Raw genomic sequence first — 135,864 nt, forward strand, 5'->3', positions numbered from 1 at the left:
ATCACCCCACTGGAGCAGCCATTAGACAGGCCATCACAAATCAGTTGTTTATGTAAAAAAAAAAATAAAAAATATTTTCTATTATATATAATTTTATTTTATATTTGATTGTGTTCTATTCCAAATTTAAATATCTGTAAATACTGTAGCTCATGTTCTATGTGTGTGTAGCATGAAGGGGATACAACTTTCATTTCATTTTGCAACCCTGTTTTGTACAATGACAAGTTAACTGTGTACCTTGAAAAAAGAATAAACCAATCACAGGATGTGTTTCACTTTTTTACTCTAAAAATATTAGTTGATACAGGAGAACATTGAGGTGTTTTCAGTCGTGATGGTGTCATACTATGTTCATGATTCACTTAGCATGGTGTGTTCTTGGTAAGGCTCACTTAAAAGATGGACATAGGACTACTAGAAAACATAAAAACATACATTTTCCTCTTCCTGTGAAATATATATATATTGTATAGCAGGCCTATGTGCACCTTCAACTTCATGTGTCAGCACGTCCACTTCCACAACTCAAACCACTGTCATCAAGGCAGGTTGCCTTCACAGTAGAAAAAAAAGACCACTCAGAGTGGTGGGAAAGAAAGGACACTATAAATACCTGCTGTCAGATGGATGCTGCTGGAGAACATCTTACCTTGCACTGGTCTCTCTTCAGGAAGAGGGGGTTGACAGTCAGCTGTCACCTGTGGACTTTGAAACTACACCAGCTGCACCACAAACAGATATACCAACACCACCTGCCAGACCAGTCAGGCTTAGAAGACCACCTGAATGGACTAAGGATTTTTTGCAGGGACTGAAGACTCTTGATGATTTAATTGATGTCAATGAGTACAAATGTAGGGGTTGAACTTGTTAACTTGTTCATTTTTTTGTGAAATCCTCCTAATGTTTAACACCTACTGATTAGTCACACAAGTTGAAATAAAAGTTACTTGAGCTCTTTCTGAAAAAACAAAATAAGGGTAACTTCATGTTCTTAATGCCCTTGTACATATTCTCCTAAAAGGCAATAGTAAAGAAAAGTGCCTTTGATTTGAAGAGTGGAAAGATATTAAGGGGGATATATGTTGTTTCATCCCTAGTGCTAGGTGGAGCTATGTGTGAATAGGAGTTTGAATTTACCCTAGTTTTGCAGTAGAAGAACTGAATATAGTACTGCAGGAGAAGAGGATTGTCTTATAGTCACGCATGTTACAAGTCTGCCTGCTTGCTACCTAGCCTGTTTTTGTTTTGTTAATAAAATGAAGTCAAGAATGTCGAGAGTGTCTTTCCTCTGTAAAACAACATCCCTGGCTGCTCATTTGCTTATTGCTTCTAAAATCCATCATTTTTCTGCTATGATGTTTCACCACATCTGGTCATAAGCTTGCTTCTCCAATGTATCAACAGCAATTCCCAGGCTTTTCATATACTGTTTTGAGCTGTCTGTGAACCGTAGCTTTAGACTTTAGACTCCATGTTATTCCTCAGTTAGCCTGCAGTAGAAAAGCTGTTACACTGCATGTGTCCAGCCCATCTGACCTGCAACCTCTGAGGCATGGTCTAGACACTGGACACTCTCTGTAATCTCTGCTGTTAACGGTTCAAAACATGCATTCTTGAAGCAGCATGGACAATACAGTGACTTAATACACCCTTAGCTATGTAAGAAAAATGCCTCTGCAAACATTGTACACTATCTAGAAAAAAGTGCTACTGTTCTTAGACATATTCATCTCAATGTTTGCTTTTGAAATTGTAATCCTCTATACTACTCCTGAACAAAGTAATTACATTACTATACTGGGCAATGTGTTCCCCAACACTGTTTGAAACACTTCCATGTTGTGATATGTCATGGCAAGTGCAGTGTATAGGCTCTGCTATGCTCCAGTCTTCTTAAATATTGTTTTTGTTAGAAACTTGCCTGTTTCTAGAGAACAGCTGTAACTGTAAGACATACATTTTTCTAAATACATTTCCCATGTAAAGCACTGCTATATGCTAAGGGGTGTGTCTTGCTATAGTCATTGCTCTTCATAGCGTAGCATGAGGAGAAAATCACCTTGTTTCCACCTCACACTGTTCACAATAGCATGAATGGGAATAGCTCAAATGCTACCACTTTCTCCCTTTGAAATGAAGCTAATGAAAGTGCGAACATGCATATTACACACAAAGATGTGATATCAAAAGCGCCTGCACCGGCATTAGCATGGTTCTCACCCCCTGTTGTCCTTCTCATCAGTCTCTATGTGAGTGTGAGTGTGTATGTGTGTGTGCATGAAGGAGATTGCAGGTTTCACTGAGGTCACGTGACACTGACCCATTATTACTGTTTTTCACCTAATCAACCATGTCTGTGTGTCCATGTGTGTGTTAATATCATAATAAATGTGTATTTGTAGATTTAGGATTTTAATTAACTTGCTGTCATCCATCCCCTGTCATCCCTGGACAGTTATTACTGTGGCTCTAACACACATACTTTGCACGTATGCATGTGGAAACACAATTGCTCATTCTTGTTCACACACACATACATTTCTTTGTATAGGATATTGTAAAACTGCATAAAACATCATGAAAGATTATAAGTTAGGTATTAAGCTCTTTATGATAAGCAAGCTGTCAGAAATAAGTCAACATTTGTATACACTTTAGCTTATTTAATAAAAGCCTCCTCTCAAACCATCAGAAAGCAGAGAGCCTTATTACCATCTAACACTTCTCTGACAGGAAGCTTGATCTAAAAAGTTCATTACTTGTAAGGGAACACTGTTTGGCCATGGTACACAGTGGTGCAAGTAACACAGCTATTGATAATACTCTACAAGGCCTGTACTTCATAATGTGTATATTGTATGTGTAGGTGTGTTTATGAGGAGAGACGGATGTGATGTAACATTTCTGTTCAAATATGCAACTACATTACAATATTTGTGGTTGTAAGTTGCTGAGTTAATTTAACAGTCACGAAATACAACTGTCAGATTACATTTGATTTCAAAATACGAGCAATAAGACAAGATAGGGTGGGAGGTGGATGTGGTGGAACTGAAGCTGGAAAGGGGAGAGTGGATGGTAGGTGAAGGGGAATGATACATGAAGCATCAGCTGGGTGGTATGGGAAAGAATTCTACATATTGTAAATCTTTTCAAAGAAGGCAACCAAATCCTCAGTGAGGAGAGGTTGGGAAGGTTGGAAGAGGGAGGAGAATGTCTCCAAGAGATTGAAATGGTAGGAAGCAGATTTAGCACCAAATAGAGAGGAAGAGAAAGTAGACAGGAGACATTGGAAGTTGAGAAATTCCCCAGAGAGTGTGCTTTTCCTATACTGTTGCTTAGTCATTAAGTCTCTCAGTGTGCAATGGGTCAGATAGCCAAGAGGCAGATGGAGTCAACTGTGCACGCCCGGAGGTAAGGGAAAATAAAAGAAGATAGTGTATAAAGAAGAGTAGTGGTGGCAGTTTCAGGGGGTATAAAAGAGGACTCAGTACAGGGGAGGGGTGTGAGAACAGAGGTCAGTGGGGAGAATCTAAGGTAACAGTGGGTGGAGACAGTGTGGGTGGGGTTAGTGTAAGTGAACAGAGGAGAGGTGCATACATTTTTGCCCTGGGTTTTACTTTTCAAGCTACATGCAGTCTGCCATTGCCTTCACCTTATTGGTTAAGGTTATTGGGGCTGTATGTAGCCTGAAAGGAATACCTATAGACAATACCCAGGATTGAAAAAGCACTCCTCCTCCAGCTCCTCTGCATATTTTTTTGAATTGAAAAATAATAATAATCTGTATTTTTAGTTAAAGTTATTCTCCTTAAAGATGCTTACATAGATAATCAAAGATAAGATTGTAGAGCACAGAGCTCCACAGAACTAGTAAAGATGCAGATACAGCATTATCTAGCATCCCAAGGAAGTGTGATGACATGACATGAAGTGGGGTTAGTGAATTAACAACACAGAAAGGGTTAACATAGGTTAACACATTTCTTTATTTTTCTTTCTTTTTTTTGTTATATTATCATTAATATGAAAAACACAAAACCAATCTAATTTTTTAATGTCATCAACAGCTGCATTGTTAGGTGTTTGTAAGAAACTACATTCCAGGTGCACCTGGAAAACCATGTAGATAGTAAGCTGTATAATGAATCCTGTTACCAATATATGGTCCTTTTCTGAGTGTGAAACTGTTGTTGCACCAGTTACCATACACAAAGATTTCAAACGCAGTTTTACTGTAATGTAATTTTTGAACAATTTTCAAAAATGGTCTTGTCCTTCCCCATATCTGCAGTACTGCATACTGACACAGCCTTCTCAGGGCATAGCAGCCATCACTGCTCCTCCACCTACCAGCACCCAGCCAACATCACAGCTCCTCCATTTAAGAGCACCCAGCCCATATCACTGTTCTTCTACCTATGTCATTAGTCCTCATCACTCCTGACCTGTAACATCATTGGTCATCATCACTCCTCACCTGTAACATCATTGGTCATCATCACTCCTGACCTATAACATCATCGGTTCTCACCCTGCAGTACTCCTGTCATGCAGCATCACTGCAGTATGATTCCTTAAAATGATTACTTGTAATATATATTACATATTCAGTATGATTGTTTATATAAATAATATAAAATGTTTAGTATGATGCCTTATTGCTGGCTTGTTTGAAACACACCTTGTTATGATTTCTACCTCACCATGGTCCACTCAGCATTCCCGACCTGCAGTATCACTGATGCTCCATCACATAGCAGCTCTGTGGCATCATTGCTCCTCCACAAGGCAGCACTCAGTGCTCCTACAGTAGGTTACTAATATACACTAACAACGTTGCTTACATAATACAGTAATAGAATTCATGTTTAGTATATAATACAGTAGTATAATATTAAATACAGTATTTAGTATGATTCCACATTTAACCTAATATGATTCATTTTTCAAAATTGCTGGCCTCTTTTAAACCTACCTTGTGTTTTCAATCTCATGTAGGTCCTCCATCTTCCCTCTCCCATTGCCATGAATCCAAAATCAGCTGAGCTGCAACATAATGTAGACAGGTAACAGTCAACAGAATCACAAAGCCTAAAAACACTCAACCAATAAGTTTTATTTACTGTTTATAAGTATCAAATATGTACACTAAATTCATATCAATAGCAATGAATCACAAAAATAACTCTCTCTGGTGTAACATTAACTTTATTATAGTAGCTCTTATTCTACCCACCACTCTACAATCAAACACCCCAATAATATATTTAAATAATATTAAACTCACCCCACCAAGCAAAATATCATGTTCAGAAGCCTCTTTCTCTAATTCCACAACGTTTGATGAAATGGCATTAAGAGAATGGAATTTACAATTAGTAGGCTGTTCGTGGTTTATGTTATGTATTGCTAGCTTTATCTAATATCCGTCCCCGGAGTTTCCTGGATATGGCTCGGGGCTAAGCCTAAAACCCTGATCAGCTCCACTCCATCACATCACAAGCCCTCGTCCTTGGTCGGTGTGCACAGCAGGAGAGGGAGGCGCGCCTCCCGTGCACAACCTAACTTTAGCATCCAGCTGGAGAACAAATATGACCTCTTCAAACAGAATGACTTTCCTCCTCTGCCTGCAGAGTCTTCTCCCCCATCTCCTCTGCCACTCCATGGGTCCCAGAGCTCGTTGCATCCGATCCCTCATTCAGCCATACATGAGCTCTCCACTGGCACTAGGGCTCGCCGCTCCATACCGCACTTTACCCCAGCCCCGGGGCAGGCTCCAGCACTCCTCTCTGCTGTCCGCCCATCTCCATCTACTCCATCGCCACGGGTGAAGTCTCTTACACAGTCTACCCCCCCTCCATCAAGCCCCGAGATCCCACACTCAGCATCACCTCACCCTCTCTTCCGCCTGACTACGCTGATAGTCGGGAACTCCATAACCAGGTACATCCGTTTCTTTAACTCAACCACACACTGCCTTCCTGGAGCCATGGCCCTGGTCATCCCGGATAAGCTACCAGGTCTACTGCACTCATTCCCATCTTCTATTTGGCAAGTGATAGTCCATGTGGAATTGAACGATACAGCTCGCCGGCAGTCGGAATTGACCAAAAATGATTTTAATGACCTTTTTAGTTTCTTAAGCACTTATGCAATAAGTGGTTTTATCTCCGGTCCTATTGCCACAGTGTCCCGTGGTGCTGAGCAGTTCAGCAGAATCCTAAGCCTCCACACTTGGCTCCAGTTCGCTTGTAGACATCGCAATATAGGTTTTATAGACAATTTTAACTTGTTTTGGAACCACCTCACCCTCTTCAGGCCTGATGGAATTCACCCCAACAGGCTGGGTAGCCACATGCTAGAACTAACTTGCAGCATGCTGTGCAGTCCTCATCACGTGACTGACTGTTTACTACCCACACACACACCCCCAAATTCCCCTCTTCCTCTCTGGTCTCACAGGCCACTGTTTCCTGCTCTAGCCCCTCCTACTGTCCTCCCCTGGCATCCATACCCAATGCACTGACATCAGATCCAGTTTTTGTCTCATATACTGGGTCTCCATCTCCTCCTATCTCAGTGCCTGTAACCCTCCCCATTCCTGTTGTGACCAGCAAAAGACTGAACATGGTGTTCCCAATTCGTACTGCAACTCATTCGAACTTGATATCAATTCCCTGTCAGCCTCCATCTGATTTGGACCCAGCAAGTACTATAAACTTAGCTCTGTTAAATGTTAGATCTCTAGCAATGATCTCATAATCAATTATAGGCTTGATCTATACATCTAAGTGAAACCTCACTGGATATGAGCAACACTGCAACACTTATTGAGACGTGTCTGCCAGATTAAAAGAGGGGGTGGAATTTCCACTATCTACTCAAAAAACTTCAGTTGTACAAAGGTCGACCTGGGTAAATTCTCATCCTTTGAATATCTGGCCCTTGTGCTTAAAACTGAACCAGCTGCACTCATTATTACAATAAACAGGCCTCCGAGACACATAGCACTATTTCTCCCAGAATTCTCCGAGCTGACTGCTCTTATTATCACCAAATATGACAGAATAATTTTGAATGGAGATTTCAACATTCACATTAATAACACTGCTGACTCCAAGACTATGGAATTCTTGAATCTACTTGAAAGCTTAGAACTTACTCAACATATAACTAAACCCACTCATCAGCAGGGCAATATACTTGTTCTGGTAGTATCAAAAGGGTTAGCCATTGACAATGCCTTGGTGTCTCATATCCCTGTCTCTGATCACTACTGTGTTTTTAACAGTGTCTTGCCTGTAACTACAACTGCAAAAGAGTGCATGGTGCAAAAGCGTTTTTTAGATGATGCTGCAGAAAATGAGTTCGCTGAGCTTGTAAGTATGTTTGATCCACATAGTGTTAACTGCTCACCTGACAAAATGATCTCTGCCCTGAACCAAAAAATTCGAAATGCCCTAAATAAGGTGGCACTACTCAAGGTCAAAAGGAAGCCTTGTGTAAAGACATCACCATGGATAGACAGCACTATCCACAAGCTAAAGAGGTCTTGTAGAGCAGGAGATGGAGAAAAACTCAACTGGAGGTCCACCATAGTATCTACAAAGAAAACTTGACTACCTATAATAACACTGTACGCACTACAAGAAGATCCTATTTTTCCAAAATCATCTCAGACAACAGCAATCAGACAACAGCAATCCCAGAATAACTTTCTCTACTATTAACAGATTGTTAAACCCTGCCCCTGCTTCTAACCTTCTTACCCAAGCCTCTTCCCCCAAATGTGAGGAATTTGCCAATTTTTTTAGCAATAAAATCACAACCATCAGAGGTAAAATTGTTAGAATTCCTGGTGACCTCTGCAGGCAACCTTGTGAATGGCAGGCAAAAATGAGAAAATTCTCCAACATCACAAACTCAAAACTTTGCAGGATTGTAGCTGCAAGTAACTCTTCCACCTGTTGCCTTGGCCCAGTTCCATCTGCACTCATTAAGAAGGTCTTTAATAGTATTTCAAGCATAGTCATAAATATCGTTAGTACAACCCTTGAAACAGGAGTTTTTCCTGATAATTTCAAAACTGCTGTTGTGACACCTCTATTAAAGAAACCTAACTTAGATTGTGGAGTTTTAAACAACTACCAACCAATATCAAACCTCCACTTTCTAAGTAAGATACTTGAAAAAGTTGTCTTCAACCAACTAAACAATTTTCTAAATGAGAACAATCTCTTGGAGAAATTTTAATCTGGTTTCAGAGCCAATCACAGCACAGAAACTGCTCTCGTCAAGATAGTTAGTGATTTGAGAATCAGCACTGATGCTAATAAAGTATCTATCCTGGTTCTTCTTGATTTAAGTGCAGCATTTGACACTATCGACCACGAAATCCTCATAAATCGCCTCAAGGACTGGGTTGGCCTCTCAGACTATGTTTTAAACTCACTCCAGTCTTGGCTAGCCTACACTGGCTCCCTGTTTCCCAATTTCAAAGTCCTCTTACTGGTTTATAAAGCTCTCAATGGATCAGGGCCAAGCTACATCACAGACTCCCTGTTACCTTATGTTCCCTCACAAGCCCTTAGATCTTCCTCTGCAGGCTAGTTTAATCCATAAGCCTACCCAAAAGAAAATTGGAGATGCAGCTTTCCTTAATTATGCTCCCAAACTATGGAACGCCTTACCTAAAGACGTTAGAGAAGCAGTCTCCACTGAAAGCTTTAAACAACACTTAAAAACATATCTTTTCAACCTAGCCTTTCTATAGTATGACTTTTGCACCATATCATATATTAAAACTTCAACCCATTTTAAGGCATTTTTATTCTTTTCATGAATGATTATGTCTTTTACTTAAGATTTTTAGCTGTTTCCTCCTCTCGTCTTTTAATGTAATGCACTATCTCTCATTTTTCTTGTTCTACGCACGTATTCCCCTTTGCGTTCTCAATTATTATTGTTATTATTTATTTATTTATTTTTAACATTTGTTTTTTATCTTTTCAATGTGAAGCTCTTTGAGCTGCATTTTGTGTGAAAGGTGTTATACGAATAAGGTTTATTATTATTATTATTATTATTATTATTATTATTATTATTATTATTATTATTATTATTATTATTATTATTATTTCTGGCCTCAACAAAGTTGGCTGCTTTGAACTAAAACTGAATATTCAGCAGCAGCAACATTGAGGTATGTCCTGGCCAAATTACTTTGTACCTTAGTGTTTGTGCAACTTATTTCTATTCTGTCCATTCATGTTCTGTCAGTCTTAGATATTTGTTAAACTTTTGATTTCTTACTTTAAACTGCACAGTTTATTCATATGGAGTTGATGTTGGTGTAAATCCAGTATGTGGAATTTCAGGTAGCACAGGACAGGTACCCCTGACCTATTTTATGCTCCAGACTGTCCAGGCAGATGAACCAACCAATCAAAGAGAAGATCAAGTAAAAATACTGGTGGATTTTCAATAGGCCCTGCAAAATCACAGCCATCAGAATTAATCACACAATCACACAAACACAACAGACAACATGGTTGGCTTATCTTTGACAGAATAGGAACTCTTTCAGCCAGTGACCTCTGATGAATGTTGTTTGGGCAAAATGGCTGCTTTCTTTCTGATACAAAACAACTTTAAAAAAAATTCCAGACTCTCTCATCAGTGGAGCAAGCCTTTATTTTGTTGTTATTGTTGTTGTGGTACTTTCAGGAAATTTGCCGCCGAACATGCTTATTTTTATCACAGCCGAACATTCTTCACCAAGTAGAGGTAGAGGTCATGGGAAGGGGTGATGAAAGAAAGCAAATAGTAAATAGGAAGGTGGAAAATAATGGCCAGAAGGGAGGAAGAAAGAAAAAATAATTAAAAATATGCCTGGCTTTCTGTTTGCTGGTCAGCATTTCAGTCTGAGTTTCCCAATAATATCATAGACATCACATTATCACTTTCATGATAAGTCAGTGGAACAGTGATGATGTTACAGGAAACCTGAGCATATGTTACAGGACTAGGTACAGTGAAGATAAAGATTTTTAATTCTATTAATATTTTTCATAAATATTCAATACAATTATAATGAGATATTTTAATAGTTATTGTCATTACTGCAGCTGCAGTATTCCTATTAATTATACTAAGATTGTTCATTTTCAGCATTTCACCATTTCTTAAAACAGTTTGTACCACAGAGACCACAGCTGTATGGTAACTCAAGCACCACCTTCTTCAAGAACACAGCCTGTAGGGGTGCACCAGTAGCCTACTGGTTCAAACACATACCACATTATTGCAACATCACCAGTTTGCACTGACCTTTGCTGCATGTTACCACTCTCTCTCTCGCATACATTTCCCATCTGTATCTTAACTGTCACTATCAAGAATAAAGGCAAAAAACAATCCTCAAAAAAAGAACACAACCTACAAAGTTTAGTCCTTCAGAGAACTGTAGGCCAGTAGAATGGATCCGCACCTCCTCCCCAAATGAGACTACAGACAGGTGACAAATAAAAGGAAAAACTGGTACAGGTCTCATTGCTTGACCCCTACAATGAGGGGATCTGGTGGCTCTGTTATGCTGTGGGGGGCATTTTGCTGGCATGGTTTAGGTCCACTTGTCCCCTTAGAGGGAAGGGTCAATGCAAATCAATACAAAGTTGTTCTGAGTGATCTTGACCTTTATCCTATGATGAAACATTTTTATTCTTATAGAAGTGGTCTCTTCCAGGATGACAATGCTCCCATCCATAGGGCATGAGGGGTCACTGAATGGTTTGATGAGTATGAAAATGATGTGAATGATATGCTATGGCCTTCGCAGTCACCAGATCTCAACTCAATTATACACCTATGGGAGATTTTGGACTGATGTGTTAGACAGTGCTCTCCACCACCATCATCAAAACACCAAATGAGGGAATATCTTTTGGAAGAATGGTGTTCATCCCTCCAGCAGAGTTCCAGAAATTTGTAGAATCATTGCTAGGGTGCATTGAAGCTGTTCTGGTAGCACATGGTGGCCCAACACCTTACTAAGACACTTTATGTTGGTTTTTCCTTTAATTTGTCACCCATCTGTATTTAGCCTTGCAGAGACTAGAACTAATGCCATGTTCAGATCATATAAGATGAATGGCAGATATCAACATTGTCTCCCAAAAACTTTGTTCATGTACTAAATTGTTTTTCTAATAGCATTGCTTTGACAAATTTAGTCTCTGGCTGGATTACATTCACAGGCAACGTTTTTTCGAATGAATGAAGCACTACATTTTTGGTCCAGACAGTAAGTATTTAGACATTCTTTGTTCTTCAGGCTCTGTCCGCCAGCACATTCAATGTGAAATAAAATAATAGACACTACATTAAAGTGCCAAGTCTCAGGTTTAATTTGAGTAGGTTTACATCAATATAGAAAGAACTGTGTGGGAGATGTAGCCCTTTTAACACAAAGCGCCCAAAGTTTATGGGCATATTGTCCATTACTCTTGATCCAGCAGTTCCAATGAGATACCTCCTTCAGCACCACATCCACACAGAGGCTGTAGTCACCATCACCATTCCTTGGAGGAATGCTACTCTTCCAGGTGCTGTGGGTCCAACTGGCCAAGAGCCATATGCCTCACACTCAGCCATCCAATGGCCAACTCACACCTCCTGGACAAGGCTCCTCCTCGTGTGACAAACATCCAACTGGACAGTCGCTTGCCTCCAGAGTGCCCTCAGGGAGATGAACACCACATACCACTGAAACGACATAAAGCCAAACTTTTCCAACTTTACAATGACTCCACTTCCATCACTCCTCTGGCCAGCCACTCAAATCCTGCGCTCTGAGGGCCAGGTTGTATTCCCCCAACCTGCCTGCTCCCCTCCGTGTCTGCACATTCTACTCTCACTCATGCATCCCTCCATCCTAAATGGTAAATGGACTGTACTTGTATAGCGCCTTTCTAGTCTTCCAACCACTCAAAGCGCTTTTACACTACAAATCACATTCACCCATTCACACACATTTATACGCTGAATGGGTACAGGGGCTACCATGCAAGGTCCCAACCTGCCCATCAGAGGAAACTAACCATTCACACACATTCATACACTGGCACAGCCATCAGGAGTAATTTGGGGTTAAGTATCTTGCCCAAGGACACATCGGCCTGTGGACTGGAGGAGCCAGGAATCGAATCACCGATATTCCGATTAGTGGACGACCCGCTCTACCTCCTGAGCCACAGCAGCCATCCTAGTATCCTTACCTTTTCCCTTCCTTCAGCCATGGCTAATGCAGCTCCCTTAGCTCCATCTGCTTCCACAGCCCTTACTCCTCTTTTGCAGTAATATCCCAACAGCAGGAACCCATGGAGCTTCCTCCTTACAACCCATCCATTTTCTACTAACCCTTCCCTGTTCCCCTCCTTTCTCATCCCACCCCCAATACCCCACCACAGCTTCTTTCCCTATAGCACCTCCTGCTCACGGCCCTTTGGCTCTGCCCTTCATTAAACCCATGGCCAGCAGCACTTTTACCTTAGCCTCAACTATTCCCCCAGTTGTCCCATTTCAGTTAAATGACCCTCTCCTGTTCTTCTCTTAGACAACAGATCATTGCAGGTTCTTACACCATTAGGCCATATTCAGACCAAATCAGGTGTTGCGGTGCACCTCTGCAGGAGCTCTCTCTCATCTTTTTTTAAATGAGTTGATAAGCCATCAGCAAAGCCTAAATTTACTTTTAATGTTATCAAACAAAGAGAAATGTCCTCCCCTCTTCCTAGTAACATCTTTGTCCCCCCTCATGGCAGGGTTGTGCAGCTCTGATCAGTCTGATTGCTGGCTGTGGTTGGCCACCGCAGTGTGACGTTGGGTTGCATTTCTCCAAAAGTTGATTCTGCTTCAGCTTTCTGGCCACAGGCCACTGCAGTGCCCCTGCAGCCCTGGAATGGGAGGACTGGTGTTTTCACTGCAACACCTGATTTGGTGTGAATTCATTCTTAGTCCCACAGAGCTCTCAGCCCCCCAGGGTGAAGCCCAGCTCAGGCACCCTTCACCTTCACGTTTCAGGGAACTTATGCCAGTAGAGTTTGCTTTCTCTTTTTCTCTGTACTGAGACATCATATGCTCTGTTTTCCCTGTCTACAAGGCAGAGCTTGACAACTACTTGTCCATCATCTTGGATTTAGCCTTGTGGTTTGTTGGTACCAGTTTTTAATACCCACCATGTTGTCTCCCAGGCCAATGGCTGTCTTCACCAGTACACACAGGGCACCTATTGGGGTGCCCTCAATTCAGAGCTCTGCTCTGCACTGTTCACAACCCGCTCTGCTCTGGCTTGCAACCTATGAGGGGCACCTTCCCATCCAGCCATCATGTGCATCATCACAGCTCCACTGCTTCACCAGCCAACATTTTGCCATTTCTTTACAGTCCAGTTCTTCAGGGTATTGACAGAAGCAGGAAGACCCATCCTCTACCAGTGCAGCAGAATGGTTTACAATAACCTCAACAGTTTAGGTTGCAATGCTTCAAGCTACCATTTCCTCCACACCTGCTCCTTCTGCAGTGGCACCAATGCCAGGTTCCGTTGCCCCTCACAACTCCACCAAGCATAGTTTATGACCATGCAAATGTCCCAAAGCAGCAATTATGATACATGGCCTTAACTCAACTCTGAAGAACCATCCAGACCAACAGTTTGTCCATTTTCTTGTACATGGTTTCTTACACAGTTTCACTAGTGCCCCTGTTCATCCCCTCGCACTCGACCCCTTTTTCTTTTTTACCTCCCCTCAACCCTCATTCATCCCACCCCTTGACCTATGATCATGCCACCTCTCAACCCCCAGTTATCCCACCCCTCAAGCCTCGATCATGCCACCCCTCGACCCTCAATCATCTCACCGTACCTGACTCTTATCCAACCCTTCCCAAATCTACATGTCTTTTGAGCTTCCTCTCTGCCCTTAGATGCACCAAGTGCCAGTTTCTGTCCCTGCTTGGACACCTATATTGCGCTGTCCGCATCATCCCACAAGGTCGTTCCTTCCTTTTTCCCCCGCTGTGTCTGGCCACCACTGTCTTCTGCTTCATGATTCCATCGTCATGGACAATGTCTGTTAAATGGTGCTGAGATCATGGCATAATTTCCTTTCCTCCTGGAACAGAATTTCCTTTTCCATGACAAAGAAGACATCCAGCTGCACACCAATGCAGTGTACCACACCAGATTTGGTGGTTACTGCAGTGGTAGGTGGTTTGCCTCTGATTGGCCACTTGAACTGTCCCCACTTTCTCTTTTCTCTGCTCTCTATGAACTGTACCCCAATTTCATCACAGCCCTTCTTTGAAGACATGAGTGGTCTAAAAAGAAATTCAAATCCTTCATTGACATTATATCTTTAACCAGCTTTATCACCTACGTGCATTCAGTTCTCAAATTGAGAATGTCCACCCTCCAGGTTTACATCAGTGGTACCAACTTCTTCATCCAAGCACTTTCTGGAGCTTCACCCGCTTCCACTTCTCATCCTCTCCTTCTCAGCCCTCATTCATCCAACCCCTCAAGCCTACTACATCCCACCCCTAGATTCTCGATCATCCCAAAAACATTCCTCCAAAATGTTTTTGCTGTTACAATTTTTAAGTATATATGTATGTATCCAGGAGATACAGTTGCAGAGATTGGACACACACCCATGTTTATGACTTGTGAGTGTTCGCATCACCATACCACTCAACAGGTTTGTATGATTGCAGAGTTGGTCGCGTGAGGGTTACAAATACTGCACATTGAGAATATAGCACTATTAGATTTTGATTTAATTACATTGAACAACAGACTTTGGATGATGATACGGACATACTTGTTTGACTTTTGGTACTTCTGTATTGTTAACCCCTGAGTTGGATGTACTGGAGCCTTCAGAAAATCAATGTTGGACAGTTGTTGTATCCTTGGATGTTTCCGTGAACACAATTTACAGATCGGAGACTGATAAATGTGCTAATGCAGCATAAGCCTGGTCAAATTCAAGCTATGTATTTTCCAGGGATGGACAACCACCTGAACAAAATACCTGGTAAATTTGATTTGGTTTGAATTTGAAGTTGAAGGTTTGTCTGAGTGGACCATTAAACCAAGTGACCAGTGCAATGATTTATGTGTTACAGAGGTTTGCAAAGGATATATCAGTTGTTTCTGTAAAAGAATGTACAAGTTTCCTAGAGGCACCTGTGAACTTTTTTGAACTTTGTTAATTTTGGTGACCTGTGATAACATTTTGGTCTTTAAATGCAGTTGAGTACATACTAAAATAAATAGAATAGAATATATCGGATAGGCTTAATCCACCTATCCGATATGCACCTTCTCTGGAAAATCCATATAAACTATTCCAGCAGTTACAATTGTGATAAACTGGACTCCCAACAAATACTGTATATGATTAAAAGGTATCTCTCTATTTTGCTTGTCTGGTAGGCACCCACAACAACTTGCTGGTTTACCAAGAACATTTTTGATATCCACCCTTTGGGCCCCTCCACCATGGCAGACAGTGCCAACCTCTTAGTGCCATCATCTCCCTGATGAACACTGTTACCGTATCTGGCACCAACATTCTCTAAGGCCAGATCTTAAATCTAAGTCCCATCTCTTTGACCCCTACCATTAAAAGCCCCACCTAGAACTGGCATCAGACACTAATTTCCTAAATTACCAGGTGATGCTACAGTGGATCTGTTTTTTGCCGATATCACATAGCCCTCTCACCTAGGTAGCCCTGTTTGATGCCATGTTTTGGGGGTTTTTACATGATGGTGAATCTGCTCCGTGGAGTTACATTCTGCTCAAAACTTCCGGTTTACACACAGGCATGAGTGTAGTGTTGGGTCTCACCAGTCAACCACATGTTTCACTCTCTAAAAAACAAAGGGAATCCTCAAGAAACTCAATATCCCCAGTTTGTGGTTGTTTGCACCCAAGTGTGAGGTTAACTGGTTGGATCCATATGGAGAGCCAGGGCTAACGTTAGCTGAGAGGCTAGCAGAACATTAGCTGCAGCATGACCGGAGGGAAGCACAGCCAGCTAGCCTCTGCTAGCCTCCCAGCTAACGTTAGCCCCAGTTCTGCATGTGGATCCAACCAGAGCACTGAGCCCCAGTTTGTTATTCAGGTTAAAGTGGGAAGGAGCAGCGGGTCTGACGGGCAGCTTGAGTGAAGTGGAGCCTGCGGAGGAAGTACCGGGACTGTCAGGGTGAAACAATCCTGGAGGGAAGCACAGTAAGGCGGCTGAGGAGATGGCAACAAATCGGCCTCTCATAATCGGCAGAAATGGCCGATGCAGATATTTAATTTTAGAGCTTTTATCGGCCAATACCGATGACGTGCCGATAATATCATGCATCCCTATTAATTATTCATCAAAGTAACCAAATTGATAGCTTAGTGAATTTTGAGACTGAATTTGGCTATCTTTTTCCCTGACCCCAGGGTGGTGCCCCATTATTATTAATTCTTATTAATAATTTCTATTGATTTTAACAATTAGGCTAATAATAATCTTTGATGATCATCAATTATTGCTGCTAGTCAAAGGCCCAACAGTAGTTCTAAAAAGATAAACTGGGTTACTTTTACTGGAGGAAAAGTCAAGCATATTTTTTCTATGATTTCACAGTGGATTTCCTGATGCTTCTCCTTAACAGATCACAAAGAAACTGGCATCTTTCTAAAAGGTAGGTTCTGCTGAGTTATGATGTTGATATTAAGAGGTACAAATTTTTAAGCTAATTACGTACCTTGGGTGCAAAGAGTTAAGTGGTGCAGGTGAGGCACATTCAAATATTCTGTCCATCAGTCATATATTTATATATGTATGAAGACTGCTGGCACTTTTGGAAGCCAAAACTAGTATTAGTCATGAATGTGTGTCTGTGTGATGTCAGTGCAGGTCACGACTAACACTGCCTCTGGGATAAAAGACATATTGGAACTCAGTTGCCAGTCAAGACTTCCGACTGACTTCTTCACCCCTCAACTCCTGCTCTCTCTTCTTCTCCCTTCTTTTCTGTTATCTAACCAATCTGTTTCTGCTCTTACATGCTCTCCATCTTTTTCTTTCCTCTCCCTATGCGTATTGTTTCCTGCTTTAACCCCCTTGCTTTTTACTCTTCTCTCCTGGGCTTTTCTTCACTTAATCGTTGTCTGTCTTTTTCTCATCTCATCTCCCCTTCGACCCCCACTTCTTCAACCCTCTCTATCCACCTAGTCCTACCTTGTCCTCTTTTTTCTTCACTCCATTTCATACCTCTTTATTTCTCTCTCTCATCACCTCTCCTCCTCCTTCTCTTTCCTCCCACTGCTCTTGATCCTTTTCCCTTAGGAGCAAAAGCGCAAATCATTTCCCTTATTTCCTCTGCCCAGGATGGGGATTATGAAGGGAACTGTGTAGTAACTGCCACCCACCTCTTTTTGCTAATCCACCCACCCAATCTGTTCCTCTCATCCTTCTAATCACTATTGCCATCTCTCTCTTTTTCTGCCCCTCTCACTGTCTGTCTCTTTCTCAGATTGCTGGTAAACAGCAGTCATTACGCTTAGCCTCCCTGTTTGCCTCATCAGAGAGTGGAGTGGGCTGAAGGGGCACTGAACAGTGGGTTGTACATGTGCATGTACTGTACGAGTGTGTTCATGCAGTAGAGTTAGTATCTGCAAGTAGTCCTGAAGCTTGATTAGCCTGGTGGGTAATAAGGGCTGGGCGAAGATGACACTTAGTTGAGAGTCAAGGATGTCTAACATGATTTCCTGAATAATGTCAAGGATAATTACATATAATGCTCCAGCTGTGATGTGTGTGATAATGTCTTAACATTAAACAGTGTTTTATGCTACATTCAGTTTTCTAAGAAAAACACCATGCCATTAAGACCTGCAGGTTTACAGGATAGACAGACAATAGAGCTTGCTCTGATTAGTTTCTCTGGTTGAAGGTGTGCAAGCTCACTGCTAGAATTTGAGCATGGAAGCTTATTCTTGACCAGTTTATGGTTTATGTAACTAATTAATCTGGGCTCAGAGATCCACTTACTAACTTTCAAAGCTTTCAACTGCATCTTACTGTCATCATCATCTATTGGAGTGGACTCAGGTATGGATCTTCAGGTCAGTTCATATCAAATGAAGTCATTCTAACTTAGATTCTGGAACAAAGACGACGCCTATTCTCCAAACTTTAATCCAATTTACCGTACCATTCTATATAGGTGTGTCCAACCCCTCTCTCTTCCATTTGTCTCAGGTCTCATGTTTGTTTGTACATACACAGGCAGATCCACCAGCCATCAGTCCAAAACCACCAAAGGCTTCTCAAGCCAACATTCCACCATCTGCCTACAGTCCAGAGGTCCATGCCACTAAATTTGTACCATGTAAGCTGCGACTTGCAACATGAGATCATTTCCTCTCTTGTTAATGTTAGTAAATTGAGTTTAGTTATACGCTGATCCACACTGTCATCTGGTGTGGCAATAGCAGCAGCATGGTGACTGGGACTGGATGTTCCTGCTTCATTGAGAGCCCAGTGTCTGGGAATCGTCTTGCTTTGGTGTAGTGGTGGGTGCTAATGGATTGCCTTTTTGAGGTACATGTACGTTTACATTTGAATGGTTTCATTATGTATCTCATATTATGGGAATCTAATGTTATTTGTTTCCGTGTTGTAGAGCTCCTTGATCATTTGTGTATGAGGGTATTGGGGAAATCTGACCAAAGATCTGCTGTACAGCTGGTGGACTTTGAGGGTTAGATTAGTTGCTGTAGTAGTTACTGTATTAGTGGTTTAGTTTTTTTTGTTTTTTATTTAGCTGTTTTCTTTTGAGCCAACTCTATATTCCTACAAGTGGGCATCCTGTCAGCACGATTGAGCACACTGACCAGTGTATAGGTTGTGAGCTCCTCCTGCACTAGGTTGTGTTGTTCTGCCCCATAAATCCGATCCGGATGCTGTTAGATAGGGTGTGACCCTTAATGTATTATATAATGTTGCTTTTTATTTGTATATGCCACATTAATTTTATCACTTTTGTGAATAACAATCAATCAGATCATTGTTGAATGATCAAATAGTTGATTACACCATGTTCTGCTTTCACAAACTCTTATTTTCACTAAGGTGTTTAGTTTATTTGACATGAGAAGGGAGACAAAAAAATCCCACATGACTACAGAATCTCAAGGATGACACAATGAAGTCCAAGATTTCCCATTGTGATCCATGTTAAGAAAGAAAATAGATGTCTGTGTGTGGTCATGACAAACACATAACAATCATGTTGATGTTTTTTTGTACATCAGATACAATAACCAGTTACTATTAAAGTCTGTGTAAAGCAATAATAAATATGTGTTCTGAGTTTTTCACACCAGTTAAATTTGACTGAAATCGCCAAGTATATAAAATTAGGTTTCAAAATTGTGGAAAAACAAGCAGTATTCTGAGCTCTGAAATGCTAGGGGCATGTCCACTGAAGGTGCTGAAACCATGCCCCCATCTGAACAGTCTCTGGGCCTCTGAATTTAACGCTCATACCGAACTCCATTAAAAAATATACGATTTAAAATAGGCCTTGTTTATAGTAAGACAAGCAACATGGGTGATATTTTAACAAAAAAAAAAGTAACTAGGAGCCACTGTTTAATTCGGCACCTATTTTGTAGGTAAATGTGGACTTATTTCAGTAAAAATGTAACTTAAATGGGTAGTTAACAAGCAATCCATCACCAATAATTGTTAAGTTAAATTGTTGTTATTTTCAATGTGACAAGGGGTGTCTGGTACACCAGGGCTAGACCCAAATGCATGACTCAAATAAACAGTTCCAAAAAACAAAGTCTTTACTTGCAGGTTCAGTACACGGGTAGGCAGTCAGAAAAAGGCAACAAAGCAAAAAGGACTGGGCTAAGGCAGAGGCAAAAGACAGATCTGTGATCAAAAACACTAGAGGTCAATAACTGGAATAATAATGCTGGAACGCTTGCAAAGAAGGCTAAGATGAACTGGAATACACAAGGGTAGCGAGGGTAATGAAACACAGGCGGATGACATTAGGGGATGATGACGGAGACAGGAGCGGGAAACACAATGCTCTTTTAGCGATTTTTGTAAAACCATAGTATGTATTATTTTGTTGTTCAATATGATCTGGGAGTGAATTCCATTCTTGCATTGCTGTTTATATTATTGCACATTGAACTAAAGTGTTTTTGGATTTTGGTGCTAAAGGATAGTTTTTTGTAAAAAAAATTAATAAATGGAGTCTTGTCTGTTGTTATGACATTCCTAATGAAAACCATCAGTGAGTCCAGGCCTATTTTTACTTCAAACCAAGAGAGACATTCATGCATTCTAGTGACATTTGTTGTCAATCCACAAGAAAGAGCTACACGTGTTACCTTATTCTGGACATTACCTGATGAAGTACTGGACCAAACTGCTGAACACTAATCCAGCTAAAGCAGGAACTACAGCATTCTCAGTGGGCCTTTCTCAATACCAAATACGCCAAGTTCAGACTTGCATACTTGCTAGTTCAGACTTGGCAAGTTCGACTTGGAAATAGAAACTTCTGAGGATGGGAGGACACAGTACGATCATTATGCCATTGGAACAGCAGCGTACTTGCTGACAGCACCAGCTCAGCTTCAACACACCTATCTGACTGCACTGTGACAAAATAATCTCAACTCAAAGCTCCACTTACACTTTGACAACTCATTGACAGGGAGTGCAGTAAATTAGCTTATTCAGTCTGTAATGTAGCTAAAATAAAAATCCAAAGTGTTATGTAGCTTAATAAAATAAAACAAAATTTGCCAGCAGCCAGCAGCTCCGAAACATCTCTGAAAATATTAGAACAAATTTCCAAATAGGCGACATTTGGATCAACTGACCACATATTGGAGATCTAAATGGTTACTTTCTCAATATTAAAACTTAATAAAGTGACATATTAACAGTACTACTGTGAAAATTACAACAGCCTTTAGCTTGGCTCAAAATCAATCGCTGCTGGTTGGTGGAAAATGCATTCTGGGGTACTTGACTGTCCCAAGTCCAAGTCTGCTTCCGATGGATCCTTGATAAAACAGGTGGCGCAAGTACACATCCAGGCATTTGGTTTATACTTGGCTGGATGTACTTTGAATTGGAACAGTACTTGGGCTGCAACTGATGACGTTTCACAAGTATATGGGCCACTCAGTTCACTCCCGGCTGAACTGAGCGTAAGCAAAGTGCCAAACCAGTTGCAAGTGTGATGGGTCGTGTCTTTCTGTGGACTTATGGTGGATGTATCCCTGATGTCTATGGTGCAGGAAGAATGGCATGGCCACACAGGACTTGCTCTCACTCTGGCTCTCTTTATTCTGGTACTGGTACAAAAATCAGCAACACAAAGTCACCGTCAATAGCGTGTCATGCAATTGCAAGCATTCAGGTCTCCAGCTTGAAAGTATCTTATCATATCTGATTTTTACAAAACAATAATATAAAATACATCTTCACATTACAATGCAATCAGTCTTTTATTCCTATACATTCTAGTGTAAAACAAACATGTGATCATATAGTGGCAACATTATGCATGATTTTCTATTGAGCACCTAAGCAGTAAGAGCTATTTTCTTCTAATATCACAATAAAAAATTCTAAAACAACTTAAATAAACATTTTATCCATATAAAACAAGTGAAAATATATATATAGTACAACATGTCATTTCTGTTTTACAAAAACCTTGTATCAACAATATGTAAAACCCACACTTAACAAAAGCCTACCTGGTACAAAAATCAGCAACACAGTCACCATCAATAGCGTGTCATGCAACTGCAAGCGTTCAGGTCTGTGTAACAAAGAGTGGAAAGATGACCATCTCAAATAATTACTAGAAAACATTACACCACGGAGCAAACCAGCAGCTAGCTAACTAGCATTAGCTAAACATGCTAATCAAAGCGCCACTCATGGATAAAGTTACTATTCCTGCACGTAAACATCTGTAACTTTATACAGCTGTTATAGAAATGTAGATATATTAAGAAACAAAAATGTAGAAACAGAGCAGTAGTTGCTCAGGGAGTGGGGGCCAGGGATTTGGAAAGGGCCACCCACCATGATGCACAGCCTGGCCTGCAAAATGCATAAAACACTAAAATTACTAGGTGGGAACTACACCTCATTTAAAACTCACATATACCTACCAAAGCGTGAAGGCACAGCTTCCCAGCAGCTGGAGGGGGAGAGCTGCAAAGCTGCAGTTCACTCACTATTGACAGCAGACCAGAGACCAAAAAGAAAGAGTTCCATTCAGCTGGAGGCCAAACAGAAGTGGCTTAAAGTTAGTGAAATGATATTAGCCCAGCCTACCTTGACACACAAATGACGTTGTGTTAAACAAGGGCTCGAAGCGATGCAATATTACTCTGGGTTTGCCAACAGGAGACAAGCAGACTAATGCTGCAAAGCCAGAGAGCAGAGGCAAATATAACACCAGTAGCATATGCTATGAACATGCAGCACAAAAAACACAACTAAAAATACACACCTTACAATTGCTGGGAGACCAGATCACAAGGAAACAGGGCAGACACACCAGAGGCCTGTACTACAAAGCATGATTTGGGGTTAGTGAGGTAACTTGAGGTTTAACTCTGGGTTTTCAGGGTTACGACAGTGGTCTTTGATTACCGGGGTACATCTCCATGGTAACTTATGCTGAACAGCTAACCTGCTCTGGAGCAGGTTAACTTCAGAGGATCAGATCACAACCTGTCAACACCCCCACCACTGACCAATCAGATCACTGGAAAATAAGGAGGAGTCATCATTCCTACAGGATCCCAACATGGATGAAAGTCCTGAGTTACAATTAAGTGACAAGTAAAAAAGAGCAATATATATTTTTATAGGTCAGTAGAAACATTTTACACCTGGAACATTTGTTCCAGGTTTTCTATTTCCAGTCTGGCTTTAAAACAGAGCTTCTAACAAACAGAGAGATTGTTTATGACAATCGATAATTGCGCAAACTTGATTTTCTCCCCGGAGTGACAGCTGACAGTGCGAATGATTTTACGCTCTGATTCTATCACTGCAGCTCAGAATAACATGAGACAACTGTGTGATGGTAAGTGGGAAAAAAATGAAAGATTGTCTTTTATTAGAAAAATAATCCACACACTGTTAATTAGCTCCCATGATTATAAATGTAACGTTTGGGTCAGATAGACCTCATCAGTCATTAACTACTTTTCTACTCTTTGCTTCAGTAACAGAAACAGTCTTTTAACTTTTTTATGTAAAATATTCATAATTCATCATCCAACTAAATAGCAAAAACACTCACTCTATAATTAAGTCATATATAATAATTCTTACGTGTATTTTAAGCCTCAGCCAACTTTTGATATGTGGAAATTATTTCTAGTGTTTCTACATTTGTCTTATTCTGTTGCATGATTACAGGCTGTTTACATTTCATTTAGTTGAATATAGCTAATACCTAAAGGAGAAGTCGTCTGTAGGTACTTGGTATCACTGTTTCATCTCATATCATATGAAGTACTATTCATGTTTCTGATGATGTTGCTCATAATTAACAACCCCGCCTCTTTCACATGAATGCACTCATGCCTGGATGGGTAAACCGAAAGTTGACTGAGCAGGTTTGATAATAAGGATGTGCAGAGAGCCCAATATTTGTATTTGTATATATATTTGCAAAGGCAGCTGTTGGGATGGGCAGTAGTGCGTTTGGTTATTAGCAATAATTCATAATTATCATAGATAATTATGAATTATGAAAATAAGATATTGTTATCCTTAATCAATAATTCGGGCACCAACTGTTGGATCTGTGAGGAACACAGTTGATTATTGGCAATAATCATCAATTATCAAGGATAATTAACTGATTATGACAATTAATAGAATTATTAATATGAATTAAGAAATACAGGGCACCACCCGGAAACCAGGACCAATAACCAAACAAGGTAGTCTCATAAATGGGAGTTCACCTAGAATGTTAATATCTGAGAGATATCAACATTCAAGGATGAACAAAGAAGGGTGAATTCGAGCTCTGACTCCTTCAATCAGCCACTTTTCACAACATTACACACAATAATGACAGAAGAACTTCTCTTTAAAGATATAACAGTGTTTATTAAACTTAGCAAAATTAACAAAGTTAACAAATGCTTCATTCAATAAACAACTATCCTAAAATGTAATCCTACAAAACAAACACAACAGCTATGTACAGGGTTGGACACATGCAGGGGAATGCATGTGCGTGCGTGTGTGTGTGTGTGTGTGTGCGTGAGCGTGCATGTGACAAGATGGCGACGGGGCCTGACGTGATGACGTCGTCGGTCTGCGACGCGGACGTGACTATGGGAGGAAGTCACGTCGCGCGAGAACCGGATGGCAGAAATGTGGCGGTGTTTTGGTTAGACAGAAGCAAGACGGCGCCGCCTGGTGGACGGCGTCTCGCACTCACCCACTTCTGTGAAAAACACACGTGTCTGATGGCGGATAAGGAAAGACAAAGCGAACCTTTGTCCGACGTTATCTGACCATCAGATGTGCAAAAGATGTCGGTGCGTGTATGTGTGTGTGCGCGCGCGTGTATGTGTTAGTCGGAAGAGAGAGGGAAGAAGGGAAGAAAGCGATCGTGAGAGGAAGAGAAGCGGCTTTGTCCACAGACAGTGCGCGTACGGATGGCAGTCTGTAACGCACGTTGTCTGGTTTCTAATCGACAAAGCAACTTACTTTCTGACTCACGATGGCACAAACACAGCGGTAGTCCCGAGCGGGACAAACACAAAACAGTCTAGCGTGGTGAACACAACTAAACAGGCAGCAAACTTAAAATACTCCTAAGAGTAAACAGAGAAAAATGGATTCGGCAGTCTGTCAACAGCACAACAAAACAATAGCAATAAAGCTAAAAGCTAAATGCTATACAACAGCAACTGATGCTGATAGAAACACACAATTAACACTGCCTCTGCCCAAACGTATGCCTCTTACTTGGGTCGCTTCAGAAAGCAAGCTGGGTTTGTGTGTAATCCGTCGTTATGTCCGGCTTTGTCCTGGGCTCGGATGCAGACGGTGGCCGTTCTCGCATGGTCGGCGAAAAACACGGCAGCTGGCTCTCGGCAGCGTGGCGGAGAGAACAGCAGAGTCGACTCAGTGAAGAAGCGTTTCTTCCGTCTCGAGGAAATTGAGGACACTGGTTGCAGCAGCGGTCTCTCTCGGATCCGGGAATGTGTTCGGGTGAACACAGGCGAAGTCTCGTCTCGTCCGGCGAGGGGAGTCTTCGATGAGGGGAAAACACGTGCGTGGGGTACCCCCTTTAGTCAGCTGACTCACAGAGGAACAGGAGTTACCCCTAGCTCAGTGACATGGGAAAGGCGTGTGCTTCAGGGCCCGTTCAGTTTTTAAAGGGGCGGTGATGTCACGGCTGCATCATCAGGACGCTCCGCTGTGCAGGAGCGTCTCCGCCAATGAGACTGTATGTTGACTGCTCCCTGCTGAGGTGTGAAAATCGCAAAGCATCCTTGGAAATGGAGTTTGCAATGGACTCCCATTGTCTAAGCAGCATTTTTGGCGCTATTCCTTTATCTCGGGGAAAACAAAGGAATAAAGCACCTCGTGGTCAGGCCTCACAGGTTACATGTAGGCCTTCTTTGTGTGACCTCATGGTTTGAGGCCCAACACAGCAAAATTATTTGTATTCGAACAAAAGCGGGAATAGGCGTAAAAATCCAGTTTTTGTTTTTATTATGCTTTTAATTTGAGGATTTTAAAGTGTTAAAATAAGTGTCTATGAATAAACTATCTTACTAAGGAGGTCCCCACACTGGGTCTCGAACTCAAGTCTCCCAGATCACAGACGACTGTGTTGACTACTGAGCTGAAGTAAGTGCACTGCCAATGTGCAAACAGACCTTATACACCCATAACACAGAGACGGCACAGAGTGTAACATGTACAGAGAAACTTCAAAGGCAATTCTTGCTTTGCACTTTTCATTTACTGCCTATTTTTTTACAACCTAACTTTGTGGAAAGGAGTAGTGGAGCAACAGGTTACAGAGAGTCCCTTATAAGCACTTCACTTGTGTCAGTAGCTCAGCTTTATGGGGAACACCCCCAACTCTGGCAGTGATGTCCATATTAGAAAATGTGCATCATGTAGCAGGTGGATGTGACTCCCTTCGTTGCGGATAGATGTAACAACGGAGCAGAGGAGAGAGACTGAGATAGTGATGTAACCGACCTACGCACTGGTATTTAACATGTTTTTTTTCCTTCCCGAAAACAAATAATTTTTAAAATATTTGTACAAAATAAATGTTCATAAAAAACCCACTATTTGTGCCTCGCCGAATAACGTATTTGGATTCGGGCACACCAACTTTGTAGTACTGGTTATCTGGATGGACAGTGTTGGCTCACTGAAACCAGATAACGAATAGATATCCTGGGTATGTTGAACTTGCTTTGTAGTACAGGCCCCAGTACCCGAAATTGTGAACACACAAGCCACACGGAAATCAGGCTCCAGAAATAGCAGTGATCAGCATGCAGTTGATTCATTGAATCCAGCCCAGTGACAATTTAGCGGGCCGGAAGAAGAGAAAAACTGATCTGCCACACATTCATCACTCACTCCCAGGCCTCCGCCTTCCTAGCACAGTGTCTCTTCCCTGTAAACTGAAGACATTTACCAAATCCATGTTAAACACTAATTTTATGCAGGTATTGAGTCCATACTGTGTTCAAACTGGAAAAGATGCTCACAACTCTAAAAATTAAAACTAATAGTGTACTGTGGGGAACCAGTTCCAAGAGCATCACAGAAAACAAAACTAACTATTACATTTATCACTTTCTGAAGTTTAATTGGCAGTGGCAAGGTCATGGTATGATTCATGTCTCACAGCACAAGTATCGCATCATTTCCTGCAAGGTAAAAATATTTAAGACTGTTGATTTCTTGTATACTAACTGCAAAAACTGTATACTATAGAGATAAGTATACAAGTACATAATATTGTGTATTGGGACACAGCCTAATGCCAGGTCTCCGTTTGAGGTGTTGAAAAGAGACATCATCCATCCCTGGAGGACATTTCTGTTAATGTAAAGGTTAAACAAACAAGATAATGTGTGGGTGCTGGAATACAAATTTTTCCCATTTTGTACACACCCAGGCGAACAGTTTTCTTCTGCTTCCAGTCTAATGCATTTCACTCATGTAGCATTAGATTTCCTAACTTCAACAATTCATGATGTAAAAGGTTGTAATATTATCAGAAAAACAAGGTAATAAAAGAAAATTTAAAAAAGGGTGGTTTTCAAATAACATAACTGAGGATAATATTAATAATGGTAATACATTAGGTATTATTATTAAAAATAGAGGTAGTTTTGATATTACACACATTTACATGCATGTAATGCATTCACTTGTTTTTCTGAATCAATGAGATAATTATCTTCTGAGAAGAGTTTTCATGAAAAAAAATTCTTTAGCTTAATCTAGTTTTGTTTTGGTTTGTGTGCAGTTTTAAACATTAAAGATGCACTGCACTGGAGTTAATTTGTTAAGTTAGTTAATTTGCATCCATAGTCCTCCACAATCAAAACATACAACAGCACAACAACAAACTGTACAAAGCAAAAAGAAAAAAACAAAAACTGATGGGGAAAACATCTGGACCAGCAATCTTTAGGATTCCTCTGATAACCCAAAACAAAACTTAGAACAGATCAAACATGAAAAAAGTACAATGCACTATGTTCATAAAAGAACACAGAAAGAACATGAAAGAAAACACGTATATGTATCTTTCAGGACCTTCACCTCACTCAGAGGCCGTCCTTACCGTAATTATACTACTTTAGGTGCAATGAAGTTCAGATGGCGCTGTTACCAGTCAGGATTTTGAGGTATCTCATTAATTCAGAAAAAGAGAGCATTTTTTTTTTCATGAAAACTTTTTTATGAATTCTGAGATAATCTTGTTAGTTAAGAGCAGAATTTTTTTCTCAAGTGAGTGCATTATGCTTCTGTACATTTATACTTGTGTACATAAAAAAATAAATAGATTCACTTGTTAATGGAGTGGACAAAATACCAGATACACCATTCTATATAATGCACTCCAGTACACCACCATCACCCACTACAGCCTTAATAATAAAGTAGTATGTATATTTGATCTATCTATCTATCTATCTATCTATCTATATATATATATATATATATTTATATATATATATATATATATATATATATATATATATATTGCTGGTACATTGGACTGACAGAACAACAACAAATTACAGCCAATGACACAAACATGAGTCTGATATCAGTCTTCTCATTTTACTCAAAAGAAACATCAAAAATCAGCGTATTTCCTAAAATGTTTAACTACTGCTTTAATGTCCCTGCAGTGGATCACACTCTCACCCTGTGCGTATATTTACAGACAGAATTAAGTATTCATGAGCTAGCTGTCAGTATCACCTCTTGTTTGTCTTCTTTATCTGGTAACACAGAGCAGTCTGTGGCTCAAACTATAACTTCACTGCTGTTCCTCCAGACAGCTGATACAGCACAAGACAATACAGCATTGTTATGTTAAATGATTTTCTCTGTCTGTTGTGCTGAGGCAGATAACACCCATAATTTAAAGAAAAAACAGCCACAAGTGGCACTTACCGGGGTTCGAAACCTATGGGACAAATAACTTGATCATGAGAATATTTTTATTATTTGCATTGTGAATTATCAAGATCATTTAAATCTCAAAAGCAGAGCATGTGCATGGGTTTTCTGCAACTGCAGGTGTTGCTGAAATCTTACAATCTGGAGGTTAGCCAATGTGTTTAGCATCATCTAATGTGGTCTGGCACACTGTTATTAGTATCAACTTTGATGGAGATGTTCTTAAAGATTTGCCTTTTACTTTGGACTACAGTCAACATGTACTTCATAAATTTGATTACTCTAACATCAGGTGTGGATTACTCTAATATTATAGAGTTACTCCTTAATCCTTGGTTATGCATCTTCATTTTGGGACTATGAACATGCAATGTGTGTGTTTTTTCTGTGGTGTTCAAAGTTTTGTTCATAGAACTTAGACATAGAAACTTAAATGGCAGAAACTACCGTAAGTTCATGTGAAAAAGATTATTATTGATTCTTGAGTTGATAATTGAGAAAATAATTCTGGGCCCTGCACACCCACACGTTTCCACTTATTCTGGCTGATAAGACCAAATCAGGTTGACTTTGGGTGGAGCTAAATTGGGAATAGAACTTTCCTACAACAGACTGACTATTGGCACTCACCATCAGTATCTCAAAACACCTGCACCCAGTGGTAAGTATCACAGGATATTTCACAATGTTTTATATAATTTATAATTAATTATATAATATGTAATTTAATAATCCTTACCATGTGGCAAATTAACAGATTTAATCAGCTAACATATATGTATATATGAAAGCAGACTGGAGCTAATTAACGTGTTAGCAAAAAGGAAATTATTTAGGAAATATTATTTAGCAGCCATATGACTGGAGATCTAAAACTAGATCTAAAATACTATTAAAAACATATCTGGAACATAGGCTTCAGTTAGCCAGTAAGTAACTTTAAAAAAAAAACAAAACTATAGTGTTAGAGCTTTTTGGCAGTGGTGAAAAAGAAATGTCCAGAGATGTGCAACTGTCATGGTTAGACAGGTTCTCTCCCTGACTCCTAGGCTGCATTAACACTGCCTGGTACAAGTGACCCAATTCCGATTTTTTGCTCACATGTGGCACAGATCGCAGATGTATTATGAACATGTAAACAGGAAAAAAAAGCACATGGAATCGGATATTCTCAGATCTGTGTCATGCCTCAAGCATATGTGGGAATGAATCTGATAGTACAATGGTAAATGGACTGTACTTGTGTAGCGCCTTTCTAGTCTTCCAACCACTCAAAGTGCTTTTACACCACAAGTCACATTCACACACATTCATACACTGAATGGGTACAGGGGCTACCATACAACCTGCCCATCAGAGAGAACTAACCATTCACACACATTCATACACTGATGGTACAGCCATCAGGAGCAATTTGGGGTTCAGTATCTTGCCCAAGGACACTCCGACATGCGGACTGGAGGAACTGGGAATCAAACCGGCGATCTTCCGATCAGTGGATGACCCACTCTACCTCCTGAGCCACATAATCGGATATATGCCAATGCGACTGTCATCTAAACAGACACATTCACACATCATTGAAAATGCGATCATCTTATACTTCTCTGCATTTTAATGACGTATAACGTTATTTTCACATGCACAGCTGGCACAACTACTGTCCGCTGAAAAAAAACAAAAACAAATACAGTGAAAGTGAAATGGAGGAGGAAGCCTCAAGCCAGAGGACACCTGCCGAGGTTACCTGTCTTTTAAGCCTTTGGAGTGTAGAGTCGGTGCAGGCCAAAATATAAGATTTACACCGAAACGGATCAGTTTATGAAGAAATTTCAGCCGCAATGGGAGAGCAAGGTTTTAAACGCTCATGGCTACAGTGTCAGTACAAAATCAAGAGTTTAAAAGCAAAATACAAGGAGGTCAAAGACCTCAACAGCAAGAGTGGAAATGGTTGTATTAGATGCCCCTTCTACGACCACATGGAAGTCATTTTAGGTGACAAACATAGCTGCTGAAAACCTGAGATACTAGATAGCTCCCGACAAGAAGCAGCATAGTCAGTGGACGGGGAAGACATGAAGTGTGATAACATTACTGGTAAGGATGAATTAAAGTTATTGCTGACATTTGCTAAAGTAGCTGGCATATAACGTTAGTTTAGCCATCGCCAGATTAGAAAAAATGATGTGATATTATCAGTAATGTTAGTGTTAGCCTATTTGTTTAGAAACAAGGGTGTTACCAGCTAGATAGTTATCATCATTACTAAGCATGATGACATCACATACTTAACCTAACCTGGCTAGTTAGCTGGGTAACATAATGTAATTTCTAATTTGGTGATGGCTACAATAGTCTAAATTGTTTTGTTATTATAGTCTGTGTAGTTCACTAATGTTAGTCTTACTTGTTGAAAGTAATTTTGAATATCTTTTTTCATATCAGTCACTTTTTATGTTATAAGACATTTGCCTTTAACCAGATGAGCTTCCTGACACTCCAAAGACCACCTCATCTAGTGAAACAAGTGCCTCATCAAGTGTGACCACCAAAGAGGCGACATCAAGGGTCTAAACACCAACACCTGGCACACACCAACAGGAGCATAGTGGAATTGGTACAATTTCATAACGTCATAGTAGTCATTGTTCTTCAGAAAATATTATGTCCTTTATGTTGTTTAAGGTATTGTACATCCTTTCACGCAAAATTGCTAATAGAACAAGACAGCTAGAATGATAGGGGTGCACAGTGTAGTAATCCATAAATAAAAGTAATAAAGTAATCCATAAACAAATTGCTCACTATGTAAAGAAATTAATCATGTCTTTCTACAGGTGCCTCTACAGTACGCAAGAGGCAGAAAAACAAAATGGAATCCACAGTGGAGATGTTTGGCCAGAAGTTTAAAGATTCCTTCTCCCAGACAAATGACATTGAGCTTCAGCTTAAATTGCAAGCAGTGCAGCACACCCACAAGTTAAGGATGATGACCCTGTTTACACAGTTCCTTGGAGGAAGACAGTCTCACCAGCCTGATATGCCACCCCTTCACTCGGGCCATACCACCAAGTCAAGCTCATGGTCAAGATTATGCCCGCCCTGCTCCCTTTCACCCGGATCATGCCTCTTTTTCACCAAAATGATGCCCACCCTCTTCCTCCCCTTTACCAGGATTATGCCTCTGTTGGTCCCTCACCATTCACACCCTCCATTCTTTCAAGAGGATCATACACACCTTTTCCTCATGATACCCAACCTTCACCCCCTCACTAGGCCAACATCCACTCTCAGCCAATCATTCCTGCCCACCCCCCTCCTTTTTTTCTTTCACCTGCCTAATTCAATATTGTTCAGGATTAATACTCAGGCAGTTTAGAAATGAGAATGGTTTGTAGTTTATGTACATTTAAGGTGAGCCCTGATTTCTTATGTGTTAACACTGTAATGTTGTATACCTTGTAGGTAGTGGCGGGCAATATGACCTATCACCTTTTTTGTTTACTTTATATTCAGGCAATTTAAAGTTCTGAATGGCCTGTGGTTTATATACATTTAAGATGAGCCCTGTTTTCTCATATGTTAACACTGTAATGTTGTACACCTTGTAGGTAGGGGTGGGTGATATGACCTCTCTATCACCTTTCTTAAATTTAAATAAAAATTAATATTCAGACAATTTTATGTTCAGAATGGCCTGTTTTCTTTTATATTAAGGGGGAACAGTGAAAGGTGTTAGTGGCCTACATGCATTTGAGCTTTCTCCTGTTAACTAGAGGAGTTATGTTAGCCTAGTCTTCTTGTTATTTGGATGTTTACATAACAGTCTTGAATTGAACCCAGGACACTGCAAGCACAAAACATGCACCCTAGCGTTTTCCAAACTGTCACTTAACACTTAAGAAGTGTGTCTTGTTTTGCTTTTAGCTTGTTTCCTTCTGCTAAACAGCCAATCTGGATGTTGAATGTCATATATGCCTTTGTATTTGTCATGGGTTCAAGATCTATTTAATTCAAGTCATTGAATACAGTTGAAATAAAAACAAATTCAGCATGAAAAATGTGGACTTGACTTTATTATTGTACAACTAAGGCACTTTCAGTGTGATTTTACACCACAATGCAAAAAGAAGTGTGCAACGTTGCTGTACTCAGATTTTCAGCAAAAATCATATGCACTGTGTCAAAAAAATGCTTCAAATATAAAACTATGTATTAATGTGAAATTGGCATTTACATCATTACATTTTTAGCCTACTAAAAATGTTCAGTGCTGTTCAGCAAAATGTTGGGTCAGTGCCTCTCTGATCCTTAATGGTTGGGTGTCTGCAACACCCAGCGGGTCAGCAGCCTCTACTGGTACATCAGGAGGTCCAGCTGTGTTGGGATCCTCATGGATGGGGATGGATTGTTGTGTTTTTCACATGAATTCCGCAGAGTGCAGCATGCACAGATGATTGTAGGGACCAATGATATGTCTACATCGAGACATTTTGCCAGGCACCTCCATCAACCCTTTAAGCGACCAAATGCACACTACACCAACATTCTAGCCCCACTTAATCTCTGGTTGAAGTAACACTGGTCTTCAGTCAGATTCCCAGTCTCAGAGTACCCCTTCATCAGCCATGACTGAAGTGGATAAGCTGGATCCCCTGAGGTCATTATTATGATAAGATTAGATATGGGATAAACAACAGATCAGGTCATGGTTATTGACTTTTTAGAAGCATAAGAGAGAGGGAATTTCTGTGTGATTTAAAAATAGAAAAAAGGGCAACCACTGCAAATGTAAGCACTTTATATTTCATTTAAAGTGTCATTTGTTTTTCTGGTGAATCTAATGATTTCTCACATGAAAAATGTCATTCTGGGTAACAGTAATGGATTTGGAAATTATTGACATTTCTACCATTGTTGGCATACAAAGGTTTACAGATATTCATAGTTAAAGCTTAACAAATAATTACTCATAATGAATATTCATGAGTAAATAAAGATGAGAGAGTTGAGAGTGTTGAGTCATACAGTATAGTTGAGACAAACTTTCCGCTGGTCTGAGCGAAAAATCCACTCATGTCACTCAGTCATTTTCGGATAGCACGTCATCACCTGCTAACAACATCATTTCCACATTTCAAAGTAAGAGTAATCTTTCTATGAGCTGTTTTTGTGTTTGTTTTTTTAATAATTAGCGACAAGTAACGTGCATTCATTGTTTATGTTAATACCATACAGTGAGTATTAGTGTGTGTTTATTTGTTCTATATATATTATCTAGCTCACACTTTCCTATACATTTCTGTTTGAGTATGAAAGGTATGAGGATGCTTGTGGACAACGTTAGCAGTTATCAGCCACCTCATCCTTTATATTTTTCATTTATTCTTTCAGGTGGGTAAAAGTCACAAAGCACTTCACATATTATTAGTAGTGTACTCTTACTAATGTAGTTGTAATGTCTGTGCTGAACCACATTGTATTTAGTTAGGTTACATTGTTTCAGTGAGGCTACTAGTTAGGTTAACTGTAGTAAGATATGACAAGTGACCGCATCCTGATTAAGGTCTTTGATAGCATTTGATATCATTTGGTCACTAAGATGACATGGCATTGTGATTATTCCATGGTACTATTTTGTAAGTGAAGTTAAGATACTAGTTAACTACAATATAACTGATGATAAATGATTTCACCAGTGCGAGTTATTACAATGTTTTTCTCATTAGGCATATCAATATCAAGTATATCTGTGCTTACCAAAATCTGTGGTCCACAACCGCTTGCAAGATAACAAAATGCCACCCCTTGCGATTAAAGTAGTCAGAGTGGTTTTCAGGTGGAGCGATGACAGGTATATGGCTCCCATTGATTGAGCCGGTGCATTAGGGGAAACCCCAGCTGGTCTTGAATCCATGAAGGATGGTTTGGAGTTCCTCATCTTCTGGCAGCTTGATGTAATCATGCATCATTTCTATTGCACAGCCTGGCAAAACTCGCGGACTATCAGGCATACTGATGCGTCGCTTATGCCAAACAAATCTACCAGTGTGCAATAACCAGCTTTTGTCACAAGCCACCATAGTCTGACTCCAACGTGCTTCTGTACTGTGATCGCCCAGCAAAATTTGCATATCCTCGTAGGAGAGCCTTGGCAATAACCTCTAACACAACATGTGAGCACTCTGAAGTTGCTGACCCCCTGTTCCTCGTCAAAGGTTCCAACGACACAATCCCATCAATCTTGATCTTTCCTGCATCCACACATCCCTCTGAACCGATGTAGCAGCGATTATTGTCGCATACCCCCATGCTGCAATAATGGCTCTCCTCTTTCTTCTCCACCTTAAAATGTGACAGATATTTTGCAGACCTCTAAAGATGCTTCAGAAAGCGATAGCTTGAATTATTCCTTCGGTTTCGTTTGCATCCATTGCAATTGTCGGATTGTTTACTTCTTGTTCGGCAACCAAACCCTCCTTTGCACATGCAGGTTGTTACAGGTGTTAAGCAAGTGTAAACACAGGTATTGAATATCGGTCACTTGTAAAAGTAGATGTAAACAGGCAGTAAAAAAAATCGAGTATGGGCAGAAAATCAGAACTGCAGGCTGTTGAGTGTGGATGGCACCTCTGTGTTTGAGCTCTACTTTCAGGTCCAGTATCATTACATTTAATTATAACAGCAACATAACATGATGTTGAGTATTGACCAGTAATATCACTTTGATATACACCAATAGAATAATTTAAGAAAATGTGTAAATGAAGAGTATGTGGGTTCTATGGAGAGAGTGTGAGCCAGACTGTCTCGGAAATGGCTGCTGCCTCACCTTTCCTACAGAGGAAGGGTCCTAATCATCAATCACCTGGTTGCCTCAACCCTTTGGCACAGACTGATAGTCTTGCCTCCACCAAGGGGCCTGGTTGAAGAAATCCAGAGAACACTTGTGAATTTCTTCTGGTCTGTACCTGCCAGTGCAGGAAAGAGGACAGGGCTTGGTTGACATTGCATCACGGATCACAGCCTTCAGACTGCAGGCAGCTCAGAGACTACTTTACAGTTTTGGCCTGCCATGGACATACACTGCCTGTATGCTACTGAGGAGTGCTGGATGCTTGGAATATGACAAACACTTGTTCCTGTTTCAGCCCCAGTCCATGGATCTAACTGGTCTGACACCTTTTTACCAGTCTGTCTTACAGGCATGGCAAGTTTTAACGTTTCATCGGGAGGCTGTGATGACACCAGGAATGTGGCTCTTTGAGGAGCCCCTGTTTGGAAATAGCTTCATCACCTCTCAGGTTCTGTCTTTTGTCAGCCTGAGATCCAGACTGAGAGAGGCTGGTTGTGTTAAACTGGGTCATCTCATGAAGACCTCCATCACCCATCTAGCTGAACTGCTGAACATCAGATCCAACAGACTGCTGCTCAGGTTGGTGGAGGAGTCTGTGCTTCCCTGCCAGAAGGCCTCAGAGCGTTTGCTGAAGACCAATCAGACCAATCTATCAGACCAATGAGATGATGAATATGAGTATGTCTTTCCTTCCCCTGCTGTCTCTCCTGCTGTGGGACAGTGGACAGATGAGGAGGACATCCTGCTGTGTCTAGAGACCCCAGAGTCAGCTGATTTTGAGACTCTGGGGAAAAAAGCAGCTTATTATATCAACGTGAAGGGTGAAGGTTTTTAATTAACGTTCTGTGTTCTTCTACACATCCAATGGCTGTTACACACACACACAGTCTACGTTTATACAGTTAAAAATGTAATATGCACTTATGCTGAATTGTTGCATCCTTTAGTGATTTAATAAAGGGATTTTTTAAATGTTTTAAAAATCTCTCTCTCTCCCTCTCTCTCTCTCTCTCTCTCTCTCTCACACACACACACACACACACACACACAGACCTCATGACTGGCATTGCTGGTTAATCTTTATTGAGGCTCTTGTTCCTGACAAATAAGTGCTGGGAACAAATAGTGAGGTGACTTGGTGATGTTAGCTGAACGCCTTTTCTTAATTAAAAAGTATGTCTTTGTTATACTTGCACTAATGATAACAGCTATCTGTGTGGGGGAGATAAGTGGGGAGAGTGAGGGTTGTACAGACAGGAACAGAAGGAATGACACTGTCTGTCCATGTGTATGTGTGACAGAGAAAGCTCTTACTAAACTTTGTATTAATAATGCAGTGCTTTGAATGAAATGCACTATGTGTCTAGATACCTAATCTGTATGTATGTAAATATAATGGGTACATACATGTAGCATGCAGTGTGATGGGAATGTGATCAGGGTTCAGTATGAAGTGCAGTATGTACATATTAATAAGAACATAGGGATAGACAATGTTATGTACAGTCACATGTATTATGATTGGTGATGCTGATGACTGTTGAAATCATGACAGAAGCTTTGGTGATGTCACTACAGTTGGTTTGTGAACAGATGTAAAGCTTAGCTTTGGGTGTACTGATGGTATCATTTTTGCCAATTACTGGAGCCACATAATTTGATCAAAGGGGAGGAAGTCTAGTTGGAACAAATGAGATGAGCAAGCTACAATCAGTCAGTAACATGCATCAATTTTAGGCTTTTACATCTCCTTAATCAGTCCTTACAGGAAACTGCAAGAATTAGCTCGCCACAAAATTTTGAAGATCTTACAATTTTTTTCAAATTTAAACAAATCTTCCCCCCAAAACTGTCAAACTACAAGAATGATTGCCAGAACAATGGAAGAATAGTTGGCAGTTTTTCACATAAAACTATCAACTTCAGAACCAATAAAAAACAATTTAAAAAATCAATCCTCAGTCTTAAAAAAAGCCAGGTTTGTTGATTTGACCATATTTAAATTAACCAAAACTGTTCAGTTTTGCCAGAGCACTGGAGTCACACTTGCATTAGCTGATTGTTATCATCTGCTTCATTTATGTTTTACCATCAATGGCGCTTCACCTGTTTGGCTACCAGCTGACTACTAACGTCCTATCAGGTGTACATTGCTGCCATGCTTCTCCTGGTTCATGCCTATGTCATTTACTGCTGCAGCTCCCTCCACTACTCCAACGTCCTCTTTATGTTCTAAGCTGGTATTGTTGATTTAACTAAGATCTATGTTGTTTATTCATGTATGTATTCGTTGATGGGGCATTAGTTCTCCAATTCTTGTCATTGCGTAGATTCTCAGAGCTCAGAGCTCTCTCAAAGAGCAGAGCATTTTCTGCCAAATCTAGCTATATAACCACCTGCTATACATTATCATTTTCTCAGTCATTTTCTCTGTTTTGTCTTACTGAACTGAAGCATTTATGGAGCTTGCTGGCCGCCCTACAGCTGTCACCATGGTCAATTCAGATTCGGTTCATTCTTGCCATTTTCTCTGTTACTAACCTCTCATGTCGTTCCAGATCCTGCCACTCTACTTGGCCTGCAGTTCCCTGCCTTCCAACTATTTCCTTCACCTGACTTTCCCAACCACCTGCATATCTGTTCCCCATTCACCTCCCCAGCATATATACTGGCCCCTTTCCCTCTGTCATTTACCTGATCATCCAATGCACTACCCAGTCTTAGTGTTCCAGCACTCAGTTCAGTTTTTTGCCTGCCCAGTTTTGACCCTTGCCTATTCCTGCCTGTCTTTTCCCTGACTGCTTTGTTTGCCTTTCACAGACTGTGAAACTTTGTTCTTGACCTGAGTAAAAAAATTGCTTTTATCTTCTGTGTTTCTGAGTTGTGCTATGGAGTCCAGCTTCCTGTTTTCAGTTGTACTTAGGGTACTGTACCGTATAGTTCTACCAGCTCCCCTCCCAGGTCCAGACAGTGGTGTCCACTTGGACTCCATCGGCCACCCAAACCTGCAGCTCTCCTGCCACGCCATCCACCTGACTGTTCCCAGGGGCTGAACCTCGATGTGACTGACAGACATAAAAAAAATAAAAAAATAAGATCATCTGGCATGACAGTTGCTGGTTTTATCTTGTGTACTATGTCATAGTGGAAGACAACACAGCAACTTGGAGGCCTCACAACACCCTGACAAAAAGACCAGTATGTCAGAATTCTTTTTGCCTTCTCTCAGTGTCTACGATGTTTTCTGGAGAGGAGAAAGAGAAATGTTGTTGGTGCTGTCAGGTGGAACAGTGAAGTCAGTCCCGGGAACATCCCTCCTGGCCACCTATGTATGCCATGAAATTCATAAACATTTATGACTTGAAAGGTAAACATATCATGTAGTCTGTTCCCAGCATAAGTGTCTGAAAGTGACTGATGACAATATCCACAGCAGAGTTCATGTAAATTCTTGTCATGTATTAATGTGTTCAACTGGTGGTACTAAAAGAAAGGTCAGGAAGTCACCAAAACATTAGGATTCTGGGGACCATAAAGATGGACACAAACAGTAGGTAACGAGATATCTTGTTGTGAACCAAACTGTTGGATGGACCAACTGACAAACTCCATCCTGGAGCCCCACTGCTAGCTTTGTATGTACAGTCAAAATCCTTCCCTATTTGCTGCATATTTCACTGCATACCTCTGCTGTGTATCATATTTATTGTGACCTCTAATGTTTGGTTTCAACATGTAATCCTGGTATGAACATTTATATTTACATTGCCCAAAGTCATATTTACATTACAGGGCTGTGGCTCAGGAGGTAGAGCCACAGCCACAGCCACTAATCATAGGATCGGCGGTTCAATTCCTGGTTCCTCCAGCCCGCATGTCGGCTGTGCCATCAGTGTGTGAATGTGTGTGCATGATTAGATTTCCTCTGATGGGCAGGTTGGGACCTTGCATGGTAGCCCCTGTACTTATTCAGCATATGAATTTGTGTGAACAGGTGAATGTGATTTGTAGTGTAAAAGCGCTTTGAATGGTCGGAAGACTAGAAAGGTTCTATACAAGTACAGTCCATTAACCATTTACCATTTACATTACCCAAAGTCACATGTCAAGAGAAGAAACCAGCAGCCTCTAAGCAAAATTAGAAGCATCATCATCATCATCATCATCATCATCATCATCATCATCATCATCACAATACCGTGGGGAGAATGTCATACTTATATATGTATAACATAATCAGTATGGCTAATAACACTGTCACTGTGGGTTAAAAATGACCTTGGGTAGAAGTGTCATTGGCCTAAATAGATGTCATCACTATGAGTAGAAACATGATGATGATGGCACCACGTGCATCATATTTGTGGACAAAACTTGTCATTGCTGTTGTAGAAACATCAGTGAAAGTTGAGGGTAGAAATGTCATCAAGAACTGTCATCAGGGAACTGTGTTAATACAGCCCCTTTAAGGACATGTGGAAAGCACCCTTCAGTGAAGTGGGGACAGTTGCAAAATATGAGGCCAATTCTAGCTTAAAAAACTGATATCTATCAACCGTTGAAGAATTCTGCTGGTTCATTTCACTAGTGCTCTCCCTGCGTCACAATTACAGTTTCAGATACAGTACTTGACCTTTTAACTTCTCATTTCTCTGACTCATGGTGAGCACTTGACTGCTCCTTTTTCTTTAGTACTCTCTCTTCTTAGATCTAGAGGAACCGTGACTTCAATCAGCACAGCCTTTTCTGTAACTGATGGAAAATCTGAAGGAACAGAGGTCACCAGTGAGCTTACTGTAGGTTCTTGACTGTTTGAAACTCATTGCCCTCATGAAGCGTCCATTATAGAACACAGACAAGTAAAGCGTCAGTAAAAAGTCAGACAAGCACAATTCAAACATGACTAGTTTTTGCTAATTTCTCCAGTTTAATGTTAAATGTTTTTAGGTACAACTTGGGTGCCAGTTTTAATTGCATAAGCAGCATTTTCAGTCAAATGTTACACACTTCTCGTGCTGTTATTGTCACAGGATTCGAATATGATGTCATCCACAGTACTCATCGACTAATTTTAAGGAAAATGTAGCTTTTAGCTATTTTTATTCATTTTATTTTCAAGATGAAAACACAGTAATCAGATGTCCCCTCCTGTCTGATTTCAGCTCTTGCAGTCTCGGAATATCTGTGAGTTGAGTTCACAGTTCACAGTTTTTCAAGTGTGTCTTAAAACAGCAGTCAGGTGTCCATATGAACAGTGAAAGAGGTTTCCTCACCGCAATCATTCCTCCTGTTCATACTGTTTATTAAAAGATCCCCTTCAAATGTGCTTTCAGTGTAAGTGATGGAGGACAAAATCCACAGTGTGTCCACACAGTCATTTAGTGCAAAAATGTGTTTAAAAGTTGATGTGAAACTTATATGAGGCTTCATCAGTCTGAGTTAGTCCATATCAAGTGCATGACACATTTACAGTCTTTTTAGCATCAAATTCCCTATTTGTGTTTCCTCGGACAGTGTTTCCCTGTTGAGCTGTGGTGGAAGTATAGTAACAGAAAAAGGAACTTTGGCTCTAAAAAGACTGTAACGTTGAAAGATATCTACTTGATTTGACTCATTTGGACACTGAAGCTTCATATTAGCTTCAGATAAACTACAAATACATTTTTACACAGAAGGAGGACTGTGGATTTTGTCCCCCATCACTTCCATTGTAAGTGCATTATGAAGGGATCTTCTAATGGTCAGTATGAACAGGAGGAATGATTATGGCAAGAAAAAGATGTTTCAATGTTCATTTTGGTACCTAAGTATTGTTTTAAGACAGACTTGAAAAATTGTGAACCTGTCCTTTTACACTTTGAGGTCAAGTAATAACTGTAAAAAGCTATTTCATGTTAGTTCTTTCCCCACTCTATATGAAATACTCTGGTAGGAGTTTCAAGCAGTGATTATAAAGTGCTGGTACAAGAGATGGCAGTGGCATTTTGTTTACAAGCTGAGAATGTGAATGAAGAGAATGTTGATACAGAATGTGCAAAGTGTGTTAGTGCTGCAGAATGAAACACTGGACAGCTCTGTGCTCGCTGCTGATGAGAGAACTGAGAGTTGTATTTGGCTGTCCTCCTCCACCTCCACCTCTGCAGTCTGTAAAAGCAGAACATCTGCCCATCTCTGCCAACACCTGGATATCAAATGCCATGGAGCTCGGTCCATTTCTGCACCTGTGGACAGTCGCTGCAGAAACCAGCAGCCTCCTACGTCCTCCTGAAAGATGCTTTTCACCACTTTAACAGGTATACTTCCTCCTCAGCTCAGCAGGATGCTGGGCCTCCAGTATGACCCACCAATAGGAGCAGTTCCTTATTAGCAAAGAAGCTGCTTACCAGCCTGTCCCCCTGCTGACTTGTGGAGGCAAGAGGCACCCTAAAACTAGAAAATAAAATGTAATCACCTACATATACTTTGCAAGATGTGGCTGTCAGCGTGTTATTTATACTCATAGATATCAGTAAAAATGACCTTTTAATGATTATATGACATTTGAAAATATCTCCTATTGTCAACCCTCTTGGGGCACACGTCCTCTCATTCCAATCATGTCACAGGCATGTAAAACAGATCTATACACTTGTCGGTCTCAGTACAGGTTTTACTGTGGAGTGAACCTATAAAGCACATGAATGATCTTTCCCATCTCTGATCAGACATCAAATAGAAAATCATATAGAAATAAAAACATTATGACTAGCTGTGGTCATGGAAGCAGTGACTGGAGAATATCAGATTTTTCATAAAAGAGCAGCTCATGAACCAGTATGTCATATCACCCTGAACCCTGCAGAGTGGTTTCTATTGGCACAGTGACATAAAACAGCTTGTAGGCTGTGTGTTAATTAATCTTTGTTAGGGAAAGAGCAAGTCTCTCACACATACGCAGATGAAATATTATTCCCACACTGAACGTGCATGGTAGACTGCCTTTTATTATCTATATCAAAGACTTCCTGAGAAGCAATAAAAGAGAGGACTTGATAGAGTCAGTGTGTGCGTATATGTGTGTTTGTGTGTGTGTGTGTGTGTGTGTGTGTGTGTGTGTGTGTGTGTGTGTGTGTGTGTGTGTGTGTGTTTGTGTTTGTGTAAGAGAAGGGGGGAAGCTGTCACGTCACATCATCACGCTTATTAACCCCTCCACCCCCTCCCCATTATCTCCGGTGACGTAAGCCACACAAACTACTTAAACGACCCGCGGAGCAAGCGGCCACGGCAGTACAGCGGACAGTTTGAGCGCACTCCACAAGAGTTAAACGCGTCTTTGTTTGTTCCTCTAACAACAGTCTGGTGCTCCGCTTTCTCTCTCGGACAACAGAAGACAGAGAAAGAGGAGAGAAAGTACTGTGTGTCCGTGTTTGTGTGCCTGTGTGTATGTGTGTTTGCTGCCCGCCGCGTGCCGCACAGGGAACCGCACGCAAACATATTGGGATCACAGGCTCGCGCCACTCAGTTTCCCACTCCGCTGGTACCCCCGTGGAAGAGGAAAGCACCGAAAGGCTTAAATATCGTTTAAAATAATACAGAGGTAAGATAATAACTTCTTTATTTACAGAAAACTTCTACTGCTATTAACATCCTACAACTAATAATGATCAGAATTATTCTCCTAAACTGTAGGCTGCATCTCCATGGCGTGCTTATGAAAATTTTACACTTATTAACTGTCTTGTCTCGTGTTATTAATTTTTCATTTTATTATTTATTATTAAGACTAGTTGCAGGCGAGTAGTTTTGGTACTAAGTTGTAATAGTAAAGTAGTATTAAAGTAGTATTAGTAGTAGAAATAGATAGGTAATATTATTTTAACGTTATTGTCTGATTTTTCTGCGATTTTTCATTACAATTGGATTTTTTTATGTGAATTTTAATGTTAATAATCTGACAAAGTTTTGTAATTGTTGTGTTTTTGTCCTTTTTATTCTTCAGTCCATGGCTGCCTACGCACACAGCAGCTGCGTGTGGATGCTGCTTCTGGGCACCTGTGTGTCGCTGGTGGTTGGAACGGACTGCGGGAAGGAATGTGCACTGTGTGTGTACCGTCTGCTGGGACAGCAGTCTGGTTTCTCCTCCTTGGTAATGTCACTACATTTTATTATGATAAAGTATATATATTGTTGTTGTTTTAACATACTTAGAGATAAACTAGTAATTGATGTTAATGAGGCTGTAGAGACAGCAGTCTGGTGCCTCAGCTCTGATCACTTTGATCATAAATTAGGTACAAAGTCTAACCTAGAGAGGCGAACAGCAGTCTGGTTTCTCTTCCTTACAAAGTTATATTAATATCATTTTATCATCTATAATACGTGCAGGCACCAGCTAATAATAGCACCAAGCAGCTCTTAACTAAACTGTAATGATATAAGGTCAAATATGTGTGGACTCATCTTGAAAATAATTAGAAAATACTTCTTCCTTCCAAGTTTTAGAGATGTATTTGCTTTCTTTTCCTTTTATGTAGTCTTCTATGTTCCTACTCATTCCTGCTTTTTATTCCACTCCTCTCTGCTCATTTCCTTTCCTATTCTGTTTTCCTTAATTTTCTTTCAGTTCATTAAAAAATCATCCATCCTTTCATCCTCCTCATTTCCTCTCATTTTATTTCCTTTCCTCTCCTCTTATTATGTTAATATTTCCCTGTAGACTTAAATATAAAGCATCATTAAACAGATTTCAGGGCTTGTCGCTCCTTCTCTCTCCTTTTATTCCTTCACCCATCCTCTTTTCCTATTTCCACCCCTTCTTTTTCATTTTATGATCATAATCATGTGATTATTGTTCTGTAGACTTAAATCCAAAAATTGGAAAACTGGCAGATGTTTTTTTTACTGAAGTCTTTCCTTTTCTTGTGTTGTTCTTTCTTCTCCCCTCCCCCTCTCTTTCTACTCTTCCCTCATCCTCCCTTCATTTCTTCTCCTTCCCCTCCCCTCCTTCTGTTTCACATCCCTGCTCTCCTAATCTTTGGATAACCACTGTCATTAATATGATTTTGATTAGATTTCCACTTGGGGGAGTAATATATTTTAGCTTCCATGATGTAAAATATACTCCTCCAAAAAATTGCCAGATTGTTTTTTACAAAAAAATGTTTCAATATCACTGAGAAGCCTGTGATTATCTGAGCAAATGAAATGTGATGACAGTAGACAGACAGTAGAGAGTCCTAGACCAAAGATTTTATCAAAGCAAATCTTCATTGAACACTTTCTTTAGACTGAATCTCTGAGAAATTGTCCATATGTTAGCCTTTGTTGTCCTATTTCCTTCATTATGAAATTACATATTGTATACTTCCCATCTTGGCCACCAGAGGGTGCTGCTGCCCTCTACCGTCCCAGCCCCTCAGGTGCCAATATGTCCTCAACTCAATTTTTCTGTTCATTAATTCTGTCTTCATAAGCCAGCGGCACTGAAAGCTCAGCAAGAATCCCTCCTCTTCGCCATCAAACTGGAATTTCTGATGGCTCAAATAAGTGAAATCCAATGACACGTATGAGGTTGGGAGCAGGTTATTCTGGCAGTATTCAGCCCCTGAGACCCAGCAGATGCCTTTAGTCTGATTATACTCCTGCCACTAGGGCTATATGGACTCACATAGTTAAAGGATGACTGGGATAAGTGGGTGGCGGGATGGGGAACACACAGCATTTATAGGGTAGGCTTCCATTCGATGCATAGGATAGTGTTGTCAGTTGGTGAGGCTGGGACAGATGGTTTTAAGGAGGAAAGTGGTTGTTAAGGGAGTAAGTGAGGGATGTTTCAGAGAAAAGGGGCTGTTTTGTTTTCCCAAACCATCTGTTGACTGTTGTAATCTCTCCATCGTCAACTGTTTCTCTCCATTGCAGTCTTTGTCTGTTGTTCTCTATCTGAACACAATCTATGAGTGCAAGATAGATAGCAGACATCTCCCTGTGTCTTTCCGTCTCCTTTTCTGCATTTCAGTTTCAATGACAATTCCTCAAGCTTTTTAGGCATGGGTAGAGTGGGCAAATGGAACAAAAATGTGGGTGGAAGGAGCAACATAGGACACATGATTGAAAATCCATAACCTTTTTTTGAATTTCTTCTCATCACTATTACAACTGGAGGATTGGGTTATGGCCACAAAAGGCTCTTCTATCACAATAAATTATGAAATAAGTTGTTTTATTTTTCCATGATCTGTTTTTTGGGTTGATGGAAGAAACTCTGTCAACCCACAAAAAAACACAAAATGAGAGTCCAAGGTGACATCTTCAAATCTTATTTTGTCCAACAAGCAGTCCAAAACCCAGAAATACTGAGTTCACAATTATATAAAACAGAGAGAAGCAGCAAATCATCACATTTGAGGAACTGGCATTTTTGACTATATTAATCAGTCAGAATGGCCAAAATCAACTAATTAATTAACTGACTAATCGCTTTAGCTCTAAAATGAAAAACAAAATTGTTAAAGCCTGAAAAGAATTCAGTTTTCATATTATCAGTTATTTTACATCTCAGATGAGTTAAGTGACATTTTAGAGTCAAATAACTGTATTTGAAGTCAAAAGTAGGCTGTCAGGACAGACAAATATACCAGGAGTATAGGGCTATTAAAGTGTGTTGTTAAACAGATATTATTTTTAAAAAAGTTTATAATAATAGCCATAATTATTCAGAAATATTTCACCTTGATAAGGAAAATGTATTAGCCTAACACATAATTTGAGGGAAATTAGGCATGAAAGAATTCATACTGTAATGATACTGAACATTAGGTCCAATTATTAGTTTGAAAATAGCAGTAATTATATTGATGATGTCATCATCAGGGTCTCTGATGATGACATCTCTGTCAGAGCCACAGAACACATAATACCACTGTTTTCACATAGTAGTACTCCCCATGGCTTGAAAACTGATCTCCATGGAGTATTCCTTTTAAGTTTGAGCTGGAGTCAGGATGTGGTTAGCCTAGCTCAGCATAAAGACTGGAAGCAGGGGGAAACATCTAGCCCTGCTCTGTCCAAAATTTAAAAAAAAAATGCACAGACCTAAACCTTTGAAGTTTACATATTAATATATTGTATCTTGTTTTTTTTAAGCTGCACACAAACAAAATTCAAACATGTAGATTTGTGGTTTCAGGAGGAACCACACAACACAACAGCAGTGAGGTGCAGTGATGGTCCCTTATGTTGAGGCCCTTCAGTTTACACAGGGGTTTAAAGCTTTAAATCAGCCACATTTTAACCTAATATGTAAAGTTGGAAGGTCTTTTTAAGTATAAAACAGAGGGATTCCTCCCCCTGGTGACAACAGTGTGACTGAGATGCTAATGTTTCAACAGGGGCTCAAAGCTGCAGTTACTAGCCAGAAAAACTTGATTGAGACAGTGTTTGAATATGATTATGAAAGTCATGGTGATCATTTTGATTTTTCCAGACATGCTCACTTGAGTGTGATGGTGGGTTGGACAGTCAGAAGCTCCGCCTCTGCCGGGACATCCTATTGGAAGAGGAAAACCACATTCCTCTCAATGAGAACCCCCGTCAACAGCAAGAACAGGAAGCAGCAAGCACCATTACGGCTGACAATGAGGATGCAACATCACCAGAACACCAGCTGGCCAAGAAGTATGGCGGCTTCATGAAGCGTTATGGTGGTTTCATGTCTCGTCGTTCCTCCTCCCCAGAGGGGGCACTAGAGGATGCTGGAAACCAAGACGAGGAAGAAAATGTCCGCCTGGAGATCCTAAAGATCCTCAATGCAGCGGCTGAGCACAGCAGTGAGGGGGGTGAGGCAGTGAAGAGGTACGGAGGCTTCATGCGTCGGGCTGAAGGAGGGGTGGCCCAGGGTGACCTGCTGGAGGCTGTGTTAGGCCGTGGGCTGAAGAAACGCTACGGAGGGTTCATGAGGCGCGTGGGCAGGCCTGAGTGGCTGGTGGACAGCAGCAAGAGTGGGGGGGTGTTGAAACGTGCATGGGAGAACGGCAGCGAGCTACAGAAGAGGTACGGGGGGTTCATGGACTAGGATGCCACAGTTATGACCTGTCACTCCCCCCCTCCCTACAACCCCCTCTCTTCAACCAATCACCTTGTAGAATGGACTGGTTGGTGTCTGAATCAACTGCCCACCCACTCTGCTAATTACATTGCATCATCTGGCTTTGTATAAACGTGCTGCTGCCTTCTTCAGTGGTTCAATTGGTCCTGTAATGATAGAAAAGATAAACAAATATTGTTCAGATGTTCAAAAATCATTTTTTGGCTGACATTTCTGGTCTGTTTTTGGTTTTCATGATGATATTATTTATTAAAAGAATATGTTGATTGAGGTGTGTCGGTCGAGTGTTTTAAAATTTACAGAATGTGAGTCCAATGGCTTAGGTTTTGTTTCAGAAATGGGGACAACACAATGTGTTCTTCAAACTTGTCTATCATGTCAACACAACGCATTGTTAGTTATTGTGTTTTCCATAATAATCTTAGTTTAACAAAAAAATTAAAAATGCCTATATGTTAATTTTGCTATAAAATGAAAGTCACACTTAGTTTGACCTGGGGTTATCTGACCTGATACTCCACATGATACTGAATGATGAATAATGTTGCATTTGCATCCTCACTGAAAACAGCCCTGTCCTTAACTACCCTACAATTGACTCATGTTCAATTCTAGTGTGTTACCTGATAATCAAAAATACAGATTCAATGCTTTTTTCCCCTAAAAAACATGCAAAGTAGAATAGTTTTAGCCCTGAGTGGTGTTTGCAGTTCCTGTCCCAAAAAGATCCACCAGTCAGAGGACAGGGCAGCCTGTATGAAGTCGGAGAGGCAAAACCCAGGGCAAAAATGTCCCCAAATTTTGTCAGACATTGTATGTTTTTATTAATCTTGTAAATCGTTATGTAATTCACACTTCACTTTCTGATCTGTCTTTCTGCATGGCCAAAAACACATCTATACTCACACTATACGTATAAATTGCCAGGACAGTGTGGGTGCTTACATTGACTGTAAAGCCCTAGTTGCAATAAAGTTTATTCAAACAAGACCACCATGTCTTCAAAAATGTTGACAAAGAGGAAAAAGGTACTATTACTTTGTGAAATTCTACTTTGAATGGAAAGCAAGAGGAAAAAAGAAGAATATGAAGTCACAGATGGCTGGAAGATGGAGACAATGCAGGTACAGCAAAGTATTTTATTTCTATCACAGTCTCACTCAAGCTTGCAGTAAAATACTACTGCAACAATATCAAGCTCACTCATTACAGTTTCACAGCAGTCATGTGGGAAACTGGGATTACAACAGGAATAAGCTTTTTGCTTTATTGTGCTTCTATCCTCGACAATTAAAGAGTGTGCCAGGACTGGCTGACTGCAGCCTTATATTTACTTTTGTTGACCAATCACTCAATCAATCAATCAAAATATCTATCTATTCATCTATCCATCCATCTGCTGCTCAAATTGTAAAATAGCTGACCAAAATTTCTGACATGCCAGAAATCCATTTAATCGTACCACAACCAAACCTTTGATCAATAGGTTAAATCAGGTTTAATTATATGTGATCCTTAAACTTTCTCCCATCTGGAATTTAGAGATTTAGGAGATTGGAATTATTAATTTAAACTCTCCCCCAGTGTCCAGTGGAAACTTTGTCTTTGTTTGTCTGTGTCATGGGTCATCGTTGTTATGTTGTCTGTCCTTGTCAGGGGTGTTTGACCCTAATGGATGTAAAGACCAGTTTTGCAACTGCCAAATGTGAATATGTAGACCACAGTAGGCTGGTGAGAGTTCAGGGCTGCACAACTGTCTTAGTTTCTACAAAACTGTGCAACAAATAACTGTTTTTATGTGACTGTATCTAAGACCTTACTCGGATTAGATTTTACATAATAATATATATTGCATTTGGCTTCATAAGGAAATGTAACCACGTAGTTAATGAGTTGTATGACAACACGATTTTACAATAGCCTCACACAGTCACGACCCTAACTCTAATCTAATTACATGTATAATAAGGTCTTGTAATTTTTGATTACTGGTGCTGGGGAGGAAAAAATGGCACTGTGTTTATTCATACATAAAAATGAACCTACTTCAATATAAAAGTAAGTTTCATACTGGGAAACATTAATTGAACAAAAGCATCTGCTTGCTAAACTCAACGTGTTTTTTTGTTTGTTTGTTTTTTTAGGAAGTTGCTTTACATGAAGTCCATCTGGGAGAAGGCCTGGCTAGTAGATTTGGTTTAGGTGTGATGTAGGACTTCAAATTTGTCAGGCATTCATCAAACTTTCCCCATCAGTGTGAGAGCATGACATTAGCTGCCTCTCAATTCAGGATCTGGATCCTTGAATCTCATTTCAAAGGCTACTCTAAGGACACAGCTAATGTATCTTTTACAGCCGTCAATATCAAATCATTGTGCGCTGGTTGGTTGTTTAACAATGTGTTCAGGTAATATGATACAATCAGTACTTCACTGATTTAGCATTGCACTCCTATCACATTGTCAGACTCACAACAGACAGTTTCTTGTAAAAAGGATCAGAATCAATGCAGCAGAACCAGAGATATCATTTTTTTTATTCCACACATTCTTCTGCCATGTCAAAACCCGGCGCCTACATCACCCACAATGCAACTTGGCCGGTTGGAGATTGACACCTAGAAACATGCTAATGTGTTAAATTGTTCCCCTGTGAAGGAAAACAAAAAAGGAAAACTGCATATTGAGGGGTTTTCAATTTAAAAAAATAATGCAAGCTACAAAGGCTCAACATGTTAAGAGGTAATTGATGATTAGACAATAAGTAAATAAAGGAAACATTTTTTAAACCAGTCATTGTAACTATGCTGAATAACAGGCTTCACTTCCTGTCCAGGAAATTTGTTTTTGAGGGACATGCAGGGAAGTGTGGTTGCAGTCAAATCAGAACTTCAGACGTCTCTCACTACACTGTTTCACGTCACTGAATACACAGTCCAGTTCACCTTTATTTCCCCTTCCAATCAGTGATTCATATAACTGGATTATGATGGTTCACAGATTATGATTACAATGAGGTTAATATTATGCTAAGTTTTAGACTGTGGTTAGAGGAAAAGTAATCACTGGAAGTCTAATAAGTTCAACACGGCCAGATGAACACTGTGTGAAGCCCTGGGGCAATGATGGGCAGTGGGCCCCTACCAACCTCCATTTGCTTATACATTGTGTATGTACAGTATGTACATATGTACGAACATACAGTATTGGCCCTGTCATCTTCAAGTATGCATCAAGACTTTCTAATCCTGTGGAGGTCAAATGCATAAACTTGTGCGTGTGTGTGTGTATTTTTCTTTGTACTTTTGGACTTCCCAGTAAATCACTGTGGCTTATTTAAAGGTAATCCTCAGATGTACTTTATTGCAAGCAAGCAGCTGAGTCAAACAAAGATCTGAACAGTGAAGTTGATTGTGCCATCAAATGCTAACAGGCCCATTACTTCAGCAGTCAGTGATGGCAGTAATCCACAACAGCTTCTATTGAATCTTAAATGACCTGCCCATTGCTGAGCCAAAGGAGCCACTTATGTTTCTCTAAAATAATTGGATACATAAAATCCAAATGCTGAGCAGTAACAGTGAATGTCCATTCATGTAGAGAAGGTGAAGCAAGTTTGAGTAAAATGTGAGCCTGGCAAATCAATATAGCCATTTATATCAGAATTTCCTCTGGCTATTTTCCTTTGCAAGACATAGAGGCTTTCAAATATGCACTTATTCCATCTAGTGATAAATAAAATCTTAATCAATCTATCTACCTTGAATTTACCTGAATACACAGCCAGTTCAAATACCTTAATTTATACAGAGTTAAAGTAAGGTTCTTTGAGATTTCTCTGGTTAAAAAAGAGGTTTGACAAAAACCCTGTAGCTCTTAGGACATTGTACAGGAAGTTGATAACCTTCAGTAACCTCTGTAAAAGTGAAATGTATGTGAGGACACTGTCATAATCTCACTGTCATAAACACCATCACTGTCCCAACACCAACACCCACAGTCTTGGGCACCTACTTGGCTCAGCAGGGGGCACTGACTCCTGCTTCCCTCGGTGAACTTTGTTGAACCTGAACACTAGATGTGACAGTTGAACACCTCTTTTCAAAATTATTGGCATTAATATGCTGCTATAACAGCCTACATTATAGACAAGGTTTTGAGACCTGGCTGCAAGGATAAGCTCCCATTCAGCCACAAGAGCATCATGCCCCTGTCCACACATTTTGTGGCAAGTGTTTGCAATCACATTAGCCAGATCAACTGTCTTTTCTGCTTGCTGCCAAAAAAACTTCACAAAACTTCACAAAAAATCTTCACATCTTCAGTTTGACACAACAAAACAAAAAAAACCCCTCAGACTCCAGATCATAATGTTGCGAAGAGGGTGGAGCTGTTTCAGGAGCCCCTGGTTCTGGAAGTAAAGGTCCCAAATAATTTTTCCCATTGGCAATTCTTTAATTTTCATTTTATTTATTTGAATCCTCGGAAAATACATTGAGGGAGAACTCTCTTTTGCAATGGTCCCGACATACAGACATACAATGACAGCAGATACAACAACAACTAAAATCACCAAAGAAAACTAGATGGTAGCAATAACAGAAGAATACATCAATATATCAATTAAATAAAAGGTAAAATTAACAATGTTAAAGGTAAAAGTGCAGGAATTGACAATGAGACAAATAAATAAAAATAACAAAAAAGATTAAAAGCAATAGCAATTACAATCAATAAAATTAGCAACTAAATCTTGGTATTGTCTCAGCGGTATTAATGAGGTCATCTTAAAGTTTTTTTGAAGCATTGTCACACACATGCAGATAGTAGACAAGGAGGTATGGTGAATTGAGTCTTTTATTGCTGAGACAGGCAGGGTTGGTGAGATGGTGGCTAGCTGGTGTTTGGGCTGAGGTGAGGGGGAGGATTCCGAGAGGAGGCTTGACAGAGGGAATCCTAAGGATGTGAGCTGATTGGTGGGCTTAGTGGGCAAGTCAGGCGGGCAAGAAGGCAGGTAATCCTGGAGACAGGGAGAACAGATGTAATGCAAGCTGGAAGGCAGGCTAACATACAGGCAAGGCAGGCAGGAATGTTGACTGTCTTCAAAGCTAGAAGCATGCATACCAATAAACTGTGAGTGGCACAATGATCCGGCGAGGAATAGCTCTCAGTGCAGTGTTCCTGTAGGGAAGTGGTGATGGCTTGATGACAGGCAGGTGTGATGTTTCTCGATGGTGGGCAATCGTGCAGAGAGAGAGAGACAGAGGACAAGGAGAGCAGAGAAATGAACAGTCAGAAAAAAAACACACCAAGCACACATCATTCATAATAAGGAGGCAGAAAATAACAAAAACACATTTACAAGGAGGAGGAGGAGTTGTGACAAGCAAAGTCCAGGTATGTGGGGTGCAGTAACAGAGAGCAGATCTTAACAACTGTATTAATTTTTGGCACCTGAAGTGTTAACCATGTCTTTGAACGAGTACAATGGCTACAAACATTCCAAGATAACAGGGCTGAGAGATGAGGGTACATTTTTGTAAAAACAGATTTATAAATAATTAAGAACAAATGCTGATCCATCCTGGTTGACAGAGCAGGTAAGCCAGTTTTTTGGTAGACAACTGTGTGTCCCATAACTATCTCCAGTAATGAATTTTAATGTGGAGTGATATACTACATCTAAAGGTTTGAGAGTGGAACTGGCCTCCTGCCCATAAATAATATCCCTGCAATCCAACACAGAGAGGAAAACTGCTTCAACAGTTCTTTTTCTTGTAAATAAAGGAAAGCAAGATTTATTTCTAAAAAGAAAGCCTAATTTCAATCTCAGCATTGAATTTGAACATGTCAATATGGACTTTAAAAGTAAGTTTTTCCATCAACCCAAATACCTAGATATTTATTGTAGTGTATTCTCTCTGGAAAACAACATCCATTTGGTCTTTGCACAGTTTAGGACCAGTTTCAAATTATGAAGGTGTTTTTGAATGAGGTTAAATGATAGCTGTAGATTTAGAGTACTGGCATGAATGGAATCCACACAGGAATAAACAACAGTGTCATCTGCATAAAAATGGAAGTTGCAATTGTACAATGAAGAGGTAATATCATTTACATAATGGGTGACTAAGACTGGCCCAAAGACAGAACCTTGAGTAAGTGTCATTGCAATGGGGAGAAAAGAGGACTGGACATTACCTATTTTGATACACTGCAACCTATCAGAAAGATGATTCTGAAACCACAGGCAGTTAGCATTGTCAAAACCCAAACAAGGAGGTCGGTGTAAGAGCAGAGAGTGGTCAACTGTGTCAAAAGCTTTATATAAATCAACAAAAAGAGCATCACCGTGTTTTTTGTTATCTAATGCTGAGACTATATTGTTAAAACTAGGGAATTAGCAGAAACAGTGTTATGCTTAGGCCTGAAGCCAGACTGAAATGGAGTTAGCATGGAATGTGTGGATCAAAATTATTTCAATTGTTAATTAACAAGTGATTCAAGTATTTTTGCAAGACAATATAGTTTTGAGATTGGACGATAAATATTTAAGTCAGACTTGCTACCACCTTTATGGAGAGGATGAACATAGGCAGTCTTCCAAACTGTAGGAATGATGCCAGAGGTAATGCTATTATTGAATATATGAGTTATATATTCACAAATTAGCTGTGCTGAGAATTTCAGAGCATTCTGAAGTTCAGAGTTTACTTCAGCATTGAGGAAGGATGACCTGTGTTCTTCCATACAACCGCTGGGACAACACCAAAACTGTCAAATAAATGACAATGCAGCAAAAAGATTATTAAAAGCAGTGCAAATTTAGCAGGTAAAGGAGTGCTAGTATTGTTAGAGGTTGATTTGACTATTTTCCAGAATTTACTGGGTTATGAGAGGAATTAGTGAAGGAGTACAGATAATAGTCAGTTTTGGCTTTTCTGACAGCAGTGCACTTATTCCTCAACTTTCTAAAGGCAAGCCAATTTAGCAGCTAAAGAGACAGATATTTTTCCCAGGGGTTGGTTGAGACCAAAACAGAAATAAAATGAGAGTAAATACTGGACTCACATTCATCAGGTGGACAGAAAACACATCTCCAAATGAATGCTAATGCTGCTCAACTGCTGGACGTAAATGGTAAATGGACTGTACTTGTATGGCGCCTTTCTAGTCTTCCGACCACTCAAAGCACTTTTACACTACGAATCACATTCACCCATTCACACGCTGAATGGGTACAGGGGCTACCATGCAAGGTCCCAACCTGCCCATCAGAGGAAGCTAACCATTCACACACATTCATACACTGATGGCACAGCCATCAGGAGCAATTTGGGGTTAAGTGTCTTGCCCAAGGACACATCGGCATGTGGACTGGAGGAGCCGGGAATCGAACGGCCGATCTTCTGATTAGTGGACAACCCGGTCTACCTCCTGACCCACAGCCGCCCAGCCGACGTGTAGACAACTGTTTGCTAACAAGTTCATCATAACAACTTCAGAAGATTATGTCAGATGTGGTGATTTCAGGTTGTTATACTGTCACTGCATGGCAAAAAAAAATATTAATGCAACTTTCAGTATCCAAAACAAGCAAACATAGAAGAGTAGGAGGGACCGAAATGGAATGCGTTTCTGACTTTGAAATACTACAGGGATAATGCCTCTAAAAGAAAATGTAAAGAGGGCATTGTCAATAGTTGAGGGCAAAAAGGTTTATATCAAGTCAAATATACTTTGTAAAATGTTAACAGCCCAGGAAATATGCTTGCAGTAGTCTGACCTCATATGGTGTGAAATTAGCTGCTCTGCAAAAATTATAATACAAACTAGGGATGTGCAGAGAGCCCAGTGTTTGTATTTGTATCTATATTTGTTGAGGCAGCAAAATTGTTTACATTTGTATTTGTATTTGAATAAAATTGGAAATAGGCATATAAATACAGTTTTTGATTTTTATTATGCTTTTAATTTTAGTATATTAAAGTGTTAAATCTATCTTATGAAGGAGGTCCCCACACCAGGTCTCAAACTCAAGTCTCTCAGATCATAGACAACTGCGCTGACTACTAAGCTAAAACCAAGTACATTGCCAACATGCAGACAGACCTCTACTTATTTATACACCCATAACACAGAGACAGCACAGTGTGTAACATGTGGAGAGGAACTGAAAAGGTGATTCTTGCTGTACAATTATCATTTACTGCCTATTTTTTACAACCTAACTTTGTGGAAAGGAAAAGGGGAACAATCGGTTATGGAGAGTCCCTTGGGAGCACTTCACGTGTGTCAGTAGCTCAGCTTTATATCTGGAGAACACCCCCAACTCTGGGAGTTGTGGGGGGCATTTTGCTGGCATGGTTTGGGTCCACTTGTCCCCTTAGAGGGAAGGGTCACTGCAAATCAATATAAAGTTGTTCTGAGTCATCACTTTTATCCTATGATGAAACATTTCTGTCCTGATGGGAGTGGTCTCTTCCAGGGTGACAATGCCCCAATTCACAGGGCACGAGGGGTCACTTTGATGAGTATGAAAACGATGTGAATCATATGCTGTGGCCTTCTCAGTCACCAGATCTCAACCCAATTGAACGACTATGAGAGATTTTGGACCGACGTGTTAGACAGCACTCCCCACCACCATCATCAAAAAACCAAATGAGGGAATATCTTTTAGAAGAATGGTGTTCCTCAGCCTTGGCATTGATTCTACAAGTCTCTGAAATTCTTCTGGAGACCAGTTTGCCTTGGGAGACCCTACCAGGGGTTATTGCCCCCAACAACACAGCTCCCAGGGTCACAGGGATACTCAAACCCCTCCACCTCAATAAAGTTACGATTCTCGGAGGAGTACAAAACAAACCTGTGCATTATTTCAGAGTGTCTGCATTTACCCTAATTGTATGTTTGTGTATTACCAGTTGGTGTGTGGACAGCCATCAAAGATCTGTATTTGTAGAATGCATTTGATGCTTTCTACAAAATCTTAACAATCGCTCCACAACATAACCGTCCCTTTCTCCAGACTTTTCCACTTTTTTCTCTAGTAATTTATGAGGATTGCACAAGTTTTACTTGCTGGTTTCTGTTATGGCAATTTGGACTTAAGAGTCTAATATTGTAGACAAACTTAGTACTTTTTTTAAATGAATTATTTTAGTCCAATATCTTTAAACTGTTCTTTGTCCTTCACGATGATTTAATTTGTTGAGTTTAATCACATTTTTTTAATCTTGTTGCCACACTATTGTAAGAAACAATTCCTCCCTTGTAGTGCCTGGAAAAAGGCAACAATGTCCCCAGCACTAGTGTAGAATTTCTGAGTATAACAATATTTTGATACAAGTATCCCAGCCTGATAGCAAATTATACCAAATCAGAAATATTTATTCATCAAGTCATTTCAACTTTATTCAAATGAGAGATACTCTTTCATTGGACCCTCTCAGTTTCCCTATGCATATCATCCCTCACAGCCACTCCATCTCTCAGTTATTTTATTGTCTGAGTCAGTCGCTGATATAAATTAGATGAAAGATATCAGTCTGATCAGTTTGGGGAATACAGATCAGACTTTCTAACACCAACTGCATAATAAAGAGAGAGCGTTTTATGCCAAATTTCCTGGAGGTTATTATGACATCACCCCCTCACTAGACACAGCTTTGCAGTGTACAAGGTAACCTCATAAATGATCACACAAGCTTTAAACAAGTCGAGGTTAAAGCAACTACTCTTTGGTTCAAACGAATCAGAAGGGAACATGCAGCATCTCAACCCCAGCTGCTCTGAATTTCCCTGATTTCTCTCCAACGGCATCTCATGGCTCCTCAGTACTTAAAGCTGCATCTCCTGCCATCCACTGAGCACATGTCATTGGTTTTAACCCTTCCCTTGTTTCCCCTTACTTACTTACTTACTACATCCCCTTCATCTCAAACAGTTGTCAGTTAGGCTCTCTACACATGATCAGCTTTATGAGCTGTGCTCATGGCATGGTGGGATGCAGAGGTTAAGTGTAGCAGGGGTCAATGTGAAACTGTCAGTTTTTTAACATGCATATTACACACAGCAGATACACTCTATTGTAATCTATGCAGCTGTCTGCAGCAGCTACATGCAGCTGCGTCTTACAGGCGTACCGGTGACCTGAATTGTTAATTTACGCTTCAAGTCTATTTTCCTCCATTTTACAAGCATCACTACAGTCATGTGTATTGGGCTCTAAGCACTTTCAACACGCAGGCAACCAACGCTCAACACTGTACCTGACGGAGCACTCGCTGCTGCTCTGCTGACATGCTGCTCGTTCTATGTGTGCTGTCTAGACACAGGGTTAAAGATGTTAAAGAAGCAGGTCAGCAGGCTGGACTATCTGCAAAAAGACATGATATTTATTACCAAAAGTACAAATGAAACAGGCAAAAATGAAACCCAGAAAACTCAACCATCAAACAAATAAAAATCTGCAGCCCCACAGCAAACTGCCACCTACTCTCTTCCTTACTCCACTCAGTTGACCAGTGATTGGCCTTTTACCCTCTCAGCCTCACCTAAGTGGAACGTACCATCTACTCAGGTTACCACAGGGTGAGCTACACTAATAAAAAAGCTTTCAAAGCATATCGAGCAACATTGATGTAGAATTTCTCAGTTACTGTTGATAATCACAATATCCTATGGTCACACACATACACAGCCATTAGTGCACCAAATTATGCAGAATGTAATTTACTAAAGAGTAGTTTTATCCTTCCTACCTCAACTAGACAGAGCTGTGACTCACTGCTTAGTGCAGCTAATGATGCACACCTGCTGTCACTATCATTGATTAACCAGACATCTGCCCTACCTACAGGGCAAAAAAAAAACATCAGGCCTGAAGCCCTTCAAAAAAATATAACATTGTGAAAAAAATAAACTACTCAACTGGAATTCCATTATTTGTCTTGACCTAAATCAACAGAAATGTTGGACTGAAATTAGTGATCTAATAACCAAAACACTAGTAATGTTGGGGACCAGGGCCCAACGAAAAGGGAGAGGAGCAACCTTTTGACAGTGGGTTATAATACCATTTGACTTGACAGTGTGGGCCAGATAACAGGGGGGCACCAGTAAATTTGAAAGACAAAACAACAAGCCTAGCAAAGACCATTTGTATGATTACATATTTCAGTGAACTCAAAAGAAGGCATTTCTCATTCATCACAGTGTGCTTCCAGGTTAACTCACTGACATCTGTCATTTCATTGGCTGCTCACTGAAAGATCACCACAAACAAGGTCAAAGTTGAAACAGGTTGAACTTTGAACACAGAAATCCAAGTGGTGCACAGCACCCATGGTAGTGTTTCTGGGAGGTTGGACATCTTTGCTCCCTTCATGGCTCACATCGACACATTGTGATTCTGCTGTTTATCATGTGACATTTGTATATTACTACATAAAATTAATTTCTGCCTGGATTATGTTCAGACAAGACAATTTTCTTTAATGAATAAGGAGGTTAGCATAGATGATGGGTGTACAAAGCACAGGACTCATTAGTGTGTGTCTGTGTGTGTGTGTGTGTGTGTGTGTGTGTGTGTGTGTGTGTGTGTGCGTGTGTTGGAAGAGAGTCATAGTGAATTGCTATGCATTTGAAAACACTTGTTAAAATATACTATGAAGTAGCCAAAATATTCAAAAGAATTTCTGTTTTTCAGTCATGACACTCTTGAAAACAAAACCAACATGTTATTTTGAAAGGTTTGAGTTATGGTTTGTGTAGAAGTTCTAAAGTTAATATTTGTGAGCAAAAACAGAATATAGCTCTGTGATTATTTTGTTACAGCACCAAATATCAGATAAACTGAGATCTTTCAATTATAGATCATAATTATCCCTCTCTCATCCCTCCCTTCTCTTCATCCATCTCTCTACCTTCATTCTTTCCCTCTCCTCCATTTCTCTCTCAAACTGTTCATTTAGCTTTCAGCAGTGAAATGGGGATCATTCTGTCCTGTTTGGATGGAACATAACAGCATTTTACTTCAATTAGACTGCATAAAAACACAATCAACCCTCCAGATAGAACGCAGCAGGCCTCTGATCACTACTGTAGGTGTGTGTCACATGGCAGTGTTGGGTTTGATTAGGTTAGTTTTGTGATTATTATTTAGTGATCTTTACTGTGATCTTTGCATTTTTGTGTTTGTCCATTTGATTCCCCTTTTCTATCCATCTGACTTTTCCCTAATTTAGCTTTGCCTGGGCTCTGTTCTTTGAGTTAGCCTGTGGACTGTTTCAAAAAAGCGAGCACCTCTAACACAGAAATTGCAAATGGTGGCAATATCGCATTTCACAGATTGTGTCTCACAAATACAGATACATTTGCCTACAGGGCTCTTGCATGCTCATGCATGGGTCGCCAAGTATGCGGTTTGTTTAGATTAATGAAACACACCAGAATGAGTAACAGAAATTGTTGTCATGTTGCAATTTGCAGCGAGAATGTTGAAAATTGGGTGGAGAGGTGAATAATCTCTGTGGTTTTACATGAGTTTGCAGGTTTTAAATGAAGCCTCAGTCATGTAAGCTATGTGCTTTCAACAGAGCTGGGTGGCCATCTGCTTTGACCAGTTGGGTTGAGAGAGAGAGAAGAGGGTGGGGGTGGGAGGGGGGCGGTGACAACAGAGAAGCAGAACAGCAACAACAATAACAACAACAATAGATACATGACTAGAAGCAACAAACAGCAACAATAGCAAGAACAGCTGGTGAAGGACAGAAGGACATCAACACGTCAGCATGGTTTATGGGGTTTCCTGCGGATGAAAAAGCACAAAGAACTCCGGGGAAGAAGTCAAGTTAGTAACATGCATTAATGGTAAAAGAATACATACAGATGGAGAAGAGGAGAGAGGAGCTCAGTGCATCATGGGAAGTCCCCCGGCAGCCTAGGCCTATAGCAGCATAACTAAGGGCTGATCCAAGACGAGCTTGTTCGGCCCTAACTATAAGCTTTATCAAAAAGGAAAGTTTTAAGCCTACTCTTAAACATAGAGAGGGTGTCTGCACCCCGGACCGAATCTGGAAGATGGTTCCACAAGAGAGGAGCCTGATAGTTGAAGGCTCTGCCTCCCATTCTACTTTTGGCAACTGTAGGAACCACCAGTAAGCCTGCATTCTGGGAGCTCAGTGTTCTAGTGGGGTAATAGGGTGAGCTCTTTAAGATATAATGGTGCCTGACCATTAAGGGCTTTTTATGTGAGGAGAGGGATTTTAAATTCTATTCTTGATTTTACTGTAAGCCAATGCAGCAAAGCTAAGATGGGGGAAATATGATCTCTTTTTCTAGTTTTAGTCAGCACACATGCAGCTGCATTCTGGACCAGCTGAAGAGTCTTAGAGACTTGTTAGGGCAGCCTGATAATACTGAGTTGCAATAATCCAGCCTAGAAGTAACAAATGCATGGACTATTTTTTCTGCATCTTGTTGAAACAGGATGTGCCTGATTTTTGCGATACTATGTAAGTTAAAAAAAGGCAGTCCTTGAAATTTGTTTTATGTGAATGGTAAATGGACTGTTCTTGTATAGCGCCTTTCTAGTCTTCCGACCACTCAAAGCGCTTTTTACACTACGAATCACATTCACCCATTCACACACATTCATACGCTGAATGGGTACAGGGGCTACCATGCAAGGTCCCAACCTGCCCATCAGAGAAAGCTAACCATTCACACACATTCATACACTGATGGCACAGCCATCAGGAGCAATTTTGGGGTTAAGTGTCTTGCCCAAGGACACATCGGCATGTGGACTGGAGGAGTCGGGAATCGAACCTCCGATCTTCCGATTAGTGGACGACCCGCTCTACCTCCTGAGCCACAGCCGCCCATAATATGGGAGTTGAAGGACATATCCTGATCAAAAAGAAGTCCCAGATTCCTTACGGTGGTGCTGGAGGCTAGGGTAATGCCATCTAGATTAGCTAAATCATTAGATAATGTGTTTCTAAGTTGTTTAGGGCCAAACACAATAACTTCAGTTTTGTCTAAGTTTAGTAGCAGAAAATTGCAGGTCATCCAGGTCTTTCCGTCCTTAAGGCATGCTTGGTGTCTAGTTAACTGATTGGGTTCATCTGGCTTCATTGATAAACATATTTGGGTATCATCTGCATAGCAATGAAAATTTATCGAGTGTTTCCGAATAATCTTACCTAAAGGAAGCATATGCAAGGTGAATAGTATTGGTCCAAGAACAGAACCTTGTGGAACTCCGTGTCTAACTTTTGCTTTCATGGAGGATTCATCATTAACATGTACAAACTGAAAGCAATCTGATAAATAGGACTTAAACCAGCTTAATGCAGTTCCTTTAGTGCCAATTAAATGTTCCAGTCTCTGTAATAGGAGTTGATGATCAATAGTGTCAAAGTCCTTTGTCTGATGCAGTCAGGAGGTCATTTGTGACCTTCACTAGTGCTGTCTCTGTGCTATGATGCACTCTAAATCTTGACTGAAAATCTTCAAATAAACTATTGTAATCTAGAAAGGCACACAACTGATTGGCGACTGCTTTCTCAAGGATCTTAGAGAGAAAGGGAAGGTTAGATATGGGTCTATAGTTGGCTAAGACGCCTGAATCGAGAGTAGGCTTCTTAAGAAGAGGTTTAATTACAGCTGTTTAAAAGGACTGTGGTACATAGCCTATTACTAAAGACAGATTGATCATATTTAGTAAGGAAGTGCTAATTAAGGGTAAGACTTCCTTAAGCAGCCAAGTTGGGATGGGGTCTAAGAAACAGATTGAAGGTTTGGATGAAGAAATCATTGGATTAGTTCAGGAATGTCAGTTTGAGAGAAACAGTCCAAATATATGTCAGGTTTCACAGCTGCTCCTAAGGTTTCAGAGCTGCTTCTAATGTGTTGTAATGTACAAGCTGTTCATCAAACAAATGAAGCTCTTTCTTCTCCTGTATTATCTTCACAGTTTAGTACTGCATCTGTAATGACTTTTAAGATTCAAGTGTGTTATGCAAGTGGCAGCTAATGTAGCCTGACACAAACAAGGACTAACCTCACCTTCAGAATTTAGCAAGTGGAAATATTCACTCATGTTCAAACTATCTGTGGATGTCACAGATAATGGAAAAGTGACAAGAGTAAAAGGAACAGTACTAATAGCAGGATTACAGAACACAGATGATTGAGCCACTGTGGGGGGCCACAGCATGTGTACAACAAAATACATTTTGCTGCTGGCCCTGTCCACAACAGTACATTGCTTAGCATAAATGCCGGTACTCTTGTCTGCTTCTCCAAACTGGGAGCGTGCTGACCCAACTCTACTACAGGTAATACGCTGACTATGGATAAGTATCTCATACAACCCCACTTCAAAAACTACGAACTATCCCTTTAAGTATATAGTTTTTTCTGAATATAATTAGGGCCTGAGCCCAAAGGGCGAAGACACTATTGTATTTTGTATGTTTGTTTCTTTCTTATTATTCTTTCTTTATTAATACGCCACTTCAGCCCTAAATTTGACCCCCTAAACATGCTCAAAAACTCACCAAATTTGGCACGCACATCAGGTCTGGTGAAAAATATGATAAAATGTAAAAATTAACCCCCAAAGTGCCAAAATGTGCTCGAGAGCACCACCTATGTATCTAAAATGGCCGCCACGGCCCGTAGGAATGTCGCAGAGAGATCGAACCAAAACTCAATTATTCGTCTCATCAAGACCTACAAATCATATGCTGACACCCCTGACCTAAATCCAACAGGAAGTCTGCAGTGTGCTCATCAAAGTACGACTTTGTGCCAATTTTGGACCTTGAATAAACGCTATCTCCTCCCAGGGTGTTAATGGTATCGGCTTCAAACTTTAATATGACTTATCACACTGTGCTGAACAAAAGTATTAAAAACTTTGTAATAACTCGAATGGTTTAGATCTAGTAAGCCATCTAAACTATAAGTCCGACCACTTTCAAACCTGTATCAATGGATTCACAACGAAAATTCCTACAAAAAATGTGATTTTAATGTAAGATTTGGCCAAAGTCATGGGATTTATGAGGATATTTCACAAGAAGAGTACTCTGAAATCCTTCTCTCCAGCTGAGAGGGAGAGAGAGTGAATGGGGGGGTAAAGTCAGACCTGTCAGCCCAGGTCTGAAAACACAAGGAGTACATGTGCTCCTAAATGAAAAAAATTAGGAGCACACTGAAAAATGTTCAAGTAACAGTTTCTTAAAGAAAACAATTAATTACATACATATTTACAATTTATCACTTACATATTTAAACTCTGTGAGTGTGTGTGTGTGTGTGTGTAAATCACAATTTCTGTTGTTTTTTAGAGGTGCTCGATTATGGCAAAAATCATAATCACGATTATCTTGTTCAATATTGGATCATGATTATTTAACACCATCACTTTTTGAGATCATTGTCATTTTTGCCAGTTGCCAATGTTGATATATGCACATATTTTTTCCCACTTGGCTGAGGAGACTATTACACATGTAATCATATATTGTACTAATGATCAAGAAAGACTGTAGGCTATATGAGGGAAGAACTCAGGAAGATTGGAGTTCCGGAGCACAGCATTAAAACTTTAATGGACCTGCCATGAGGGTGGAGCAGCAGGTTTTTTTTTTAGTTTATTAGACAGACAGGATTAATGTGTAGGATTTAATCAATGGTTTGTAGTCCAAAGCAGAGGGTGGCAGTAATGCACCTAATATGCTGGTTGCTGTTGGGCCTCACACCACGAGGTCACACAGAGAAGGCCTACATGTAACCTGTGAGGCTTGACCACGAGGTGCTTTTTCTTTTGTTTCCCCCGAGACAAAAGAATAGTGCCAAAATGCTGCTTACAGACAATGGGAGTCCATTGCAAACTCCATTTCCAAGGATGCTTTGCGATTTTCACACCTCTGCAGGGAACAGTCAACATACAGTCCCTCATTGACGGAGACGCTCCTGCACAGCGGAGCGTCCTGATGACACAGCCATGACATCACCACCCCTTTAAAAACTGAGCATGCCCTGAAACACACGCCTTTCCCATGTCACAGAGCTAGGTCAACTTCTGTACTTCTGTGAGTTAGTTTGACTAAAGGGGGTACTCCACGCATATGTTTTCCCCTCATCAAAGACTCCCCTCGCCGGACGAGACTTCGCCCGTGTTCACCCGAACACATTCCTGGATCCAAGGGAGACCGCTGCTGCAACCAGCGTTCTCAAATTCCCTCAAGAAGGAAGAAACAACGTTTCTTCAGGAAAACATGGAACTTCTCTGCCCTGCTCGTATTCACCGAGTCGACTCTGCTGTTCTCTCTGCGACGCCACTGAGAGCCAGCTGCTGTGATTTTCGAGAACGGCCACTGTCTGCATCCGAGCTGTGAACAGCCGGACAGAAAGACGGACTACACACACACCCTGCTCGCTTTCTGAAGCGACCAAGTAAGAGGCATAAGTCTGTTACACGTCTTTGTCCAGCAAGTACTCATAACAATGTACATTTAAACGTATGCCACATAGAAGTGCAATCAAACTGGCTAAATAGCACCCTCTACGAAATTGCAGCAAAGCAGCCCCAGCAGCAGGTAAGATAGTAGACAAAGGAAGTGATGTTTATCTCCTTCTTGCACTGTCTGAAAACAGCCCAGGTCTGAAGACATCTACATGCCCGTGACAGAAACCCTTCGACTGCGCCGTGGCCCGATGTGCGCAAAGGCGCGAGGGCCCGTTCAACACTGCTTGCAGCTTTAATTTATTCTATATTTTATGTCTTCTTATCTCAGTGTCTCTTGCACTGCAGTAATGTGAATTTCCAAACAGGTAATGCAGTTTTGAGAAAAACATTTTATGCAGTTTCACTCACAATATTATACTGCAGCATCTGGCATCTCATGTGTACTGTAATACTGTATCTTTAATTTCTGCACACACAAACACAAACACACACACACACACACACACACGGAGAAGTATTGGCTTCCTTTGTTTCAACATGTTTCATAATTTGAAACTGTCAGTCCTGGCCTAGTGTTAGTCTTGTAAAATGTGATCACTTATCATTTTTATGACTTTGTGGGTGACATTTTGAATCACACTCACTCCAAAATCATTTCACATAACAAAGCACAGCAGGGAGCCAACAGATGAGGGTTATTTTCTGCAGAGACCTGAATTCATTTTGAGCCATTTGATGAAAATAATGCTTAATGCTGTACTAATATAAAATGTTGCTTATTCTGCCTCTCTCTCTCTCTCTCTCACACACACACACACAGTGTGAGGCGTAATTCTAAAATATAGTGTCATCTGATTTTTAAAGTAATGAATGGTGCAACATGTTTATGGTGGACAGATTGTTCAAACAGCAGAAAAACATTTCTGAATATAAAAACCATTGAAAAAACAAAAAATAAAAACAATGAAAGATCTACACATATACACATCGCATATGTAATTCTGCTTTCATAACTCTTATAGGAGATGACAAAATCAGAAAATCTTTCACATAGATTTTAACAATGGTGGTATACTGTATGTAATTACCCAAATTAACTGCACTCACCACCATAGTTCAAAGTCTTTCTTTGCAAACAGTGACACTTGTGTTTCTGATGAAAAGAAACAATGATCTGATCTATTAACAAGTATTGTGTGTGTATCAAAGCCTGGTATATCTTATTCCTCTGTGTCACAGAGCTCCGTTGTTGTCCAAAAACTATTGAAAACGCACCAATGAGCCTCACTGCTGAACTGGATGACATGTTCCTTCATTACTATGAACACACACACTGTAGTTTATTTTGACTCAATCCCACATACACCATTCTGCTGCCAGAAATACTCACTAGAGCACCAAATGTGCATTCATCTGCTGCTGAAAATAGTCCCCAACAAAAGTACTATCTCCTCCTTTTTGAGTAATGTTTGTTCAAAACTGCAGTGCCCAGCTGTTTTAAGAAATTACTGAACCTTTTTTGAAAAAATGAAACTATATTCATGTTTTTAAACATTTACATCTTCAATAGGAACCAACAGTCTTGGAGCTGACAGCCATGGGGTAGGGACGTCAGAGAGTATTGAGATATGGACACATTATTGGTTTTGGGTCATTTCACTTGATTTCCTAATTGAAACAAAACTATGGAGTTGTGCTAGTTTTATCATTCAAAGGCCTTGTGATTTTGATCTACACTAAATGAATCCAATGGGTGTATATATCTTCATATCACATAACAAACTAAAAGAAAAACACTGATAACTCACACCTCTCTGTTTCATAAGCGTCATGTCATCTGACATCTGTTGATAAGATCTGAATGACTCTTAAAATCAAATCAATAAATCAATCAGCCATCTCCCTCCTCATAACATCTGGAGGTTGATTAATTATCATTATTAAAAATGAATATCTTGCCTTCAGGTCTAGATTAGATCGATGATATCAGCCACTTTATATTAACTGTTCAGTCAGAACATAGTTAAGGTAGTTTGATATAATGATACAGAACTGTGCATGAAGTCATTCTTCTTGTGATCCAAACTTTCTCTTAAAAATAAGAAATACTGTGTTTGGGTGGGTAGTGCAGACATAGCACCATGTGCCTGATGTCTGAGATGAGTTCTTATGTTTTGGAAAGGCTAGATGAAACTCTGTATCCAACAAGGTTTCTCTAATGTGACTCTGTGTTTGTGTATGTAAATTTGAAGAAAACAAATTATATAGAATCTTTACAGGAATCTCAATATTGTTTCACTAGATTTACATTTAAATTTCATCTTTGTTTTGAGTAATGGTTTTCTAGTTGGGCAATGTGCATGTCATATTTGTAGCTGTAAACCTATAACTGCAAAGAGGTCTTTCAGGAGATAGACAGGTAGACAGGTTCCCTCTTCTCTAATGCGCTGCTGTACACTGAGTGAAGATGAGGATAATGGACAGATACACTGCTGACAGTTTTACAAAATAGCTGCTGCCCTTCAGAAACAAAATCCTAATGAACTGATAAAAAAAAGACCCAAATGCAACAAATGTTTTTTTTCAGAAGACAATATATAAAACATGAGAAAATGATTAACAGTTATTCATTCATCATCTTGTTGAGACATTCCACTTAAAATCATAAATGTGAACCTGCTGTTGGCATTAGATGAAAAGTCAAGGGATCACCAGAGTCTATGGGGAGTCACCCCCTTGAGAACATGATGGTCTATACAAACAGCTGTTGAGATCTTTCAGTCTGAACCAAGACCACTAATCTTAGCAGGGAGACAGAGCTACTTTGTTCAAAATTCCCCTATGAATACTTCCCTACATTACTTATGAAGAGGTATCTACTTTTGTAAATCAACAAGATACAACATGTTAATTAGTGATTGCTAGGTGTGTTGGTGGGGATTTTGGTGGATGTTTTTTTTTTTTTTTTTTTTAACTCTGGCTATGCTTAGCATAAAGCCTGAAAGCAGGGGGAAACAGTTGGCTCATTCCAATCACCCCCTGACATCCAGCTCTGTAGTTAACACATAGACATGAGAGTGGTCTAGATCTTCTCATCTAACTCTCAATAGGAAAGCACATTACATGTTTGATCATCTTTATTAGATTTGTGTATGACTACAAATTTTAATTTTGGATGGAAAAAAAGTGTTTCAGGGCTTATTTCCTCAACAATCAATGCAATGAGGACAATGACTGCAGAATCTGATAAGTCTTGTTCCCACAGTGGGGTTGCCAGGTCTGAGCTGTAAGACCTGTGAGAGGGTCCATGTAAACTGAAGGTAAACATGCAAGTCAACAGGAACTGTGGAACATCAGAGAAAAACATCAAAGAAATTATTATTATTATTATTATTATTATTATTATTATTAGGGGATGGTGGTTACATTTTTGACATTTCTGTCTGTAGCTTGGAGCTCTTTCAAACCAGTGCATTCAAAATGTGATGCAAACTAGTGACATGTGTCTGCTATTAAATGGTGTAGCTGTTATCTCTGCAACACAAACAGAAAATGCATGGTTTAGTCTCAAACACAAGAAGTGAAATGTTACAATTGACCCCATAGTCTGGGTTGTAACATACCTCGGGGTGAAATGTAACAATATGAAATAAGGATTATGACAAATACTTAAGATATTGAAAACTTTTTATGTATGACTTAAATGACTTACACTTAAATGACTTTTTAACATAATTGGGATGTGTGTGCAACATTTGAACTGAAAAAAACGTGCAAATGTGCACCAGCTTCATCAATTGAACATGAGTGTGTTTCTGTGTGTATGTGTGTGTGTGTGTGTGTGTGTGTGTGTGTGTGCCAAGTACCATTGGAGTCATAGTGGTGACAAATGTATGGCACTCTTGGATGGCAGGCTTTGTGGGCCCACAGACTACAGGTCACACACCAAACCCAATCTTCTTTCCCTGCTCTTTTACATCATTTGATGCTTTCTTCAAAATGTTGAGAGGCACCCCCCTGTCACTCTTCCTCTTCCATGACCTATGCATACTGAAATTCAAAGTAAACATATAAATACAACAAAATGTTTTGCTTGGGGTAGGTTGCAACATTTTGTTACATGTTGTTACAACTAACCCAGACTCTTGTAGGCATGAACTAGCTTACCTTACAGCTAACTACTAAAACATAAGCACTAACCACTTGCATGAAAGATATCTACACAGACTCATAATTAACATGATTTAAGTTTAATGAGTTCATCTACAAAGCAGGCAATTATATCACAAAAATAAATGAAGTAAAAAACATTACTTTCTTACCTCAAAACTATTTTTTTCTTTCTAAAATTGGCTGTGTCTGCCACAGGGTGTTACTTCCTCACATGTGGAACAAGTACTAAATTGAGCATGTGGAGCAAAATGGCGGACATGACTCACGTGGGGGAATATGTCATGCAAGAGTTCCAGTCAGAGGAGGTGACAGTATCAAACAAGTTGAACACAACCAGCTACCTTAGTCTTAATTAATTAGAGGGACTATGGGACTGAAAAAAGAAAGAAATCCTATACTCATGTCAATGGGAATTCCTAAGTGATGTCATGCAGGGACGTAGGGATTCATGCCACATGCCAGCGTGTTTTTATATTTTTGGAATTATTAAAAGTTTGTGGCCTCTAATGCCTGAGTGCAGCGACTACTAACCACCTGATGTTTTCTGCATAGATCACCACATCAATGCACTTTATAGGACGAGAATTATGTCACTTGACTTTGTCTTCCTTGTCACTCTTCTACCAGACAATGCATGGCTCCCTCCACGAAACAGTTAGAATAGCGACCCCACATATGTCTACATCGTAATGACATAAAGTATAGCCTATGTTCTGTTAAATATGTCCGTTAACCTACAAGGGTTTTATGTCTTGCAACTGGGAAATGTTTCCACTTGACAGGATAATTATTGTTAGCAGCTCTTATCAGTAGGCATATTTTCAACCAAATAATTAATGACGGGTTGTGCATTTCCAGACATATTCCACAATTCTGTTAGTGCAACATTGGAAGAAAACTCTACTGGAATTTCAAGCCAACATCATGCCACCATCAACTTTTATAATAGGTAGGTAGAGTCCTCTGTGTCCTGTTGTAGGCCTCAGTGCCATATAGCTTTGATTGATTAATATTAACTAACATTTGATGGGGAACATTGACAAGTTAATGTTATACTACTGATAGTAGTATACTGATAGTATACTGATACTAATGGTTTATTGGTTTGATCTACATTACATGCAAGAAGTGCATGAAAGATACAGATGGGGAACACATTAATTATGAAAATCTGAATGGCTCATCCCTATAGTCAGTTGATCTCTATAGTAAGGCTCTGTTATGCCTTCATTCTATGATGACACATTTCTATCCTGAAGGGAGTGGTCTGTTCCAGTGTGACAATTTTTCCATCTACAGCAGTGGCGTAGATTGATGTTTCATTATGGGATACTGGGCAAGCATTCAGGTTTTGCTTTTAATTTGTCACCTGCTTGTATTTAAGTGCTGATTAATAAAAAAAAACCCTGCTTGTGATGAAATAAATGGCTTGACCAGGAAAACTGAGTTGTATTGGAACAGCATCTTGTTAATAAGCTTAAATTAAATTAAAAATGCATGTGCTTTTTGTTTCTTTCTTTTTAACACGGAGGACAAATGTGAGGGCCACACAAACCAAACCATGAAGATGCCTGTGATCCATAATCCCACAGCCAAGGAGGATCCAGCAGATGTGTCTATTGTGATAGAGGGCAACCAAGTGCTGAATGGGTGCAGAAACTGAACCAAGGCATGTATGCTGTTGATGGGATTGATCTATGCCCTGAACCTTGAGTATCCCAAGAAGCTCAAGTACACCATTTAAAAAAGGTCCACAACCTCACAAGTAAGCTAATGGAATGAACTGTTTGTACCCAAGTTCAAGCACTGGTCCATATAATTTCGGAAACTTACTGTAACTGATCTTTAAGTTTGGTGTTGAATGATGCTCACTGTGAAATGTGATCAGTCAAACTCATCTCCCTGGAGCAGTCCAAGGACTACAGAGATATTTGGAGAGTGGATACTTGAACCAAAGAGCAGCATCCCATTTACATTTTTCTACATTCAAACAATGCATTCTAATCCTGGATCACTGTTTCTCAGAGGACACAGACTTATCATTTGAGTGTGGTGTATACTCACAGTGTTTTTGGCTGGTTTAGTGCTTTTGTCTTTTAGCATTAGTAATATTGGGTGCTTGCCTTACTCTTTGTTCTGGATATGGCTTGAGTTAGGTTCAAACGGGATCTGATGTTACGACCAATTTTGGGTTTGTTTACATATTTCGGTATTACTTCCTGTTTCTTCATATTCCATCCATGTACTGTGATCAAATGTCATCGTTCATTTGCTTTAAGCAAAGGGACACTGTGTGGAGATGTGGAAAATGCTGTTTAATGTTCTGGCACAGACTGACTGGTTCATTCAACAGTCCCTTAAGATTTTGCTAAAATATGCATATGTTCCTTAAACAAATTGATGAATAGAAAATGGATGACTTCCTCTGAGGTAAAATAAGGAAGTGATCTTTTTGTTGGTAGTGATAAACTGAAGTGTCCTGCATCTTTAGCGTCTGGTGAGGAACATGCCCATTGAACCTGATGTATCTTCCGTACTGACTGTGACTAAGCAGTGTTTCATTTTCTGTTAAAAGTTTCGAAATGTACCTTATTGTCTACATTGAAGCATGTGTCTCCTCTCTCTAAATTAGACAAAGCATAAGCACTTTGTAAACTGCAAATAGACATAACGAGCTGAAATGTGGATATAATTAAGCGGGATGCCTCTGTGCTTGTGTAATTGTATTTTTTTTTTTTTTTTAATTTATTTTTATTTGAGCAATCTTAAATACCCCAGACTCACACATTTAAAGTGTTCTAGAAACACTTTGTGATCCAGAGGGTCCTTTTGTACCTCCTTATTCTTTATTTTTGATTTGGTCGATTAAAAAAAATTGACATGATCGGTATTGTTTCCTGTCAATATTTTTTCAAGTGAAGCTAACCTTTCCCGAATAAGTAATGGTTAATTAGTCAAATTGATTAATATAATAATAATTATTAAGTAGATGAACAATTGCCTACTAACCATCAAGAGTTAATATTACTCCCTTTTCATAAGTAATTAGTTTTGTAATGTATTGAGAAATGTTAAGTAGACTTTACCTAATTTCTTTTAGTGTGTCATAGCTGTTAAATTTAGGTAGTTTACGCAAAATATGTCTCTCAGAACATTTCACCTGTGCTTTTCCTGCTATGATAAGTCAAAATATCTGCTGTGAGTTTGTGATATTTCTTTTTAGGGGTTTAGTAAAACTGTGCAGTGTAGGAGCACCAAGGCAGCACACGCACTTCAAGTCCCACAACACCTCGCGTGGCAGAGGAGGCACGTGGGGCGGGGAATGGTTTATTGCCCGTCATGTGACACATCTGGCGTCTCCTAGTCCAGCAGGGGGTTTTTTGTGATTGATAGAACATTCTGCCTTTTTCTCCCGCAGGCTACAGATAGAAACCGCCCGGCGATCCTCTGCTGAAACAACAGACCGAGCAGAACCTGTTAGACACGCTGTTATCCTCCCAAACGAACACCACGGTACGTTTACCGGCTCTCGGAGCTCTCAACACACACTCTATCTTGGTTTTATCAACTTAATTGACATAACACACGTTTGTTTCGAGCAGTCCCTGTGTGTCGTAACGTTAGCCTATGTGGAGAGTAAAGGTCAGGGGTGAAGGCGACCCACTGCATCTCAGCGGGGACAAAGTGGCCGCTGTTAAACACACTCGGTAACGTTAGCCCACCTATTATCAAACTGAGTCCGTTAAATAGGCTATCTGCTTATCGGCAATGTTACAAAAAGTGTTGTTGTTTGTCTTGTTTATCGCTCAGTGATAACTGTCCGATGTGTTGGCTGAACGAGGTGGCCTTTTAAAACTGAACTTCTTAACCAGCAAGGTTAATCACACAGAACAAATAAATACATACAGTACATTTTTTAAAAAGAACCTATCATTGCAATTCACCAAATTTACACACACTGCCAGTCTTCATATTTCTAAGCATGTTGTAGAGAATGAAATTGTAGTTTTCTGACCATCCACACAGTTAGTTGGCTTCATGTGTATCACATATAGTCACTAAGCTTTAAAATCCATTTGCAGAGATGAAACTTGTTTAGTTTGTAACCCTTAAAGGATAATTTCACAATTTTCCAAATGTGTCTTAAAACAACAGTCAGGTGTCCATATGAAGAGTGAAAGAGGTTTTCCTTGCTGTAATCATCCCTCCTGTTCATACTGGATATTAAAAGATCACCTTCAAATGTGCTTTCAATGTAAGTGATGGAGGACAAAATCCTCAGTGTGTCCACACAGTCATTTTGTACAAAATGCATTTAAAAGTTGATGTGAAGCTTTTATGAGGCTGCAGCAGTCTGAGTTAGTCATATCAAGTGGATATCTGACACATTTACAGTCTTTGTGTTTCCTCGGACAGGGTTTCCCTGTTGAGCTGCGGTGGAAGTATAGTAACAAAAAGAGAGACTTTGGAACTAAGAAGACTGTAATGTTGAAAGATATCTACTTGATCTGACTCATTTGGACGCTGAAGCTTCATATCAGCTTCAGATAAACCACAAATACATTTTTGCACAGAATGAGGACTGTGGATTTTGTCCCCCATCACTTCCGTTGTAAAATGTAAACATCGGAAAATGTATTGACAACAGATTTGATAGATCATTAATTCAGTTCCAGCTTCTTCCTTGGGCTATGGGAACTAGGGATGAGCATTTCTCAATAGTTTTTGACATATGAGAGACCAAATAATAATTTTCCCACTGGAAATAGTTCAGCTCATCCGTTCAGCCAACCAGATCTTGACGCATCTTCTCTCATGATCAGTGTAGTTTGGAGATGAAGGCCTGAACTACATCCACACTTATTGAATATGTGAAATGTGCTGTGTGAAATGTTGTATTCTATATAATCAGTGTTTATTATGTCCGTGGAGGTGGTCCTTGTTGAAGGCGAGGCTGGCCACCTCCACTAAAAAATACTGAGAAACCCTAAACAAACAAAGATCGACTAAAAAGGAAAGTTATTAATAGTTGCATCCCCAAAGTCAAACAATGATTAAGAGAAGAAAAAAGCAAAGGTTAATGTTGTGTAAATATGTACACTTTTCACTTGAGTTCACCCTGCTGTCTTATGTTTTTCTCTAACGTGTCTTCTGTCTCTTTCTTCCTCCTATCCTTCGTTTCTAGACCTCTTTTTGTCAGCCAACATGAATTTCTTCCTGGAAACAATCCAAGTCATCCTGCTGTCCATCTGGTACAATGTGGAATCTTTCATCTATTTCTTTGTACCCATGAAAAAGAAGAACATAGCTGGTGAGGTGGTGCTGATCACGGGGGCAGGCAGCGGGATCGGTCGCCTCATGGCGCAGGAGTTTGCGGCTCTCAACACTGTGGTGGTGTTGTGGGATGTTAACCAGGAGGGGATGAAGGAAACGGCTAGACTGGCTAAACAGAGCGGAGCCAGCAGAGTTCATTACTATCTGTGTGACTGCAGTGATAAGAACGAGGTGTACAGAGTGGCTGACCAGGTAAAGACCGATGTACACCTGTGCATCTCATTGATGTTCAAAAGTACACAGTAGAAATGATGAAATATGTAACATTTCAATCATGTCATTTGTGTATTTTTAAATACATTTGAGCCCTTTAAGACAAACAAAGTCATATTTTGATCAAATAGTGTTGATATTTGGAGTATGACTAATGCTTTCAAAGGTTACCTGCAATATATTCTTTAGAAAAATCATTGTGACCTACAGTCAGAGACTATGCCTTTTTTTTCTTAACATCTTTAATTACAAACAGAACAGGGGGATGACAGACACATTGCTGCAAATACCTAGCAGCTTCATGGTCAAGTGATAAATCAGGGGCAGTATTAAAAAAAAATCACTCAACTTGTCATAAGACAAAAAATCAAATGTGCTTCACATTGTTTTCCAGAAGAGTACCAGTTTTTGTACTTCTCAATTACAGAGGTTGTTAATGGATTATAGATTTGCTGGTATACTGTTTTTACTATATACCAATCAATACTGCCAACCATTTCCATTACCATCATTAACTTGATTATATTCATTTTCAGAGGACACCATGAACACAGAGCAGTGCTCCTGCCTTCATTAGCTTTTTGTCTTTTGTTTTGTTTTGTTAAGTTTATCCACAAGGAAAACACTTAATGTTCAGACAGAGGTAGAGAGCAGCACAGAGAACCAGACTCCTGTGTGTCCGGCTCTGGCTACTCTGGCTATGACTTTCTAGCCTATATTTTAACATTAACCCTCAACCCACTGAAGTATGGCTAACTGACGGGTATTTAGTCGTAACGAGTGACAGCTGCATTTTACCTGACTGACAAACTTCTCTCAGGTCAGCTTCAGTTCTGCTGGTGTTTGATAGTAGTGATGTGGAGAAGGTGTGTAGAGAAGCAGTCATACTACATCGTTCTTGCACTCCAGAAATTCATTTCATCAGGAAAAATTCATTCATTTTCAAAACATAAGAGACAGACAACATGCTGCATTTAAAGTAATTTCCAGTCACCTGTCTTAAAATTTATACAACCTACCTTTGTTTACAGTGTTTAAACTGTTTTTGATATTTGTTAGGAGTCCAACAAAGCTGCAATATACAGACCACTTCAGTAAACACACTCTGAGGTGTGAAGTCATTTATCTATATTTTAGTACCAATAGTAGTATTTCAGGAAACTGATGATTATCCTGATAATACCATTTACTGTGACATTTTAACCTACTGTGATACCAATGAATCTCCATTATGGATGCATAAAGGTTTTGCACATCAATTGAAAAAAGTCTGGGCACTTAAGTAGTTCTGATTGATGAATGTGGTATGATGCACTCTTTACAGTCTGTACAACTGCTCCTGTTGCCTATGAGCATGAGATGGCAAAAATGCGACTGGTTATAAGAGTTTGATCCAGACAATGAGTGATCTAATGTCTGGGATGTCAAGGAATGCAGTTATTTATTTAATTTACCTGCCAAAAAGCTGCACCTAGTGTTGGTTCCTATGAGGGTTTCCCTAGTTGCATCTATATCTACTGCTCACAGTTCTTTCATCCTGCAGGCTGCCACATTGCTACCTAGAAACTAGCTAGCAGGCTGTATAGCTAATGTTTTATTTTTGTTTGCATTGCACTTTGTCCCTTTGGTTTGGTGCTGGGCAGGTACCCTGCACTTTGCACTTTGCTTTTTGAGGGTTGATTGATGAGATCTGTGAGACTCTACATTCAAATGTGTGTCGGAAAACTACAACAGTATGTTAAAAGATGCTGCAAATTGGCTGGAAAGTCTCTGGGATCAGCATAATTTCAATATAACACAAAGTCATTTAATTCAGTGTTTAATATAATGTAATATTGATGCTTTGACATTCTGTAACTAATAATGAGCAGTTTTAGTTAGTGAATTCCTCTCTATTTCAGCAGCAATCAGCACCTCTAAAACAGTATGAACACAAGCAGAACATTAGCTCTTTAATGCAGGTAGAGCAGTGCTGTTTAGTTCCACTGCATTAGTGTTAGTAAGGTGGATCTGATAATGTGTGCATCTGTAAAGTAATGATATGTAAAGCAGGGTATTGCCTGGGAAAGGCCATGCATGATCATCAAAGCTCAGCCCTGGACAAGTGTGTGATTATTAGCTGTGTTCTGTTACTGCCTTGAGGATAATGTATTTGATTACATTTGATACTAAAATCCTTCAAATATTATAAGTGCTACATATATAGAAAGTCAGCTCACGGTAATACATCTCTGGATTTGAACTGAGCAGTCTTTGTGTTTGTATGTGTGAACCTGACTGTGTGTATGCCTTGGAGGCAAAGGAGGGATGACTGTTGTGTAAACAAACACTTCATTGACTTCCTGTATTTCCTCTAAGAGTGACCAGGCCCTTTATGTATTTCATCTGCAGAGGGTACCAGGTTCCCTCTGTTTGATAAGTATATTTGCTTATATTTCGTACCAAGCTTCCTGCTTCTGTTTGCTCTGTTAAATGTTTGTTACTGTATTACTGGTAATCCACTTGTTTGGAACAATAATTCTAGCGCTCGAGTTCCACCTGGAATGTTTTGGCAGTGCACCGTTTAGCTGTAGCATGTGGGTAGCATGCTCATGGATCCTCACTGGCTTAGGCAAGTTAGAGTTAAAATATCCCCATATTTAAATGATATTGCATCTCCTCTGTTCCCCTCCCCTCTCTGTGACAGTCAGCTAGAGGGCTACACATGTACTCATAGAACTGGAGTTACATCCAAGTGTAACTACTATTCATGCTTTACCGGCATGCTTATTTTATAAAAGGCACCTGGAGTTTATCCACCTTTGTGTTTTCCCTGGTCTGTTTTTGTTTGCATTGACCACTCCCCCGTCCATTATCAGAGACCTGGCTTTTAATTGGCTACCATCTTTTATTTGAGGAAATACAGTAACACACAAAATGTGGGCAGGTGCTGTAACATGTCGAATCATGTGATTACAGACAACCCAGAAACACAGTCACAGGCTCAACTACATTCATCTTAAATCAGAATATTAATGATACAAAATGCAATCTTTATTCAATAAAAACAGATAGGTTATAGATTAGTGTTTTTTTGTCTTACAAAACAGCGATAATTAAACAACATAGTGAGTCATGACCTGCTGTTATATGTGCTCAGGACCCCCAGTGCTGCTGATAATGCCAAAAGTGATTATATGAGCTATACTATCATTTAAAACTGAACTAAAACTAGCTGAAAAAACTCAATGAATAAATAATAAACTCAAATGACAACAGAAAAACCACATCCCTCAGCTCACCACACTTCTCTACCTGACATGTGTACTGTTGGAGAGCCAGCTCAAGCCTGTGCTCAGCAGACAGATGCCCTCCAGCCAAACTTAACCCAAACTCCATTTCTGCTGGTGAACAATGTAAATACCTCATCAGTGTCGAGCAGACATTCGTCTGCCAACTATAATTGGTAGTAACTGACAACTGCCGTGTGTTAAATAGTTTCTGTGCCCCTGGGCTGAGAGAAATGCAAATTTTAGATCAAGCAGACAAGAAGCTATCGGTAGTCTCTATACAACTACACAACTAAACTAGACAACACTAACAACATATAAGCTGAACTGAAGTCTTTACATTAAATTGCACCTTTTTAACCAGCAAACCTATATAAAGTCATGTTTGAAGCTATAATGATTAGTTGATTGACAGAAAATTAATTGGTGACTATCTTGATTACTGATTAATTGCTTATTTTTCAGTAAAATGCCAAAGGGCTTCTCAAAACTGAGAATTTGCTGCTTTCAGTTGTCTTAACATGATAGTAAGCAATATCTTTGGGTTTTGGACTGTTAGTCATATAACACAAGACATCTGATGACATCACATTTTGCTTTGAGAAATGGTGATGGGCAGTTTTCTTGTGTTTTATAGACTAAACAATTGATTATTAAAATAATAATTTATTGCGGCCTTATTAGATAATGTATTATTGTGAATACAACAGTTAAATTCCTTTTCAGTTTACATTAACAACAGTTGGCTGTGCTCTCCTCCTTGTTGCTGCATCAGTGATTCCAACTCCTGTTGAATGCAGGTGTAACTAGGGCTGTGACCTAGCAGCCACGTGGCTTTTTTTAGGGTATAAACAGCTCCAGGAAACAGTCATATTTATGTTTTTTTTTTTTTGTTTTTTTTTTTTTTTACAAACTGAGATAGAAAAATAAATAACAGACATTTTGCTTTGCCCCACGCAGGTGAAGCGGGAGGTGGGTGACGTCAGCATTCTGGTGAACAACGCTGGCATCGTGACAGGAAAGAAGTTCATGGAAGCTCCTGATTCTCTGATCGAGAAGACAGTGGAGGTCAACACTATGGCTCACTTCTGGGTCAGTTAGACACAGCAGACATTGCACACTGTCCTGTGGATTTGTATGTTTTCTCATGGAGACTTCATAAGAATGATTAATTATACATTATATTGACTTAATTCAAGTCAATATAATTAATAATCATTTTGATTAATGAACAAATCAAGGTCCACTTAGTCTGCTGACTTTGAGATGCAATTGAGTTTGCTCAGTTGTCATGGAGATGTCTCAGTCGTCATCACGTGACCTAAGTATGGAACGGCGGTTCAAGGTTTGTTTTGTCTCTCTCCTCTCAGACCTACAAGGCCTTCCTTCCTGCCATGATCGCTAACAATCACGGCCACCTGGTTAGTATTGCCAGCTCTGCTGGACTCATAGGAGTCAATGGATTGGCAGGTATGTGTTTTCTGCTTCCCCTAAATACTAAAATGCAATGCCATGGATTATTGCCCCTCCTATGTATAGAATGCTTAGGTAATTATTACATCTCACAAATTCCTCTGATGCTCATGTGTTTGCAGAAAAATTAGATAATCCTGATAAGCATTGGAGGTGTTGAACAAGACTAGAAAAGTCTGTTGAGTTCAGCCTCCTCTTCTTCACTGAGAGGCCCCTAGTCAGAAAAGTACTTATTCTAAACAGAGAAACTTTAAATTATTTTTGTCACTTGAGCTGCATCATGCCAAGTCAACCTGCAATGAAATGTGATTCCACTACAGTCAGCAGGACTGACTTTCAGATATCTGCCTTCTTTTACTGTTTCCTGATCACTTTCAGCCGTATTGGAGCTGTGTTAAGTAACTGCTGATGAAAACATTTCCTGCTGCTGCTGCTTCATATTAAAAGCTTTCATTGACAAACTAACAGAAGGCTTTTATTGTGAAGAACTTGTAGGAAATGAAATGTGTTTATCACTGAGTTAGCGGAGCTTCGTTAGCGGTGCTATTCTTCAATAAAAACAAGTCAGCACAACAAAATCTTGAGATATTTGAAGCTATTTGTTCAGCAGATCAGTTAGAAATAAGCAGAAACAGCCACAGTGAGATGTTTGATGAAGAGCTGCCGACAGGGCTCCAGACTAACTTTTTTCACCACTGTCCCGAACTGCCCCAAGAAACAGTCCTAAAGTGAATATAAAACATCTCAAAATCAAAATGTTGTGCCTGACGAAAAATGAAGCTGTCTGCTGCGTAGCAGACTGCAGCTTTGCTGTGCTCTCTGCCATGTTCACATTTTAGAGAATGTCATTGCAATTTTCCTTAATTAATGATGTATTATTTCACCACCTGCTATACATCCGCTATTAATCTGAATGTTAATTTTTATGACCTGATCCATGGATTAACCGTGGTGCCCATGGATAGAACTACAATCCGTGCATCACTAGTAACTATAGTAACAGCATGAGAAGAGGCTCTTAGTGCATTTTTTGGCAAACAGTACATCTCCAACAGGTTAACAACTTATTTTACCTTGCAGTGCTGTGCTGTGCTGTGCCTACTTGCAGCATGCCAACACAGCTCAACTGCTCGCACAATGGGTTGGCACGACTACCCCTAAAACCACAGAAAAACCCTACAAGTTTAGTGGCACAGGGAAAAGCTTTGTCACAAAATAGAAACAGATTCTCTCATACTGAGAAGAAAGGAGCAGAGGAGGAGGGCAGTGAAAGATTGATAATGTTGTCATGGCACAGATAAATTAAGAGTTGTAGTGAAGGCCATGTGCAACATTCTCTTGATAACATGGTGCATCTGTACAGGTAAAGGCACACTGACTGAGAACAGTACAGACAAACTACAGTGGATGATACCTTCTGTCAGCGAATAGATGTCATATTAGTCAATGTGTGTCTTCAGAATGTTTAGACTGCATTAGGCTTGTGCTGATCAGATTATAGAGACGATTGAAGGGATGATCAATGATTGGCTTTTCCTACACCGATATTAAGGCGCTGAGCCCTGTTAATCAGCTGCAGTGACAAGTGAATTTTAAAGGGACTTTTGCCCATCATCTTAAATGAAAACTACATTCAAGATGTCCAATGTTTAATAAAATCTTAAAATATATAAAATATCCAGTATTCAATTGTTAAATTAGAGTGCAATATAAGGGATACCTTCCTCCTTAAAACATGGTAGTGAATGAAACAATAGCCTGTGTTCACATCATCAAAACTTTATGATAACTTACAAACACGAACACACGTCTTGTCCTGCAGCTTGTTTAACGAGCACCATAACAAACATATGATGGGGAAAAGTGCACCACTAATGTCAATTAGCAGCTAGATAGCTAATTAGCTGCTCAGCTGCAGCACATGAAACAGCATGTAAACATACCTGCAGATGTCACTTCGGACCTGTTACATACTGGTTCGTTCAACAAACTAAGCTGCAGGACAAGAGCTAGTAGAGGAAATCATTCCCCAGTGTCATAGTGTCGTGCAGTCACTGTGATAGTGATGGTGTGCATTATGACAGTCCAGATGATAATGACCTTTATATGAGTAAGAGGAGATTTTTCTTATTAGAAAACGTTTTCATCACCATTAGTTCAACTCTCCTGATCGCACTAATTTATCAGTCTAGGCATATTTATTGATTCATGTTGATTGATTTTTATATTGTAGAGAGTATCACTCATGTTGTACATTGCTTTATTCAACCGAACTGCCGCCTCTGTATCTCTAGTCTCTGTGATTGTAGTTTGTTGACTGTCTAAAGGAGTTACGTTTTATTTGTGAAGCTTTTATCTTATCTTTGTGATAGCTGTATCTGTGCTTGTCACAAACTGTTGCGCAATAACAAGCATATTTCCCAACTGTTCTTCAGAAAGATGTGTCCATTTCCCAATTCAGTCTTTGATCGATCAACAAAAGATTGTTCAAAACAGTCTTAACAGTTACCAAATGGTTTATGTAAAGAATAAAATAATGACTTTCAAGTGTCCAGCCAGGTTACTTTTGTCTGGTCTTAGTTTTCGTAAGGTCAGTAGTAAGATGGAGGTGTAATATATTGTTGAACTATGTGGTATGGGGCCAGAGCCAATACAGAGACATTGCTCATACAGTATTTTTTTTAAATCCCATTTTAATGTAACTATCTAAAATGTGCTCTCAAATGGCTAAATTAAAAAGAAAATTTTAAAAAAGCATTTAGTGCTTTAATGACTTCAGAGAGAATATATGTAATTGCCTAAATTAAAGTGCTCATGTAAAGTTAGCAACTGAGAGGATAATTTTGGGACATTGGGTGCTATAATTACGTAACAGAGCATACAGTATCTTCAAGCTGAAATAATCAATAACAACTTGTGCTAAGTATAGCATAACAAGAAGAACATTAAAAGCCAATTTTGTCTGTTATAATTAACTAAAGTCTTTTGTGATGAGGTTTTTCAACTTCAAATAGACCTTTTTAGAGGGTCATTTTCTGGACAAGCTGCAAAACTAGGTTGCCGGAATTATTGCTTAAAAAGTTAATCGTAAGACTTTTTTCCCTGAGTGAACCAAAACAGTGAAGTTGCAATGCTGTTGTAATGTTGTAATGCTGAAACAAAGAACTGAGAGACGCTAAAATGCTACTTGAGTTGAGGGGAACTATTGGTTATGATTCTTCGTTTGTCACTATGAGTGTTTCCCTTTATAGGCTTAACCTGGGCCTATAAATAATATCTATAAATAGTATAGATATAAATAGTATCAGTTTGCAATATACCTATAATAGGTAATATCACGATACACGATATATATCTTGATACTTTGAAATCACCTCTAAACCACTGTAAACTACAATACTAAACTACTAAATAAATTACTATTACAATAAAGTTAAAGAACTGTTATAACAAAGATAAATACAGTTAAATAAAATAGGTATAAAGTTAAAGTACTGTTATAATAATGTTAAATAAGTTACTGTTATAATATTAAAGTACTTTTATAATTAAGTTAAATAAATATTAGATATATTGCCTACCCCTAGTTTAATCCATTGTTAATATGAAAATATTGATTAGTGCAGCTTTAAAGTCATAGATTGAAACATGAACTAACAGTTTTTAGCATATATCAGTAGTCTGAAAAATGAACAGGAATCAACTGGAATCATATTGCATTTGATAAATCATCACTCTGAGCCGCCCTTTCACCTAGATTTGTCAGAAAGATTGTCTTATCACTTGTAATTACTGATCTGTAATAGGTGTGGCCATGGTACAAAATCATCACGGTCCTCTGACAGCCACATTATGATAAGCAAACAGCATGCCAGATGACAGAGAAACGTGGAAGGAAGGTGCATATCAATGCACTTTCACTGTTGTCTCTTCTGTCAGATTAAACTGAACTGAATGAGATAAACTGAGAAGATGCAGTGTACAGTAAAAATACCCTGCAAAGATTTCCAGATAAGTTAAGAGAATGTGATATATTTGTTGTCCTGGGCTCCAAAGCAGTCTGTGATTGAACCCCATATTCCTCACAAGGTTTAGACTTTCTAAATTTGGCGATATGGACAAGCCTGGGGTCCATTCAGTTTTTTTAAAATGATTTTCATTTGCCTGCTAAATGCAGGATTAAAACATATCTTTTAGACAGTTGTGCAAGAATAATAAAAGACCTGCATCATCTGCAAGCTGTCATCATTATACATGAAATACAGGTTATTCCACACAGTTTAATAATCAGTTTGACCACAGACAGAACAGAAAGGTCCACTCATTAACTGATCTGCTGCTGTTTGTGTTTCCTTATAAAACATCGGTCTGATATCCACAGACTGCTGCTAGCTACATTAGCTACCTGGCAGGTAGAGACAAACTGAACAAAGTAGAGTAAGAAACTGTTCAGTCAACTCACAGCACTTCAACTCTGTAATCAGAAGTGATACCTTGTCAACAAACTAGATCAGTGTGCAGTCATTCAGTCAGTCTGCCCCTTCTTGTCCAGCTCCACCGCTTCACAGAACAAAACATAATATTTTTTAAATGGGTTTTTTAGAATCTGCCTATATAGCAATGCATGCACATTTTGTATGCTTTTAGCATCTAATTATTAAAAATACTGCAGTAAAAAAAACTTAAAATTTTCACAGAGGGACCTGTTGTACAAGAATATGGTTGAGTTTGCTGATAATTTGATACGATTTTTTTAATAGAAATTTTAAGATCTGCCTATGTAGAAATGATTGGGATATTGTTATGATTTTAGCATCAAATTATTAAAAATGCTGCATTAAAACAACATGGAAAATCATCTCAGATATACCTAGAGACTCATACAAGAATATGCTGGGGTTTGCTGATAACAATTTGACTCGATTATTTTATGGGATTTTGAAGATTAGAATCTATATCACTGATGATTGATTTTGCTTTGCTATGTGATTATTTAAAAAATGCCACAGAGAAAAAACAAGAGTAATGACAGGTGTATGTATTTCAACAAAGTAAAAATATAGAAAAAAGGAAAATATAGGAAAAAAATAGAACCTTTCCTGTTTTTAAACAACCTGCATGGCCATTCAAATATTGATTTCTGAGTTTACGAGGTACACTTGAATGCATCATGAAGTCCCACACACGTTGCCGTACAAAGTTATGTAGATTTCTTGAGTTTACGTGGTGCCCCTTAATGCACCATGAAGTCCCTGTCAGTGCCCACCGGCTTTAAAGCGATGTAGGTACGCAATTGATTTTTTAAGTGGAGATAGCATGACTGCACCTCTCGTTAGTGTAGGTGAGTTTAATTTCCTCTGTATGTTCTCTCTACTCTTGCTAAAATAAAGGCATAACGCCCCCAAAATATATATTAAAAAAGTCCTTAATACTGTGATAATGATTTTTAGCTATATCTCCCAGCTCTGCTTACAGTTATATCCTCATGATGCAAGGATCACATATATTTTTGCTAGGGATGCACAATATTATCGGCACATCATCGGTATCATAAAAGCTATAAAATGAAATATTGGCATCGGCCATTTCTGCCGATTATGAGAGGCCGATTTGTTGCCATCTCCTTGTTGCCAAAAATGCATATCCAATTAGTTGCCATTTCCTGTCCTGTTGGATTAAGACTAAAATGACAAATAGGAGTATAAACTGTTCATGTTAACACACTCTTTTCCTGTCCTCTAACCCCTCTCTTGCAGACTACTGTGCCAGTAAATTTGCAGCAGTAGGTTTTGCAGAGTCAGTGGGTCTGGAACTTCTGGCAACTGGGAAAGATGGCGTCAAAACCACCATCGTGTGCCCCTACTTCATCAACACTGGAATGTTCGATGGATGTCAAACTAAGTAGGTCCCTTCACATGATTTTCACCTGACTGTGTTTTTTTTTTTTTTTTTAATTTCTGGTAGCTGGCACTCTTGAAACTGGTCTTCCAAAATGATTTACACATGTAAACATCATAACCTAACCTGTTTTTATAAATGTAGGTGTGAGCTCAAAATGGCAAGTCCAAAGCAGTCACCACAGGAAATGACATCTCTAACACTGAATATTATTATAAACTTTGATCTTAGTATTCTCTTAACTTTTTTTTACCTTGCTGGTTTCTGAAGAAAGTTACAGTCATTGGGTCAACAGTAGGTCCAGGTCTCCAGCAGCACTAATAACGCCTCTCAGAATGCCATAAATTGTAATGATGATGCTCTTTGATCACAAAGTCAATAATCTTTTCTGTGGATTACTGTGATGAGTAGCTATTATCAGCTTGGCTTAGCTTGGTTTGGCTTAAATGAACCAATCACATGAGTTCTCTCCATCTCTTTTCACATTGTTTTCCCTCCTCCCTCCTCCATCTGTTTTTTTTTCTCCTGTCTTTATGTCATCATGTAAATGTGTTTCCTCAGCTCCCTCCTGCCATCTTTCTCTTCTCACACACATCTGTAATTCCTAACTGATCATTATATCACGCAGCCTATGTTAATAGATTCCTATTGATATTCTTGTCCTGAGTGTACTGAGGTATATGTATGTGTAACAGTTCATACAGAGATCCATTCGGCAGTGCTGCCTGTGGACTTTATAACCTCACTGTGATGGCCAGTGTTCAGACTGGTGTGAGATTGACTGACTTGTCATTACAGAGGAGAGGAGAGGGTGAACAAGGAGAGAGGACGAAAGAGGAAGTTTATGTAACTTGGCAAGTCAATTAAGAGCAAAGTCTTATTTATAATGACAGCACAGAAAGCCAAAGACCTCGAGTGGTAGAAAATGGAAAGAAAATGAATCAAGGAAATGAAACATAGAATATAAAAGGAGAGGGACTGAGAGAAAGCGATATATTTTTATGGAGCATGAAATAGAGCAGCAGGATTACAATATGCACTAATACACTGAAGAGAGAGCCCAGCCTTTATTTACCAGAGACATTAGTAGAGACAGGCGTTTCTAATTTCCCCTACTCCCCAACTACAAGGTCCTCAATAATGTAGCTCCTTACCTCTCTGATCTCCTCCACCTCCTCTCGTTGCCTCTGGTCCAGTGTTGCCAAGCTCTCACAAATCCATAGGACTTAGCACTGAACTTAGGGCAACAGGGTCTTTTCAGTTGCTGCTCCCTCTCTAGAATTCTCTACAGTCCCACATTAAAGAGGCTCCCACGCACTGTCAACATCGAAAACGTCTCTCAAAATTCCCTGTGAATTTGTGAAGGTCACGAGCTAACAGAATAATCACCAACTGTGTACTCTCTCTCTCAGCTCTACAGGACATTTCAGCTCATTATATACATTTGTGCTTATAAGTTTACATACACTGGCAGAATTTGTGAAATATTGGCCATTTTTGGAAAATATGACTGATCATGCTGAAAACTTTTATGTAGGGACAGCGGTCAGGTAAAGCCATTTATTATCACATAATTGTGTGTTCCCTTTTTAAAAACACAATGATAACTGAAGTCACCCAAATGGCCCTGATTAAAAGTTTATATATACATATGTTTGGCCTGATAATATACACACAAGTTTAAATGGCTATTAAGGGTAAGTTTCCGTGCCTGTGACTTGTTTGATTGTAATTAGTGTCTGTGTATAAACAGTCAATGAATTCCTCAGCTCTTGAGAGACCCTGCACATTTCATCCAGTGCTGCTCTGACTTTGCTGGATACTTGGCCATGGGAAAAGCAAAAGAATGACCTGTGAGAAAACTTTAACTTAAATTAGGAAAAAGATATAAAAAGATATCCAAAGATTTGAAAATACCAATCAGTAGTGTTTAAACCCTGATAAAGAAGTGGAAAATGAGGGGTTCTGTTGATAGACTGTTGCCACAGTCGGATAGACCAACAAAGACTTAAGCCATAACTGCAAGGAAAATTGTTTAGGATGCAAAGAAAAACCCACACGCAACTTCAGCTGAAATACAGGCTTCTCTGCAAAAACATTATGTGGGTGTTTCAAAATCCACAATAAGGAGGAACTTGAACAAAAATGGGCTGCACAGTCGAGTTGCCAGAAAAAAAGCTATCACTGCCCCAGCGCCACAAAACAGACCACTTACAATATGCCAAACAGCACCAAGACAAGCCTCAAAACTTCTGGAATAAAGTCATTTGGAGTGATGAGACCAAAATTGAATGTAATGGTCACAACCATAAAAGCTATGTTTAGAGAGGAGTCAACAAGGCCTGTGACAAAAAGGGAAGGTTCTGGAGTGTGGGGAGATCTCAAATGTGCAGTTCATGCAAGACAACCCAAGAATTTATGGAACCTGGAAGCATTTTGCCAAGAAGAATGGGCAGCTTTACCACCTGATTAAATAAATGGCCTCATCCACAACTATCACAAAAGACTACAAACCATCATTGATGCTAAAGGGGGCAATACACAGTATTAAGAACTAAGGGTATGCAAACTTTTGAACAGGGACCATCTGATTATTTTCTTTTTTGCTATGTTTTGTTTAATGATTGTGCTATTCTGTGATGCCTTATAGTTTATTCCATTAAAATGAAAGAAATGTTTTGGCTGATCACTCATGTTTTCTTTAAAGAATGGTACATATCTTACAAATTCTGCCAGGGTATATAAACTTATTAACACATGTAGGTCTACTGTTTTGGTTAACTCTCCGCTTTCAACAACCTGGTTTCCAGTAGCAGCAGCAGGCAGCTGTTTTCATTGAAAAAGCAGCTCTGATAAAGCCACTGTACACTACCTGCTCAGCACCAAAAAGCAGACAGACACCATTAGAGACTAGCTGGTGAACATAGTGGAGAATTTACAGTAGCAGCTAAAGAGACAGATATTTTTCTTAGGAATTGTTGGAGACCAAACCAGAGCTAAAGAGAGTGATTATTGAACCTACATTCCAATAATCGAGTACACACAAACAAAACTCCAAATGAATGCTCTCTGTCAAGTCCATTTTTATTTATGTGGCCCAATATCACAGTCATAGATTTGTCTCAGCGGGCTTTACAGTATGACAGCATACATCTTTTTTCAACATTTTTTGCTGCTCAAATCTAATATTTAGGTTGCTACAGGTCTTAAATATTAAAGGATGAGTCTGGTGATATTGTATATTTTCATTATTGTCAACAAATCCCATGAAAAGACTAACCAACAAACTTCTTTGAGGAATGTTTGTTAGAAACGACAGTGGCTGCAGTTCGTCTTCAGCAGGAACCTATGCATTGTCAAATTCTTTGCTTACTTTTCTGTAACAGAAAACACAAATCTAAAAGGTGTCCAGAGTAAATATTCAACAAAAACACTAAATACTGCCTCTGTAGTGACGTTTACACTTGTCGACATCAGACTGACAGTGTCCTTTACCTAGACACACACACACCATCACAGGCCATTGTGGTATACTCTTGGATGTCCTGGGGTCAGGACCACCAGGCCACATGCTTTATGCTAGCACCAAACACTTGGCCTGTCACTTTCTACTTCTCACATTCGCACACATGTCCTAAGAATAACTGCAAGACCTCATAAAACATGCTGCTTAAAATATTCTTTGCACCATGTAATGACCAGTGTCCATAGTACCTGCTGAAGGCTAAACTCATGGGAAATTGTTGGACTTAATCATTAATCTCATGTAATTCATCCACATCCTGACCCCATTACTCCTTGTTGTTTATGTGGTCCCAAACATTTAGATTGCATTGCTTAAAAGATTGGTTCACAATTTTTTAAGTGCATCTTAAGATAATAGGTGCCCAAATGAACAGTGAAAGAGGTTTGGATGTGGATGTGCTTTGCAAAAAGCAAAGTTTTTGTTTAATCTGCATATCATTCAAGTGACTAAAATCATCAGTCCACTTTTATTTATACAGGTGTAGAAGCAAAGAAACGTGATAATGTGTGGAATTGTACCAAACAATACACAGAGCACTTCTGGTTAAATAAACAGCTGCATAACCAGAAAAGTTAGATAGGAGTAGTTTGTGCAAACTAATAACACAGAGCACTTCATGTTAAAATACCAGCTGGGTAACCAGGGGAGATGGATGAGGAGTTGTTTTTCCGAAAGGTCCGGTTACAATCTCTGGAGAAGCCAGTACTCTTGTTGCCAGATTGCCTTGACCTGTGCCAATCATTGACACACCCAAAAAATGTCAGGCCGCCAGACAAACAGGAGACATCTTGGAATAGTCTTTGCACATAGTGTGCAAAGACGAAATAGAGAAATCACATTGGTCAAGATCCAAGTGATCATGGACTCACGAAAGTGCCCAAAGTCACGTCCATTTTGGTATAAATAGGGGTTGGGTGTGAGTTTAAGGGGGCTGCTGCATTTCTGATTTTCTGAGTTTTGTATGTTCGTGTGTAATGAAATAAACTTCTGTTGGTTGTCTGCTCATCCCTCTGGTCTCAGCGTTTGGTGTGAACATCTTTAATATAGCCTGATTTGAAACCCCTATACAGGGTAAATGGGAAACTTCATATCTGTTAGTAAGTGGTTCAGTGATCTAAGCAGTATTGTCTTCTCTTAATCCACCTTCTTATCTTCACCAGATGGCCAACACTGATGCCAATCCTGAAGCCAGACTATGTAGTCAAGAAGATCATCCATGCGGTCCTCACAGACCAGGTCTACCTGCTGCTGCCCAAGAGCATGTACCTCATTGCTGCTCTCAAGAAGTTAGTATCCACCTTCTCTGCTCTCTTTGACATAAGTGCACTAAACCTACTACCTACTTTACAATAAGTACATTCAAACCACGAAGGAGCAAGAGTTACATATCATCCAAATTTGTGAGTGTATCTCTTTTAAACAAACTACTAAAATGTGTTTAATGCAGTGCTACAGTATAAGTGCTTAGAGATCTGTCCAAACACAGAAGTCATTATCAACAAGTAGCACCTACAGTCCACTGGCTTTTTTTTTCACCAGAAACAGATTCTAGTCCATGCCCACACCAATGCAGAGAGATATGAAAACAGTCATCAGGTCAGAGTTTGGCCACATGAACGTTAGAATGTTTCTAAAACCTTGACATCCACACCGACCCATCAAAACAAAAGAGAACTGTTTAAATCAGTTTTTTTCCTCTCCCTTGTCTTTATTCACAACCAACACAACTGTGTATTACAGCATAAGTCATAATGTTAAACTGTGGGACATACTATGTTGACAGACATGGCCAAATGCTCAGGTTAATGCTCTTTCAGTAGCCTGAAAGACTCTTGAATTGGGTTTCAGCATAACCAAGCATACAAGACAGATCTCATCACTGACAGATCTTTCTTTTTTATGTCAAATGACTGCACAGATAAAAATATCAGTGATGTGATCACATGTACATGCCAGCTGTTAACCAAAGCTAACAATATTTCCTAGGCAGCTGTTTTGACACTCTGCAATCAAACCAGTTTACAATATAAAGATAATAGCAAAGAGCCAATGAGTTTGTATTACAGTACATAAAAAATGATAGAAAAGAATTGTTTACTGAACTCTTAGAAACTGATTGATCATCAATCAGTTTCTAACTGCGTCAAAATCACACACCTTCTTTTCAGTTATAATTAAGGAACACACAGATATCACATATATTCCTGAAACCAGTGCAGCTTGTTATGTCATGTCTAAACATCTATAAATCCACAACTATTTAATTAGTATTAAAAGTAACCTTGTGAATGTTGTCTCTACATCCATGGTTAAAGAGCAACTGAGGGGCTGTGCAAATGGGAACTGTTAATACTGTAGATAATGCAGCTTTTAATCATGCTGTTTCACCACAATGTAAAGAAATGTATGCTAAAAAAAGAGTTAACTGCACTCACTGTTTCCATGGCAACTTTTATATTCCTAGTAACAGGTTCTTCATTACACCTGGAGCAGCTGGGTATGAAGAACCCAAGAATTAGACAGGTCATTATAATATCCCTGTAGCATTAATATATGGGCTAGTGTGCCTGGTGACAACAGTTAGTTGTCTAAATATATTGACTGAAGTTGGGATATATAGCAGTTAGGAAGTTTACAGTACAGTAACTTCAGTGAGACAGAAGCAACCTGTCAGCTGATGCCATTAGCTCTTTAATATTCAGTACTACTTTGAGCCAGATGTAGTATATCTGACCATATGGTGTGATGATGGTGTAAAGGTTTCCAACTGTAGTGTAGAAGTTTGTGGTTTGAGGCTTAACTCTGATGCTACTGACTTTAATGCTCAGACAAGTCTAAGCTCAACAAGTTTAATATTGAGTCCTCAATTAATTTTATTGCTGATTGTTCCATGGTGACAATATAGTCCTGAGTCCTGAGTGTGACTGCCCTCAGACTGAAGATGTAGGTCACATGAGCGGTCAGAAGTCAGCCTGAATAGAACAGGTGGTCTAGAAATGTCCAAACATAATTCCATCTAGCCTTCAACTTGTAACTCATCTTCACAGCTTTGATATGTCCTGGAAAAAGAATGGAAAAAGATCTCTAAGTAGTCTTTATATTGGGATATGGTTGGTAAATGGTGCTACTAAACCTGGTGTCACTCTCAATAGAATGGGGAAAATGACTGTGAAGAGTCTTGATCGGACTTTGACCCCTCAGGGTGGTGACCCCTATTACTTTATGGCCAGTTTTTCAGCTCTTTATTTGCCTGATTCTGCCATGGTCTCATTCAGTCACCCCATTCCAAACAGTGTCTGAGAATAGTGATGAGTTAATATAGCAAAAAAAATTATAATTACTAACAGTTCTTTCATACAGCTGTTCATTTCCCAACTCAAATTTCCAACTGCTATTCTGACAACATCTGAATATGTGCAAAATATAAATAAAATAATATTGAGCTTTAATGGTGCTCACTGTTTAGTGGATGAATACAGCAGCCATTCGAATAAATGACTGCAAGACGAGTGGTAGAGACCTACACACTTGGGTACTGATGCCTATAGTCTGTTGTCTAGCACTAAAGGACTAAAGGAGGTATTATATTAGTACCAATGAAATCTGTCTGCATTAGAAACTACACAAAGCAATAGTTCTTTATAAAGTTGTACCCCATGATCAGTGGACAGGATTAAACAATGGAGCCTCAACACAAAACTTGTGCTCACTTAGTGAGACACTCTACAGCCATGTACAAGTGGAAACAACATCTGAACTTGAAGGACCAATGCACTTTTTCTATGTTTTAGGCCATTTTACACAGATTATGTATACATTACATCAACATCTACCCATTTGGAAACCATGCTGCTATTTTAGAAATTTTAAATTATTTTTCCCTACAGTTTTAGGCATCCATAGGTCCATATGATATGGAAATCTATTGCAATGCAGACTTAATGTGCATGAGGAGGTACAAGGGAACTTTTTCTTTTTTGAGATGCAGACAGATTGTCTACATTGTTCCGTCCCCAAGCTGTGATTTGGCATTTGTTTTTCATTTTGAAACATTTCTCTACACTGATGAAAACTGGTTTAAGCCACTCTCTGCTTGAAAACACTGAAATGCAGTACACCTTGGTCTGTGTTGTAATCTGATTTCAGTGTGGCATGAAAATTCATATCACAATGGGGAAAAAAAGACAACAAGCTAAATGTTTGTCATTTAACATATGTTTAACATAGGCTTTTACTGCATCGTAATTCAATTGAAAACAAAGTATTTCACTTTATTTCTTTTTTATTTTGACATTTTTAATCTTCAATTTGTAGAAAGTCAACATTGTGAAAATGGAATTATTACAACATGCACAAAGTTTACTTCTACTCAAAAAGTAACCTAGATGGTAGCCGACCACATTAGCTGTCTTGAGTCATGACATGAATTGTTACGCTGCATGTATGTGTGGAATAGACTGAAAAAACACTGATCTGATCTTGGGTTGTGTTTTTTTTGGTGAGAATTTATCTGGTTTCAAGAGGTGAAGCCACAGGAATACACTGAGTGTGAAGATGCTACCTCTTTTAGTGTGTCCTACCTGCATGGTAGCTAATGGTAGCTGCCATGCACAGCTAAAATTAAACCCAGTTACCTGTAGAAGATGACTGTACATATCATTACAGATGTTTAACATATGGAAACAAAAACAGTGGGCTGAATACTTCTGTTAGCTTTCTCTAATTGTAAACCTGTTTAGATATAGCAAACAGGGTGAAGGATGAGTCATCTCAACATTTTCAGGGGTCCAGGTTAGGTGCCCTTTACACCAGGTTGTGTTTTTGTGTGTTGGCCATGGTTACAATTGGTCTGGTAATAGCAGCCCTGCACATGAATTCCATTTAGCTGCTCATGACGCACAGGTTTTATTGAGATGGGTCACAGAGGTGTTGATTCAGAGCTGTGGTAATTTTCAGCTTGTACCTCTGTGGTAGTTATTATCTACATTAACAACAACAACCTGTGTGTCTGTCTGCCTGTTGATGAGCTTTTGTTTGTTACTAGTGTCTTTTTTTTTTTAGCCCATGCAGCTCCATGTTAGGTGAATCTTGTCATGATGAGATGAGAGATTGTCCCCCTCAACAAATTAAATAATAGTTGTGCTTAGGTTGATGCGCGGGCTATTCAGACACTGAAACAAACTGTTAGCCACTATGGAACTTGAATAGAATTGTCTTATATTCAGTTATAAATAGAGATGAACAATATATCCATGGCTGATATTGTTGGCATATAAGTAAGGAAATTAAATTATTGTTATTTGGATAATGGAATTTCAGCCAAATATTGCATCTGATATTATTGGCGCCTTGGTTGCGGGGTAGGGACACCACTCCAAACCTGCTTCTGAATGGGTACTTTCTCTCCTCTGCTCTCTGTCAGTCCCTGTTAGCATGAAGGCAGGACCGAGCCACACACACACACACACACACTTTACTCAAATCGACAATGGCAAAGTTTTGTTGCAATTATTGATTATGAGCATTGTTGTCAGTGAGGGAGAGAGTACAAACAATTTACCAAACCACTGCCGAACAAGCAGAACATAAACTTGCAGAAACGCAATGTGTTCTACCAATCTACCCGCAGTCAACTCTCTGTCCCCTCATCCACAGCCGGTCGAGGAGAATGTAAAGCTTCAGGTAATCATTAATCATGCCAACAGTAGGGGATATATTCTGCACATTTCCAGGTCTATATTTATATTCTGGGGTTCTACTGGAATATCTTTGCTTGACTTTATTTATCTTATACGGGCTGTCTCTGCAGATCTTCAGTTGATGAGTCCACTCTGTTCTGATTGGCCAGCTCCCTGCAGTTACAGAGGCAACGTAAACAAACAGTAGTAGGATTTCACTTCTTTTTCTCCTTTACTTGAAATGGCAACTTCACAAATACATCACAGCCGTACAAATAGAACCAGCTAGTATACAGTATGAGAAATGTGATCTGTATTTTGAGAAAAAACTAGCACTAACAATATCAACAGCATGATACAAGGTGTTTCCAATGCCATCTGTCAAAATGAGAGAAATACTGTATCTTGACTGATTCAAATACAAAATGCGTATATCTACGTAGAAGCAAAGTCAGAGTTTCATCATACTTCCTCCCTGCCTTCATACTCTCCCTGCATCATCCTTCTCAGTGTTCTGCAGTGGAAGCTGACCTCCCTCCTCGGCTCCTACCTGGGATTCTCAATGGAAGTAGACTGCAACACTAACCTCGGTCTGCACTGCAAAATGCACTAGCACACATCTAAGATCACTCCCAACCAACCTATTCAGCTGTTAGTTAACATCAATGCGCGAATCACAGGCTGCTAAATTATATTTTGGGGAAAGATTGATTGAATATCTTATATATGTTGTTTTTGTTGAATTACATATGCTTAAAGATATGTTGCACTAAGCACTGTACATCACACAAGCTATAGATATAGCAGCAATCTTTTTCCTTTCAGAAAATAATGTCAATGTGAAGCTAGGTCTGGAATGTGATTCCTGGTGGACATATAACCTTAAACCAGCTGTGTACTCCAAACAAACTGAAGTTGTTGTGTTCTCAGACTATACCCCACTGTACCAGTATACACACTGTCACTGCAGGTCTTTTTTGTCACATTTAAAAACCTCTTTTTTAAATTCCAATTAATTAAAAGTTAGCTCTTCTTTTTGTAGCTTTGGCCATTGTTTATATCACTTATGATCTTATCCTCACCAAGTTAAATGTTAAGATGTAGAAAAACTGTGACATCATTATAACAAGACTCTACAGGGAAAGAAACATAAGCAGTTGTAAATAAGCAGTTTATCAAGATGATCTAAATCACTTTATTTGGTGGTCAAACTGAAATTAAACTCACCCAAAATTTTGGAAATACTTCCTCATTGCACAACTACAATAATTTCCCTTCAAATGGTTTTTAACAGTGAATAATATAATCATTTTACCGTTTCTCCTCCAAATATGTTTGACTAACCTGAAGGTTTGTTTCCATCTGACTACTCATGTTTCTTGACCCATCTGACTTCTTTTTAGTGATGTCACTGTGTTCCCAGATCTCAGCTATTAACTTGGTGGATATAATGTTATATAATGTTACTGATAGCAATAGTGGTCAAATCTATGAAGATAATAAAGCAGAATTATTCTTTAAGGACTTACTCTCCAGTAGTACTTGGTCTTAACTATGGAGAGCACTGTTACTATGGTAGTTGTGGTTAGCATGTAGCACCCTCACAGCCTGGGGACAGCTTTTCAAAGACATCTTATCACCAGGATTATTGTTCTCTATTGACTTGCAGGGATAATGCACTGTAGATAGACATAAACAACTCTCACCGTTACCCAGAGACAAAACTGAACCGGTGTGAAATGTCTTTGAGAGATAAACACTGCAGAGAAAGTGACAGCTTGTGTAGATTTTGTGACTGCAAACAGCATGAGGGTGTTTGTTTTTGTTTGTATCCAGGCAGGTACCTTCACAATGGAATAATCATGTTCTTGAGGGCATTAAAGCTCACATATTCTGAGTATGTCAAGTCAGTTGTCAGTATCTGTAGAGCAGCTACAGGTGATGTGTCATCATGAGTCTGCAAAGTTCTCTGGTTTGGCAAAAGCTTGTACAGGTTTTGATTGAATGTGAATGTCAAGTGAATAAAGGTCTGTCATTTTCCATGCTGCTTTTCAAGAAAGTTAAGATTTTAACTGTAACAGTTGCCTAATTGATGTGCCATGCTAGTCAGTTGTCTCTGTAAATGGAGACATTGAAAAGTATTGAAGATTCTGTATTTTGTTATGAATCTGAATTATGCATGTTTATAATAAAGCCAATGCTCATGTCTTGTTAGCCATCTTTAGGGGTTAATATTACTGTCGCAAGGGTGTTCAACATTTGAATTATTATGCATTATCTGCTCTTCAATCATATTGTAATTGCAGTCAATGTCATTTTTATTTAGGTGTAATGCCACTTGTTTTGGTTAACTGCTGCTGCCCACAGCTGTTGAGGTTTCCACTTAGCAAGGCACTTTAACCCTAGACTGTGACTCCTAGCAGTCCCCATCAAAATGTGACTGACTGCATTTTCAACAGCAAAGTTGACACCAAACATGACTAGCAATTTGAGTTCTTCTTGTTGTTGCAGTCAATGGATTCAGTTGCTGCAAGTAAACCTGGATCATTTGCCTCTAGTTTTTTGGTGACCTTTGATATGCTAATGCCCACCAATGAGAATAGTGAACTTTTTTGTTTGTTATTGAAGGGCAAAAGTTAAAAAAGTTACCTAATTAACAATCAGTAATTGAGGATGTGTATTGTGGTGTTAATGTATACACTGCTGAGCAAATTATGTCCATATTATGTATTAACTATGGTCTGGACTAGGGATGCAAATTTTAGTTGGTTAATCAACAACTTATGAAATATGGTGGATGTAGTAAATAGTAAAACCATTTTAACTACTGACATACTATGTTTGCAACAAAATTAGGTAAATTGGGAATTTAAGGAATAGGTTCAATAAACACCAAGTTACTTCAATTATAAATAAAATAACAAAAAAATTGTAGAGCTCTTACTCTCATCTGTCAAAATTCAATGATTGGCTGGACGAAATCCAAAGTATTAAACACAGCAAACAGCTGCACAACTTCCCATTTTATGAAAGGACATTGTTAGATCAGACTGGGGGGACTGTGTGGGACATATCTAACAATTAACAAACAAGCAAAGTCTGACCCATTTTTCCTTAATCAAAAGTGCTGCAGCCAACCTGTTACATTATCGAATAAAAATAAAATGAATTACCCCCAATCTCCCCACAGCGGACTTCAGTCTGACTGTTTTTATATAAGATAATACACATACCTGATCTTCATGGTTAAGTGATGTGTGATGTTCACTGTAGCTTACGTTAGTCCAACTGCTGGAAACAGCTGCACAGCTAGAACAGAAGTCCTGGAGATGCACAAATACTGCGGCTCCAACTTAATCAGTCCAGGAAATCTTTCAACGTTTCCTGCCACCATTATAATGATAGTAAATACAGATAGCTAGCTAAACCGGACAGCTGTCAGAGAGATGCATTTGTTTTATGATTTTTGTGCAGCAAACGTTACATCCATAGAGTGCAAGCTGACTCAAGGAGTTACATGTTATAAATATTTATTCTGGAAGAATAAATGAAAAACATAATAGTGAGTCAGCTGATCCTCAGTGGCTTTACTGGTTCAGGTGTTAACTGCCACCTGAAGAACACAGCCCAAGCCCACAGCTTGTATACCTGCAGGTGATCTCGTGCCTTTTACACTCAAAACAGAAATGTTTGAAACTGAAGTGGACTGTCTTGAAAAATACAAGATAAAGTGCATACATATAAAATAACACATTTAAGTAAGTTGACAATTCCATACAAAGCTAGTGGCCCAACTTGGAGCACGAGAACACAGTTACATCGCACATCCTCGTCTTCTGCATTATTGGTTAATATATTTTGAATCGATTAAATTATTTATGGAAGTTAAGCAATATCAATTAACCATTGACATCCCTAGTCTGGACAGAATTTTCCATTCAGAGTTAAGTGTATTTGTATTTTCAAGGGCACTGGTTTCATTCGGCACCAAACACTGAAATCTCCTTGGATGATGTTTGCAGATCTCTCTAGTGACTGTGTCTCCTAATAAGTCTGTTGTTGTGACATTTGTTCCCTATATGAGTTACAAGTAAGGTCCATATAAAGTGCAAGCAGCTGTGAGCCTAAACTGTTTGGGTCTAAACTGTCTCTTCTGAAAGCAGAAGATCTGATGAAAAGGTGGCACAGCCATCTACACAGCTCTCTAAATTTCTCCTTGTTGAGCTCCTTGTCTGAGCTTCAGGTCATTGGAGCAGACTTGAACTATTTAAGACAAAGATACAGGTTAACCCTTTCTTTGACAGCTACATACATTTACCTCTTATATATCTACTGTCATTTGATATACATAGACATGAAAACAGAGTTACTGAGGGCCTGTGCCATCACAAAAAATATGACCTCTGCACCAGAGAAGGCTACAATCAAGCATCACCCAATGTATCCACAGTAGTATGTACACAAGGCTCTCAGTTGTGGCAGCACTTCTCTGTCGCAGCCACAAGGAGAAATGTTATCAGCCTGTTTTCCCATGGATGAGTAATCACCAGGACTGAGATCTTGTTTTGATAAAAAAAAATAATGTGATTATAATTTTAGCTGCAGCATCCACATGCTTCAATCTGTACAATTGTAATTTATTAAAGCAAGCTTTTGGTTTTGGCAGTGATCTGTATATATTGGGCTGTAACTGTAATTGTACAGACATAATGAGAAGTAATTTGCCAAAAATAACAAATAAGACCAAACCCAGTGCTAGTGATAAATAAGTATTTTGAACACATTTCTTGTGGCCTAGCATGTCAACATATTTCCTCTGCAGTTTCTTATCAAGAACTTGTGTTCAGATGTCAAATACAGCAAGTCATTTGAGTTAAGCTACTCTCTTGTTGTGTTCTGTCTCTGTGCTCTTTGCTTGTCATTCCTCAGTGCTGAGAATAAGACTGTTTAACGTTGTGCTAGCTGACATTGACTCATATTCTCAAGCATCACCATAAATTGATAAATCCCACATTTTCTTTCGAAATAGTCATGAGCACAGTTACGAAACAACTGTGTGTAGGCAGTTTTACTGGATGAGGAAACATAACCCGAGGCCATCCCAGCTGGACCTTTTTTATAACTTGATCGATGTGCAGTGATTCACTGAGTGGTGTCAGGGCAGCGTGGACCTTTCTCAATTTTCACTTCACTTCTAAAAGCATTTACCTTTGGTCTATTTTTCTTCCCCAAATGCCCTTTATTTGTTTACCTCATTATCTTTATACGCATTTAGTAAAGTGTCTGCTGATTCTCTGTTGTAATTGAGTTGAGGTCCAACTTTATAACTTTTATTTATACAACCTTTTATCACGAGCAAGGGCTTTAAACAGGGGAACAGAGACAAGAACAGGAAATTAAAAGTAACCCACCCAGATCTAATGAATCACACAGCTATGAGACAAAACATACCTAACATATTTAAGCATGCAAGGAAGAAAAATATGAGTTTACCAAAAGGAAGAAACCTTGTGTCATTCAGGTTCACTGAGCATGCAGTAGATGCTAGACAGAACATAGAATGATATATAATGTGGTTGATGTTTCCTCAGTCTCATATGCTTACTAGATAGTAAGCATATGAGACTGAGGAAACATACAGTAATGTTGCTGGACTAAAGGTAAGAGCAGCTTCTATAAGGCTATGTTCCTCATTCATTTCAATGGAACAACTGCATTGGTGCAGTAGGGTGTTGACAGAGTCTCTGACATATAAAACACAGGATGTTCACATAGACTTGACAACAATAAAGACTACTACAGCTAAAATGGCTCAGATTACTAAATGACCATGTTCCACATGAACACATAACTGCAACTATGTAGGATTGCATAAATCAGTTCAATGAAGTCTGATCAGGATGAACAGACACACATAGTTGTATGTCTGTCTTAGTTATTGCATGTTTTTGTTTCTTTCACCAATTTTATGTATGCAAACTGGACAGAACACCAGCAGAAACAACAAACAGAGACATAATACAAGAAGTAAATCAGCTGAAAACCTCCAGATATACTGAGTGTTTATGACCCTCAGTGGAACCAAGCAAAGGCCTCAAGCTGACATCTACACAGCCACAGCAGTAAAAGCCATCAAAGGCCATCAATTTTATGGAGGCACTTGATGTCTTTATGCCAAATATCTGGCAAGATGCAACTTATGAAGCATGATAATGTTCCTGTCAGGAGCAGTGTTTTAGCTGATGTAGCACAAAGCAGTAACAAGTACACATCAGCTGCTGTTGTATTTGCAGGTGTCATCTATCACACAGCATATCTGAACGGTAGATTAATTAAGAATAGCAAATGAGTCTGTGTAGATTCATCAAATGTGGTTTTTACACCCAGTTGAGCTGTTACTACAAATTCTGATGGATAGAGATAGTTTCTGCAATGGTGGCTGGCCATGCACTGCTAATGGAGCAGCACCAGGTTTTCTTGGCTTCTCAGTAGTATATTATATGTTGTATTATAAGGACTGCATACCGGACTGCAGGCTGGCGCTTGTTCATATCCGTTTATTCCATGTTGTACATGACAAAACAGTATGATCTCTTTTTGCCTTTCTGTTTACCATAAGACTTCACAATGTTTTGGATTCAAGGGGGTTTTGTTTCGTTAGGTTCTCAACAAGGCTGACTTGCCACTGTATCCAGCTGTGGATACAGCTATAATACATCTGTGGGTTTCACACAAACATAACTATGGAGGACCCTTGTGGTCCTAAATTATCATAAATCTGCTGTGGTCTGAAAATGACGCATTTCTGCTTCGACTGCTTCTCAACACTTAACGTTAGTGTAAAGTTAGAGCAGGTACCACAAGACTCTTTTCTGTCTCTCACACTGATTAGATTTCTTTACATTAATGTCCTGCCCTCTCTTCCTCTGCACAGTTTGATGCAGCTTTGGGAGAAATTGGGTTCATTTGTTTTGATGCAAAGTAGAGGCCTGAATTGACATTGTGATAGTATTTTGATAAGTCATGCAGTCATGATAGCAGAACATAGCTTACCCCTTTTGTTTTTTCCTGTTGGTAGTTCAAAGGTCGTAATAAGCACATGACTGAGATTATATGTAATTATGAGAAGTGTAAGCGAGGAAAAACATATCACCTGCAATAGTTTCACGCCACGAGCACACAAGTGCAAGCACCATGATGGTGACTGCACCTCATTTAACGGCCACAGATGTCACTGATGAGAAGGAATTTCTGATTCCTACACACAGAACCTTTAGAACTTATGGCAGTATCAAGGTGCTTGTTGTCATGGAGGCCACCATTCTTACCAGACAATCACATCCATCCATCCCTCCTCCTGTCTAGAACCACCCAGAGTGAAGCCATTAGAAAGCAGCTGAGTGCAGTTAGCTTTGAGCTCCATGTATGACGTCCAGACTTGATGGTGGACAGTCATCAGGTGCTACTAGTTCTCTTGACATCCACCTTGTGAACACCTCTGTGAACAAAGACCTTCTGATTGCTTGACAAACTATTACATGTCTTAGTATTGTTGAGCACCTGAATGACAGTGATTGGTCAGCCATTGTTTGTCACTCTCTGTAATGTCTTTTTTTTCTCTACATCTCTTCCCAGCATTTTCCCTCCTCTCATCTCAATCCTCACCACCCTCTCTCACATCATCGTTATTGCTTCCATCCCGTACTGTCCTAGACTTGATTCCTTCCCTATCCTTATTCTTCTGTGACTTCCTCATTTCTATCTGGTCTTTCTTTTCTCCAGCCAAAACACCCACAACCTAAAAATTTATTTTCAGTGATATAACAGAGAATGGCAGAGAAAAGCTGCAAATCCTTACATTTGTGAATTTGAGTCAGCAAGTGTTTGAGATTTTTGTTTTTTTGCGTAAATGATTAATTGTTTATTAGGGCCTGGGCACCAAGTGGTGCAAAGGCAGGGATTGTACTTGAACAAACTCCTTCTAGAGAATAAACCCGAGCGACTTCAAATATGGTAGGTGACATCTAAAGATCTTTGCAATGCTTAATTGTGAAGCTTTTGAGTTTTCATGGAATGCCCTTGGCATGGTGTTCTGGTCAATTTTGCCCAGTCCATGAAACAGGAACTTGTTGTAACTCCGCTTTACATAGTCCAATCTGCCCCAGATTTCTCGTTTGATAGGAGTCCAGTTCTAAAACATCTACATGTCAATCTTGAGTCATAGTTAAAGCATCACCTACTGACAACAGGAAGTCAGCATTATGTGACAAAAAAAATCATCATCATTTACATGGTGTGGTCTACACATAATATACAGCAATATGATGTATAATTAGTGGGTGTTCTCTAGCACCACATGGTGGACAGAAGAAGTGATATTTAACTCCATGCAATGTCAGATATTCATGAAAATGTATATGCAAGTCAGGTAACCTCCACTAAATGTATCGCTGCATTAATGAGCCACTTGTGTAGCACCACCTACTGGCAACAGGAAGCAAGCCTTATGTTACAAACTTCCTTCGATTTACATGAAATTTAAAGTGTGGTCTACATTTGATTTGCAGCAACGTAATTTACACTTAGTGCATGTTTTCTAGCACCACGTAGTGGACCTGGGAAGTCATAGTTATCTCCTACATGTAGTGTCCAATAGTAATGAAACTGTATTTCCATGCCAGTTGCGCTCTGGTTAATGTATTGCTGTGTGTCAGCTGACCTCAAGTAGCGATTACACGGCTGCCGCTTCCTCTGACTCGCATGAGATGTGAGGGCCTTTTCATTGGTGATTGCAGCTTTAATGTAAATTAACTTGTTGATGAATAATAAATGAATCAACTGATTGTTTAAACATTAAATGCATTGTCATCTTCAGTGACAATAGTCTTATCTCACCAAGTCCTTTGGTAAGCACGGATGTCTCTGTAGTATTTTAAACATAAGATCAAATTAGTTTTTGAAGAGCTGTTTATGTTTTTGTATTTTTGAGAGCGAGAGATTTTTGTGACTTAAGAGTGGACAGTAGAGAGACAGGTAGTAAGGAAAGGGAGAGATGGGGAATGACCTGTTGCCAAATTGTTTCGGCTGAAGGTACAGTTTAAGTTAATTTTGCCATGCTAGTGGCTCTGTGAATGGAAATGTTTGTCCGTTTGTTAGCTGGTCAGTTGCTCCACCACTTTGTTTCAGACTGAAATATCTCAAGCTATTGGATGGATTGCCATGAAATTCTGTAAGTCATGATCCTCAGAGGATGAATCCTGCTGACTTTGGTGATCCTCTGACTTTTCCACTAGCACCACCATGAGGTTAACATTTTTGGTTCTGAGTGAAATATCCAAACAATTATCAGATGGATTGCCCTGAGATTAGATACTCATGGTTCCCAGATGATGAATCCTACAGATTTTGGTGATCTTCTGACTTTTCCTCTAGTGCCATCAGCAGGTCAATATTTTCACTTATGCTGTGATATACTGTATGTCAACATTTATTTGATGAATTGGCACAAAATTTGGTTCAGACATTCATGGTTCCCAAACAATGGATTCCAAAGATTTTGGTGATCCTTTCTTTTTCGCTAGTGCCCCCATGAGGTTGACTTTTTAGTCCTTTATTGAAACATTTTAAAAACTATTGAATGGATTGCTGTGAATTTTTTTTACACACATTCATGTTCCCTAGAGGATGAATTGGAATAACTTTGATCTCCTGACTTTTCTTCCTGTGCCATCATCTGGTCAAAAATGTAATGTTTCCAGTACTTTGGTTCATGTCCAAATACCTGAGAAACTGACATTTCCATCAGCCTCAGCTGTACTTTGTATTTAATGCTAATGACAATATGCAATTGCGAACTGCATCCTCCCATTCTTGGGACTCCTGATTTGAACTTTGAAGTTTTTTTTTACTGAGAAGGGGCTTTAATGTATTCTATCAGTTTTGAATCAGTTAATATATTGTAGTTTGTATCACAGCAGAATGCCTCATCAATGAAAATCAGTGTACACTGACACAGCTTTATAAGAGTCAGACACAGTGGTACCACTGTGGTTGCGTTTTGATGTCCATGCCTACATACCCATAAAAAACCCATGTGACTCTGCCCTGGCTCCAGTGAAAAGAGGGAAGCATGAGTTACTAATGACAAATCACATTACTTGACCCAAGTGATTAGAAACTTGTAACATTTAGCAGTAAGGTCAATAATGGAGTTTAGAATGAACATTTTCTGATAAGCGTGCTTCAGATAACTAAAACCCTCAGTGCTTCAGCTGAATTGTTTTGCCCTTTAATTACATCTAATAAGAAACATTTCTCCCTTTTTTTTTCTTTCTCTGGTCCATTTGTCTGAGGACAGAGCCATTATTCTCTATTAGAAAGCTTTTCGTTTCTGGAACACAGCTCACACAAATGGAGATAGTGCCTCGCCTGTCACCTCTGTTAATTTTACATAAAAGCCATTGTATTCAAGCTTTTAATAACATGTTGTTGTATTATCCAGCATTGTCTCTGTTCCTTTTTGAAGACAGTCATTGTTAGTCAGAGGATTGTTAGTGATTGTTAGTCATCCGAAAGCTGCTAACATGGGCTGATTTGAGAGGAGATGCAGAGTGGCATTCTAACAAAGTATTTAACCAAGCTTATTTACATTAGCACATATATGTACAGTACCAGTCAAAAGTTTGGACACACTTATTTATTCAAGGGTTTTTCTTTATTTCTTTTACTATTTTCTACATTGTAGAACAATACTGAAAACATCAAAACTATGAAATAACACATCATGGAATCATGTAGTAAACAAAAAAGTGTTAATCTCTCTATGTAAAGCAAGGAATCTCTGTCTGTCTTCATGTATGTAGGCTATGTCCTTCGCATATCCTTAAAACTGTCCATCCGATCTATTTTATACCTGGCGGATGTATTGCTGGGGACCCAAGGAAGTGCACTGTCAAGTGTGAAATTGTTTGGATGACCAGTTCTCAAGAAATACCTCATAAACAATGTTGATTAGCTTCTTCTTCTGCCCGTGGAGTCAACGAGTGGAAATACAGACAGCACCACTCTGCCATTGCACACATTGTGGTCAGAGATGGGATTACATCTGTAGTTATACTGTACTTAATGACTTAAAAAAAGTTTAAGAGACTTAAGCTCTACTATTGAACTGCGTACTGTGAACGGAACTTGGCATGTACGTTCAAGACTTACTTACATCTCAGGCACTTTCAGAAATATATAAAAAATACCCCATAAACAACTGCATGAAGCCCCTGCTTCTTCTTCTTCATGTGGTGTCAAGTGGAAATACTGTTTAATATAAACACTGTCACATAGTGGGGTGGGGCTTCTGGGCTCTGACTTGCTGAGTGGGACAAAGGCACGTGTCAGTTAAACTGCCCAAGAGAGAAGAACAAGCACACACAGGAGGAAAAAAACAGAGGCAGAGGCAGTAAAGCTAGCCAATAGGAGTGCAGACACGTTTGATTGGCAGCAGAGCCAATGGAAGACCATAAACTGCTTCTATGGTTCAACCTCTGTTAAGTCTCACTGGTGTCTGTCTGGATTTAAACCATTTAATTTATTAAATCATTATCGTTTTAATTGATACACTTGTCAATTGATACATACATATGCAGTTCTCAAGAAATAATAAGTAATTGGCTGTTCCGAACAGGCACGCTTTGAACGGGCACTGCACTAGTATTTTAGATTCCTCAAAGTAGCCTCTGTTTGCCTTGATGACAGCTTTGCAAGCTCTTGACGTTCTCTCAGTCAGCTTCATGAGGTCGTCACCTGGGAATCTTTTCCAACAGTCTTGAAGGAGTTCCCTTATATATGCTGAGCACATGTTGGCTGTTTTTCCTTCACTCTGCGGTCCAGCTCATCCCAAACCATCTCAATTGGGTTTATGTCAGGTGATGGTGGAGGCCAGGTCATTTGATGCAGCACTCCATCACTGTCCTTCTTGGTCAATTAGCCCTTACATAACCTGGAGGTGTGTTTTGGGTCATTGTCCTGTTGAAAAACAAATAATGGTCCACAAACCAGATTGGATGGCGTGTGGCTGCAGAATGTTGTGGTAGCCATGCTGGTTAAGTGTGCCTTGAATTCTGAATAAATTGCCAACAGTGTCACCAGCAAAGCCCCCCCACACCATCACACCTCTTCCTCCATGCTTCATGGTGGGAACCACACACATGCAGATACCATCCGTTCACCCTCTCTGTATCTCACAAAGACAATACTGTTGAAACCAAAAATCTCAAATTTGGACTTATCAAACCAAAGTACAGATTTCCACAGGTCTAATGTCCATTCCTTGTGTTTCTTGGCCCAAGCTTTCTCTTCTTCTATTTGGTCTCCCTCAGTAGTGGTTTCTTTGCAGCATTTCAACCATGAAGGCCTCATTCACGCGGTCTCCTCTGAGCAGTTGATGTTGAGATGTGTCTGTTACTTGAACTCTAGGAACTCTTGATGTGGGCTCTAATTTGAGGTGCCGTTAATTGGTGATTTCTTAGGCTGGTAACTGTAATGAATTTATCCTCAGCGGTAGAGGTAACTCTTGATCTTCTTTTCCTGGGGCGGTCCTCATAAGAGCCAGCTTCATCATAATAATTGATGGTTTTGGAGTAGTGGAATAGGGCTGTATACCAACACTAACTCAGCACAACATAACTGATGCTCTCAAACACACTAAGAAGACAAGAAATTCCACCAATTAACTTTTGACAAGGCACAGCTGTTCAGTGAAAACCATTCCAGGTGATTCCATGCTGGTTAAGATATTGCCAAGAGTGTCCAAAGCTGTCATCAAGGCAAACAGTGGCTATTTTGAGGAATCTAAAATATGAAACACATTTTGGTTTAACACTTTTTTGTTTAAGAGCTGTTTTAGCTGTAAACCCAAAACAGTCATTATGTATAACTCTCCATGAAGATAAATGAACATAATGACAGCAATAGCTGTTCAAACACATCTGTTAATTGTGGTAAAGCAACTTGCAAATTGTACATTTTTAACAAATGAAGCTAATGATGGGATGTCTAGACTGAGAGGCAGTACTGCATGCTGCATCAATGAACCACTAATGAAACACATTCAGAATATAATGGCTATTTTACATATTTAAGGAAGTTTATTATTGTAGCAAACTGTATACTCAAAAGTATCCAAAGTGCTTTGAGGTATAAAAGAAAAAAGTAAGAGATACAGAGTAAGATAAAGTAAAACTATATATAAATAAAATTAAAAAGATGAAATCAAAGAATGCATTCATGCAAGTTCATTGGATAATGGTCTAAGCAACTAAGTTTCAGTTAAAACTCTGGAGAATAGATTAACCTGAACCTTATTCTAAATGTAGTCAGAGTTATTTTGATCCTAAACCATTTAGAGATTTGTAGACAAGCAGTAGCTCTTTCTGTTCTGTCTTTTATGATACATTGGACAAACTGGAAAACAGTCCACAGACCGGAAATTTACAAAGAATTGTTCAGATTTCTTCATATTTCTCAGTATACTAGCAGCAGTATGCTGAATGAGCTGAGGATATCTGAGAGTATTTTTTGGGAGACCTAAGAAAGTCAACAATCCGACGAGCTGGAAATACAACCGGGGCAAGCTGAGTAATTTTTTCTCAGTCATGCATGAAAATGAATCTCCTGATTCTTGTTACTGTAGGTGACTTGCAGACTTTTAATTGATCATTATTAATACTTAATGAAGTTATGTTGCTGTGCTATATGTAAAAAGAGACACAGCCCCATTCTTCATTTAGAGGCACATATTTTTACTGCTGCTGTGTGCTGGCTATCAATATTTAAGACTGAATCCTACATATAAGCAGTTGCATGCAACAAACAGAACATCAGAACGGACATTTCTCCAAAACTCTGAATTATTCAGTGACATATGAAAATACTTGGTAAGATTTAATAATATTACGCTTATATACTCTGCAAAACTGTAGAGCAAAGTGATGAAGCTTAACTCAAAAAATAAGTATTATGTGATTTTAGAGAGGTGTTTACATCAACTAAAGCCATGCAATTTGTGGCTTTAGTTGTAATTTTGTGGACCAATCTTAGAACTGGAATGTGGGAAAAACTTCTGATGTTCAGATATTGTCCTGCATGCAGAAGAAGGCTAGTTAACCTATACAGCTACAGTATTTTTTTTTTTTATTATGGAGCAGCTTTGTGACTTCCTCTTATTTGGTGTGAGATTTGTTTGGGCCTTCCAGAGCACAAACAAAAAACAATATTAAATTAAGAGCACAAATGATTAATTTGAGAGCACAAATTATTCAATTTTCTGCACTAATTAGTTGTTTTTTTTCACCTCCATGACACCTCCTGGGCTCAGTAGCTTGCAGTCCATGTGTATCCACCCCATATAGGCCCAAATATCCTACTGTGTGTGGAGTGTGTCTGTGCCTCTGACTGATCTCTTAAGGCCAATTCATGCTTTCCACTTTCTGTGTTCCACGTCCACAGACAGCTGTGGACTTAAGGACACAAATGCATTCCACATGTATGTACTAGTAAACAGGTTGCCACATGATAACTTTCCAGAGTTGTAAAATCCAGTCTGTGAATATTACAAATCGCTATGCAGTGTATTTATGATCAGACTTTAAACGCAATAATCTGTTAATCTGTTACTCCAACCGGACTTGCTGGATCGTATTTAATTGTCTCGCCAGCACTTTAAACAGCACGCTCACACCAACACAGCTCCTTGGATTGCTTTACACAGGGCTGTTTTCAGTCTGAATGCAGCTGATGAGTTCCTGTATGTTACAAGGAAAAGTTCAAAAAAGAAAAGTTACAGTTTAATGAGATTAGGAATACAGTACATACATACAATAGACGAGACAGGCATTCCTATTTGCTTTTCCAGCACATGTACTGTTAGAGTGCTGCTATATGTACAGTCCATGCAGTCACAAAGTTTGGTCTGTGCACAGACATCTGTAGAGGGGCTTGCGTAGACCCTCACAGACATGGAAGAAGGATGAAATTTACGTCAAGCGGACCCTCCAGTTCTTTCTCTTCCCTCCAGACCCCTCCCCCTTTCTTCCTGTATCAATACACTCATGTGTTTGAGTCATAAAGCATCAATGTTAAAACATTTTTCATGTGTAATTTAAAAAAAATCTAGTTAAAACAAATATGAACAAGCACATAATTTGTTAAAAGTATTTTAAATGCTTGAAGCCTAATCTAATCCTAAACTACACTGAATGGTAAATGGATGTATTTATATAGCACCTTTCTAGTCTTCCAACCACTCAAAGTGCTTTGCACTACATGCCACATTCACATTCACACACACATTTATACACTGATGGCAGAAGCTGCCATGCAAGATGCCAACCTGCTCATCAGGAGGAGTCTCTAATGCTCATTCATATACACACACATACTCACACACTTGATGGCGCAGCCTTTGGAAGCAATTTGGGGTTCAGTATCTTGCCCAAGGACACTTTGACATGTGGACTGGAGGAGCTGGGGATTTAACCGCTGATATTCTCTACCTCCTGAGCCTGAGTCACCCCACTGAATTAATATTTTTCAGTTCATTTGTGATGCTTCTGCTGCCTCACTTGAGTGACAAGCTAGCCCTACTTCCTTTATCCATCCTATCCTTTATCCTTTTTCCATTTATAGTCTAGAATCCAAAACGCTTGCACACATTATATCTTATGCAGTGCTGCTATTATCTGTTCTGCACAACTCTGGTCTGGTTTTCTTCATTCTGCACAAGTGATAAGAGAAACAATAGTCCAGTTTACTTATGGGTCAGGTCAGATGGACAGTGCATTTTAGAAAAGCCCCTTCTGGAATACAAGGCACAGCCTCTTACACTAACTCACTGTGAATTTTGAATCGGAACAGATCATAACAGACTCAACAGACTTTTTCTCACGCACTAGCAGTAGTTGACGGACCTAGCACTACCACCACAGTTGCCTCTAAAATTTCCTTTCATTCAGTCTGAGCAAACTTTAGTGTGAGCCTTTTTTCTTCTATACAAAAAACTATTACTTCTGTTTTGTCTGTGCTTAGTTGAAGGAACTTTGGGAGCATCCAATCATTGATTTGTTGAATGGATTTGGTGAACTGATTTAAGAAAATGTTTTCTTTGTTTTATTATAATTTTTAGATGTTTCAAAGCTTCAAATGTTGCCTTTAAATAAGGGGATAATAGGACAACAAATTGTAATAATTATTGAAAATGTGAATTTATGTCTCAGAGATACCTTGAACCTCTTTAAGACTGTCAGAAAGTCAACCCAGCTCCAGTCTTGGGTCTAGTGTTGTGTGCCCACAATTTTGGGGTTACACAAATGGAGAGAATATGTAAAAAATGATGAGCACATGAAGTGATAACTGAAGAGTAAGAAATACTTGTGATATTTGAGGTGATGTTGCATGGAATAATGGCATTTTAAAGTCATACTTCCATCTTTATCCTGTCCTTCCCTCAGTACTGTAGATAATCTCCATATACTCCCATCATTTGACTTAACTCTACAAGACTAAATCCAAAATCTTAGCCCATGCTTATCATATTGCAAACTACTTACACACTACACTAGGCTTAACTTTCCTATGCCTGCATCTAACTATCTGAATCCAAACCAAAACTAATCTGGACACTTGCAGTCTTTAAGACCAGAACATCTTATTAGCCAGTTGATTTCCTTTTTGTTTCCCTCCACAGCATCCTCCCCATGAAGCAGGGCATTCTGCTGGGCCAGTACTTGGGAGCCTTCAACCTCATGGACACGTTCAAGGGACGCTCCAGAAAACAGGAGTGAATGAAGATAGAGGAGAAGGAAAAGTGAAGAGGAGGATGACTGAAATGGAAAGAGACATGAAAGTATTAAAAAGGTCCACCTCAAGATCTGTTTTTCATCTTGATCTTCACCGTGTTGAGAAGTCAGTCCTGGTCAGAGGTTGGATTTGAATTTGAGACTTTGATGCTTCCCTCACTTCATTTTTTCATACTTGAATACAAATAAGTGAATACCTATTAGTCTCTGTATCATACACTGTATAATCAATGTTTTACACATTAATATCCTTAAATTCCATTATATTTAGATCATTTTAATAATTGTTAGTAAATGATTCAAAACATATGTTGCCACAGATGAAGAGGCCCCTGATGTTTGTATGGAAATGTATGAATGTAAGCAAGTTCTGCTAAGGGCTTCTTAAAAATTCAGCTAGCTAGTATTGTTGCTTAATTCTTGTTCTGGAGCAATCCTAAAGATGTCATGATGTGTCGTCCACAAACAGCCAAGTCTAATGCTCATTCACATCGTGAGCAAACAAGGGCCAAAATCCATGTGAGAATTAAGTTATAAAATTACAGGCATTAGTAAAAACTTGTACCAGTAGAAATGTCGTCTGATCTGTCCTGGCCACAAGTGGATACTTATTTTGAAGGTGAAATCTATTGAAATCAATACATACATAATACAAAATCAAGTTAATTTTTGATTATAAATCAAAAATATAATATAATATAACACTTTTTTTTTAGAGTTTTATTGTTTATCTGGGTCAGTGTTTTATTGTCCAAGTCATTTCACATTAAAATGTGCCACAGCACTACAATGCTACAGCCAAGTGCTCATACTCAGGAACAGTGAACCCTACTGAAAGGATTTCTTAAATGTTCGATACCTCTCCTTGTAAAGCTCAGTACCTGATGGTCCAGACCACTCAAAGCTCTAAAGTGTTAAGTCTGCTTTTTTTCACAAATAGCAAAAGTACAGAATGCACAGAAGTAATATATAAAAAGATAGTCATGAATTTGAGTCATAAAGCCTCTAGGTAAGCACAGTGTTTTCACTTACCTTGAAATATTTTCAATTCGTTCTTGACAATATGAAATCACACTGCCTCCAAAATTTGCTTTGCTTACATTCTGAACCCACATTATTAAAAGGCTTGTGTCATCTTCAGACTATGCACTTAACTTACAGTGCATCTCCAGGCACCACGACAAACATGTCTCAAACGGAGCTAAGTGGCTTATGATAGCAAACATCAAGAAACATAGACGGTTTAGCAGTGGCTAGATGGAAGTAACTTTTTTATATGCCACAGTTTACATTTAAAAAGCCTTCAAGTCATTTACAGTTTACTAGCAACATCACAGCTGTGTGTGTTAGCATTACAGTAATGGCTCTGATTTTACCACGGAAATATCTTTCATTACAAAAGCCATAAAGAGTCTGTATACTGTATGTTTAGCAGGCACACATAAAGGTGCTTGTTTCCTGTGAATGAAATCATTTTCAAAATTCAGGAATAACCTGAAAAAATATGGTCATACACTTCCACATAGGTTTTAATGGTCCTATCATGACACCTATTAAGCACATTTACTACCATCTAACACTCGCTCAGAGTCTTAAATGGTGATGTTATAAAGTAACAATATCAGGTATCCATCTTTTTGTTTTAACTTTACAGTGTGTCATATGTGACTTCTAACTAATGGCCATCATTTGTAGATGTCAATGATGATGACAATGTAATATTCTGTAAAATAGCTTAATTACTGATGTATCCGTATATAATGGACTGCAACAAAGAATACATACTTGTGGACTCGTGAAGAAAATTCTGCAAATGGGCAAAAAGAATGAGGGATACAGAGATTGTTTTAAATATGTATGTTCCAATTGTACCTTTCTGTTTTTAGAGCTGTCTCTCAGTCTTTGAATGCAAACCACCTAGAACTGATATTGTGAACATTCTACTCAATAAATTGTCACATTTCAACTGTTTTGTCTCTGTGTTTGGAGTCTCTTGTTCAGCATTGACTGCTACGAGATACCCTAAAAGACAACTGTTTCCTTTTCAGAGTAAACTGACAAATCTCATTCCCACCACATCATCTGTCACCATGTAAAGCCTCGTTTGGTTGTGGGTTTTACATTATTACCAATATAGAAATTAATTTAAAATATGGACGGCTGCTGTATTTAATGAAAATATCTGGTAAATCTTTGTTTTCAATGATTAATAGTTGTCACATAATTTCAGTTTTCTTTCCATTTTGTGTATCCCATACTGTAGGATCACAACAAAGCCCTGCCACGGACTTAAGATATATGAAATGTTTAGTTTAATCAACCACTAACTGTAAGTTTAAACATCCTGTTGCACATTTAAAAAGCAGCCACAGTAAATTAAGCTTCCTGATAACAATCCTATCCACTCAACTGTAACGCTAATGGGAATTGCAGTCTTTTAATCTGCTGCTATCATCAAATTTTATTAAAGGTTTTTTTTTTAAATACAAAACAAAATAAAGAAGAAAGGGGAGAAGACTATGATGATAAGAAAAGCAAATAGATATGGTGTCTTAAGCCAGTGTGGTTGGATTTTTAAGATATTTACATTTAAGAAAAATCTGAAGGTGTACCTGACCTATATGTCTTGATGTTACCCAAAGGTGACATTCAGTCACAGTTGACGTAACTCAACGTCATGCTCCACCTCCTTCAAAAGGACATGACCTGTGTAGTTGTAGCCATTAGAGGACTGATTCACATTAGCCTTATCACAGGGTCCTGACCTCTGCCAAACAAAAGACCAAAAGTAATTTGCATATAGTCCTCCTCAGTTTATGAAAGGTGTAAACTTGCAGTTTTACCACCAGCAAGTTGCCTGTAAATATCTAGTAAGCTCAGGTAACTAGCATCATACATGAATTTAGAGTACAATTTGAATTTGAATAACACATGGACAATTGACAAATGACATACATGCTGTACTGTGCACATAACCCCTGAGTTAGCTTGATTTGACTGTTGATTTGTTCAAAGCCAGCTAAAAATGTGTCTGCAGCTCTTGTCAGAAAAAACTATTCATTGCAAGTGAAGGTTTATTGACACTTTGCTGGATGATAAAAGACTTTTCAAGGTGAGACGTGTAAAACACTGCATTCTTCAGCTTTAAAGTCGGAGCTCCGACTGTGCAGCTGTAGTAAAATGGTTCCATGCCAGCCATTATCATCAACATTCATGATTGGTTTGCACTGCACTATGGTTATTATTTCAAAATAAGAGTGCACTATAATTCAAGATCAAAAAATCAATCCACCAAATGCATTGAACCAAGTTAACTGGATAAGAATTAACAGGATCATTTTAGGTGGAAAACTAAAAAACAAACAAGACACATAGTAAAAAAGTGGCCCTGCAGGCTGCTAACCAGAACAAACAGTGGCTTCTATTTATATCCTGCAGTGTTTTCCACTGGTCCAGGTTATGCTGTGCAATTAAGAATGACAGATGGCCAGCTGAAAAACTTCATTTGGTGAAGCAATATTTCAAAATTTGTATGAATTTACAAGGGCCATTGAACTATATGATCACAGTTCATTTTGGGATACCCAGGGCTGTGAAGAAGGCATTGATTGCAACATCCATATTTCAGTAGAAAAAGAAGGACGTTCCTCTTGGCTACATACTGTGTATGGATACAGCGGTGTTTGTCAGTCATGACAGAGTTTTCTGGAATATCTGTCACCAGAGACTGACTGGAGAGCAGAGACAGTTTGAGAAGAGGGTCAGGGGAAGTGCACAGCAGCAGCAGATGGCCACGTTGAGGAGATGCAGCAACCAAAAAGATGACCAGAACCATACTCAATCAGTTACTGAACTGTTCCCCCACCACCACCACACACACACACACAAACACACACACACACACACACACACACACACACACACACACACCACTGCAGGCTCCACAGACTCTCTGTGACTGAAACGTACACAACATGATTCTGACAGCCATTGTGTTTTGCCTGCACGGCATGACCACTTTTGATAGGAAGAGTAGAAAAATAATTCAGCTGTTTCAATCATAAACTGGAGGTGAACTGTGTGTTGTAACCATTTATATGAGATCTTATCACAATAATAGTCATTTGTTTTATATATTTGGTTTGATAAATAAAAATGTAAAAACTGTGTTATAAACATTATTTCTATCTAATTTTCGATGCTTTCTTCAGTGCAACTAAAACAGTTAAACCATTTGCTGACTTGACACAGTATTATACTATTATAGTGAAGACATACAGTAAGTCAGAAATCTATGCAGCATTGTGTGAGTTCAGGCAGAGTGCTGCCATCAGCAGCCTATTTTTTTGGCTCTTTTCTATTCAAAAAGGAAATGAATGCTTCACCATTAGTGGCCCATTCGCCGACTGCTTGGCTATTAGCTGACTAGTAATTCCATGTGTCCTAGGATTTTTGGTATTGTTGTCTATACTAAAGTCCGATGTTCATGTGCATAATGGGATTGTCGAGCTTGCAATTTTGTAAAATCAATATATTTGCAAAAATAATTATCAAATTGTCCAAACCAGTGCACTTTTCTGTGTGTCATAATCCAATTGAGAACCACTTTTGCAGACCTAGGTCAGATAAAATCTAACCTCAACAAGTGGATGAAAGTTATCTTCTCAGGCTCACCTTACACTCTAAAAATAATCTAATTTCAGCGATTTCTAAATTTCTACCCAAACTAACCAGCTAGTTGTTGAGCTTGTTGCCCTGCAGGAAGCAAGAATGGTACATGTTTGCCATGAAAAAACACATTTCTGGAATGTGCATGAGCCAGCATGGACATATCAGTGAGGGGCTCAACAGGGAAATAAGAGGGGGCTTCTGATCATGTGAGCCTCTACTTTGACCCAAATGTTACAAATGGAAATGCAGTATGCATGCAAATAGATATTACTACTGTCTGAGTAAATGATATACTAAATGTTACAAATATATCCTCATCTTATATTGCTTGCTGACTTTGGTAATAAAACCAACCCTGCGAAGATACAGGAATCTTAAAAAAATGAACCCATTTAAATGTGAATAAAAAAATATGAATTAACAGATGGATCATTTGAATAGCTGCTCGATCGAAGTCTTCATTCTTGTTTGACCTGTAAACTGAATGTCAATCTATTAATAAATAGCAAACTATTTTGGAAAGAGTTCCTCCATCGAACGTAAAATATGTGCATGATGGTTCTGATATTCGAGTATAAAGCTGGGATAAGAGCAGGGAATTTATTTGACAAATGGTCTCATGAATGGCACCATGCAAAGACAATGAGAAACTATTAAAACCATTAGTACTATGAATCTGTAGGTAGCCTCTGTGTGTCAGAGCGGACGTGTTCCTCATCATGAGGTATGCAAACCATACTGTGATCCCTGCTGACTGTGATCACAAGGACAGGGAGGCTCAGAGATATGGTTCTTCACTGCACTACTACTGCCATCCCATGGACAATCTTTGTATGACACTGAAGACAATGAAGTAGAAGCACTGCTGGGTCTTTATGGTGGTCACATACAGAGTTATCTTCCCCCTCCCACACCAACAACCTGGCTACAAATGCCCTGTGGAACCTTTAAATGTGGGGGTTGCAATCATTGTGATAATGTCATGAAAACCAATCATTTACAAGATGGGAGCACATCTCGCACATATCAAATGAGACACTTTGCCAAATGCAAAACTGCACCCATTGTTTATAGACTGGAATGCCCCTGTGGTTGTTTCTATGGAGGAAGAACAAAAAAAAAGACTAAAAGACCGAGTTGCAGAACATAAAAATGTCATCCGCACAAAGAATATTGATTGTGAAATGGCATCACATTATGTGCGAACGGGACATGGCAACCCAAACAGACATGGTGTTAGAAGTTGTTGACAAGGACATTAGAGGAGGCGACCACCTAAAAAGACTACTGCGATGTGAGACCTTTTGGATTGTAAAACTGAAAGCAACGAAATACCCCGATCTCAATGATGAGACAGACCTCTCTCCTTTTCTGTGAAATATTACTTCAGGAATAATGAAAATAAGTATTTTAATATATGGAACTATTGATGGTTATGGTGATTTTATAGTCCAATATGTGCTTGTAATCATGAACAAAAAAATGTAGACCAGGTTATAAATTGATGAATTTATCATGTGTACATACAGAAAGGATTAGGTCCACCTTGACTTGGTAGCCACATTACATCTACCTCCCACCTTCTCTCTCTCTCCTTCCCTTCCCTTCATCCCCTTCCTACCCCTTTCTCTTCCCTCCTCCATCCCTTTCCCCTCTATTGATGATGCATCACTTCTTTGTTCTTGACCAATAGGCTTGCACATTGATAGAGAACCATCTTCCCACTCAACTCATTTGTGTAACACAATAGGTATGTAAGCTACATACCAACTGTGAAATAATTCTCATTGTTCATTGTTTGTGAAAATAACTCTCTCATTTCCTCACTCAGTTTCTAGTTACAAACCATGCAGCAGGGAAACTAGTTTTTTCCTGTGGTAACACAACAGTTTATTTGACTTGCAAAAGACCACAGCTCACTCAAAACATTTAAGTCCTGTGTAAGAATGAAACTAATTCATCACTCAGTGCCACTGAAATGAACTTTTTCTTCATCACTGCTACAGCCAAAGCAGTTCTTTGAAAGCAGTTTAATTAACTTTTGGTCAGCAAAACTTTGTCAATGCATCACTGAGATACGAAGATAACAATTACAAATTATATTAGAATTTTGTGTGAAATCAGTGAGAAATGCATACATTGTTGTGATAAAATGAAGTATAGATGCAGAATATTTCACACACTTGTTTGAGAATAGTGATTGTCATTCATGGATTGAGCCAAAAGTCCTCTGATTTGTACTGTTTTACAGTCTGTGGTCTGACTGTACTGCTAATGCCATCTTGTGGATGCTCTTGGTATGACATCCCTTGATCAAGAAATTCTCAGGTTGACTCATCACAGGGTCATTTTCTGGGACAGGCTGAAGCCCTAATGTATTCTAATTCCATTTTTTTCCATGTAAATATCAGATCATTTATGCACTTTAAACAACTATTTTTGAAATTCATATGAGGTGTGCTTTGCCTGTATTCAAATTCAGCTGGTATGTCTGTTTTTTTAATTTCTCAAAAACAACTAATAGAATAAAATAAATAAAAGCAAGTAAATAAATTGAGAAATAAAAAAGAATATATCGAAAATATGAATATATATTAAGTGGGGTCCAAAAGTCTGAGACCACTAGTCAAGATACTTCTATTTTGCATTTGTTTTTTAATGTAATGCTATTTTTTTCATTACAAATGATAATATCAGCTTAACAATTTGAGTGAAAAGTTGAATCTTTGAAAAATGTACATGAATTTCAGAATATCTTTTGTCCCCCTTTTGATTTGATTCTACTAGCAGAGTCATGGCACACACAACAGTTGCAGGAAAAGCAATTTCACTGCTATTCCACACAAACTAGTCATTTTTCATAATATTCGATCCAGACTCATCCAAAATGCTTAATTCTACTAGCAGAGTCATGGCACACACAACATATGCTTTTTTATGTGTTTCTATCAATTTCACTGCTATTCCACACAAACTAGTCATTTTTCATCAAATTTGAGCCAGAATCATAGGAAATCAGTAATTCTACTAGCAGAATCATCGCACACACAACAGTTGCAAGAAAAGCAATTTCACTGCTATTCCACACAAACTAGTAATTTTTCATTAGATTTGAGCCAGAATCATCACAAATCAGTAATTTTATGACCATATTCATCCTACAGAGAATAATATGTTATTGTGTCATTTCTGTCCCTTTCACACTCATTCGGCCTCAAAAATCGATGTTTTGCAGAATTAATGCTTTAAAAGCCTTTCCCCTGTCATTAATAAAATGTGAGTGGATTTTCATCACCTCTGATCATCCAAAATCACTGATTCTATGAACAGTGTCATCATGCGCACAATCAGTGGCGTTTTTACATGTAAAAAATTGGTGGGGCACCAACTACTTCTACTAGGAAAAGTATAATACTTGCTCTTGCTACTGATGTGTTTTTTTTTAAATGTTATGGGCTTCTAGCAGGTCTTGTACACATCTACAGAGGAAGAGAGAGAAATTGTGTGTGTATGAGTGAGTGTGTGCATGAGTGAGTGAGAGAGAGAGAGAGAGAGAGTGTATGTGTGTGAGTGAGAGTGAGAGAGTGAGAGAGTGTGTGTGAGTGAGTGAGTGAGTGAGTGAGAGAGAGAGAAACCCCCACTGGAGCTCCAGGCTCCTGTGACATGACCGACATCAGACACACGCTCACCCTCATTTGCACTCGTCTTAGACTAGTGCATGTACACACACACACACACACACACATGCATACACACATACACACGCACACACAGACGTACACAAACACACATATATACACACGCATACACACACATACACACACATATACACACACACACACATTATTGTTATAAACTGCTGTTGTAAACTGTTCATATTCATATCAATACAATTATACAAATATTAATACTGTTTATATAAACCAATTCTATGTTTAAAATAATCTCTCACAATTCTAGGGATATAGTTATAGTTTAAAGAACACATTTCCACTTTGAATGAAAACAACAACAAATTTAATATCTAACATTGCAGCATGAATCTTTTGTAATCAGCCCACCGCAACCTGCATCCAAACGCCACTATCTCTGTTAAGAAAAGGTGTTTTATAGCCTGTGATTGTAAAATAATTCTATTTAATTATATATTGCCATGAATATGTGGCTGAGTATATTTAATATAAAATCACCTTTCTTAAAAAAGTCATCCTCAATTAATATTGAGTCACGGCATCCTATAAAGCACTCCAGTTGTGCATGCGTGCATGCATACGTGAGCGCGCGTGTGTAAATGGGATGAAGACGGGGTTATAAAACTGAACTTTACGTTTCACATCCCTCATTTAAGCCCTACACTTTCACTTTCGTAATATTCATCAAACTGAAATTTAGATTGTGCATTTTAGTCAACCCCCATTGTTACATAATGTAATGATTTATCAATTTTATTTATTAATTATTTATGTTTAATTTATTCTCTTGTCACTTCGTCTCTTCGTCCATAGCACAGTGCATATTTCCTTTGTACAGTCAATATTTCATTTCAACTTTTATAGCCCATTTAAAGCTATGCTATTCTGTAAACAGATTTTAAATTTCAGTTTAATTTTAATACTACTTTATTTAATTATTTTTATTATTATGATAGAGATTATTATTATTATCATTATAAATGTATATGATGTTTAGTTTGTCAGTTATTACGGAGATTCTTGCAGGCTTTCTATTGTTGTTATGGTGGTTGCTATGAACGCTACTATCATAAAACCACGTAGTTGTAACTGTTTGATGATGTTCTTTCAATGAAAAAAACAGATTTTACGCGCCCCAGGGATGAAGTGAATTTGAAATCCCAGACTTTAAGCTTTTTTGTTTATAAGTGGGAAAAGGCCAGACATGACAGATCTAGATACTAACCCTAACCCTAACCCACAGCCCCACCTGCTGTCACCAAAAAACCACTAATTTCTGCTCCATTACATGGACTTCCCACCTTTTCTCGGAAAACAGTCTTTTTTGAGGCAAAATAAGTGGGAAACAGCCCGGGGTGAAACATAAACTGCCATTCTGTGTGTGCTGAAACTGCTCATGAAATGTAGGGCTTAAATGAGGGATTTGAAATGTAAAGTTCAGTTTTATAACCACGTCTTCATCCCGTTTACACACACGCGCGGCTGTCGCTGTCACCATAGCAATGGTCGCTGAGGATCATGGGTAGGCTAATGTAGTCGCTGTCTTGATGTCCGCAGACCTGTTCGATACTCAATCCAAGAAGGAATAACGATAAAACGAATCGGCAAAACCAAAAACGGGCCGGTTTTGATTGGTTTTTCGTTATTTGATTCTGACACCAAAAACTTTTTTTGTTTTTTGTTTTGAAACAAAAAACAGATTTACCGTTTTTTAGTTTTTGAATTGCAAATGAATGACGAATTATCCGATGATACCCAGACCCGTAGCCCCACCGCAGCATCATTTGAAATATTTCACAGTTGATTGGCTCTCTGTCTGATAGATAACCAATCAGATAGCTCTCTGTCTGACAGATAGCCATTCAAACTGTGATATATTTCAAATGATGCTGCAGTGCGGCTACAGCGCGGGCTTGGAATTTACAGTCGGCAAAAGAGGGGAGACTTTCTTAGCTAACACCAGCTAACTTGGAAAAAATAAAGTGGATTTCATACTTGAGCACACGTCATAAACCCTTTATTTGGAAGAGAAACTGGAATTAAAGCGCCTCGGAGCCCACCAGCCACGGAATACTGTCATCACTGCTGGTAAAATTAAGTGGTGAAGTTTGCCCAGAGGAAAGACCGCCATGCTGTCCTTTTCTGGGCCGTCAGCCCGTGAGTGAAAGCATATTTTATCATCCTGCCTTGGTGGTTCTGGTCCGTGCATTGGCCATATTGTTGTGCTTGATCGATTGATATAGATGGTGACGAGTGTCAGTGTGTCCATGCTTATCTATTGAGGTTGTTATCATAAAGTTGTCACAGAATGGGCTAGTATCCTTAAAAAATTGTCTGTGCACTTCGTTGTGGTGTTGAGCTCTTTGATGTTCGCTTATGGCCCTGTGTTGAGCTCATTTGTTCTGAGCTTTGTTGTGTCGGCTTATGACGATAGAATATCACATTCTTAATTAAACAATATTACAGAGAGGGTGTGCTTCAGTGATGCGGCCGAGCGCCGAACTTGGGCTAATGCTTTCTAGAAATCATGGCGTTTCCCAAACTGAATAAATACCTCACATATAAACACAAAGCTGCTTTGCTAGCTCAATCTTGTTATAACTAAGACATCGTTGATTTGATCCGTTAATTTTTCCACGGACAGACTTAGCTACTACGTCCGCAAACTTCACATATATTTTTAAGCTAGCTGCGCCGTGTCACCGGCACCGCTGATGGAGAATGCCGGAGTGGGAGCTGAGATATGATCTCAACTGAAGGGTGGTTAAGTTTTGCTGTGTATGGGTGGGTAACGATAAAGAGTGGAGAAGGGTTCGGGTTTTTCAGTGTTTGTGAAGGTGTAACCATTGGGACACACTGGATGCGTGAACCTCAGCAGTGCGGGTGCGTCGCTGAACTGCTGCGTCTCTCACGCTTGTAGCGTCCACACTGGAACTGCTGCGGCGCTTCTGCCACTGGCAGCCCTATTTTTCTATCATGTTCCCTGTCTATTTCTGCCGAGAACCGCGGTCACGCGGCGAAAATAGGCGGACACCTCGAATCTCTAGATGAAGCGACGCAGCAGCCACGCGCATCTCAAGCTTCATTTATACTCCCGGGCAGACGCTCACACGTACAGCTGCGGACACCACGGACGGGTAGTTGATGTGTTTATACTACCTTCTGGGGTCCGCTTGGAGAACGCGCGCCACACATACGCAGTAGATCGCCGTCTACAGGAACATAACGCTGTGACCGCGCGGACAGGTGCGGAGAGGTCCACACGTACACAACAAATTGCAGAGCCCAGGCGCACACCCTCTGATGACGAGATTTATGTCATGCGGACCCTCGCGGACTCGCGGACGCCGCAATTATAATTTGAGTTTTACGCAGGCTGTGTGGCTACTCTAACCTGTTAACATGGGCGCCGAAATGAAAAGCAAGAGGTTCCGCGACGCACACGCGCTGCGCACGCATCCAGTATGTCCCAGGCGTAATTCGTCTCACAGTCTCGGAGTTCAATCCACTCGGTAAAGGGTCCGTACTGTTTTCCCCACAACTCCTAATCAGTTCAGTTCAATCCAGTTTCACAAACATAAAAGAAAGACAACTCAAAACTCTGCCCTGGGTTTTCACTGCTGATGCCCACAAAAGAAAACAAACCACAGACACTAGCAAAGCAACACAGTACATACAATAAAGTCAGCAGAAACGTCAGATAGGTCAGACCACCGTGATTGAATATTTATTTCTAAACGTTACAGTTACGTATGGAAGCCCATTTCCGCCACTGTGATGAAAAAAAAGATCCTGTAAGTCATTGTAATGAGAAACTATCTCAAAATAATGACTTAATATCTCATAATGACTTAGTATCTCAAATTAATGACTTAGTATCTCATAATAATGACTTAGTATCTCATAATAATGACTAAGTGGCATAACGCCTGTAGATGGCGGTGTTGAGTCATTTTCAAGCTAATTCTTGAACTGAAAAACATTAATGAGGAAGATGAAATGGTCTTTAATTGATTTACAATCCTAAATTTTGATTATTTTAACAGTAGCATTTTTTTTCTCATTACCCTTACTCGTGGAAAACTGATTTTCAGTCTTGTTGCTATTCCTGCCTATTTCCTGCTATAGAATCAGTGATTTTGGATCATTTTCACTCAGAGTTGATGAAAATCCACTCATATAATCTACTCATATTATATTAACGACAGTGGAAAGGCTATGGTCATATAATATGGTCATAAAATTACTGATTTGGGATGACACATGAAAATGCATGTCCGTGTCACGTGTGCCGTGACTCTGCCACTACAATAGAGCCGTTCGGATGAGTCTGCATCGATTCTGATGAAAAGTGACTAGTTTGTGTCCAATAACACTGAAATTGATAGAAACAGATGAAAATGCATATACTGTGTGTGTCGTGACTCTGCTAGCAGAATCATGCATTCGGTGTGAGTCTGGATCTAATATGATGAAAAGTGACTATTTTGCGTCCAAAAACACTGAAATTGATAGAAACAGATGAAAATGCATATACTGTGTGCGCCGTGACTCTGCTAGCAGTATCATGCATTCGCTGTGAGTCTGGATCTAATATGATGAAAAGTGACTAATTTGTGTCCAAATACACTAAAATTGATAGAAACAGATGAAAATGCATATACTGTGTGTGCCGTTACTCTGCTAGCAGAAACATGCATTCGGTGTGAGTCTGGATCTAATATGATGAAAAGTGACTAGTTTGTGTCCAAAAACACTGAAATTGATAGAAACAGATGAAAATGCATATACTGTGTGCGCCGTGACTCTGATAGCAGAATCATGCATTCGGTGTGAGTCTGGATCTAATATGATGAAAAGTGACTAGTTTGTGTCCAAAAACACTGAAATTGATAGAAACAGATGAAAATGCATATATTGTGTGTGCCGTGACTCTGCCACTACAATAGAGCCTTTCGGATGAGTCTGCATCGATTCTGATGAAAAGTGACGAGTTTGTGTCCAATAACACTGAACTTGACAGAAACAAATGAAAATGCATATACTGTGTGCGCCGTGACTCTGCTAGCAGAATCATGCATTCGGTTTGAGTCTGGATCTAATATGATGAAAAGTGACTAGTTTGTGTCCAAAAACACTAAAATTGATAGAAACAGATGAAAATACATATACTGTGTGCGCCGTGACTCTGCCACTACAATAGAGCCTTTCGGATGAGTCTGCATCGATTCTGATGAAAAGTGACTATTTTGCATCCAAAAACACTGAAATTGATAGAAACAGATGAAAATACATATACTGTGTGCGCCGTGACTCTGATAGCAGAATCATGTATTCGGTGTGAGTCTGGATCTAATATGATGAAAAGTGACTAGTTTGTGTCCAAAAACACTGAAATTGATAGAAACAGATGAAAATGCATATATTGTGTGTGCCGTGACTCTGCCACTACAATAGAGCCTTTCGGATGAGTCTGCATCGATTCTGATGAAAAGTGACTAGTTTGTGTCCAAAAACACTGAAATTGATAGAAACAGATGAAAATGCATATACTGTGTGCGCCGTGACTCTGATAGCAGAATCATGCATTCGGTGTGAGTCTGGATCTAATATGATGAAAAGTGACTATTTTGCATCCAAAAACACTGAAATTGATAGAAACAGATGAAAATGCATATACTGTGTGCGCCGTGACTCTGATAGCAGAAACATGCATTCGGTGTGAGTCTGGATCTAATATGATGAAAAGTGACTAGTTTGTGTCCAAAAACACTGAAATTGATAGAAACAGATGAAAATGCCTATATTGTGTGTGCTGTGACTCTGCCACTACAATAGAGCCTTTCGGATGAGTCTGCATCGATTCTGATGAAAAGTGACTAGTTTGTGTCCAATAACACTGAACTTGACAGAAACATATGAAAATGCATATACTGTGTGCGCCGTGACTCTGCTAGCAGAATCATGCATTCGGTGTGAGTCTGGATCTAATATGATGAAAAGTGACTATTTTGCATCCAAAAACACTGAAATTGATAGAAACAGATGAAAATGCATATACTGTGTGCGCCGTGACTCTGATAGCAGAAACATGCATTCGGTGTGAGTCTGGATCTAAAATGATGAAAAGTGACTAGTTTGTGTCCAAAAACACTGAAATTGATAGAAACAGATGAAAATGCCTATATTGTGTGTGCCGTGACTCTACCACTACAATAGAGCCTTTTGGATGAGTCTGCATCGATTCTGATGAAAAGTGACTAGTTTGTGTCCAAAAACACTGAAATTGATAGAAACAGATGAAAATGCATATACGGTGTGCGCCGTGACTCTGCTAGCAGAAACATGCATTTGGTGTGAGTCTGGATCTAATATGATGAAAAGTGACTATTTTGCATCCAAAAACACTGAACTTGACAGAAACATATGAAAATGCATATATACTGTGTGCGCCGTGACTCTGATAGCAGAATCATGCATTCGGTGTGAGTCTGGATCTAATATGATGAAAAGTGACTAGTTTGTGTCCAAAAACACTGAACTTGAGAGAAACATATAAAAATGCATATACTGTGTGCGCCGTGACTCTGCTAGCAGAAACATGCATTCGGTGTGAGTCTGAATCTAATATGATGAAAAGTGACTAGTTTGTGTCCAAAAACACTGAAATTGATAGAAACAGATGAAAATGCATATACTGTGTGCGCCGTGACTCTGATAGCAGAAACATGCATTCGGTGTGAGTCTGGATCTAATATGATGAAAAGTGACTAGTTTGTGTCCAAAAACACTGAAATTGATAGAAACAGATGAAAATGCCTATATTGTGTGCACCGTGACTCTGCCACTACAATAGAGCCTTTCGGATGAGTCTGCATCGATTCTGATGAAAAGTGACGAGTTTGTGTCCAAAAACACTGGAATTGATAGAAACAGATGAAAATGCATATACTGTGTGCGCCGTGACTCTGCTAGCAGAATCATGCATTTGGTGTGAGTCTGGATCTAATATGATGAAAAGTGACTAGTTTGTGTCCAAAAACACTGAAATTGATAGAAACAGATGAAAATGCATATACTGTGTGCGCCGTGACTCTGATAGCAGAATCATGCATTCGGTGTGAGTCTGGATCTAATATGATGAAAAGTGACTATTTTGCATCCAAAAACACTGAAATTGATAGAAACAGATGAAAATGCCTATATTGTGTGTGCCGTGACTCTGCCACTACAATAGAGCCTTTCGGATGAGTCTGCATCGATTCTGATGAAAAGTGACTAGTTTGTGTCCAATAACACTGAACTTGACAGAAACATATGAAAATGCCTATATTGTGTGCGCCGTGACTCTGCTAGCAGAATCATGCATTCGGTGTGAGTCTGGATCTAATATGATGAAAAGTGACTATTTTGCATCCAAAAACACTGAAATTGATGGAAACAGATGAAAATGCATATACTGTGTGCGCCGTGACTCTGATAGCAGAAACATGCATTCGGTGTGAGTCTGGATCTAATATGATGAAAAGTGACTATTTTGCATCCAAAAACACTGAAATTGATGGAAACAGATGAAAATGCATATACTGTGTGCGCCGTGACTCTGATAGCAGAAACATGCATTCGGTGTGAGTCTGGATCTAATATGATGAAAAGTGACTAGTTTGTGTCCAAAAACACTGAAATTGATAGAAACAGATGAAAATGCATATACTGTGTGCGCCGTGACTCTGCCACTACAATAGAGCCTTTCGGATGAGTCTGCATCGATTCTGATGAAAAGTGACTAGTTTGTGTCCAATAACACTGAACTTGACAGAAACAGATGAAAATGCATATACTGTGTGCGCCGTGACTCTGATAGCAGAAACATGCATTCGGTGTGAGTCTGGATCTAATATGATGAAAAGTGACTATTTTGCATCCAAAAACACTGAAATCGATAGAAACAGATGAAAATGCATATACTGTGTGCGCCGTGACTCTGATAGCAGAAACATGCATTCGGTGTGAGTCTGGATCTAATATGATGAAAAGTGACTATTTTGCATCCAAAAACACTGAAATTGACAGAAACATATGAAAATGCCTATATTGTGTGTGCTGTGACTCTGCCACTACAATAGAGCCTTTCGGATGAGTCTGCATCGATTCTGATGAAAAGTGACTAGTTTGTGTCCAAAAACACTGAAATTGATAGAAACAGATGAAAATGCATATACGGTGTGCGCCGTGACTCTGATAGCAGAAACATGCATTCGGTGTGAGTCTGGATCTAATATGATGAAAAGTGACTAGTTTGTGTCCAAAAACACTGAAATTGATAGAAACAGATGAAAATGCCTATATTGTGTGTGCCGTGTCTCTGCCACTACAATAGAGCCTTTCCGATGAGTCTGCATCGATTCTGATGAAAAGTGACTAGTTTGTGTCCAAAAACACTGGAATTGATAGAAACAGATGAAAATGCATATCGGTGTGCGCCGTGACTCTGATAGCAGAAACATGCATTCAGTGTGACTCTGGATCTAATATGATGAAAAGTGACTATTTTGCATCCAAAAACACTAAAATTGATAGAAACAGATGAAAATGCATATACTGTGTGTGCCGTTACTCTGCTAGCAGAAACATGCATTCAGTGTGACTCTGGATCTAATATGATGAAAAGTGACTAATTTGTGTCCAAAAACACTAAAATTGATAGAAACAGATGAAAATGCATATACTGTGTGTGCCGTTACTCTGCTAGCAGAAACATGCATTCGGTGTGAGTCTGGATCTAATATGATGAAAAGTGACTAGTTTGTGTCCAAAAACACTGAAATTGATAGAAACAGATGAAAATGCATATACTGTGTGCGCCGTGACTCTGATAGCAGAATCATGCATTCGGTGTGAGTCTGGATCTAATATGATGAAAAGTGACTAGTTTGTGTCCAAAAACACTGAAATTGATAGAAACAGATGAAAATGCATATATTGTGTGTACCGTGACTCTGCCACTACAATAGAGCCTTTCGGATGAGTCTGCATCGATTCTGATGAAAAGTGACTAGTTTGTGTCCAATAACAGTGAACTTGACAGAAACATATGAAAATGCATATACTGTGTGCGCCGTGACTCTGCTAGCAGAATCATGCATTCGGTTTGAGTCTGGATCTAATATGATGAAAAGTGACTAGTTTGTGTCCAAAAACATTAAAATTGATAGAAACAGATGAAAATGCATATACTGTGTGTGCCTTGACTCTGCTAGCAGAAACATGCATTCGGTGTGAGTCTGGATCTAATATGATGAAAAGTGACTAGTTTGTGTCCAAAAACACTGAAATTTATAGAAACAGATGAAAATGCCTATATTGTGTGCACCGTGACTCTGCCACTACAATAGAGCCTTTCGGATGACTCTGCATCGATTCTGATGAAAAGTGACTATTTTGCATCCAAAAACACTGAAATTGATAGAAACAGATGAAAATACATATACTGTGTGCGCCGTGACTCTGATAGCAGAATCATGTATTCGGTGTGAGTCTGGATCTAATATGATGAAAAGTGACTAGTTTGTGTCCAAAAACACTAAAATTGATAGAAACAGATGAAAATGCATATACTGTGTGCGCCGTGACTCTGATAGCAGAAACATGCATTCGGTGTGAGTCTGGATCTAATATGATGAAAAGTGACTAGTTTGTGTCCAAAAACACTGAAATTGATAGAAACAGATGAAAATGCCTATATTGTGTGTGCTGTGACTCTGCCACTACAATAGAGCCTTTCGGATGAGTCTGCATCGATTCTGATGAAAAGTGACTAGTTTGTGTCCAATAACACTGAACTTGACAGAAACATATGAAAATGCATATACTGTGTGCGCCGTGACTCTGCTAGCAGAATCATGCATTCGGTGTGAGTCTGGATCTAATATGATGAAAAGTGACTATTTTGCATCCAAAAACACTGAAATTGATAGAAACAGATGAAAATGCATATACTGTGTGAGCCGTGACTCTGATAGCAGAAACATGCATTCGGTGTGAGTCTGGATCTAAAATGATGAAAAGTGACTAGTTTGTGTCCAAAAACACTGAAATTGATAGAAACAGATGAAAATGCCTATATTGTGTGTGCCGTGACTCTACCACTACAATAGAGCCTTTTGGATGAGTCTGCATCGATTCTGATGAAAAGTGACTAGTTTGTGTCCAAAAACACTGAAATTGATAGAAACAGATGAAAATGCATATACGGTGTGCGCCGTGACTCTGCTAGCAGAAACATGCATTCGGTGTGAGTCTGGATCTAATATGATGAAAAGTGACTATTTTGCATCCAAAAACACTGAACTTGACAGAAACATATGAAAATGCATATATACTGTGTGCGCCGTGACTCTGATAGCAGAATCATGCATTCGGTGTGAGTCTGGATCTAATATGATGAAAAGTGACTATTTTGCATCCAAAAACACTGAACTTGAGAGAAACATATAAAAATGCATATACTGTGTGCGCCGTGACTCTGCTAGCAGAAACATGCATTCGGTGTGAGTCTGAATCTAATATGATGAAAAGTGACTAGTTTGTGTCCAAAAACACTGAAATTGATAGAAACAGATGAAAATGCATATACTGTGTGCGCCGTGACTCTGATAGCAGAAACATGCATTCGGTGTGAGTCTGGATCTAATATGATGAAAAGTGACTAGTTTGTGTCCAAAAACACTGAAATTGATAGAAACAGATGAAAATGCCTATATTGTGTGCACCGTGACTCTGCCACTACAATAGAGCCTTTCGGATGAGTCTGCATCGATTCTGATGAAAAGTGACGAGTTTGTGTCCAAAAACACTGAAATTGATAGAAACAGATGAAAATACATATACTGTGTGCGCCGTGACTCTGATAGCAGAATCATGCATTCGGTTTGAGTCTGGATCTAATATGATGAAAAGTGACTAGTTTGTGTCCAAAAACACTGAAATTGATAGAAACAGATGAAAATGCATATATACTGTGTGCGCCGTGACTCTGATAGCAGAATCATGCATTCGGTGTGAGTCTGGATCTAATATGATGAAAAGTGACTATTTTGCATCCAAAAACACTGAAATCGATAGAAACAGATGAAAATGCATATACTGTGTGCGCCGTGACTCTGATAGCAGAAACATGCATTCGGTGTGAGTCTGGATCTAATATGATGAAAAGTGACTATTTTGCATCCAAAAACACTGAACTTGACAGAAACATATGAAAATGCCTATATTGTGTGTGCCGTGACTCTGCCACTACAATAGAGCCTTTCGGATGAGTCTGCATCGATTCTGATGAAAAGTGACTAGTTTGTGTCCAAAAACACTGAAATTGATAGAAACAGATGAAAATGCATATACTGTGTGCGCTGTGACTCTGATAGCAGAATCATGCATTCGGTGTGAGTCTGGATCTAATATGATGAAAAGTGACTATTTTGCATCCAAAAACACTGAAATTGATAGAAACAGATGAAAATGCATATACTGTGTGCGCCGTGACTCTGATAGCAGAAACATGCATTCGGTGTGAGTCTGGATCTAATATGATGAAAAGTGACTAGTTTGTGTCCAAAAACACTGAAATTGATAGAAACAGATGAAAATGCCTATATTGTGTGTGCTGTGACTCTGCCACTACAATAGAGCCTTTCGGATGAGTCTGCATCGATTCTGATGAAAAGTGACTAGTTTGTGTCCAATAACACTGAACTTGACAGAAACATATGAAAATGCATATACTGTGTGCGCCGTGACTCTGCTAGCAGAATCATGCATTCGGTGTGAGTCTGGATCTAATATGATGAAAAGTGACTATTTTGCATCCAAAAACACTAAAATTGATAGAAACAGATGAAAATGCATATACTGTGTGAGCTATGACTCTGATAGCAGAAACATGCATTCGGTGTGAGTCTGGATCTAAAATGATGAAAAGTGACTAGTTTGTGTCCAAAAACACTGAAATTGATAGAAACAGATGAAAATGCCTATATTGTGTGTGCCGTGACTCTACCACTACAATAGAGCCTTTTGGATGAGTCTGCATCGATTCTGATGAAAAGTGACTAGTTTGTGTCCAAAAACACTGAAATTGATAGAAACAGATGAAAATGCATATACGGTGTGCGCCGTGACTCTGCTAGCAGAAACATGCATTCGGTGTGAGTCTGGATCTAATATGATGAAAAGTGACTATTTTGCATCCAAAAACACTGAACTTGAGAGAAACATATAAAAATGCATATACTGTGTGCGCCGTGACTCTGCTAGCAGAAACATGCATTCGGTGTGAGTCTGAATCTAATATGATGAAAAGTGACTAGTTTGTGTCCAAAAACACTGAAATTGATAGAAACAGATGAAAATGCATATACTGTGTGCGCCGTGACTCTGATAGCAGAAACATGCATTCGGTGTGAGTCTGGATCTAATATGATGAAAAGTGACTAGTTTGTGTCCAAAAACACTGAAATTGATAGAAACAGATGAAAATGCCTATATTGTGTGCACCGTGACTCTGCCACTACAATAGAGCCTTTCGGATGAGTCTGCATCGATTCTGATGAAAAGTGACGAGTTTGTGTCCAAAAAACACTGAAATTGATAGAAACAGATGAAAATACATATACTGTGTGCGCCGTGACTCTGATAGCAGAATCATGCATTCGGTTTGAGTCTGGATCTAATATGATGAAAAGTGACTAGTTTGTGTCCAAAAACACTGAAATTGATAGAAACAGATGAAAATGCATATATACTGTGTGCGCCGTGACTCTGATAGCAGAATCATGCATTCGGTGTGAGTCTGGATCTAATATGATGAAAAGTGACTAGTTTGCATCCAAAAACACTGAAATCGATAGAAACAGATGAAAATGCATATACTGTGTGCGCCGTGACTCTGATAGCAGAAACATGCATTCGGTGTGAGTCTGGATCTAATATGATGAAAAATGACTATTTTGCATCCAAAAACACTGAACTTGACAGAAACATATGAAAATGCCTATATTGTGTGTGCCGTGACTCTGCCACTACAATAGAGCCTTTCGGATGAGTCTGCATCGATTCTGATGAAAAGTGACTAGTTTGTGTCCAATAACAGTGAACTTGACAGAAACATATGAAAATGCATATACTGTGTGCGCCGTGACTCTGCTAGCAGAATCGTGCATTCGGTTTGAGTCTGGATCTAATATGATGAAAAGTGACTAGTTTGTGTCCAAAAACATTAAAATTGATAGAAACAGATGAAAATGCATATACTGTGTTTGCCTTGACTCTGCTAGCAGAAACATGCATTCGGTGTGAGTCTGGATCTAATATGATGAAAAGTGACTAGTTTGTGTCCAAAAACACTGAAATTTATAGAAACAGATGAAAATGCCTATATTGTGTGCACCGTGACTCTGCCACTACAATAGAGCCTTTCGGATGACTCTGCATCGATTCTGATGAAAAGTGACTATTTTGCATCCAAAAACACTGAAATTGATAGAAACAGATGAAAATACATATACTGTGTGCGCCGTGACTCTGATAGCAGAATCATGTATTCGGTGTGAGTCTGGATCTAATATGATGAAAAGTGACTAGTTTGTGTCCAAAAACACTGAAATTGATAGAAACATATGAAAATGCATATACTGTGTGCGCTGTGACTCTGATAGCAGAATGATGCATTCGGTGTGAGTCTGGATCTAATATGATGAAAAGTGACTATTTTGCATCCAAAAACACTGAAATTGATAGAAACAGATGAAAATGCATATACTGTGTGCGCCGTGACTCTGATAGCAGAAACATGCATTCGGTGTGAGTCTGGATCTAATATGATGAAAAGTGACTAGTTTGTGTCCAAAAACACTGAAATTGATAGAAACAGATGAAAATGCCTATATTGTCTGTGCCGTGACTCTACCACTACAATAGAGCCTTTCGGATGAGTCTGCATCGATTCTGATGAAAAGTGACTAGTTTGTGTCCAAAAACACTGAAATTGATAGAAACAGATGAAAATGCATATACGGTGTGCGCCGTGACTCTGCTAGCAGAAACATGCATTCGGTGTGAGTCTGGATCTAATATGATGAAAAGTGACTATTTTGCATCCAAAAACACTGAACTTGACAGAAACATATGAAAATGCATATATACTGTATGCGCCGTGACTCTGATAGCAGAATCATGCATTCGGTGTGAGTCTGGATCTAATATGATGAAAAGTGACTATTTTGCATCCAAAAACACTGAACTTGAGACAAACATATGAAAATGCATATACTGTGTGCGCCGTGACTCTGCTAGCAGAAATATGCATTCGGTGTGAGTCTGAATCTAATATGATGAAAAGTGACTAGTTTGTGTCCAAAAACACTGAAATTGATAGAAACAGATGAAAATGCATATACTGTGTGCGCCGTGACTCTGATAGCAGAAACATGCATTCGGTGTGAGTCTGGATCTAATATGATGAAAAGTGACTAGTTTGTGTCCAAAAACACTGAAATTGATAGAAACAGATTGAAAATGCCTATATTGTGTGCACCGTGACTCTGCCACTACAATAGAGCCTTTCGGATGAGTCTGCATCGATTCTGATGAAAAGTGACGAGTTTGTGTCCAAAAACACTGAAATTGATAGAAACAGATGAAAATACATATACTGTGTGCGCCGTGACTCTGATAGCAGAATCATGCATTCGGTTTGAGTCTGGATCTAATATGATGAAAAGTGACTAGTTTGTGTCCAAAAACACTGAAATTGATAGAAACAGATGAAAATGCATATATACTGTGTGCGCCGTGACTCTGATAGCAGAATCATGCATTCGGTGTGAGTCTGGATCTAATATGATGAAAAGTGACTATTTTGCATCCAAAAACACTGAAATCGATAGAAACAGATGAAAATGCATATACTGTGTGCGCCGTGACTCTGATAGCAGAAACATGCATTCGGTGTGAGTCTGGATCTAATATGATAAAAAGTGACTATTTTGCATCCAAAAACACTGAACTTGACAGAAACATATGAAAATGCCTATATTGTGTGTGCCGTGACTCTGCCACTACAATAGAGCCTTTCGGATGAGTCTGCATCGATTCTGATGAAAAGTGACTAGTTTGTGTCCAAAAACACTGGAATTGATAGAAACAGATGAAAATGCATATACTGTGTGCGCCGTGACTCTGATAGCAGAAACATGCATTCGGTGTGAGTCTGGATCTAATATGATGAAAAGTGACTATTTTGCATCCAAAAACACTGAAATTGATGGAAACAGATGAAAATGCATATACTGTGTGCGCCGTGACTCTGATAGCAGAAACATGTATTCGGTGTGAGTCTGGATCTAATATGATGAAAAGTGACTAGTTTGTGTCCAAAAACACTGAAATTGATAGAAACAGATGAAAATGCATATATTGTGTGTGCCGTGACTCTGCCACTACAATAGAGCCTTTCGGATGAGTCTGCATCGATTCTGATGAAAAGTGACGAGTTTGTGTCCAATAACACTGAACTTGACAGAAACATATGAAAATGCATATACTGTGTGCGCCGTGACTCTGCTAGCAGAATCATGCATTCGGTTTGAGTCTGAATCTAATATGATGAAAAGTGACTAGTTTGTGTCCAAAAACACTAAAATTGATAGAAACAGATGAAAATGCATATACTGTGTGTGCCGTTACTCTGCTAGCAGAATCATGCATTCGGTGTGAGTCTGGATCTAATATGATGAAAAGTGACTAGTTTGTGTCCAAAAACACTGAAATTTATA

The 135,864-nt window shown here is 39.2% G+C and overlaps 2 protein-coding genes and 4 long non-coding RNA genes across 10 annotated transcripts; 4 read left to right on the forward strand and 2 right to left on the reverse strand.

Moving 5' to 3' along the window:
- Positions 1-16,187: 16,187 nt before the first annotated feature.
- LOC121909115 lies at positions 16,188-19,387 on the forward strand. Its single transcript, XR_006099368.1, has 3 exons — positions 16,188-16,306; positions 16,732-16,761; positions 18,351-19,387. It is a non-coding gene; the product is annotated as an uncharacterized LOC121909115 (long non-coding RNA).
- Positions 19,388-21,824: 2,437 nt separating this feature from the next.
- LOC121909278 lies at positions 21,825-22,735 on the reverse strand. The gene is made up of 3 exons (XR_006099400.1): positions 22,630-22,735; positions 22,286-22,395; positions 21,825-21,927 (listed from the first exon to the last, which is right to left on the reverse strand). It is a non-coding gene; the product is annotated as an uncharacterized LOC121909278 (long non-coding RNA).
- A 7,705-nt stretch (positions 22,736-30,440) lies between these two features.
- LOC121909050 lies at positions 30,441-32,822 on the forward strand. Of its 2 annotated transcripts, none has more exons than XR_006099360.1 (3): positions 30,441-30,929; positions 31,297-31,449; positions 31,670-32,822. It is a non-coding gene; the product is annotated as an uncharacterized LOC121909050 (long non-coding RNA). The 2 variants fall into 2 exon arrangements; XR_006099361.1 differs by having other exon boundaries at positions 31,315-31,449.
- A 9,986-nt stretch (positions 32,823-42,808) lies between these two features.
- On the forward strand, positions 42,809-48,004 carry LOC121908988 (proenkephalin-A-like). Its single transcript, XM_042429330.1, has 3 exons — positions 42,809-43,264; positions 43,667-43,813; positions 47,150-48,004. Exons 2-3 carry the CDS (start codon positions 43,670-43,672, stop codon positions 47,735-47,737), a joined length of 732 nt encoding a protein of 243 aa, XP_042285264.1. The 5' UTR covers positions 42,809-43,264; positions 43,667-43,669; the 3' UTR covers positions 47,738-48,004.
- Positions 48,005-52,221: 4,217 nt separating this feature from the next.
- Positions 52,222-58,583, reverse strand: LOC121908704. 3 transcript variants are annotated; one of them, XR_006099300.1, is made up of 4 exons: positions 58,536-58,583; positions 58,044-58,150; positions 52,894-52,996; positions 52,222-52,789 (listed from the first exon to the last, which is right to left on the reverse strand). It is a non-coding gene; the product is annotated as an uncharacterized LOC121908704 (long non-coding RNA). The 3 variants fall into 3 exon arrangements; XR_006099301.1 differs by lacking the exon at positions 58,536-58,583 and adding an exon at positions 58,271-58,389; XR_006099302.1 differs by lacking the exon at positions 58,536-58,583 and adding an exon at positions 58,177-58,258 and having other exon boundaries at positions 58,044-58,099.
- A 14,191-nt stretch (positions 58,584-72,774) lies between these two features.
- Positions 72,775-113,643, forward strand: LOC121908571 (epidermal retinol dehydrogenase 2-like). Of its 2 annotated transcripts, none has more exons than XM_042428699.1 (7): positions 72,775-72,946; positions 74,619-74,959; positions 79,210-79,341; positions 79,620-79,719; positions 85,479-85,623; positions 90,307-90,432; positions 111,560-113,643. In XM_042428699.1, the coding sequence occupies exons 2-7, from the start codon at positions 74,639-74,641 to the stop codon at positions 111,654-111,656; spliced, it is 921 nt and encodes a 306-aa protein (XP_042284633.1). In that variant the 5' UTR covers positions 72,775-72,946; positions 74,619-74,638; the 3' UTR covers positions 111,657-113,643. The 2 variants fall into 2 exon arrangements, with proteins under 2 accessions (XP_042284633.1, XP_042284632.1); XM_042428698.1 differs by lacking the exon at positions 111,560-113,643 and adding an exon at positions 95,335-99,701.
- Positions 113,644-135,864: the final 22,221 nt, after the last annotated feature.

Source organism: Thunnus maccoyii, chromosome 12 (assembly GCF_910596095.1).
Source record: "Thunnus maccoyii chromosome 12, fThuMac1.1, whole genome shotgun sequence".
Lineage (NCBI taxonomy): Eukaryota > Metazoa > Chordata > Actinopteri > Scombriformes > Scombridae > Thunnus > Thunnus maccoyii.

Bases quoted from the DNA above. Each gene is read 5' to 3' on its own strand.
- LOC121908988 (XM_042429330.1), top strand. From the start codon at position 43,670: ATGGCTGCCTACGCACACAGCAGCTGCGTGTGGATGCTGCTTCTGGGC. The intron at 43,814-47,149 runs GTAATGTCACTA...TGATTTTTCCAG, and splicing joins AGTCTGGTTTCTCCTCCTTG to ACATGCTCACTTGAGTGTGA.
- LOC121908571 (XM_042428698.1), top strand. From the start codon at position 74,639: ATGAATTTCTTCCTGGAAACAATCCAAGTCATCCTGCTGTCCATCTGG. The intron at 79,342-79,619 runs GTCAGTTAGACA...CTCTCCTCTCAG, and splicing joins ACACTATGGCTCACTTCTGG to ACCTACAAGGCCTTCCTTCC. The intron at 85,624-90,306 runs GTAGGTCCCTTC...TATCTTCACCAG, and splicing joins TTCGATGGATGTCAAACTAA to ATGGCCAACACTGATGCCAA.